The sequence below is a fragment of the Miscanthus floridulus genome, chromosome 1 (assembly GCF_019320115.1).
Source record: "Miscanthus floridulus cultivar M001 chromosome 1, ASM1932011v1, whole genome shotgun sequence".
Lineage (NCBI taxonomy): Eukaryota > Viridiplantae > Streptophyta > Magnoliopsida > Poales > Poaceae > Miscanthus > Miscanthus floridulus.
Genome location: NC_089580.1, coordinates 198782416 through 198896601, shown reverse-complemented (window position 1 = coordinate 198896601; position 114186 = coordinate 198782416). Strand labels below are relative to the sequence as shown.

At 46.1% G+C, this 114186-nt stretch overlaps 9 protein-coding genes and 1 long non-coding RNA gene across 16 annotated transcripts; 4 read left to right on the top strand and 6 right to left on the bottom strand.

Annotated features, from left to right (window-relative positions):
* The first annotated feature begins 8414 nt into the window (after positions 1-8414).
* LOC136508735 (trans-cinnamate:CoA ligase, peroxisomal-like) lies at positions 8415-10533 on the top strand. Its single transcript, XM_066503510.1, has one exon. It carries the CDS (start codon positions 8533-8535, stop codon positions 10270-10272), a length of 1740 nt encoding a protein of 579 aa, XP_066359607.1. The 5' UTR covers positions 8415-8532; the 3' UTR covers positions 10273-10533.
* A 28254-nt stretch (positions 10534-38787) lies between these two features.
* Positions 38788-43680, top strand: LOC136508730 (uncharacterized). The gene is made up of 3 exons (XR_010772102.1): positions 38788-39305; positions 39374-39425; positions 43548-43680. It is a non-coding gene; the product is annotated as an uncharacterized lncRNA (long non-coding RNA).
* A 4309-nt stretch (positions 43681-47989) lies between these two features.
* Positions 47990-48726, top strand: LOC136508724 (defensin Ec-AMP-D1-like). The gene is made up of 2 exons (XM_066503492.1): positions 47990-48140; positions 48242-48726. The coding sequence occupies exons 1-2, from the start codon at positions 48077-48079 to the stop codon at positions 48418-48420; spliced, it is 243 nt and encodes an 80-aa protein (XP_066359589.1). The 5' UTR covers positions 47990-48076; the 3' UTR covers positions 48421-48726.
* Positions 48727-51744: 3018 nt separating this feature from the next.
* Positions 51745-53560, bottom strand: LOC136449871 (very-long-chain aldehyde decarbonylase GL1-11-like). Its single transcript, XM_066450095.1, has 5 exons — positions 53101-53560; positions 52832-52951; positions 52541-52753; positions 52351-52431; positions 51745-52264 (listed from the first exon to the last, which is right to left on the bottom strand). The coding sequence occupies exons 1-5, from the start codon at positions 53319-53321 to the stop codon at positions 52195-52197; spliced, it is 705 nt and encodes a 234-aa protein (XP_066306192.1). The 5' UTR covers positions 53322-53560; the 3' UTR covers positions 51745-52194.
* A 116-nt stretch (positions 53561-53676) lies between these two features.
* LOC136508718 (very-long-chain aldehyde decarbonylase GL1-11) lies at positions 53677-59298 on the bottom strand. 2 transcript variants are annotated; one of them, XM_066503472.1, is made up of 7 exons: positions 59144-59298; positions 58834-58971; positions 54610-54755; positions 54337-54456; positions 54046-54258; positions 53856-53936; positions 53677-53769 (listed from the first exon to the last, which is right to left on the bottom strand). In XM_066503472.1, the coding sequence occupies exons 1-7, from the start codon at positions 59180-59182 to the stop codon at positions 53700-53702; spliced, it is 807 nt and encodes a 268-aa protein (XP_066359569.1). In that variant the 5' UTR covers positions 59183-59298; the 3' UTR covers positions 53677-53699. The 2 variants fall into 2 exon arrangements, with proteins under 2 accessions (XP_066359569.1, XP_066359578.1); XM_066503481.1 differs by having other exon boundaries at positions 58834-58990; positions 59144-59289.
* A 511-nt stretch (positions 59299-59809) lies between these two features.
* LOC136449861 (probable adenylate kinase 1, chloroplastic) lies at positions 59810-63374 on the top strand. The gene is made up of 4 exons (XM_066450084.1): positions 59810-60278; positions 61052-61191; positions 61806-62079; positions 62856-63374. Exons 1-4 carry the CDS (start codon positions 59970-59972, stop codon positions 62997-62999), a joined length of 867 nt encoding a protein of 288 aa, XP_066306181.1. The 5' UTR covers positions 59810-59969; the 3' UTR covers positions 63000-63374.
* A 12150-nt stretch (positions 63375-75524) lies between these two features.
* Positions 75525-83480, bottom strand: LOC136449858 (actin cytoskeleton-regulatory complex protein PAN1-like). Its single transcript, XM_066450075.1, has 13 exons — positions 83165-83480; positions 81787-83029; positions 81348-81566; positions 81032-81243; positions 79249-79320; positions 79057-79128; positions 78699-78797; positions 78002-78073; positions 77821-77935; positions 77574-77642; positions 76756-77062; positions 76433-76544; positions 75525-76346 (listed from the first exon to the last, which is right to left on the bottom strand). Exons 1-13 carry the CDS (start codon positions 83291-83293, stop codon positions 75927-75929), a joined length of 3141 nt encoding a protein of 1046 aa, XP_066306172.1. The 5' UTR covers positions 83294-83480; the 3' UTR covers positions 75525-75926.
* Positions 83481-88116: 4636 nt separating this feature from the next.
* Positions 88117-93010, bottom strand: LOC136449830 (uncharacterized). Of its 5 annotated transcripts, none has more exons than XM_066450037.1 (6): positions 92762-93010; positions 91987-92398; positions 91700-91779; positions 89434-91236; positions 89141-89309; positions 88117-89066 (listed from the first exon to the last, which is right to left on the bottom strand). In XM_066450037.1, the coding sequence occupies exons 2-6, from the start codon at positions 92054-92056 to the stop codon at positions 88432-88434; spliced, it is 2757 nt and encodes a 918-aa protein (XP_066306134.1). In that variant the 5' UTR covers positions 92057-92398; positions 92762-93010; the 3' UTR covers positions 88117-88431. The 5 variants fall into 5 exon arrangements, with proteins under 5 accessions (XP_066306134.1, XP_066306144.1, XP_066306129.1 ...); XM_066450047.1 differs by having other exon boundaries at positions 91987-92327; XM_066450029.1 differs by having other exon boundaries at positions 88118-89066; positions 91987-92149.
* Positions 93011-98314: 5304 nt separating this feature from the next.
* On the bottom strand, positions 98315-100611 carry LOC136449852 (uncharacterized). The gene is made up of 6 exons (XM_066450064.1): positions 100491-100611; positions 100323-100410; positions 100134-100224; positions 99316-99400; positions 99003-99159; positions 98315-98679 (listed from the first exon to the last, which is right to left on the bottom strand). Exons 1-6 carry the CDS (start codon positions 100533-100535, stop codon positions 98564-98566), a joined length of 582 nt encoding a protein of 193 aa, XP_066306161.1. The 5' UTR covers positions 100536-100611; the 3' UTR covers positions 98315-98563.
* A 2199-nt stretch (positions 100612-102810) lies between these two features.
* Positions 102811-104352, bottom strand: LOC136508702 (uncharacterized). 2 transcript variants are annotated; one of them, XM_066503454.1, is made up of 3 exons: positions 103631-104352; positions 103377-103513; positions 102811-103087 (listed from the first exon to the last, which is right to left on the bottom strand). In XM_066503454.1, the coding sequence occupies exons 1-2, from the start codon at positions 103986-103988 to the stop codon at positions 103416-103418; spliced, it is 456 nt and encodes a 151-aa protein (XP_066359551.1). In that variant the 5' UTR covers positions 103989-104352; the 3' UTR covers positions 102811-103087; positions 103377-103415. The 2 variants fall into 2 exon arrangements, with proteins under 2 accessions (XP_066359551.1, XP_066359559.1); XM_066503462.1 differs by having other exon boundaries at positions 103393-103513.
* Positions 104353-114186: the final 9834 nt, after the last annotated feature.

Sequence of the window (114186 nt, the reverse complement as noted above, 5' to 3'; positions counted from 1 at the left end):
ACCAAGTTTGATCATCTCAGCAAGATCTACAATTGTTACATAGCTCATTTTTCCATTTGAGAAAGTTTTATCAAACACTAGTCACAAATTCTTGATTCTCATATAGACTTTCTAAAACTATGTCACACACTTGTGAAATTTGAACTACATTTTGTTCAAACTTTCTCAAATGAAAAAATGGCCTATATAAGGATTGTATATCTTGATGAGCTGAACAAACTTGGTATTCAAAACTTTTCAATTGGAGACAATCTAGGGTTCCGAAAACTAGTTTGTAGGCGTCGAAATTTAAAAATCACAAATTTGAACCGTCCAAACTATCTCAAATGGAAAGTTGACCAAAACAACAATTGTAGATCTTGATGATTTTAACAAACTTGGTACTCAAAACTTTTCAATTTGAAGTCATTTAGAGTTCAGAATACTAGAGTCAAAGTGTTGTTTTTTTCATTTGACCAAATTTGACTTGGTCAAACTTGCTCAAATGAGACACTAAATGACCTCAGATGAAAAATCTCTGAATACCAAGTTTGATCATCTCAGCAAGATCTACAATTAGTTACATAGCTCATTTTTCCATTTGAGAAAGTTTTATCAAACACTAGTCACAAATCCTTGATTCTCATATAGACTTTCTAAAACTATGTCACACACTTGTGAAATTTGAACTACATTTTGTTCAAACTTTCTCAAATGAAAAAATGGCCTATATAAGGATTGTATATCTTGATGAGCTGAACAAACTTGGTATTCAAAACTTTTCAATTGGAGACAATCTAGGATTTGCATCGTTGTATCATGCGGGCACAACAGTGAATTTTTTCTTGACGTATGACCCTTGGTTATGATCTTGTCGTAACCATGGAGTGTCTTCATCATTTAACATGATGCTTGGATCTTTCTTCACTATGAAGGGTGGAATTCGGACATTTCTTTCATAATCTTCTGACATGTCTGACTTGTCTTCAATTCCCACTATATTTATTTTCCCAGAAAGAACTATGTGGCGCTTTGGCTCATTGATCATTGAGTTGATGTCTTCGTTTTTTCCTCTCTTTGATTTTGTAGACATGTCTTTCACATAGAACATCTGACTCACATCGGCAGCAAGGACGAATGGTTCGTCTTTGTACCCAATATTGTTGAGGTCCACTGTTGTCATTCCATACTCTTTGTCGACTGTTACCCCTCCTCCGGTCAGCTTCACCCATTGGCACCGGAACAAAGGGACTTTAAAATTAGGTGCGTAGTCTAGTTCCCATATATCTTCTATGCGGCCATAATATGTTTGTATATTCCCATTTGGATCTGTGCCATCTATGCGAACACCACTATTTTGATTGGTGCTCCTTTTATCTTGGGCAACTGTGTAAAATGTATTCCCATTTATCTCATACCCTTGGTACGTGAGGATATGCCATGATGGTTGCCTAGCCAACAAATACAGTTGCTCATCAATATTGTCATCGCCTTGACATTCTTTTCGCAACCAACCACTGAAACTTTCCATGTGCTGACGCCTAATCCAAGCTTCAGTCTTCCCTGGAAACTTGGATCGTAAGAACTCCTTATGTATCTCGATGTACGGATGCACCAATGATGAGTTCTGAAGAACTGTGTAGTGTGCTTTATTGAAATAATCGTCTTCCATGCCAATATATGTTTTCTTCCCTAAAGTTCCTTTACCACTGAGTCTCCCCTCGTGTCGCGATTCGGGAACGCCAATCGGGGCAAGGTCAGGAATAAAGTCAACACAGAACTCAATGACCTCCTCTGTTCCATAGCCCTAGGGCGATGCTTCCTTCAGGCTTAGAATGGACTTTCACATATTTCTTCAAGACTCCCATAAACCTCTCGAAGGGGAACATGTTATGTAAGAACACAGGTCCAAGAATACTAATCTCCTTCACCAAATGAACTAGGAGGTGTGTCATGATATTAAAGAAGGATGGAGGGAACACCAACTCAAAGCTGACAAGACATTGAACCACATCATTCTATAGAGTAGCTAGTTCCACTGGATTGATTGCCTTCTGAGAAATTGCATTGAGGAATGCACATAGCTTCACGGTGGCTAGACGTACATGTGGAGGTAGAATTCCTCTTAAAGCAACTGGAAGCAATTGCGTCATAAGCACGTGGCAGTCGTGGGACTTTAAGTTTAGGAATTTCTTCTCTGGCACATTTATTATACCCTTTATATTGGAGGAGAATCCCGATGGGACCTTGATGCTGCTTAGACATTCGAACATGCTGTCCCTCTCTTCTTTGCTAAGCGTGTAGCTAGCAGGACTTAAGTAATGACGTCCATCATCTGTCTTCTCTGGATGAAGGTTGTCTCGTTCTTTCATGCCCTGCAAGTCCTGGCGTGCTTCAAGTGAATCCTTTGGCTTCCCGTACACACCCATGAATCCTAACAGGTTCACACAAAGATTCTTTGTCAGGTGCATCACGTCGATTGCGTTGCGGACCTCTAGGACTTGCCAATAGGGTAGCTCCCAAAAGATGGACTTCTTCTTCCACATGGGTGCGTGTCCCTTAGCATCTTTGGGAACAGATTCGCTGCCTTGTCCCTTTCCAAATACTACTTTCACATCCTTGACCATTGCGAGTACATCTTCTCCGGTTCGGTTATGAGGCTTCTTCCGGTGGTCTGGCTTACCTTTAAAATGCTTACCTTTCTTTCTTACTTGGTGATTCAAAGGAAGGAATCGACGATGGCCAAGGTACACGACCTTTCGACATCTTTTCAAATATATACTGTCAAGGTCATCAAAACAATGTGTGCATGCATTATATCCTTTGTTTGTCTGACCTGAAAGATTACTTAAAGCAGGCCAATCATTGATTGTTACGAACAACATTGCTCGTAGGTCAAAGTGTTCTTGTTTGTACTCATCCCAGACACGTACACCTGGTTTGTTCCATAAAACTAGAAGTTCTTCAACTAATGGCTTCAGATAGACATCAATGTCGTTGCCAGGTTGCCTCGGACCTTGGATGAGGATCGGCATCATAATGAACTTCCGCTTCATGCATAACCATGGAGGAAGGTTGTAGATACATAGAGTAACTGGCCAAGTGCTATGACTAGTGCTCTGCTCCCCAAAAGGATTCATACCATCTGTACTTAAGGCGAACCTTAAGTTTCTAGCCTCATTTGCAAACTCTGGAAATTCCCTGTCTATCGCTCTCCACTGGGACCCATCAGCTGGGTGTCTCAGCATATTGTCTACCTTACGGTCTTCTTTATGCCACCGCAACAACTTTGCATGGTCTTTATTTCTGAACAAACTGTTTTAAGCATGGTATTATAGGAGCATACCACATAACCTTGGCAGGGATTTTCTTTCTAGGACGTTGTTCACCCTCGACGTCACCAGGATCATCGCGCCTGATCTTATACCGCGCTGCTTTACATACCGGGCATTCATCCAAATTCTCGTATTCATTGCCATGGTAGAGGATGCAGTCATTAGGACATGCATGTATCTTCTGGATTTTTAATCCCAAAGGGCAGACAACCTTTTTTGCTTCGTACGTAGTGGTGGGCAATTCATTTGGCTTCGGAAGCATCTTCTTTATGAGGTTCAATAAATTCCTAAATGCCTTGTCGGATATACCATTCTTTGCCTTCCACTGTAGCAATTCCAGTGTTGTACCCAGTTTTTTTGCCCCTCTTCGGCCGTCGGGTATAGCAACTTCCTATGATCCTCAAGCATGCGCTCGAACTTAACTTTCTCTTTTTCACTTTCGCATTCTTGTTGTGCATCACGAATGGCATCGCCAAGAGCATCACCGAGATCATCTTCTGCCGCTACCTCTTCTTCATCTCTCCCCATTGTAGTATCATCAAAGGCAGCATACTGAGCAATAATGTCATCAATGTCTAAATCTTCTCCTTCACCTTCTTCCATCATGACCCCGCTTTCTCCATGCTTAGTCCAACATATATAGTTTGACATGAAACCTGACTTAAGCAAATGTGAATGAAGACTCATTGAGCTTGAATATTCCTTTAAATTCTTACATATGGCACATGGACAGCACATGAAACCATCCCGCTTATTTGCCTCGGCCACACCTAAGAAATAGTGCACGCCCTCAATAAAGTCTTGGGAGCGGCGATCGGCATTGTACATCCAATGACGTGACATAATCTGCATTACACGACAAATTATGAAAACCTTGAACATAATTAAGTATTTTATTACACAACATAGATGACACACACACGGTTGATTAATTAACTAAGCCTGGCTACAACGTAAGCAATCCCAACTATCACTAAATAAACTAAAACTACAATGCACTTCAGTAACATAATTATTTCGTGATCGTACGCAACTAAAACAGACAAATCATTCTTCTGTTGAATATCAATAAGCTTCTCCTGCTGGCTCACTGCCTCATCATCAGCAGCCGCTACCTCAAGCGCACCCAAATTCTACACGTATGTAGCATAATCTTCCTCCCAGTACCAACCATCGCATCCATTGCCCTCCCACTGAAATTAAAGCCAAAAAATATTTAGTCAAAAATATTCAAGAAAAGCAGGTCAATTAGCCATAATTATAAAATGCGTAAGAAACTCACATCGCGATCCGGGCACTTGTAGAAAACACGACCCTTGTTGGGTCCCTGTCTCTTGACTCGGTACTTCCATCACAATCTTCTGCTTACACTTGCCGCAGATAATGAGAGGGAGTTCTGGCCTCAGTCGTTTCGCAACCGAACGAGAGGCCGAGGATCTGGTACCAGTTGTCATCTACTTTCTATACTTATTTTTGCAAACTAGTGTAAATTTCATATTTTCTAAAATGATATATTTAAACAAAACTAGTACGGATTTCACATGTTTCAATAAATAACCATCCGTACTAGTTGACCTTGCTTACGTGATCATCTCGGCCAGCATTTCTCCACCGGACGGCACCGTACTTGGCCAAGGAAGAGCTCCGATTCTACGAGGAAGGGAACACGGTCTTCCACGACCGTTGCCGCTCTCCCTCGTAGAATCAAAGCTCCTCCTTGACGTCCGTTACCGCTCGGCAGAGAACATGCTTGGCCGAGCTGAACACGGTCCGCAAGTTCAACTAGTACGGATTTTCTATAATTTTCTAACTATTTACTAAGTTTTTCATTTCATGGAAAATTTAATTCTAAAAATAAAAGGCATGATTTCTAAGTAGTTCATTTCATGGAAAAAATAATTCTAAGTGACCTGCTCGATATCGGCGAGCTCGCGGACGTTTAGGTTGTCGAGGATAGTAACATTTGTAGATGACATTTGTAGGTCTGAAGTTATCAAATATCCATCAAATTATAGCTCAAAAACATGTTTCAATAAATAACCATCCGTACTAGTTGACCTTGCTTACGTGATCATCTCGGCGAGCATTTCTCCACCGGACGGCACCGTACTTGGCCAAGGAAGAGCTCCGATTCTACGAGAAAGGGAATACGGTCTTCCACGACCGTTGCCGCTCTCCCTCGTAGAATCAAAGCTCCTCCTTGACGTCCGTTACCGCTCGGCAGAGAACATGCTCGCCGAGCCTGAACACGGTCCGCAAGTTCAACTAGTACGGATTTTCTACAATTTTCTAACTATTTTCTAAGTTTTTCATTTCATGGAAAATTTAATTCTAAAAAATAAAAGGCATGATTTCTAAGTATTTCATTTCATGGAAAAAATAATTCTAAGTGACCTGCTCGATATCGACGAGCTCGCGGGCGTTTAGGTTGCCGAGGATAGTAACATTTGTAGATGACATTTGTAGGTCTGAAGTTATCAAATATCCATCAAATTATAGCTCAAAAACATGTTTCAATAAATAACCATCCGTACTAGTTGACCTTGCTTACGTGATCATCTCGGCGAGCATTTCTCCACCGGACGGCACCGTACTTGGCCAAGGAAGAGCTCCGATTCTACGAGAAAGGGAACACGGTCTTCCACGACCGTTGCCGCTCTCCCTCGTAGAATCAAAGCTCCTCCTTGACGTCCGTTACCGCTCGGCAGAGAACATGCTTGCCGAGCTGAACACGGTCCGCAAGTTCAACTAGTACGGATTTTCTACAATTTTCTAACAATTTTCTAAGTTTTTCATTTCATGAAAAATTAATTCTAAGATCACGTAAGCCACCGGGGACGAGGATGGCGCGTGCTCCAGCGAGGACGAGCGAGGCGTGATTTTGATGAACTAATTTAACTTTTGTTTATCCAAACATATATGCAAATCATCATGTGATTTTGAGCTAAAAATGACATATAAAATCATAATAAAGTCCAACATATAAAGTTACACATGCATCTACATCGCAAAATGAGATAAGCTACTGATAAAACATAAGAGGATTAAGTTTGTTACCTCCAAAATCGAAGAGCAACACCAATGGAGGGGGAGAGAGCAAGAACAACAGCAAGCTGAAGAACAGAGGCAGTGAGTTTGAATGGAATGGCTCGGGCTCGGGGAGGAAGAAATGAGCTGATTATAGGCCGGGATAATTAGTCCCGGTTAGGGGGCCAAACCGGGACTAAAGATTAATCTTTATTCCCGGGGCATCACCTAAACCGGGACTAAAGGTAAATCTTTAGTACCTTTAGTCCCGGTTGGTAATACTAGCCAGGACTAAAGATCCCTGCCCCGGGGACGACCGTTGTTTAGGGACCTTTAGTCCCGGTTGGTATTACGAACCGGGACTAAAAGGTCCTTTAGTCCTGGGGGCAAAAAATGTCGAGGCTAATGCCAAATTAGGACATCATTCTAAAGTCTGTTCTCTAGTAGTGCGTTTAGTCACTAAAATTTAGATTTTAAATCTCCAACAAGTAGCTTAAAGTTGGATCTGAACTTTAGCCATCCCTTTAAATGCACTTTAGACCATTAGACCACAAAACAGAGCTAAAATGGTCCAAAGTTTTGGTTTCTCCCGGCTCCTTCCACAAGCAAAAGATTCTTTTGCCCTGCGAAATATTTCTTCCACCCGGCTCCCGCGCAATTCGCGAAATGCATCGGGCGGCTTCCAACGCCCCCGTCATCGGCCACTGAACCCGCTGTGCCTTGACTATCCCACGGTCACCCCTCCTGCCCAGCCTTCCCACTGCCGCCCCCTGCCGCGCATGCCACCACCGCCAAAGATTGAAGAATCAATGGCACCGTGCTGAGGATCGAAGAAGCCGTGCAGCCACGCCGTGCCGAGGATTCAAGAAGCAGCGACGTCGTGCCCTTCCCCGCCTTCCTCTGACGGATCCCATTGGCAAAAGGTTCTAATTCTTTTATGGACAAAACAACTTGATAGAACTTCTAACTTGCGTGTCACGGCCATGGTTGATGGAAGTAGCATGTCTCACGGCCATGATAGTTTCATGGCAACGAAATTTCAGGGGTACAAAAGTCCTTTTATTGAACCAGAACTAAACTTTAGTTCTATACTTTAGCCAATAAAATCTTACACCTGAGAATCTAAACATGCCTTTTAGTTTTCTAGCCTCACAATTACTTGGCCTACAATAATTTTGTTTGTTACGGCTAAGGCGGGACGACCTTTCAGCGAGAGTTGCATCCACTTAAGTCAATTCCTGCCATGTTGTCGATTGACGTGGAGACAAGGGCAAGCGCCAAGTCTCGTAGACGTTTCTTCATCACCGGTTTTGGATACACATGGCTAGTTATGCTAAAATTAGTTCAAATCAGCCATGGTTGCTAGCTAATTGGCTAACAACTAGTTGAAGACTTATCTAAAAACTAGTCCACGTATTAGCTCTCATGTTTAAATGCACTAGACGTAATTTTAACTAGCAATTATCTCTTGCATCAAACAAGCCCTTAGAACCATGCAATCCATTCGAAAGCAACTGAAGATTATCATCCCAGTGTACCAGCACTATCTGTCAATCCTGGTAGCGCGCATGAAACCAATCGCGTGGCTCTAATTCAAGTTATTCAACGGCCGATGGTCGATGGGTTTTGCGCTCGCCACAAGCTCTCTCGACGGGCCATGGCACGTCGATTTGCCGTCTCCTCTGTGGCTCTGCTCTTTGCCGGGAACCCAACCCAACCCCAAAACCGCACCAGCAACAGCAACGGGGGACAGGTCGCCTCCCCGGCCCACCGATCGAACGAGTGCAATAACAAGCGGGTAGGATCGCTACAGGTGGAGTGTGAAAAATCGTGCGCAGGAGCCAGGAGGCAAGGAACATATGTGGTCAAGACGCCGCGTTTTCACTTCATTTTCCTTGTAATGGGCCTCCCCGCCCCCGGAAATCTCCGTTTTCTCCCAGACAGACAACCGTGTACTACACCCACTGCAGTAGGGGCAGGAGAGCTGGGCCCCCCTTCCAACGCGCCTCGCACTGCCCGGGCCGGCCTATATATAAACCACCCGTCCGGCATCCGCCACGGCCGTGCCAGCAGCTCACTCCCCTCACCACCTCTCACCTCGCCTCAGCCGTCACCACACACATCCTCCATCTCCCCTCGTCCTCCTCCTTGCACGGTGCACGCTGAGCAGCGAGCGAGTGACGAGCTAGCCATGGACCAGCTCCCCAAGCGCCCGGCCAACTACGTGCCGCTGAGCCCCGTGGGGTTCCTGCCGCGCGCCAATGCCGTCTACGGCGACCGCGCGTCCGTCATCTACGGACGCGTCCGCTTCACCTGGAGCCAGACGTACCAGCGCTGCCGCCGCCTCGCGTCCGAGCTGCTGTCCCTCGGCGTCCGCAGGGGCGACGTCGTCTCCGTGCTCGCGCCCAACGTGCCGGCCATGTACGAGATGCACTTCGCCGTGCCCATGGCCGGCGCCGTGCTCAACACCATCAACACGCGCCTCGACGCCGGCGCCGTCGCCACCATCCTGCGCCACTCGGGGGCAAAGCTCTTCTTTGTCGACTACGACTACGTGCGCCTCGCCAGCGACGCGCTTCGCCTCCTCGCCGCCGACGGCACTCCCGCCGTCCCGCTCGTCGCCGTCATCGACGACATTGACTCGCCCACGGGGGCCCGCCTCGGAGAGCTCGAGTACGAGGCGCTTGTCGCGCACGGCGACCCCGACGCGGAGCTCCCGCCGCTCGAAGACGAGTGGGACGCCGTCACGCTCAACTACACCTCCGGCACCACGTCCGCGCCCAAGGGCGTCGTCTACAGCCACCGCGGGGCGTACCTGAGCACCACCAGCCTGCTGCTGCAGTGGGGGGTGACCACCGAGGCCGTCTACCTCTGGACGCTCCCCATGTTCCACTGCAACGGCTGGACCTTCACCTGGGGCATGGCGGCGCGCGGCGGCGTCAACGTCTGCATCCGCGACGCGCGCCCCGCCGACATCTACCGCGCCATCGCGCGCCACCGCGTCACCCACATGTGCTGCGCGCCCGTCGTCTTCAGCATTCTCCTTGAGGGCGACGGCGCCACCAGGCAGCTCGAAACCCCCGTGCACGTCCTCACCGGCGGCGCGCCGCCGCCTGCCGCGCTGCTGGAGCGCGTCGAGCGGATCGGCTTCAAGGTCACGCACGCCTACGGCCTCACGGAGGCGACGGGGCCTGCGCTCGCGTGCGAGTGGCGGGACCAGTGGGACCGCCTCCCGCTCCCGGAGCGCGCGCGCCTCAAGGCGCGCCAGGGGGTCAGCGTCCTGTCCCTCGCCGACGCCGACGTCAAGAACGCCGACACCATGGTCAGCGTGCCCCGCGACGGCAAGACCGTCGGGGAGATCGTCCTGCGGGGCAGCAGCGTCATGAAGGGCTACCTCAACAACCCGGAGGCGAACGACAACGCCTTCAGGGGCGGCTGGTTCCTCACCGGCGACGTTGGCGTCGTGCACCAGGACGGCTACATCGAGATCAAGGACCGGTCAAAGGACGTGATCATCAGCGGCGGCGAGAACATCTGCAGCAAGGAGGTGGAGGAGGTGCTGTTCCGCCACCCGGCAGTGGCCGACGCGGCGGTGGTGGCGATGCCGCACCCCCGCTGGGGCGAGACGCCCTGCGCTTTTGTCGTACCCAGGAACAACGCTGCCGAACTCAGCGAGGACGACGTGCTCGCGTTCTGCAAGAAGCGCATGGCGCGCTTCATGGTTCCCAAGAAGGTGGAGGTCGTCGGAGCGCTACCTAGGAACGCGCTCGGAAAGGTTGAGAAGGTCAAGCTCCGGCAGGCGGCACGGAAGCTGGCGCCCACCGTACCGGCGCAGAAGCCGAAGGGGAAGACGACGACCTCCTCGACGACGGTCGGCGGTCGCCGCGAGGAGCAGCCGGTGGCGCACATCATGGCGGTGTCAAGGCTCTAGGTAGCACAACACTACAGAGCACAACTGGTGCTACACAGTGCACTTCTTTTTTTGCCAAACCTTTGGAGGTACTCACACGTGCCAGAGCTCCAAGGATGGCGTAGTTTTCAACTTCTTTTATGTGCAGTGATAGTGTAGGTACGGATGAGGATCACTCGCACGCATTTGTTTTCCTCCCTTTTTCTCTTTTTACTTTTATACTTAATTATGTGCACATTGTAAAATACATGGTGTGAAAACGTGAAGGAAATAAAATTTTGGTCTTGCTCAAAAAATTTGTGATAAAATTTCTGCTTTGCACTTCTTTTTTTTGTCTCGTTAATCCGGTGGTAGTGACTGAAATTAGACTGATCACTTATAAATTCCAGTGGCAATAATTGGAAGCGGGGTAGTAGACCTCGCTTTATTCCACCGGCGAAGCCCCTCTGATATACTCTCTCCCTGAATAAATTAATTTCTAGAATTTTTTTTAACTTAAACCAATTTTATGTAAAAGAGCACTAACATCTATGACATGAAAAGTATAATGTGAAAACTTATTTGACCAATTTTCGCATCATTTTTTTCTACATTAGGTTTCCATAGCATCTTCTACAACAAAGTACATATATAAACGCACTATGGAAGTGCATCGTTACAAGTTTTTTTAGATGATTGAACTATTGAAGTATATTTTCGTATTGGTTTTCATGTCTCCATCCAATACGTGATTTGCACTATATATTCTACTGTATACACGTTAAGGATATTTATTATAGCTCAAGTCCAAAGGGGCAAAGGGGTATCTTGTATCCCAGTCGCTTGTTATGTTCATGTTAACGATTTCTGGCCATTAAATGCGAGCGGGACATTGTAGAGGGAGCATCTGCCGTTCAACTAAGTTGTTTGATTATAGAATCAGTAACACAAACGTAAAGGAATCAAAGCTTTCGACATTATGACAACAGATACGACGCTGATCGGATTTCATTTCCATTTGCATTACTATTCATTATTCAACGAACCAAACAACACGTAAGATGTAATGTAATACACTTACATTTATCAAGTGAAAAAAAGAGAGAATGTTCTCAACGAAATACAGCATGCTTCCCCGAATAAAGGCGACCCAAAGAAATTCAAAAGAGACGAGTCCACTAGTAGTGACAACATAACACATTTACCACTTACCTTGCTGAATTATGGCTGAAACTGACTGAAAACACTGTTCTGGCTGAATTCTTGTGAGAGAGAAATATTGTTTCGGCTGAAAAAACAAGCTGAATAGTGCCGTTTTCTGGGTAAGTTGAAGGGGGCCTTAATGCCCTGTTCACTTGGCTGATAAATCATGATTAAAAGTATTGTTGACTGATTTATTATAAAAGAAAAATATTATTCGTTGACTGAAAAATACGACCTATAAGCTAAGCGAACGGGACATAAATCTCGCTTGATTCGACAAGAGCCGAGAGATGGAGCTGATCTGCAACATGCATTATCTTTTAAAAAAAAGCAAAAGGAGCCACCATCACCAATTATAGCGGGTCCTCTGTTTAGATAGCAGCAGATCAACAAAAGGCTCCAAAACTCCTACCTTATTTAGTACGCAAATATGCATAAAATGGCACGGCATATAAACTACTAATATATATATATATATATATATATATATATATATATATATATATATATATATCGGTTTCTCGTTTGATAAACGGTATGTTTTTCGTTTTAAAAAACGGATCACGTTTTCCGTGTTTCAAGCTTCTCTATCAGCCTATTCGATAGGCTAGCTGGTGTTGGGGCTGGGGCTGGACCAGCCAGCCATTGCCAGTCTACAGCCAGCCTCCAGCCAACAGCATATTTTTAAAAGTTCAAATAATGGCGTAAACAGTAGCTCATGCTGATTTTAGCATTTCAAATTTAAACTTCCAGCCATGTCATGATCATGCTGAGTTCGAAGTTACAGCCAACAACAACAGTTTTAACCATGAATTTACAGTTAATATGTTACATCCACACGACACACAAACAACATTTGTTCCATCGATTCACAATAACTTATACAACACCTTGCAGTTTCATTCACCCAGCGTGGATACTCAACAAGTCCACGAAATTTCACAAAGCAGTATAGTACCCATGACTTGTTAACATAAGTATGCAGCTTAGCTTACCCTCCAGGACCACCCTCAGGAGTTTCATTCACCCAGCGTGGATACTCAACTTGGAAACTGAAAGTGTCAAAATAAGATCATACAATTCATATTAGGTCCTCTTGGGGCAGCCTTCCTGGAGATCGCAGACAGCTTCATGGAGCATGCAGATTTGTTGTTTGTTTTTTTATTTTTAGTGTATGTTCAAGCCTCCTTAACACAGTAGATGTTCATGTAGTGATGTCCATCATATGTCATTTTACCAGTGATATATGAAAGAAAATAAATGTTGCCATAAGCAACATTTGCTATCCTGAGAAAAGTAATGCCTACCTATCGGATTGCAGCTTCATTTTTTCTTCTGAGCTTCGACATCAAAAGGATCAGCATACAATAAAGCCTGCAAATAAAAAAGGCAAATGTATTAGCTATGTGACCACACTATCTGTCGGGTACCATGAAACGGGGTACCCCGAGCGCACACCACGAGAGGCACTAAAATCCCGTCAACGGCAAAGTTAGAGGGAAATCCATGGGCTCATAACCAGCCCCGTCCAAGCCCACCCGGATCTCTGCATCGCCTCAGGCCTCTCACGGGAGGTCTCGGCAAGGAGACGCATTCTCCGCCTCGCGCGAGACCTCTTGCGAAAGGCCTCGGCAAGGAGCTCCGCCTCGCGCGAGGCCTCTTGCGGAAGGCCTCGGCAGGGAGCTCCGCCTCGTGCGAGACCTCTTGCGGAAGGCCTCGGCAGGAAGCTCCGCCTCGCGCGAGACCTCTTGCGGAAGGCCTCGGCCAGAAGCTCCGCCTTGCGCGAAACCCCTTGCGGAAGGCCTCAGCAAGGAGACCAATCTCCGTCTCGCGCGAGGCCGGCTTATCCGTAAACCGTAGCCCCCGCCTCGGCTGGTCTTCCCGACAGCACGTCACGTCCTATTAATACGTCAACCACTCCCGCAATCTCAGCCGGACGACGGCTCGACACCGCGGAATGGCCGACGGGACATGAGGTCGCATCAGCGCCATACCGGCTGAGACAGGGCGCAGCGGGGATTACCGGGCACTGTACTTTGACGCTGTGCCCACGATCTGCGCCCGCACTACATTGTGCCCCGCGATCCCCGCCTCGAAAACAACACGATGTGGGCAGCCTAGCCCGGGTCATCACCGCCCCCGAACCAGCACACCAGATCAATCGCTCTCTCCGGGCCTCGGCACTCTGCACCAAGGTCTCGGCTATCTCGGGATTCGTGTCTACCGAGACCCCCCCCCCACTGCGGTGCGGCCTCAGCGCCGACCAAGCCTCGGCCTCGCGCACAGTCAGTCCACGGTGACTCGCATGCTGACCGCCGCACTCGCCCCGAGGCAGTCCTGGAGCTCCCATGACGCACAGGATCGGATGTGACCTACACGCCGCCCCAGTATTCCAAGAACGGACCACTCCGACGACCACGCCGCCACAGGAACAGGCTACAGGGCTCGGACACGCCGCCTCTGTTCGCACGACGCCGTATAGTTAGCACATGTACTATCCTTGTCCTCCCTTCAACTATAAAAGGAAAGGACCTAGGCCATTTAGAGGGGGGGACGAAGAATAACACCCGGCAAACACACTCACTCAATTCACGCACACTCTCCTGCCGCCTGAGAGCAACGTCTCAAGCAGCCCATATCACTCCCCGCCGAGACCTAGGACTAGCTCCCTCTCTCACCTAGCTTGTAACCCCCTACTACAAGCACTTCGGTGCAAGGAATACAAGATCGATCTCTCAGACTGGACATAGGGCATCGATTGCCTGAACCAGTATAAACCTTATGTCTCTTTGCATCACCATCCGGGATTAGGGGCACACAGTTCACATTTACTGGTTGGTTGAGGACCCCCCGGTCCGAAACACCGACAGTTGGCGCGCCAGGTAGGGGACTCTGTGTGTTAGTTTCATCATCCCGACAGGTTCCGGATGGCAGACCTCGTACGACCGCTGCGTCTCGGCACGGTGGTGTGGTTCGGGAGCCTAGAGTTCATGTCCCTAGGGCATGAGTACGACATGGTACTTCTCACACCCCGAGCCCCGCCTGCCGATGACGATGTCACGCATCGGCAGCCCAGGCGCAGGCGGCGCCCGGGCGGCCGTTCTCGCCGCGCTCCGCTTCTAGTTCGCTTGATTTATAAGTCGTACTTTTTCAGATAGTAAATAGTATTTTTCTCTCATAATAAATCAGTCAATAATACTTTCAGCCATGGTTTATCACCCAAACGAACATGGCTTAAGTTGTTTGATTATAGAATCAGTAACACAAACATAAAGGAATCAAAGCTTTGGACATTATGACAACAGATACGACGCTGATCGGATTTCATTTCCATTTGCATTACTATTCATTATTCAACGAACCAAACAACACGTAAGATGTAATGTAATACACTTACATTTATCAAGTGAAAAAAGAGAGAAGGTTCTCAACGAAATACAGCATGCTTCCCCGAATAAAGGAGACCCAAAGAAATTCAAAACAGACAGCGTCCACTAGTAGTGACAACATAACACATTTACCACTTAAATCTTGCTTGATTCGCCAAGAGCCAAGAGATGGAGCTGATCTGCAACATGCATTATCTATTACAAAAAAGCAAAAGGACTCACCATCACCAATTATAGCGGATCCTCTGTTTAGATAGCAGCAGATCAACAAAAGGCTCCAAAACTCCTTCCTTATTTAGTACGCAAATATGCATAAAATGGCATATATACTACTATATATATATCTCAGTGAGAATTTTTATAATGGTTGTCATAAAATGGACGGCTCATGAGGACCGATCCGACGGCTAAAAAGACAAAGGAACAAAGAGGAATCAATTTAAGAGGTACCGGGAGGAACCAAGTGCGTACTAAATGGTGGGACCATACGCACCGGATGCATACTAAAATTAATCGGATCAGCACATGAAAAAAGTGGAAATTTTTCTATTTTTGAAATTATTTTACGTAATCGAGGGTAGAACAGTAAATCAATGGTAGAAAAATAATGTTTATAGTAGTAGGGATGATTGAAGTACTACAGTATTTCACATATAATTCTCTTCGGACCACACCAGCCTGGCCCCTCTCTCTCAGTCGCTCTGTTCATCTCTCTCTCTGTGCTGCGGCAGCAGACGAGGTGAGGACGAGGGCAGTGGCTGCGGCGGCGAGTGCGAGGGCAGGGCTATGGCTTCCAAGGCATGCCATCCCTCCTCACCAGTCCCTGGCGAACGGCGGCACCGCGTAGATCCGGCGATGGTGGTGGAGGAGGCGAGATCCGGGCCCGGCGGCATTCGCGGTCCCCTTCGCGGCGGCGGTGGCCATCCCCGCTGGCGGGAGGGTTCGGGCGGCGAGGTGCGCTCGCGGATGCAGCGGTCCGGGCAGCAGCCATGGCGGGGATCGACACCGTGGAGGAGGACGAGGAGGGTTGCCGGGCTCCTACACCGGCACCGCGTAGATCTAGCGATGGCAGTGGAGGAGGCGAGATCCGGGCCCGGCGGCGTAGGGTTTCGCTCGCGCCCCACTCAGGTAACCTCAAGCGCCGTCTTCAATCCCAATTGCACCCGAAGCTACAAGTCTCTCAGCTTAATTTTGTGTCTAATTCGATTTGGTTTCTTCGAATGCATTCGTTTCATCTCAGCTTCATTTTGTGTCTAATTCGATTTGGTTTCTTCGATTGCGTTCATTTCAGGTCAGCGGAGCTAGCACGAGACCGGCCATGGCACCGACGCAGGCCAAGTTAGGTCTCTTCGTTGGCATAAACAAGGGACACGTCGTCACCAAGCGAGAGCTGCCGCTTCGCCCGTCCGATCGCAAGGGGGTAAGAATATCCGTTCTGAAGGCTCCGATCTCTTAATGCTGCTCTGCGATCTCAATTGCAGGTGTAATCCAACCTATAGGACCAAAATCCTGCTATTTTGTGTCGTGCTTCTTGTATATATCTTAGTTGAATTACATGTTATGAATTTATGATTTGTGTATTGGACATAAAAGAACACTGACTATTTTGTGTAATAATTTTATTTTTGACTTGGTAAGAGATTGGTATTTTGGTACGGTGGATTCTGCTGGATTACATACTCTAGTGGATGACTTGCTTGGTTTTGCGTATTTGAACTGCAATGTTACTTTTGGTGTATCATTAATATTAGATAATTGAGGTTTGATGATTGAATAATCCGAATTGTTAGGTCAAACGGGCTTGTTGCTTTTCGACGAAAAAACTATGGATGTAGAAACATTTGTACATTGAATAGTCTTTTTTTAAACACCTTTGTTGTGTTTCTTGCCTCATCTCACCTTTGGCAATCTGAAGATTTTCCAATACTCCAAGTTGCTAGTCCTAGAGGCAGATATTAATTGGTGAGACATAACGTGAAAGCTTAGTCACATTGTGATTTTGTTTCTAAAACTTCTCACTAAATGCACCTTTTTAGCACATGATTCCTAAGCAGAAGTTTTACCTAATTTACATTATGACTGGTTTGGATTGTAAAATTGAGGCATAATGTGAGTTTGTCGCTGAATGATCTGAATTGGTCAGTCTACTAAGCTAGGTGTGGTGTCGTCAATGTTGGTCAGTCTAAAACTTCTCACTAATTGCGGCTTCCTCTTCCCACGCCGGCCAACATTGACGACGACGCAGCGATCCGATGTGGCTCTGCCCTGGTCCGGTGCCCCCACCCCTTTCTCTCCTCCTCCACTTGTTTGATTATTTTGATTTGGTTTCTCACGTTGTAGCAAAATGCACTAGCATTCTTCTCAGTAGTTTATCTGCATTGTGTTTGCTCGGGTTGATTTAGAGTTCTGAATCTGCAATATGTTTGCTCGGGTTGATTTCGAGCTTCGAATCTACAATTGCTTTCTCCATTCATTTCAACAGAAGAGAGACGGGAAAAAATATTACTTTTTTGGGTAAAGTTGAAAGGACTTGACTATATGTTTTGTTTGTCCCCTCTTATGTTTGCTGCACATTTAGAAGCGTGCCCTTGCACAAAACCATCAGATATTTAGAAGCGTGCCCCTGCCTGCAAAATATGGGGGCTCGGATGGCACCCTCAACTCAGTTGTAAGTTTAGAGCTCAGTTTGCATCGATCTGTTAATTGTCTCAGTAATGTAAGTTTGTAACCTGCTACTCTCTGTGATAAAATATTGCCCCTACAATACCCCCTTTCCCCCCTTCGCGTGAAGCCATGTAGCAAGATTTTTGCTTGGTTATCTGGGAAGTTCTGATGACAGTTTTGGATTCGAGTGCACGGTAGTGGCAACGATTACCTCTACCTGGGGATGTTCGATATGTATCTCTTTGGTTGGTCTTCTACTACATCTTGCTACTGATAATTGCCATAGTTTTGTTACACTACACATAAGTTGCTGTCATGTCATTGTGCATTCCATATTATGATATCTGCATTTCTTGTGGCAATGTGCTCCTGATCTTCTAGAAATATAATGAGCTAGGCTACTATCGGTACAGGACCCACAGGATACCCTGCGAGGAAGGAAGAAGACCTAGTCCAATTAGGATTCTTCTCCTGTAATCTTAGTAGTAGTATTACTCTGTAATCCTACTAGGAACTCTCATTGTAAATCGACTATGATTCTGGCCTCCTAACTATATAAAGGAGGACAGGGCACCTTGGATGGAGAGTTCAACAGAGCAATTGTACGATGCAACACTTCATAATCAATCCAACGTAAAGGCTAACATCGACTGGACGTAGGGTTGTTACTCGATCTGTGATCGAGGGCCTGAACCAGGATAAATCGACTATCTCTTGCGTTAACCATCAAATTCTACATACGCTGAAGCCCGAACATACTGCCTTGGGTACCCCCGTGGTAGGCTATCGGTGGTCAAACATCGACAGCTGGCGCGCTAGGTAGGGGCTTTCAGCGACTTTGCATCCGAGAGCGTGATGGACCTCGACAACATGATCTTCCCAAAGGGATCGATCTTCATCTTTGGTTCATGGATCTGCAAGGCAGGCGACGACGGCAAGCTCCAAGGTAGTCTCCTTGAAGAATCAGGTCATCATTAGGATCATTCTATTTCGACAATAACGACAGACCAGTTTTCTAGAAGATTCACACAGCTCAATCCGACTCAATTCTCGTAAGATCATGAATCTGATTCAAACTCAAGTTCTGCTTTCGAAGCGAAGCCTTATCCGAGTTCTTTTGGAAGACCGAGTTCTTTTCTGACAGAGCTCTGGGACATGACGTCAACCTGTCAAGAATACTACTCAGAATACGCCTAGAATATTTCAAAGAAGTTGGGTCTTCTTCCGTTCAGACTCCACAACATGGCAACATCCTATCAGTCATGGCATGAAGGATCCACTTATCCCATGCTTAGAATGCCACTGAAGGGAGCCCAGGAGGGTCTTGTTTTAACCATAACATCTCAAGACTACATCATTCACTGGCCAGATACCGTTCCTGAAAATGACGACGCCCAACTAATCGATGACACGACAACAACAATTCTACCTTACCAAGAAGGAGATTCCATCTATGACTTTGAGACCTCTACTGAGGTCATCAACAGCTCTGCCAGTACGGAAATCAACGACGATGATAGAACAACTCACGCTAGAGAAGTGCTCATGTTTCGCCGTCCTCGATCACCATTGATCCCCTCCAGAAGCACCCGACATAAGATCTTTAGATGAATCCGAGTCTAATATATCACCATTCATCTAGGGATACGATGGTGAGACTGAGAGCCAGAGGCAAGCAAGAGAAAGAAAGAACAAATTGAAACAAGGACGACAACGCCGTGCAAAACAGCGGAGAGACACATGGATCAAATATGAATCAGACCTGGCAGAGTACAATAGAAGAAAATCAGAACAAGAAATCGAAGAAGGACGAGCAGCGAATACTTCCTACGACAAGATCTGGGAAGTACTAGAAGAACTCAGGGCGACCTCACATCCCAATGAAAAACAGGAACAACTCCGAGATTTCCTCCGATCGACAGTCTTTAAAACAAATGATGGAAAGGCAACATCTCATGAATAGAAAGATCAAAATCAAAGGAAGTCTGCTTTCGATAGACTAGGACCAAGTGGAAGTCACAATGGAGGAAGCCAAAGAAACCACAGTCAAAATAACCGAGTAGAGCAACCAAGAAAGGAAAGAAGCAGAGCACCTACTCGGACAGCCACACAAAGCTACTCTCGCCAAGATGATAGTTAGCAAGAAGGGGCACAGAGTTAGAATATACAGAAGCCCGAATGCACGATAGATTTCCCTGTTTTGCAAACAGACTTGCTTCGATTCGACTACCTCATAAGTTCAAACCATCCAACCACTCCAAATATGATGGCAAGACCGAACCAAAGCAATGGCTCAGGATCTACTCTCAATCGATTGAATTAGTCGGAGGAGACGATGACATCAAAACCTTGTTCTTCCCTATGGCCCTAGAAATCATGCCGCTTCAGTGGTTTGACAAATTAAATCCTAGATCAATCAGAAATTGGGAAGACTTACAAAGAGCTTTTTGTGAAAATTTTGTGGGAACCATTACACATCCAATCACCCATGCAGAATTAAAAGGACTCAAGCAGAAAGGAGGTGAAAGTCTCAAAAATTACTATCGATGATTTGGCGAACTATGAGCTCAAGTACATGACATCACACAATAAGAAGTAATCGAAGCTTTCTCTCACGGAATCGTGGCTAGGTGGCAATTCCAAGACTTTTGCAAAGAAAACCCAAGAAATAACGAAGAATTCAGAAGAACAGTAGAAAAGATTATTACTGTAGAAGAAAAAACAAAAGAAAGATTCTCGGAAAGGAACAACAGAGACAACCCGGACAGGCAAAATCCTTGAAACAACAGACATCAGGAGAGATAGCGAGGTCCAGACAACATGTTAGCGATGGCTGACAAATCAAAGAAATTTACCAAGCCTAGAAGATATGATGACATCGAGAACATGCGTTGCCCTTTGCACCCCAACGGGAGGCACACCATCGGAAATTGCTACACCTTCAACGAAAGGTACACTAGAAAAGATAGCAAGGGAAACAATAAAGAAGACAATCAGAAAAAAGAAGGAGACAACCATGATGACAAGGGATTCCAAAAATCTAGAGGGATAGTAGCAGTAATCTTTGCCGAGATTCTAGACTCCAGAAGCAAACATCAGGAAAAGCTAGCGCTACGAACAATTATGTCCGTAGAACCCGCTACTCCAAGATATCTCAACTAGTCAGAGTACCCAATCCAATTCTCAAGAGAAGACTAGTGGACCAGCGTAAGAAACGCAGGCCATTACCCATTGGTTATAGATCCAACTATTGCCGGCATGACTGTCACGAAAGTACTAATTGACGGAGGAGCAGGACTCAACATCATCTTTTCAGAAACTCTAAGGAAGATGGGACTATAACTCGCCGAGATGATCACACCAACAAGCACACCTTTTTATGGCATAGTACCCGGCAAGGCAGCGATGCCACTTGGACAAATCACTCTACCAGTTACCTTTGGGACTCTCTCGAACTACCACATAGAGTTCATCAAATTTGAAGTCATAGATTTCGATTCCTCACATCATGTAATTCTTAGGCGACCGGCACTAGCAAAATTCATGGCAATACCGCATTGTCCGTACCTATTGCTCAAGATGTTAGGGCCAAACAGAGTTCTTTCTCTTCAGAGTGACTTAAAGCGCACTTTTGACTATGACGTATAGGCGATCCAAATTGCAGTAAAGGCATAGGCAAACGATGGAGGAAAAGAAATAGCCACTATCACTGCAGAAACAAGCCAAGAAGAACTAGAGATACCGCCTAAGAGACCAAGCATCCTAGCACCACCAAAAGAAGCCAACGTGAAGCAAATCGACCTAGTCACCGGTGATCCCACAAAAACAGCAACCATCAGTGCCCACCTATCAGCAAAATAGGAACCCGCGCTCACCAACTTTCTTTGGGACAACAAAGATATCTTCGCTTGGAAGCCGGCTGACATGCCAGGGGTCCCAAGAGAGTTGGCTGAGCATGGAATTCATATCAATGAAGGCTCCAAGCCTATAAAACAACGACTACGATGATTCTCTCCCGACAAGAAGGCAGCAATTAAAAAGGAAATTACAAAACTAACGGCAGCTGGATTCATCAGAGAAATTCTCCATCCGGATTGGCTAGCAAATTTAGTTCTAGTACAGAAAAAGAACACAGACGAGTGGCGCATGTGTGTTGACTACACAGATCTCAACAAACACTGCCCAAAAGATCCATTTGGACTACCACGCATTGATCAGATAGTTGATTCAATAGCAGGATCTGCCCTATTATCTTTTCTCGATTGCTATTCTGGGTATTACCAGATTGCATTAAAAGAAAAAGACTAAAGCAAGACATCTTTCATCACTCCGTTCGGCGCCTTCTACTACAAGACAATGTCATTTGGACTCAAGAATGTTGGAGCCACTTACCAAAGAGCCATCCAAACATGCCTTGGTGATCAGATCGGCGAAAACGTAGAAGCATACGTGGACGACGTGGTTGTAAAAACAAAGAACCCGGATACACTGATTGAAGACTTAAAACAAACCTTCGAGAATCTGAAGAGGTGGAGGTGGAAATTGAACCCAAACAAGTGCATATTCGGAGTTCCCTCAGGACAACTACTCGGATTCTTGGTCAGTCATCGCAGAATTGAAGCAAGCACCAAGCAAATTCAAGCAATAACAGAGATGGGACCTCGAAACATCAAAGAAGTACAAAAACTAACAGGCTGCATGGCGGCATTCAACCATTTCATATCAAGACTCAGCGAAAAAGGGTTGCCTTTCTTTAAACTACTAAAGAAGACAGACAAGTTTGAGTGGACAGAAGAAGCCAATGAAGCTTTCAAGAAACTTAAAGCATACCTCACCTCCTCACCAGTCCTCACACCTCCAAAGAAAGACAAAGACATGATGCTATATATTGTAGCAACTACTACTATAGTCAGCACGACAATAGTAGTGGAAAGAGAAGAAGGGCGCGTATATAAAGTACAATACCCAGTATACTATATCAGCGAAGTGCTATCAAAATCAAAAATCCGGTATCCGCATATACAAAAACTACTCTACGCCCTACTGATCACTTCACGCAAGCTTCGTCACTATTTTGAGAGCCACAAGATTACCGTGGTGATAGATTTCCCACTAGGAGACATCTTACGCAATAAAGACGCAACAGGACACATATCCAAGTGGGCAGTTGAACTCGGTGCTCTCAACATCGATTTCACCCCACGGAAAATAATTAAACCTCAAGCCGCTACTGATTTTGTTGCCGAATGGACAGAAATTCAACAACCCGTATCAAGCACCATCTTTGATCATTGAAAGATGTACTTTGATGGATCACTTAAGCTAGGCGGAGCGGGTGCATGCGTCCTCCTAATTTCACCAGATGGAAGACAACTAAAGTATGTCCTTTAGATATTATGGCAAGCCACCAACAACGAAGCAGAATATGAACCTCTCATACACGGGCTAAGAGTGGCTATTACACTCAGAATCAAGCGACTACTCGTATACGGTGATTCAGTAGTAGTCATCAACCAAGTCAACAAAGATTGGGATTGCACCAAAAAGAACATGGGTGCCTACTGCGCTGAAATCCGAAAACTTGAAAAACACTTCCAAGGACTAGAAATTCTACATGTCCCGCGAGACTCTAACATTGCAGCAGATGTTCTTGCCAAGCTTGGATCCGACAGGGCAGAAGTCCCACTCGGCGTATTCATAGAGGAGTTATCAACTCCTTCTATCAAACAACCCAGTGAGACAACCACAGAACTCACAGCAAAAGGCAACCAGATTCTAGTGATCAACACATCATGGACATAGGTTTTTATTAATTACATCAAAGAGAATAAGTTGCCAGCAGAAAAACAGCAAGCCACACAAGTCGTCCGCAGAAGCAAGAATTACGTCTCAGTAGGAGACAAGCTATACAGAAGAGCCGTATCATTAGGAGTACTCCTAAAATGCGTCTTATTTAAAGAAGGCAAACAAATCCTAGACGAAATACACTCAGGCTGCTGTGAAAATCACGCCACTTCAAGAACACTAGTCGGCAAAGCATTCTGCACTGGTTTCTACTGGCCAACCGCTTTGAAAGACGCAGAAGAACTCATCAGAACATGCAGAAGTTGTCAGATGTTCGTAAGATGGCCAACCGCTTTGAAAGACACAGAAGAACTCATCAGAACATGCAGAAGTTGTTAGATGTTCGCAAGACAAGCTCATGTGCCAGCCCACAACCTCATATGCATTCCACCCGCTTAGCCTTTCTTCTATTGGGGGCTGGATCAAGTGGGACCTCTCAAGAAAGTAAAAGGCGGTTTCGAGTACATCTTTGTAGCAATCGATAAGTTCACCAAGTGGATCGAATACAAACCACTCGCCAAATACAGCGCAGCCAAAGCAGTCGAGTTCATCCAAGATATTATGCACCGCTTTGGCATGCCCAATCGAATCATCACAGATTTGGGTTCTCCCTTCACAGCTACAGAATTCAAAAGTTGGGCATAGGATTGCGGCTTCAGTATAGATTACGCACCAGTCGCACATCCAGAAGCCAACAGACAGGTAGAAAGGGCTAATGGACTCATACTAGCCAGATTAAAACCAAGATTGTATGAAGAACTAGTAGACTATGGGGCAAAATGGATCGAAGAATTACCCAAAGTTGTATGGAGGCTAATGACTCAGATAAGCAGAGCCACCGAATACTCACCTTTCTTCCTGGTATACAGATCAGAAGCCGTACTACCCGTAGACCTGATCTGGACGTCACCAAGGATAGAACAATACGACGAAGGAGAAGCAGAACACACCTGAAGATTAGAACTCGACTGCATAGAAGAAGTTAGAGTAAATGCTACCCTGCAATCAGCAAAATACCTCCAAAGACTAAGGCGCCACTACAACAAGAATACTCAGTCTCGATCATTACAAGTCGAAGACTTAGCACTATGAAGAATACAAAAAATCGACGGACGCCACAAACTACTTAGTCCATGGGAAGGTCCTTTTATCATCGCAAAAGTCATCGGACCAGGCACATACAAGCTCATAACTGAGGATGGAAAAGAAGTCAATAATACATGGCACATCAGTCAGCTATGGAGATTCTACGCATAAAAACAAATCAAGAGAGAATATGTATACAAGACGCAAGAGATCAACGTTCATGATCAACAAAGATGCCGCAATGTATCATTGTAATACATCAATATTCGTGATCAATAAAGATGATTATCTCTTGACAAACATATATCTCATGGCTCTATCCGAGTTGTCTCTTAAATGTAAAATGGCTGAAAATACGTCTGAGCATCCCGGCTGAGAGTAAAATAGCTGAAAAAACGCTTGAGCCCGCTGATGAGGGTAGCTAACAAGCTGACACCCGAAATAAAATGCAAAATGGTTAAAAATAAGCCTAAGCATCCCGGCCAAGTGCAAAATAGTTGAAAAAACACTTGAGCCCGCCGATGAGGGTAGCTAACAAGCTAACACCCGAAATAAAATGCAAAATGGCTGAAAATACGCCTGAGCATCCTGGTCGAGAGCAAAATAGTTGAAAAGACACTTGAGCCCGCCGATGAGGGTAGCTAATAAGCTAACACCCGAAATAAAATGCAAAATGGCTGAAAAGACGTCTGAGCATTCCGACCGAGAGCAAAATAGTTGAAAAAACACTTGAGCCCGCCGATGAGGGTAGCTAACAAGCTAACACCCGAAATAAAATGTAAAATGGCTGAAAAGACGCCTGAGCATCCCGGCCGAGAGCAAAATAGTTGAAAAGACACTTGAGCCCACCGATGAGGGTAGCTAACAAGGTAACACCTGAAATAAAATCAAAAAGACCGAAACTAAGCCTAGGCATAAGACCAGAGCAATATCAAAAGCAAGACCCTCCAGCTACTTGTACCAAATACCAAGAGGCTCGGGGGCTACACTGGAGATAACCAAGAACACAAAGATCTACATATAATGAGTTGTTTACAACTCGACGGGTCAAGAAAGGTCGTCAACATAAAAGATCTACATAGAACGAGTTGTTTACAGGGCACAAGAGAAGGCCAGACAAGCACTCGACAGATCAAGAGAGGTCGTCAACATGAGTTGTTTACTTAAATAGAAAAGTACTCGACAAATCGTCCAAGGAATAAGCAGGGCATTCAGGCAAAGAAGACATCAACAAAAAGGACTTTAATTCAAAAAAGAAGTATAATGTCATATTACAAGGCACGGGCATAAAAGTCAAATACATCAAGCCTCATCATCAGGAGAAGGGAGGATGATATTAAGATTATCTACTATCCTACTAGCTAAATCTTCAACTTCAGGCTCCATCCTCTCAACAGCATCGATGTATTCTTGACTATCAGATTCCTCTGCTATATTGGACAAAGGAACCGCTGGAGCAAGAACCCGGACTTGGGCCAGAACATTCTTGATACACAGTTGAGCGCACCTCTTCACAAACTCATGGAAACGAGTCGGAATTTGAGGAATCAACTGAGCCCAAGATTGCCCGTCATCCACTGGAGTTCGAAGAACGTCGGCTACTGAACGAAAGGATTTCCTCAAAGCCTTCCAGTTTTCAGTATCCATCACCAACCTACCAAATAAGTCTTCAATGGTTTTCTAGGCCTACACAAGATCTCTATCAGCTCCACGCCTAATCAACTTAGCAAGCGCAAGTTCCACTTCAGCATGAGTAATTACCTCCTCAGCCTTGTTGTGACTTGTACGAACAAGAGTCTTCATTTCTTCAATGCCCTCCAAGAGCTTCTGCTTTTCGACCCGGAGAGCTGGACGAAGCAGCAGACAACAAGTCAGCAGAAAGGAAAAGTTTGAATACAAAAAGAAACAAAAATAACCCTCAATACCGTTGCACTCTTTCTTCACGACCTCCAAGTCCTTCACAGCCTTCGAGTTCTTTCGGGCCTCCTGAAGAGCAGCATCCCTCTACTTCTTGATCTCAATAGCCTGAGCACGAAGAGATTTTTCTTCATCCTGATGCGTTTGACGCTCAGCCTCTAGCTTAGCCCGGAGGAGATCAAGATCAACTTTCAGGGTGCTCACTTCTAAAGACAACTTTTTCTCGTTTTTAGACGAGAAAAAGAAGCCGGTGTGATCATGAGAGAATGACTAAGCAAAAAGATACAAAGAAGAACAAAGAATAAAGACCAAAGAAAAGCAAACATCTAAAGAAGGAATGATGAAAAAGCTTACCTAGAGCTTTTCTCCAAAAGAAGTCGCAAGGGAGGACAAGTCTCCTCAGGCAGCTGTTAATTCTGATAGCTGATGAGTGGCATCGAACTGCTGCACCACATCATCAGCAAAAGGAGGACTGCCAGAGGTAAGAGAAGGAGGAGGAGAGCCTGGCCAAGGTGAAGAAGGAATGACCAGAGCGACCTCCTGGGAAGCCGAGGTCAATCCCTTAGAAGGACCCAACGCAATGGCCACGGTCACCTCCAGGGCGGCCAAGTCTGTAGCGGCGCCATCGCTAGAGAGGTTTGTAGCCCCCGTAGCCACTTCACCAATAGTATGCTACGAGTCCTGAGGCTCGGTACTTGGTGGCACAGCGGAGGGCTGAGAAGAAGTCGACGAAGAAGCGAGAGAAGACGAAGGACTAAAAATTGATAAAAGAAATCACCGATGAGAACCAGGAAAAAGGAGAACAGAAGTAAAAGGATGAAGCTAGAATCTACTCACTTGGACACCTTCTTCCTCGCAAAGCCAAAGAAGACCTCGCAGGGGGAGACCACGGCGGCAAAAATGTCCCCGCCACTTGGCGATAGGAGCGGTATAGCCGATACCGAAGCCCTAGAAGAAGCCGGGGCTGGAGCCGTAGAAGAACTCGGCACCGGAGGTGCGGAAGAGCTTGGTACCAAGGCTACCAAAGAACTCAATACCGGAGCCCCAGAAGAAGCCGGCGCGGGAGCCTTAGAAGAACTTGTACCCGACGTCCGGTTACTTCAAAAAAGATCAAGACTAAAAGTCAAGATAAAGAGGACAAATTCAATAGAAGGGGAATATGAAAACAACTCACCGCCGCATGATAAGGGGTACTTCATCATCCTCTTCCCCCTTGGTCTCGACCAAGGCCACCAAGGCACCCGCTGAAAAAAGAATAAAAGCACTCGTTTCAAGACAAAAACAAGAAATCAAAGGGACAAAGAGTATAAATATGCTCACCTAAGAGCATGCTAGCTATAGCTGGAGTACCTGGAGGAGTACTTGACTTGTGAGACTTCTTGGAAGCAGGCAGGCCAGACGAAGACCCATCTGTTCGCCCCCTCTTCAAGACACTACGAGGACCGCGAGGGACTAGACGAGGAACATATTCTTCATATACATCAACAAATCCGGAAGAAACTCTAGAAAACGCTGTGAAGATTAGGGACTTATTGGTTGCATAAGCTACGGCGAGTTCCTTCCTAGTTTTCGCCACGACAGGGGAAACAACAAGAGAAGGGATTGGGTCAACAAAGTTGTGCCCAAATTCCTACGAAAAAGAATAAGACAACAAGATAAGGAAAAGTTAAATAAAGAAAGATACAGCAAGAATACATAAAGTACCCGAACAAGGAGAAAACAACTTATAGCTGGAGGCGGGTTGTTGGTAGAGAACTCGGAGACGGTAGGCGAGACAACGCTTGCTCCTTTTAGCATCTTCTGAAGACGCTCAAGTACTTCCTCATCGGTTAGCTCAAGAGCTAGGACCATGCGTGAAGGATCCTCAGCCCCAGAGTACTCGAAGCCAAGGTGCTCTCGCTCCTTCAAAGGCTGAACTCGGCGACGAAGAAAACTCGAAACAATGCCAAAGCCGGTTAATCCCTGCTATTTCAGCATACTAATCCTATCAAGGAATGGCTGGATTGCCTGAACCTCAGCAGACGAAACATGATTCTTATCCTAGCGGTCATTAACCACGGGACCAGATCTAGAGTGGACAGCAAGAGAAGAGATCAGATTGGCGGCATAAAACCAGCCGGCACGCCAATCTCTTACAGAATCAACCAGGTCATAGTAAAAAAACTTGCTCTTAAGACCCTGGTGAAATTGAATCCCACAACCACCAAGAACGTTGGTTTCTTCACGGCGAGGTTGGGGTTTCAGACGAAAGAAGTAACGAAACATAGAAAGAGTGGGAGGAATTCCAAGGAAAGCTTCGCAAAGATGAACAAAGACAGAAAGGTGAAGGACTACATTAGGAGCAAGATGGTTCAAGCAAATCCCAAAATAGCTAAGAAACTGATAAAGAAAAGCAGAGGTAGGAAGGCAGAGTCCAACACGAATAAAAGAGACAAAAAAGACAATCTCACCAGGACCTGGGGTAGGGACCCGATGCTCGCCTGGAACTCTCCATTCAGCAATGGCCTTGCTCTAGATCAAACCGTCGTTGATAAGCTCACGGAGCTGCTCCTCGGTGGTCGTCGGAGTCGGCCAAGACTTCTGGGCGGCCCTCATGGCAACAAACTCCTGATTTTCAATCACGGAGAGTGAAGACTCCTCGTCCATGAAGGAAGATTGGGACTTGCTTGCGGTTTTCTTCTTACCCATATACTAACGAAGGAAAAAAGCGACTAGGGGAAGAGAAAGCCTTGACAGCGGCACTAAAGACGACGGTGACAATGGCGACGACGGATGACTGAGAGCTAGGGTTTGAAGGCAGTAAAGGAAAAGAAGACGAAGGGTCTTTAAATAGATTTTATAGCGTTAAAAATGGCCCACCAGGCCCGTTAAAGCACCGTGTGAGAACGCAACGGTCCATTTACCGATACAGCTAAAATGACGGAGGGCACAAATCCACACAACGGTACAATTCAACGGGTAGATTTTAGATTTTTCCATCCAGCGATACTGCGGAGTAATCAGATAATTGCAAGAACAACCTATCAACAAAGAAGAAAAGAAAGGCAACTTCACAAGGAACATAAGAACTCGGTTCTTACGAAAAGAACTTGGGAATATCATGAGCAATCGGAACTACAGCAAAAAAGTAAATAACAACTCAGAAGACAAAGATTCTTTTCATTACAAGCGACTTCAAAAATAGAAGATTACAAATCTTACAAGACCCAACATACTCGGTACCACGAAAAGCAAAGTAGCAAAGAAGAACACGGACACGGCTAGGTTCTAGAATGACTACGTGTCCCAAATTGCTACTCGGAAGGACAAACCACCATCGGCTACATTGTTTTCTTCAAAGGACGGACATAGTGCTTCCAAGGCAGAAATCAGCAGCACGGCAGGACAACATGGAGCAGAGAAGGTTGGCAGGCATATGTCTACCTAAGACCAATGTGATGCTGGATATGGTGTTGATCTAAACCGGACAGTCTCAAGACAGGCGACGAGGATCAACCCAGAACTGCCAGATGAAGGAACGAAGTCCATATCACAAGACTTCCTCCAACTACCGCCACGTACATCCTAGTACATTGCTACCGTGGGATTAGCCTACCTCTAATCCCTATCACAAGAATTCCTCCAACTATGACAAGACACATAGGAACTACGAAACATTCCCGGGGGCTGCTCTACTTCACAAACTACCATGTTAGTGATCACAAAGGTTTCAACAGAATGTTCAATGGATGAAAGCAAGCACTCCGCGAGGGTATTTATAGATCAAAGGATTGGTGCACATGGACTAGGAGTACCAACAAAATAAGACTAACAGAGGACACAGTGAAAAGACATGACTCAATAATGAAAGACTCAGGCGAGAGGGAACAGTACTCAAAGACGGGCATATTCGGAAGAATATACCGACACAGTACAACCCGTGAACAAAAGGCATTCAAACTCAACCACCACCATACAACTACATCTGACAATAGCAGACTACCAGAGAATATGCCAAACCCGTCTTCTGAGTTCTTTCTGAACAAAACAACCCGGATATATGCTCGGGGGCTGCAAAAGGAGAGGTATACAGTTCTATCAAACAACTCAGATTCAAGACCCTCCAACTTTTTGTTCCAAATAGCAAGAGGCTCGGGGGCTACACTCAGTGAGTGCACTTTTTTCTCCAAAGAAGCGCACACCACTTAGAATGTTTCTTCAAAGACAGACGACGTTAGGGCCGCAAGACAAAAAGAACCCAAACACAACATCAGAGCTCTTTTCAACAAGAAAGTCGGGGAGCCTTTCAATGAAGAACCAGGAAGATTTCAAGAAAAGACCCTCAAGCTCCTTGTGCCAAACAGCAAGAGGCTCAGGGGCTATATCCAAATGGGAGTACTTTTTTCTCCAAAAAAGTAAAAAAAAGTACACACCACGTAAAGATCTCACAAAGCGCTACACGGTTTCGCTCAAGAAAGCACTCGGACGATGCTTGTTCCTGCTCAACGAGACTTGAAGGAATAAGACGAGGCTTCCAGAACTCAACCATGAAGTGCTCGAGGGCTTGTCGGTATGGGACCCACAGGATACCCCACGAGGAAAGAAGAAGACCTAGTCTAATTAGGATTCTTCTTCTATAATCTTAGTAGTAGTATTACTCTATAATCCTACTAGGAACTCTCATTGTAAACCGACTAGGATTTTGGCCTCCTGACTATATAAAGGAGGGTAGGGCACCTTGGATGGAGAGTTCAACAGAGCAATTGTACGACGCAACACTTCATAATCAATCCAACGCAAAGGCTAACACCGACTGGACGTAGGGTTGTTACTCGATCTACGATCGAGGGCCTGAACCAGGATAAATCGACTGTCTCTTGCGTTAACCATCAAGTTCCGCATACGCTGAAGCCCGAACATACTGCCTCGGGTACCCCCGTGGCAGGCTATCGGTGGTCAAACATCGATAGCTACCTTGCCCAGAGCCTCTAGAATTACAGGAATTGATGCAGACTCGCTGAAAATTTTATGCTGCATAGTTTATTATTTAGAAAATGAATCAGCTTAGTAAGGACTATGGGAGAAGGAATCCCAACTTTGCTTGAACAATTTGATTGATAATGACACAATTGGAGAATCATTTGTTATGCAACATACATGCAGTTGATAAAAATCCCGTACTGTAACCAATTTGTTTTCCTGATTTATCAAATGAGACTCTAACTCAAAATATTTGATCTTTTTATCTGCTACTAAAACTCAACTTTAAGATAGGGTGTCGTCTTAACATCCATGATACTGGCATGCAGGAGAGAGGGTTTTTTCATGTCTAGATAGTTTTGGTGTGGGGAATCATTTGTTATACATCAATATGGCCTGCATCAGTGGAGGGCTAGGGGTTTCCCTTGCTTCCACATTTTAGCAAGTGATGAATCAGATGCATCTGCTATTTTTTAGGTTAAGCATGATATTTTAGGCGTCTAAAGTTAGGGGAATCTTTTGACCTCTGTTAGTATTTAAGCTACTCTACACTCTCAGAGTTATTATATTACTGTGATACTGAAAATAGGTGTCAACGTTCATGAGTGAGCTAATTTCTATCTTTTTAATGTTAATGTAGTGGTAGTGGCCTGGCATACATTTTCTTAGCAATAGAGGCCATGGTTGATGGTGGAGTTGCTGTTGGGCTTCCTCGAGACCTTGCCCTTCGTTTTGCACTGCCCATAACGCTTAACAGCAATATACTTTGAGGTAGTATAGCATCTGATGATTCTTTTTTTATTTGGTGGTTTTCTTTGTAGGATACATTTTCTTAGCAGCACTTGACTCTTTTTCTAGAATATCAACAAGTTCATTCAAAAGGAAATTTAAGAACTCGTGTGCATCCTACAAAGAACCATGGAGACATATTTTAATCAAGAGAAGTGGTTGTTTTGGAGCTACCATAAAAACTAATTCATTCCTGAAATGACTGCTTTTGAAGATACCATAATAATTAAAACATTTCTACAACAGCAGAAAAATGTGGGCACATCGCACATGAGAACACATACAACACTACACTATAATAACTCATATCCATACTTAAAGCTAAAGTAAATATTGCTATACAGTTTGTTACTGTGTCAATCCTACACAGTGAGACTAGCACTTTGAAACATATGTTGTTCACCAGCGTACCTATAAACAATAGGCAACAACAAACTCATCTTTGGTAAATCATATATCAAGCGCATCTTCAGAGAGCTTTGATTCCTACAAATGAAGAGGACAAACATCAGTCATAACTACACATGCCTCGCAGATGGCCTGTTTTCAACTTAGATGAACTACCTCTTTTCTCATAGAGCATGTTCGCTGATTGTGACCCTTATCCTTACACAGGCTACATTTGACCTTAGATTTCTTCGTATTTGAAATTGACTTCAAATTTTTCTTCGGGGCCCCTCTTCCAGGCACATGCAAGGGATCCAGCACATTACTAAACGCTACAAAATCAACATCTGGGGCTTGTGGCAGCACCGGACCATACCTCTTGCCTCTGTTATCTCCTTCATTTGGCCGGTTCATACCAACTTCATCCTGCGGAACGTGTTTCAGCCGCTCATATGATTCAAGTGAACGAGATGCTGCGAAGGCTGCAGCTTGACCGATATTGCGTAGCTCACGGTACCTCTGTAGGCTTTCGGAATAGTCATACATGGTGCTCTTCCTTTTCGGAGGAAATGCACTCTTCGCCCCCATTGTCCACCTTTTCAAAACACACTAGGCGGGGGCGCCGGGGAGGAGGGAGGAGCGACGGGCTCGGTGCATGCGACAAGTGGGGGCGAAGGCAGGCCACCGGCGGCGGCGCCGCGCGATGGCGAGGGTGAGGCAGTGGCGAGATGTGTCCTTCCGAGTGTGGGTTAGGGCGCCGCGCGATGGCGCCGGCGAGGCGGCGCCGGCTAGGGCTAGTGCGAGGGCGAGGAGGCGTCGGCCAGTGTCGCGTCCTTCTGCTGTGGGTTCGGGGGAGATGGGTTGTCGGAGAGGGGGAGGCTGTGCGTGGCCTGCTGGGTTGCGGGGGAGGGGCGAGGGCAGGCCACCGGTGGCGAGATGCGTCCTTCCGTGCGATGGTGAGGGCCGGCCGGCGGCGGCAGCGCCGGCTAGGGCTAGTGCGAGGGCGAGGCGACGCCGACCAGTGTCGCGTCCTTCTGCTGTGGGTTCGGGGGAGATGGGTTGCCGGAGAGGGGGGAGGCTGTGCGTGGCATGCTGGGTTGCGGGGGAGGGGGAGACGCAATTATAATACTAACCTTCTACTTTTTAAAATTAATTAGAGCTAATAACATACTTAAAAACCGAGAGGAACCTATAAGTACCCAACCACCGTAAAAGAGCCTATATCTCGGTTTCTCGTTTGCGTTTTTCGTTTTAAAAAAACTGATCACTGATCACGTTTTCCATGCTTCAAGCTTCTCTATGTCCGTGCATCTTTTAAAACATTTTATTTCTCTGTCTACTTCTTATCGAACAGGAAAATCTGTGTCCGAACCACTGATCTCTCCCTGTCTCGTGGATCATTACTTTGTTGTGCTGATAACGAGCATCAGCGGCGAAGCCACAGTGCATGTGTCGGGGTCATGCGACCCCGATAACTTTGTACGAATCAGTGGAACATCGCGTATTCCGGCCAGCTACGACCCCATCAAATTGAGTTCATGAATCTGTGCGACCCAGACAGCAGTTTAGTCTAGATTCGTCGCTGACGAGCATTATTCTGAGAAGAACAGGAAAAGCCTGAGATGTAACGAAATACACTCAGGAACCGTTTGCATCCTTCGTTTTAGAGGAATTAAAATCTACTTGACAGATTATGCTATTTAGCTTAGAATTTGACATTCCATAATTTTTTCAAGCTCACAAATAAGCCTATCTCAAATTCATAGGGTGAGAGATGAAAATAGATTCTATAGATCATTATGCTATAATTCTACTCTTCAACTTATAGCACACTCTTCAACTCACTTTCCTACAATAGAAATACAACATATAAATATTGTTCCTCGTATGCCTAACAATAAATATACAAATATATTTCATATATAATTATATTAATTTAATTAATCTATGTCTAAATTTTAATTATTAGAATGTATTCAATCCCAAGATCTAGACCTGCCCTCACATTTACCGAGTGAGAAAAAAAAAGATTCTCAACGTAATACATCATGCTTTCCCTAATAAAGGAGACCCGAAGAAATCTAAAACAGACAACGGCGACAAGTAGTGACAACCACGTTTACCACTTAAGTCCTTATTTAGATGCGTACTCATCAGATCAACAGAAAGGCTCCAAAGTACCTTCCTTAGTCTACTACAAAGTGACAAAATGGCACGGGATAAAAATAATATACTACTACTATATATCTCGGTTTCTCGTTTGATAAAAGGTACGTTTTCCTTTTAAAAAATTGATCACGTTTTCCGTGCTTCAAGCTTCTCTATGTCCGTGCATCTTTTAAAACTTTTTATTTCTCTGTCTACTTCTTATCGAAGGAAAATCTGTGTCCACACCACTGATCTCTCTCCTCTATCTCTGATCACGAGCATTATTCTGAGAAGGAAAGGATCCAACCAGCGATGATAACTTGATACCAGCACGTACGGCTGGTCGCGCTTCTGCGCCGGTTTGTGAGCAGTAAAAGACGCGTGAGCAGCAAACACACTCGGGCAGCAGTGAAATAGGCGTTCACGAACAGGTAAAAGAAACAGTGTGTAGTGTAGGATGGTGCCGAACAATTTAGAATAGGAAAAAAGTCTATTCAACCCCCCACCTTTCCTACATGGTCTACTTCATCCCCAACTATGAAACCGTCTGTTTTACCCCTTGAACTTTCCAAAACCATTTATTTTACCCCCTGGGCGGTTTTTGACAGCGGTTTGCTACAGCAACAGCGGGTCTGCTACAGCAACGGTGGGTTTGCTACAATGAGGGTGGTTTTGAATTTTCTTTTTTATATTTATTTTCGGTGAATCTTTGAAAAATCACAGTAAATCATAAAATAAAAAATCTAATTTTGTTGGACTCCACATGAGTAGATCTACACAGTGAATATATAATACGATATGCTTTAGTACAAAATTTTTACTGTAGCCTTAGATTAATTGGAAAATCTAATTTTGTCTGTAATTAATTGGAATAATTCATAGCTGCAGCTTCTATGGTCCAATTATGGTGAATTTTTTATGGTACGCTAATTATTGTATGCTTGAACTATATAAAAAATTTCGTACTCATTGGACTATGTATAACTTAGTTATAGATAAATTCTAATTAATTACAGACAAAATTAGATTTTCCAATTAATCTAAAGCTAAAAAAAAAATGTGTACTAAAGCATACCGTATTATATATTCACTGTGTAGATCTACTCATGTGGAGTTCAATAAAATTAGATTTTTTATTTTATGATTTTTCTATGATTTACTATGATTTTTCAAAAATTCACCAAAAATAAAAAATCAAAACCACCGGGACCGTAGCAACTCACTGTTACTGTAGCAAACCATCTGTTACTGTAGCAGAACCGCTGTCAAAAAACCGCCCAGGGGGTAAAATCGACGGTTTTGGAAAGTTCAGGGGGGTAAAACAGACGGTTTCATAGTGGGGGGTGAAGTAGACCAAGTATGAAAGGTGGGGGGTTAAGTAGACTTTTTCCATTTAGAATATCAGTAGAAATCGGTCCAGCTTCACTCGACTGTGTTTGGTTGACCTCTTTCGGTGTTCGATAGAAGCACGCCGAATGTTTATTTAAACTATTCTCCTTAATACAATGATACATAAATCTTTTACGTATTTAATAAAAAAAGAAATAACCAGTGTAGAATACTGCCAGAGGTCCTGATCGGGCTCGGATTTATTCCCAGTAATTAGACATATCCCAGACTTTCCCGAGAAACAGAGGAAACAGATACCATATGCAAATTGTGCTTTACTAGCTCACAATAATAACAGGATTCCAGTGCAGCTATTTTCACCTAAAATTTTATTTGATTTGATCTATGTTTTCTCCTACCAACTGTATCATAGACATACAGCTACCCCTGTAGAGTTGCTGTCTGTATCTCCAATGAGACCCAAACAAAAGGCGAGACAGTGGCCAGCCTGTTCGCTTGTTGGTTTTAGCCAGTCCAAACCAACCAATCAATAGTATTTCTCTCTCACAATAAACAAGCCCTAGCCCAAACCAGCCCTATCGTACACACAAAACACACGTTCGTTTGTGCCATTTAAAAAGCTTATTAAAACCCTGTTAGATGCGCTACTTGACAAGTCATCGATCCGTCGATCCAGGAACGTACATCGGGAGTGGGGCCGAGACGCCGAGTACCTCTGTTCATCAGCGCGGCAGCTATTCAGCGCGAGGTTACGCATCCTCCCGAAAAATGCAGCATGCACGAGAACACGCACGCAAACACGCATAAAAAGTGGAAACAAAATGGGAAAAATGACGTGTGTGTACTCTCTGATCCTGATGGTTAAAACTAGTCCCGTCCTTGACTAGAATACTTGGTTTGGAACGATCATGCTTGTCTTCTCTTTTGGTTTTGCATGATCATGACAGAACAAAACCCGCTCCTGGCCTGGCCAAAATGGCACGTGCCAGCCGTACGTCGCACTCCAAACTACTGCCTCTAGTAGTCTAGTTTAATTTAATTAATCTGTTCGGAAAGCCTCAGATGAAATGTTAAACATGCTGGATCCGCCGATCCGTCCTCGTCTTGACGTCTTCCGACACGGAATCAGGCATCACCCGCGAGCGAGCCCATCGTTAGCTTTACCCGCAGGATCGGCTGCTACGAAGAAAGAAAACCAGCCCGTTCACTTGTTGATTTCAGTCGGCCCAAATCAGCCAGTCAACAGTGCTTTTCTCTCACAACAAACCAGCACCAGCCAGCCCGGAACAGACGCGTACGTTCCGTTTCTGCCCGCCGTTGCGACGCTGTTTCGCCACTTGCGGCAGCTGCAGATGGCTCCGTCGAACAGCGTGCACTAGCGGCTAGCGCTGCCGCCACACCAATACGTACAATGCAATGTGCTGGATCGCCATCCTTGTCGCAGTCGGGCCGCGTGATAGCTAGCAGGTCTCGCCACATCAGGAAAACGGTGGAGTGGAGTGGTCACTGGTCTCGGTCAGATTCCGACGATGTCCCCCCCGTGGCCGCGAAATGGACTGCTGGGCCAAACCGGCCAATGGAGCGGCCTGCCGAGACCGACCGAGCGGCACCCGGCCGGTGTCAGCAACTCACCTGCTTCTCCGGCAACTGACGAGGACAGAGACGGTGAAGGCCGGCTCAGGAAGGCGAACCCAAGATACACCGGTAGTGAATGAGCCATCTAACGCTTGCACACGCAGACGCGAGGCAATGCCTCTGTAACTACTTAAGCTGAGCGACACAGAGGTGGAGAGCACACAAACCTGCTATCCTAATACTAAGAACACCTCCGTACTCGTTCTTCATGTTCCTCTTCTTCTTCAAGCCTCATCTTCTTCTCCTCCGATCCTCCATCCCCGCTGCTTGTTCCTCGCAGCCGGTCGGTCCGCGAGAAATATCTGCGGCGCGCGGGAGCCAGATCGTGGCAGCGACGTGCCGGCGCGCGCGGTCGCCCTCCCCCCTCCGTCGGTGCTGCATGCCGTGCCTGGTCCCTGTCCCGGCAGCGCGTGGCGCCGTCGACAGCGATCCCAGCGCCGGTGGCCGGCACTATGCGTACGTGCGCCGCGCACTCGGCCTCTGAGCGCATGTCTCGGCACGTTTTCGCGGCACTGGCCACGCGATCGCGCCACGGAAAACGAGCCTTTCATTTTCTTGGCGTCGCACGCTCTAGCCTCTAGTGGTGCGATGCCTTGCCGATTTTCAGCGAAGTGCTGGGCTTTGAACGTCGTCGTCGAAAGCTGCTCATGGTCAATTGGTCATGGGCGAGTCGCGAGTCGGATCGGAGGACGTGCTTTCTTTTGTTTTTCTTTTTTTTTAAGAAAACTTGAATTGAACTGTTGAAGACGTGTTTTCGAGGTTACGGAGAACGGCTTGAAGAGACTTGACCGTTTGCCTTGGGTGCTCGTATGTTTTTTTTTTTTTTTTTTTTGATTGGACCTTGGGTGCTCGTATGTACGTTTTACGTTGCTGCACGGTTCCGTTTGGCTGACCGTACAAGTCTGTTGAATCTATTTGTTGCTGGGCTCCCGCTGATTTGGGAAACCAGTAATGTTGGGCTTCCATCGAGGAGCAGAGAAGAAAGTGGGTCGGATAAGTTAGTGGGCTTTCCCAGCTGCAAATACGACCATGCAAGATGATTACGGGCCCAAGCTAAAAAAAAGATGATTACGGGCCCAGTGGCCGCATCCTGGACCAAGACGAAGCGCAAAGTCTAATTAGCGACTGGTCGCGCTCGTCGGCGACCGCGCGACGAGTCTGAAACGAGCCCGGCCCAATAGTTACTCCACGCCTTCATGCGGCCTTTCTCATCCTTTCCGTTTCAGCCTCCTCCTTTCCGTTCGGCAGCGCAGCCGGCCGCAGAATCCGGCGACGTAGCTGTCGGAAGCCGAGCAGCGAGCGGTGGGTGGGGCAGGTTGCTGCGGGCGACGGCGGAGGAACTGCTCCGATTTGTCGTCCAAGGTCTGCCCTCTCTTCGCCCCGCGTCCAAATCCCTTCTTCTTTCTGCATCTGCCCCCCATCGTGGTTGGGCTTCTGCATCAGCCATCAACGGCTCGTTCACCAGGTTGTGGTGGACGACGACAGAGGAGCTGCTTCGACTGTCGTTGAAGGCATCCCCTCTCTCCGCCGCGCGTATTAATCGCTTCTCCTTTTCTGCATCCGCTCTGACGTAGTTGCAGCTCCTGCAGGGGCCATCCGCGGCTCCTTCAGCCATCCCATCCATCTGATTACCGGATTACCGGTGCTTGTTAGCAGAATCAGTTGTCTCTTTCCATTGAGCATTGTCTTGCGAGTTCTCAGCAGGTACAGTATTCCAGCTATCCCAAGAATCTGATTGCTTTTGCATCTAAAATTGCCCTGTGGTGTTGCAGCCAGATTAAGCAGGAGTTTTGCGCGGCAGAATTCGGGGCCTTCTTCTGCTAGGTTGTTCCGAGAATCATTCTGTGCATCATTCTTCTAGATTGTCACATTACTCCACGAATGTTGCTATGAATCAGAATCATTTATAGTTACTACTTTTTCTCATGAACCATTCCTTGTTGTTATTTTGCGAGTTGCACTGTTAACCCAGGAATCGTGTAGTGCCTCAATGCCCCTTCTACTTTTTAAGTTTCATTATTAGGTAGCTATTTCGGTGCTTCACCTCCCATAATTGGTAGGTATTTCAGTGTTTTGGTGAGTTCTTTTTTTCAGTGTTAGAGGTTCAGTTTTATCATTTTGCTTTGAGTTTCTTTTTAGTTCGCTTTCACTTTCAGAGTTTCGGTTTTCAGTTTTCAGTCATGTTTTTAAAAAAAAATTAGTTTCATTTTTCAGTTAGCTTTTTAGGTTCAAATATCTTCCTAAATTCTACATATTAGTTGCCTCACCTACAATGTATAAGTTATTATAAAAGAGTAGCCATTGCACATATAAGTTGCCACAAAAGAATTTGTCCTCAATTTAAGTTTTCAATCAATTTTTTTTAGTTTTTTTAGTTTCAGTTATCGGTCATGTTTTTTTTAATGATTTTGTAGTTTTAGTTTTCAATCAAGTATTTTTTCAAAAAAAAATTCATTTTTCATTCTAAGTTTTTTTAGTTTCAGATTTCAGTCACCGTTTAGGTTAGAATGTCTTCCTAAATCTTGTATATTTGTTGTCTCATCTACGATATATAAGTTATTACAGAAGAGTAGCTATTGCACACATAAATTGGCACAAAAGAATTTGCTCCCTAGTTTTAGTTTTCAGTTATGTTTTTTTCTAGTGGTTTTTAGTTTTAGTTTTTTGTTATGGTTTTTAGTGTTTTTTTAGTTTCAGTTCTCAGTCACCCTTTTAGGTTCGAATGTGTGCCTAAATCATACATATTAGTTATATAATAACTTACTCTCTAAGTTGACATCTCATGCAATGCTTCTAATAATTTACCTCTCAGGGTGCAGCTTACCTTATTTTGTGTTGCTACTACTCTTGTTTTTTCATGTCCCTCCAATTTGCAGCTAGTCATGTTTTCCGACTTATATTGTGGGTTTTATAATGACTTGTCTCTCTAGTTAGCAGCTTATGCAATGCTTGTTCTAATAATTTGCACCCAAGTCGTTGCTTGTCTTGTCTTGTTTTGCATCACTATTGTCATTTTTTAATAAATGCTCCTAGTTGGCAGCCAGTCAGGTTGCCTGACTTTTTGTAATGTGTGTTATAATAGCTTGCCCCTTCTAATTGGTAGCTTATGCAATATTTATTTTAATAATTTGTCTTTCTAGGTTGCAGCTTATCTTGTTTTGGTTCGTTAATCTCTTTAGGGGTTAGTATTTTTATGTAAATACTATATAAAAATTTATTGTATTCCCCTATAATAACAATCGATGTGCATACCATGTAAAAACTTTAGTTTATTTTAGAGTAGCAAGTTTAGTATTACTGTCGGCACGAAATTTCGTCCCGTGCCGAGGGCACACGAGCAAGCCGGAAGGGTCCGCTCGATGGAGCTGGAGATCCGCCTAGTCCAAGCGGTTAGGTGGCTCGGCGGCACTCCTCAGGTCCTGAGTTCGACTCCCCGTGGGAACGAATTTCAGGCTGAGGTTAAAAAAATCCCCTCGACCGCCCCAAGGTGCCAAAGCGCAGTTTGGCCCCGGCTCGGTTCTCACAGGGTTACGGTACCACTGCGTTAGGCTGGGGGCAGGGGTTTGGGGGTTTTCTCGATCTGTGTGAGAAGATCTTCTTCTTAAAGGGAAAACCCGGGGGCGTCATACCCCCTGCAGGTCGAGTTTTTTTTCCTTCCAGGTTGCAACTTATCTTGTTTTGGTTCGTTACTCTCTTTAGGGGTTAGTATTTTTATGTAAATACTATATAAAAATTTATTGTATTCCCCTATAGTAACAATCGATGTGCATACCATGTAAAAACTTTAGTTTATTTTAGAGTAGCAAGTTTAGTATTACTGTCGGCACAAAATTTCGTCCCGTGCCGAGGGCACACGAGCAAACCGGAAGGGTCCGCTCGATGGAGCTGGAGATCCGACTAGCTTCAGCGTAGGGATGGTCGATCCTGCGCACTCCTTCCGAGACGTGCCAGTCAATTTGACCCTGCAATTGACAAAGAGAGAAAGCTAATCAGTAATTTAAGGCGGAACATGCAGGTGTTGCCAGACAGTCCCAAATGTGTGGCTCTGAGAGCCGATTTGGAAGAAAATCAACTAAATAGTCGATTTCAGCATACTCATAAAAATAAATCAATTAAAGCTCATAGAATTATAGAAGGTAAATCGATTATCGCTCAGGATAGATCTTGTTATTTAGACAAACATTAGTCAATGGTAAGAGGATATCAATAATGATTAATTTATGCTAAGCCAATGACTGCAAGTAACTAAATCCCCTTTGTATAAATGAAACAGCTCATCATCATTTAATCATTTAATAAAGATAAATCTAATGAATATATTAGATCTCATCTATCGCTATGACTAGTGGGGCATGAGGCAGAATCATGCAGGCCGTAGAAACAGCAATAGATTCGATGACCCTAACTTATTACTAATATCAGTGGGGCATGAGGCAGAATCATGTAGGCCGTAATACAATAATAAGATCATGGGGCTAACAGATCTTTCAACTTATCTTTACTTCAACGGTCTCGTGACGTGGACTGTTTGTGAGAGCACTCGATATCGGCTAAAACACTCGATTCAGGCATAGCGCACAGTTAAGGTCATGTCCTATCAGGAACAGATCTACCAAATAACGATTCCCACTCCATGGTGCTAACAGTGGGGTGTGAGGTAGAATCACACAGACCGTGATAACGGGCTATAGAACAGTTTTCGCTAGCCAACAGATGTACTCAAGACAACACATGCCTTAACCGTACACTATGCGTAATTAAGATTGACATAAAATGGCCGATAAAACATAACTTGTCGTTTAAGATGCAGATTAGATCAAATTTGGATTAACAAACGATGAGTTCAGAAGGATATAAGGCCGATCTAGATCAATCCCAATCGGACGAAGTGATATTGATGTAATTAAGTAAATAATGGAAGCAATAAACATTATCGGTAACTTAATGAATCTATCCAAAGGAACGCCTCCCTTAGATAGAGTCGATAACTTGACCTTAATCTAGTTTGAGCAGTGGAGGTCGACCGGAACGATGCAGCCGTACTTGAACTAGACGAGAGTCGATAACTAGCTTATATCATAGTCGTAGTGGAGGTCGACCGGATCGATGCAGTCGTACTTGAACTAGACAAGAGTTGATAACTAGCTTATACCATAGTCGTAGTGGAGGTCGACCGGATCGATGCAGCCGTACGAACAGACGTATAAGCCATGACGGTACTTACAGACAAGCAGTGGAGGTCGACCGGATCGATGCAGCCGTACTTGCTGAAGAACTCGCCGAGATCTACTCTGCTTCTACTCCTAAGGGGTGACCGGAGCCGAAAAAAGTAAGTAACTTGTATTTGATTGATTGTGTATCCTTTACAATAGCCGGGGTTTGATATTTATACCCGGAGCCTAAACATGAATCCTACTCGAGCACGACTCATTACAATCTTCGGCAAAGAAGAAAACATTCATAATTTAAGATAACTTAGACCCTAATCTTTCCTTTTTTGTAGAGTCTGATATGTAGTTTTCTTGCGCCAACCATAGCTCATCATCGCTATCTGCTGTCGTCACCCAAAGAGATCCGACTCCAGAGTCATATCTGAATCAGCTGATATCGATCCTTATGCAATCGATTTCTTGATTGACACGATTTAGAAAGTTTCGAGTTCCCGCGCTTTTCTCTTCAAATTTGGATGTAAACAATTATATGGTAACAACTTCTTTCATAAATCTCCTACCATATTTTTATACATCTATTGCTACTAAATTAAAATTTGTTCGAAACATAGTCCAGAGGGGTCTAGTTTTGTTTGTCTCGTTATGTAGAACATACCAGTGCAGATGAATTTAAAAACACATACACAGTTCAAAAGTTATAGTTTTTTTTTTTAAATAGTTTTTTTGAAAACGTGCAAGGGAGTGACGGAGCATCACTGTAATCACTCTTTTCCAGATGCTGGACGCGTGGCCGGAGGCAGAGTAACAGGGTCGTGCTCTTGACGTTTGGGCGACTCGTCTGCTTATCGCAGTCCATCGAGAATTGGAGATGATGCAAGCCACAGAAACTATGTAAAAATTTTAGTATGTTTTTGGAGTACCAGCTTTAGTATTACGTGCTACTAACTTTTGTATGAATCTTCTAGCACATATTTACACATAAATTGTTACTAAAATAAAATTTTTTGAAACATACGTAAGTAGTGTTTAGTTTTGTTCGTCTCATCACGTAGAACCCACCGGACCATGGAATTGAAAACGGATACAGTATTCAAAACTTATAGCAATTCAAAGAAATTGATTTAGCAGGGCTGGTCGGACGCCATGCATCACGCAAGTGGAAGTGACTGCCCGTGAGGCTCAGTCGCGCGCGCAAGCTGGACGGACCTGGGGTCGCGCGCTACGCGTGTGCGTGACGGTCGCGCCTTATCGGCGTCCAAGACGAAGCCCATGGAGAGAGCACGCTCCGCGCATCTTCTCACTCACTCACTCACTGACCTCTGGCCTCTGCAGAGTGCATAGTCCGCCACACATGTTCCAGACGACGAAGGAAGGCGATGGAACAAGGCGACGCAGCACAGCACCACCACGCCATGTTCTGCTGTTGGAAGTATCATTTAATTTTGGAACCTGAGCTTGATGGACATGGCATCTCGAAGAAAAAAGGAGCAAAAGGCTTCACAATTAAAGGAGAAGTTTGAAATGCATGCACGAGACGAGATCAGCAGGAGAAAGGCGATGGGATGCGTTTCACCATCCTCCGTCCTCCCTTTATTCCGTAGATCTCTGAATGCTTCTTCGCTTTGTCTCGCTTTTCTCGTCCAAACAGAAGTGATCCACAGCATTCGCTCGACGAAGATCGGATCGGGGGAGTGCTTTATTTGACAAATTGCACCGACGCGAATAAACTTTCCTTCTAATATGCATTAATTGTGAGCTACTCCATCCGTCCTCCAAAAATTATAATTCTTGTTTTGAGAAGTAAAAAAATTAACCAAATCACCTCGTAATTTTTTTAACCAAATCAATACAAAAAAGTTAGTAGCATTAATTATAATATTAAATATGCATTATTAGATCAATCTTAGAATATTTTTTGTTGTTGTATGTCTATTTAAAGTCATAAATATTAATGTATTTTCTATAAACCTAGTTAAATTTAAGAAAGTTTGACACAATCAAAAACTTAGACCCCTTCTTCTTTACGGAGGTAGAAGCACTACTTTACTTCTGTCAAAGAAAAGAATTTGCTGCAGGAAGGAAAGGGAATTGCTGACAGCATATGAGATTAGTGACAGCGAGCCGCGAGCCCACCACGACGGTAGATTAACGCACGAACACTAGTTTATTTTCTGATCTAACGCGCCAAAGGCAGGCTTTACCTTTAGCACCGCAAGAAGAGCACTAGCTTTGCTGAAGCGCGCACGCAGCTTAACGCGGCAATCGCATGCGTTATGCCTGATGGTCAGTGGTGGCGTTTAGATCCAGTGCGTAAAGTTTTGAGGTGTTATATCGAATGTTATATGGGTTGTTGCATAGAGTGTTCAGAAACTAATAAAAAATAAATTATTTTTTGTCAGTAAACCGCGATACGAATTCATTAAGCCTAATTAATCCGTCATTAGCATATGTTACTGTAGCACTTTATTGTCAATTCATGAACTAATTAGGCTTAAAAGTTTCATCTCCCAAAGTAATCATAATCTGTGTAATTAGTTATTTTTTAGTATATATTTAATATTTTATGCATGTATTTAATATTTGATGTAATAGGATGTAAAGTTTTGAAGGAGGAAGACTTAATTACTCTGCACGCAGCCGCGATCCAGTGAAAAGAAAAGCCAGCCCCTCGCCAGAAAACGCCGGCTTTTACCACACGCCTTGTCGCCAGCCATACATACATGCGTGTTAGCGAGGCTAGCTGTTACTGGAACAGGCTCAAAACATACAGCTATACTTGTTGTTTTCACTACCAGACTACGTTGAGGACATGTTTGGAACGAAGGAATGCAAAACAGAGGAAAGAAAAAAAACGCATAAATGGAGTCTAGATGTTGTGGAAAAACAGAGGAACGAGAAAACACAGGAAAGACATAGATAAGGGTATTTGGATCGTAGGAATTATAACACAGGATTTTACAAATCAATTACGGCAACTTGAGTGCGAGCGGCGTGGACGACCGAGCGTGCGAGCACCGTGGACGACCCAGCGCGCGAGCTGCAGCAATGCGAGCGCAAACCGTGGCGGCGCGACTGACCGAACAACCGAGTGAGTGCGAGCGGCCACGGCAGGCACCGGCGTTGGCGTCGACGCGAGCTGCAGGGCTCGTGAGAATGCGTGGTGGGCGGCAAGACCTGACTGCCAGGCCATGATTAGCAAGCGTCACGAGCAACAGAGCGAGCGACGAAGATTTCCCTTAGGTATCGGTGGATGTTTTATTTTCCGTGAAACACACGTAGCTGGAAGCCTTTCCTCCGAAATGGAAACTACGAATCCTATGTTCCAAACACAGTCACAGGCTTTCTTTCTAGAGGAATGAAATCCTCCAAAATTCCTATGAAAAAACTATGTTCCAGACAGGCCCTGAGTGTTTATTTAGTCAGCTGCACTAGGATACATTATATTAATTAAATTGAAAATAAACAAAATAAGTAGTAAAATAATATCTAGTTTGTTTGAATCGACTGTATACCAATTAATTTTACCATGCTAAGCCTGAATCTATTTTAGATTGTGGTAATAATATAACTTAAAACATGCAAATTATTGTTAAATACCATATTTGCTTACTAATAAGTTATATTATTCCAAGAGTCTAGATTTGAAGAAATGATTTTTTTTTTACAAAAAGGCTAGCGTCCGAATTTCCGACCGTAAAAAGTTTCCACACACCGCTCCCGTTCGAGTGTATGGACCGCGTCCCCGTCCTGTCCCTGCATAACAAAAGCGCACCCAGTCCTGTCCCCGTAACAGTAGCACGCCCATAACCCCGTAACAAACAAGAGCGCGTCCGTAACCCCACAGCGCCGCAACAGACAGGAGTGCGCCCACCGCGCCAGCCTCACCTCGGCTGCGGATGCGGGACGCGGAGGCAGACGAGTCACATTGCAACATGTGCATCAACTGATCTACTTTTAAAACATCCAGATGCAACACTTACAACATATATCTGAAGATAAATGAAACACTTAAAACATGCACCTGAAACACTTGTAAAAAGATTTGAAAACACTTGAAAACTATTGCAAATCATACGCAATATCTAGATAAAACGCATGCAATATATGTATGAAACATATGCAGTATCCAGATAAACATATGCAAGTAGAGAGAGCACGGGCGCGACGGGAGGCGCAAGTCCGAGGGGGGAGCAGACGGTGTGGGCGAGGACGGGTACCATCCCGCGAGTAGGACGTGCAGCGCGCAGAGCAAGCGGACGACGCTAGCGGGGGCGGCGACGGACACCAAGCATTACCGTTTTTATTTTTTATTTTTTCGGGAGCCAGATTCGCGAGCTACTTTTATACTTAGGCCTTGTTTAGTTTCATGGTGTAAAATTTTGAGGTGTCATATGGGGTGTCGTATGGGGTGTTCGGATACTAATAAAAAAAATTACAGAATTCGTTAGGAAACCGCGAGACGAATTTATTAAGCTTAATTAATCTGTCATTAACACATGTGTTACTGTAGCATTTTTTTTTGTCAAATCATGGAGTAATTAGGTTTAAAAGATTCATCTCGTAAAGTAGTCATAATCTGTGTAATTAGTTATTTTGTAGTCTATATTTAATACTTTATATATTTATCTAAATATTTGATGGGAGGCCTTACGATGGAAGATAGACTCAGAGTTTTGTAGAGACATGAGGGCCTTGTTTAGATCACCTCTAAATTCCAAGTTTTTTCACTCTCTCTCCATTACATTAATTTTTAGCCGCTTGCATGGAGCATTAAATGTAGGTAAAAAAAATAACTAATTGCACAGTTTAGTTGAAAATCACGAGATGAATTTTTTAAGCTTAGTTGGTCCACGATTGGACAATATTTATCAAATAAGACGAAAGCGCTACTATTCATCGGGTTGCAATTTTTTTGCAATCTAAACCTGGCCGAGACATCCAAACGTACTGAAATTGCATCATAGTTCGAGCCAGGGCATCTGTACTACCAAACAGGCTAACAAAAGCTAGCGTAGCGGGCCTTCGGGAAACGGCAGGGCCTTTACACGTACGCGCCTCGCTGCACACGCGGGGCGGGCCTCACGTGGACTAGGCTCGTGCTGCTTCGCTAGCTTTCCTTGCTGCCCTTTCACTCGCGTCACGTCTCGCATCTTGTGCAGTGGCCGGCGGGCGGCCATCTCATGTCTTGTATATAAAGGCAGGGAAGGGCACCCGTGTTCGATTCAGTTTCAGTTGTATCCCCTCTGTCGCCGCTGAGACCAGCGCCGAAGAAGGGAGAGGAAGAAAGGAATCGGCCGGAGCAATATGGAGCTCTCTCGCAAGCTCTTCACGGCCGTCCTCCTCGTCATGCTGCTGCTCGTGGCCGCAGGTACGTGCGGCGGGCTGGCTTATATATATATCATCTATTCATCTGTGAACGTGAACTCATCTGGTACGGTCTACTGATCTGAGATGGTGTTTCGCATGCAGAGATCGGGCCGGTGGCGGTGGCGGAGGCGCGGACGTGCCAGTCGCAGAGCCACAGGTTCCGGGGCCCCTGCGTGCGCCGGGCCAACTGCGCCAACGTCTGCAGGACCGAGGGATTCCCCGACGGCAAGTGCCACGGCTTCCGCCGCCGCTGCTTCTGCACCACGCGCTGCCGCAACTGAGATTCGCCCGCCGGGCCGGCCGGGGGAGCATGCATGCCCGGCGACGCGGCGGCGAGTGCATGCGCGCGGGCCCGTTTCGATCTGTCGCCGTGTCGCGCGTTGATCGCGAACAGTCCATGAATAAGAATTTTGTGTGTTGTGTGGTTTGTTTTGGACTTTTTGTCAGCTGGTGTGACAAGTGTTGTCGTTTGTTGAGTCGTGGATCGATGGGTCTAGTAGCGTGTGCCGCCTGTGCGTGCTGCTGTTTCCTGTCCCCTGAGTGTTTCGGTTTCTCCTAAATTTTTGAAGATTTCTCGTCACATCAAATCTTTAGACGCATACATGAAGTATTAAATGTAAATAAAAAATAAAATTAATTACATAGTTTAGACAAAATTTACGAGACGAATCTTTTAAGCCTAATTAGACTATAATTGGACACTAATTATCAAATAACAACGAAAATACTATAGTGTCGTTTTACCAAAATTTTTGTTTAGACAAAATTTACGAGACGAATCTTTTAAGCCTAATTAGACTATAATTGGACACTAATTATCAAATAACAACGAAAATACTATAGTGTCGTTCTACCAAAATTTTTGTCATCTAAACTGGGCCTAAGAGAAAATTTCGAGCTCCCCATCTCCATCAAAGACGACATGCGTGGTTTGTTTGTCTCTCACGCTCGACCAGTAGATCAGTAGTCACGCTGGCCATCATCGGAAAAAGGAAAGATGACAATGGAGTAGTAGAATACAGTAGGACACAGGAGACCACAGGTTGCCTTTTGGCTTCTCGTGTTGCCACCACGGGTGATGCGTGCCGACATGCGGATGCACGGACTTCTATTGCTTGGTGTCGCGTGCTTGTATATTGTATAGTGAGTACATACTTGTACCCCACCACATGCTAGCGTGTAGCGTGTAGCGTGTCGCGCATGAGCCTACTCTATGAGCCTGGCCGTCGCACCTACGTGGGCTTTGGTAACACAAAGTTGGGCACCGCCGCTTTCGTAGCCGGCCCGCATTTGTGGGTGGTCGCCAGGAGAAATAGCAGAGCATCGCCTCCAGCGCCAGCTACCAGCCCAACGTCCAGCGAGTTGAATTGCTCAGTGGTGCCCCGGGGCACATGTGTATCAATGGTTTGGTGTATCACCAAACGTGATCTTTGATTTCTAATTATTTACCACTGATACGGTGACCACCTCTCTATTTATCAGTTTTGTCGTGACAACTACAAAGACAGAAATTTGCCTATAATTTTGCTGACGTGGCGCGCCAGTTCAACACGTCAGCATGGACTTTGACGTCTCCGTCAGTTTTCCTTCTCTGCTGGACAGTGGCTATCGGTACCTTCTTCTTCATCCTTCGGCCTCCACCTTCATAAGCCGTGCCGACCTCCTACAGTCCGTGGCCGCGCTCAGTGCTCTGCAGCGGGAGCGTGCAGAGGCGTGCTCCGTGCCCCTGCACTGCAGGCCGCGAGCTGCGGCCATGGCGCCCGCGGAGGTGTCCTCGCCGGAGTAGCACGAGGGCGCAGGCAAGGAGGCGTTCGACCACGCCGGCATCGTGCTCTCCTACATCGCCTCGGGCTTCTCCGTCATCTGCTGCACCGAGTTCGCCGTCGAGATCCCCGTGGCCGGGGGCTCCTTCGCGTACCTCTGCGTCGAACTCGGCGAACGCCGCGGCCTTGCAGCTGCCCATGTATGAGTTAGTGTAAAACACGATGAAGCGAAAGAAAAAAAAAGATGAAGCTCTGCAGGACAGCACACCTGGGTCCATGGCAAGGTCCAAGCACTTGCTGCACGACGATGGGTGGCATTGAAGCTGAATTGGCTGTGGTGTCAATGTGTCATTGTCACCGAGGCATGTCATATATCAGCAAGGAAGAGGAGTACCGTAGCACTGTTCTCTGGTGAATTAGTGATTACACATGAGAAGATACAATTGAGCAGATGAATGATGCTGCAAAAACGGTTTGACAGGACACAAGAGTATGTAAAGGGTTTGTAGTTGTTTAGTTATACGATTGGAATAGAATAGTCAACGGTTCCATTCTAATTATCTATATGATTCCACCTTTAAGCAACAGCTCTTGTTTATTGTATTTGACGACACTGTGTTATTGCATACAATGGATTTCAACTTAATTTAACAACATTTTTTTGTGTGATGCATAGGAGAAAGGAATTCAATTATGTCAATATGAGTCATTCAATGCCAATAGAGTAATAGGGGGTGTTCGGCTGATCCAGTAGGGGAGATGTGGATGGCTGATTTTAACTGATTCAATAATGTTCTGAGAGAGAATAGGCTAAAACAAACTGAAACAAGTTGAGACTAGACAAGAAGAACATGCTATAATATTTTCAACCAGAATTTATACCGATGTGACTCCATCACTTTTGAATATATCACCGCACTGTATAAATGTGTCTTTTCCCATTGCAACTCATGGGTATTTACCTAGTCTTTTTTTTAAGACGGATGATCCAAGAAAAAGCTTTTCGTGGCCATGTTGGCCTGTAATTTACAGATGTATTGTGTATAATACCTGTCTTCCAGACAGGGTTTAGGCATCACATGTAATCTAGGCCCCATAGTCCTATTGTCTTTGTCTGACTCCCTCACACCAAAATTTATAACTGTGACTGGACTGCAGATCGTGTGCAGTACCAGCATCTCAGCTATCCACTGAACAGTAGGGATGAAAACGGATCGGATACGGACGGATATCATCGATATTACATTTGTTTTCATATTTCTGTCCGGATTCGGATTTGAATACGGATAGTGTCAACTATGTCGGATAGGATACGATTGGATATCGACATCGTAAATATGCGATTTAAGTATTCGGATACGGATACGGTATCGGATATTGGATATCCGGACTCGGATACGGACAGATCTCAACCCCTCTAAACGGATTTGGTTTCGAATACGGTCGAAAAATATCCGTACCGTTTTCATCCCTGCTGAACAGGCAATGGTTAAGATGAGAGACTACTTTTCTCCTTTTCTTTCACACTTCTGTTGTTAGCCACTGTTTTGGAGAAAATAAGACTAGAGATAGCTTAACACAAAAGAGTCCATCAATAATTAGAATCTTTGCAGCATATATTTTACTTAAACTGTTAGCTTGATGTCCTCTAAATCGACGGTCAGGAAAGAGCATACGTTGACACAAATGAGCATAATTGAAAGCTTGCATCCCCAAGTAGCAATGCTGATTTCCAGATACCGATGCAAGTTTGTTGGTTACGTTCATGCCTAGCCTAGGACTACGAGCTACAATACAGGACTGAGCTGAGCCAGAGCACAAAGGAAATGCCTCGCACAAATATACAGAGATCCAGGAAAATTATATAAACGAGAAGAACAAATCCGGAATCGCTTACCAACAAAGTACACAAGCAATCAATCCTTGCCATCCCAGACTTTCATGGACAGTTTCTAGGGTGCAAAGCTACTCCCGCCGTCTCTGATGGTTCAATTCACTGCTGCCAGGCCATCCCATTCCCATATGTATACACCCCATCGAGTCGTCAAAACAAACGCAAAGCAAACCCCCAAGAGGAGATTACAAACTATCAAATTCAGTTCATGACAGACCAAGGTCGCCAGGACCTCATTCTTGATCATAGCAAACACAGGAAATCAAAATCTCAACCTATAGTATCGATCGTCAAGGCAATAACTGACTGACTGTTTCTAGGGTGCATCCATCTCCTTTTCCGTGAGCGCAACTCTATCGCCAGTCTTGCTGATGTCTTCACTAAGCAGATTCCACAATCTACAGATTCTTCCCTTCTTTCTCCTCAATGGTCTTTGCCTTGCGATAATCCTTGTCCGTCCCGAACAACCTGAAACACAACCAATGAGCTTCTTACGTAATGGCGGAGTTTAGAGCCCCTGCACAACTCAACACAGTCATGCTATGGATCCTCACCAGTCCATGTAAACAAATGTCGAGGCATAGTTCCCTGACTTTGTGTACAGCACACGGTGATGGTAGTCATGGAAGTCCGAGCTATTCATCATGACAAAAATTGAGCACACGGTAAAACGTTCAGCTTCAAATAAACAAACACAGTCCCTTTTAAGAGGGGAAAATGAAAACAATGATCTAGCTTACTTACCCGCCATACAGTGGCAGGAAATTTGATGGGCTCCATGGGAAGTGATAGCCGCTGTGAGCTTCAACTGTCTCCAATACCCTCAACACCATCCACAGCCACAAGGTGAACAGATGAGGGCCAGTAAGAGCAGGACCAACAACTGTGGCGAATCCCAGGAACAAAATTTCAGCTGGGTGGGCATATTCAGAAGTTAAACCAAAGGGTGTGGCGTACCTGCAAGGATTTTTTCTGTCATAGACTAGAAAATGTTGCAACATGTAAAGTAAGATGCAATGAAGCAATATCACTTACTCGTGGTGGACGCTGTGAACATGTTTGTATAGCCATTTCGTATGCAGTGCCCTGTGCCCCCAGTAGAATATAAAATCCTCAAGGACAAAGTAGAAAAGAACTTGAGATACAACAACCGTCCTGCAAAAAAGTAGATTGAGATATCTTCTCCAACTCGAACATTGGTGCTTTCATATTTACATGCTGAGATAGTGAGATGAAGAATACTAGCAATAAGGTAACTAAAATACGTGAGGTGCTTTAGCCAGGAGAGAGGAGTGAGTGCATACCAATGTGGTAGAGGAAGAGAGCTCCTAAGACCCATGAATCTGAAGGCAGGGTACGAGAAAATCATGACAGGCAGGTTCACACAGACATGGTACAGAATAAGACGCAAGACACATCTGTTTTGGTAAGCAGGGGTATTGCTCTTCTTCTGCATAGAACAATGCACACATTTTGTTGTTGTTAAGGGAACCAAATATAGTAGCAAGATAAGCATACTGCACATTGCAGATCAAATATTATATGACAAGACAAAAGAGACAAAGGATCAGCCATTCTTTGCTTATGGGCACTAGGAGCTTGGAACAGAATTAATAGCATGCATGTTCTGTTTCACAGGGAAATCTAGGCATTGCATTTCAGTGAAAGAACCAGAATATCTAGGGGGACAAAATATCACTCAATCTTGAAGAGAAGAGGCAGAGAAATTATTGCCAATGAAGAGCCAACCTTGGGTGTTTTTTTTCCTCAAACATGCTGTAGCATTTCTTCATTAAGAGGAAGAGAATGAAACAGTTACACCGAGTGGTAAGCCTAGACTTACCCCCTAACTAGCCCAATTGAGCCGACCTGGGTCTTAGCTTCACTAAGCAGATTCCACAATCTACAGATTCTTCCCTTCTTTCTCCTCAATGGTCTTTGCCTTGCGATAATCCTTGTCCGTCCCGAACAACCTGAAACACAACCAATGAGCTTCTTACGTAATGGCGGAGTTTAGAGCCCCTGCACAACTCAACACAGTCATGCTATGGATCCTCACCAGTCCATGTAAACAAATGTCGAGGCATAGTTCCCTGACTTTGTGTACAGCACACGGTGATGGTAGTCATGGAAGTCCGAGCTATTCATCATGACAAAAGTTGAGCACACGGTAAAACGTTCAGCTTCAAATAAACAAACACAGTCCCTTTTAAGAGGGGAAAATGAAAACAATGATCTAGCTTACTTACCCGCCATACAGTGGCAGGAAATTTGATGGGCTCCATGGGAAGTGATAGCCGCTGTGAGCTTCAACTGTCTCCAATACCCTCAACACCATCCACAGCCACAAGGTGAACAGATGAGGGCCAGTAAGAGCAGGACCAACAACTGTGGCGAATCCCAGGAACAAAATTTCAGCTGGGTGGGCATATTCAGAAGTTAAACCAAAGGGTGTGGCGTACCTGCAAGGATTTTTTCTGTCATAGACTAGAAAATGTTGCAACATGTAAAGTAAGATGCAATGAAGCAATATCACTTACTCGTGGTGGACGCTGTGAACATGTTTGTATAGCCATTTCGTATGCAGTGCCCTGTGCCCCCAGTAGAATATAAAATCCTCAAGGACAAAGTAGAAAAGAACTTGAGATACAACAACCGTCCTGCAAAAAAGTAGATTGAGATATATTTCTTCTCCAACTCGAACATTGGTGCTTTCATATTTACATGCTGAGATAGTGAGATGAAGAATACTAGCAATAAGGTAACTAAAATACGTGAGGTGCTTTAGCCAGGAGAGAGGAGTGAGTGCATACCAACGTGGTAGAGGAAGAGAGCTCCTAAGACCCATGAATCTGAAGGCAGGGTACGAGAAAATCATGACAGGCAGGTTCACACAGACATGGTACAGAATAAGACGCAAGACACATCTGTTTTGGTAAGCAGGGGTATTGCTCTTCTTCTGCATAGAACAATGCCACATTTTGTTGTTGTTAAGGGAACCAAATATAGTAGCAAGATAAGCATACTGCACATTGCAGATCAAATATTATATGACAAGACAAAAGAGACAAAGGATCAGCCATTCTTTGCTTATGGGCACTAGGAGCTTGGAACAGAATTAATAGCATGCATGTTCTGTTTCACAGGGAAATCTAGGCATTGCATTTCAGTGAAAGAACCAGAATATCTAGGGGGACAAAATATCACTCAATCTTGAAGAGAAGAGGCAGAGAAATTATTGCCAATGAAGAGCCAACCTTGGGTGTTTTTTTTCCTCAAACATGCTGTAGCATTTCTTCATTAAGAGGAAGAGAATGAAACAGTTACACCGAGTGGTAAGCCTAGACTTACCCCCTAACTAGCCCAATTGAGCCGACCTGGGTCTTAGTTATGTTTTCTTAGGGAATAACTCAATTCCAATTCTAAAGGAAAGCTAAATAAGATCTGGATAGAAATGATTAACTGAATATTAATATGGTATAGTGCGAACAGCTGAAACAATACTATTGCAAGGTGAGCGCTGTAAAGATCAAATCTTCAACGGTTTCCCTTTCAACAGATAAGTGTCGCGGAAATGCATATGTTGCGTTGGATTTGCGGTCATACAAGAAGGGATCGAGTTCGGAACGATGATATACGTGATAGATTAGGGGTAGCACCAATTGAAGAAAAGCTTGTCCAACACCGGCTGAGATGGTTTGGACATGTCCAACGGAGACCTCCAGAGGCATCGGTGCGTAGTGGAATCCTAAGCCAGAATAGTAACGTGAAGAGAGGCAGAGGAAGACCGAAGTTGACTTGGGTAGAGACAATAAAAAGGAGACTTGAAAGGATGGAATATACACAAAGACTTAGCCTTAGATAGGAGTGCTTGGAAGACAGCTATTCACGTGCCTGAACCTTGATTGCTTCTGCTGGGTTTCAACTCTAGCCTACCCCAACTTGTTTGGGACTTAAAGGCTTTGTTGTTGTTGTTTCCCTTTCCCTTGTATAAATTGTAAAGTTTGACATCATACACTCCCATCCAAAAATATGCAAGATTAAACAGCCTTGCTTCCTCAACAGCGAAGAAAGCAACAAAGCAGCAAGCGAAAGAATTCTCCCAATTTTTTTGACCAAAAGGACCGCCTCACATTGTGATGTGTGAATCAAATAAAATCGAGAAGACGTGCTAACGTGGGCAATGGGAAAAAATTCTCCCGATTTCCATTCTCCCTGTGGGGAGAAAGGGAAACTGAAAAGGAGATGGAGATTTAACTTTTTACCATTATAACAAATGGCACCTCCTCAAATAGCATTTTAACGGATGTCAATACATTTTCACCAGCCTAGAGAAAAAACAGCTACAAATTTACCACTTTTGCTTGCATGGCACACCAGCTCCTCATGCCCGCGTGGATTCGAGTCAAAAGGACTTGTGAAATGTCCCTCCTGCCCTTTTTCTCTCCACCCACGCAGCTGGCATTTTCGCCCCGTGCTCCTGGCGGCCGCGGCAACCCACGCACCCAACGTTGGCCACGCTGGTAGCCCATGCCCGGCGGCGGCGGTGCTCCGTCCAGGCGGTGGCGCGCTGTTGGCCGTGCCCTGGCCCCAGCGACGGTGCGCGCGCATCGCACCGTGCCTCGGCAGCTCGCGATCAAGCGGTGCCCGCGCTCGCAGCCCAGAACGCGACAGCTCGTGCCCTAGCCCGACGACGGCGACGACGCCCGCACCTGTTGTCCGAGGCCGCCGATGGCAACCACGCAGCTACGACGAGGCCGTCGTTGGGCATGGCCATGGCCGGTTCCTGCAGGGGCCTACGGCCGGCCAGTGGAGAGAGAAAGGGCGGCCTAGGCGGGCACGTCGGGTCCGAGCGTCGGCAAGGCGAGCTCGTGGCTGCCGAGTGCCTCGAGCGCGCGGGCTCGGCGGAGGAGAGCGCGACCGTCTCCAAGGATGCGACCATGGATGATGCGTCGGTGCCACGCGCTCGAGCTCCGCAGGAACACGAGCTGGCTCGCCGTGGCCGCAGAGAGGCATTGGACGAAGTCGTCCGCCGAGGAAGTTGACGACGACGCTCGCGCAGGGGTGGGGGCGTGAGCTTTGGCCGCGTGCACAGCCATCGCGTCTACATCGTGCGCCTCCAAGCAGTGATGCAGTCGACTATTGACGTCGCGGCGAGCTCCGCCATGCGGACAGCGGCGTGGGCGCGAGCAACTCCCGACGGCGTGGCCGGGTCCGGGGCGGACGAAGACCTGCAGGGGCTGGTGCGCGCGCGGGTCGGAAGTCCGCCTCTCTGTGCACTCTTCGTCCGCGGCTGCGCTTGTGGCTGTCCGCGACCGCCGTCCCGTGCGTCCGGTGGAGCTCGTCGCGGCTGCCGCCTCACGTGCCCCGGTCGAGCTTGCCGCGGCCGCCGTCCCGCGTGCCCGGCGAAGCTCGCCGTCGCCGCCATCGCGCGCGCCCGGCGGAGCTCGCCGTGGCCGCCGTCTCGCGCACCCTGGGGAGCTCGCCACGGCCGCGCTGCGCCGACACCGCTTCCATGAACTCCATCCTCCTCGGCTACGGTACGTGCACGCATGACATGACGCACACAATTCCATGCACTCGTTGCCATATGCACCACGTACGTGCACAGCCAATCTATTACGTACTCAGGTTCTGATCCTCCTTTTTTCTGTATGTATGTACGCAAATGTACATACATGTGTCGGTGATGAGCGGAGCGCAGCTATTCATGAAGCAGGACCTCAAGATCACGGACACACGGAGATCGAGGGTCAACATCTTCTCGCTCGTCGGCTCGCTCGCGGCGGGCCGAACGTCCGACTGGATCGGCCGGCGGTACACCATGGTGCTGGCGGCGGCCATCTTCTTCGCGAGCGCGCTCATCATGGGCCTCGCCCCGAGCTACGGGATCCTCATGCCGGGCCGCTTCGTGGCGGGCATCGGCGACACCGACGACGACGACGTGGTAGTCGTCGCCCGCAGGAGCAAGCAGGGCAGCCATGGCGAAGGGGTGTGGAGGGACCTCCTCATCCGCCCGACGCCGCCCGTCCGCCGCATACTGATCGCCTGCCTCGGCCTCCAGTTCTTCCAGCAGGCCTCCGGCATCGACTCCGTGGTGCTGTACAGGCCGCAGGTGTTCGAGAAGGCCGGGCTCAGGTCGGACAACAACTCCCTGGCGGTGGGCGCGTCCAAGACGTTGTTCATCCTGGTGGCCACGTTCTTCCTCGACCGCGTCAGGCGGAGGCCGCTGCTGCTCACGAGCGCGGGCAGGATGGTGGTGTCGCTGGTGACACTGGCCTCGGCGCTGCACGCCATCGACCGGCTCCCCGAGGGCCAGGCGACGACGGACGGCAGCAGGATCCTATCAGGAATTCAGGACACTGATGACGAACGCGCTGGGAGAGAGCAGGGGCAGGAGAGACATTTGACGTCCGTATGCTGACTTGGATTCCTGTTGGGGCGAGGGCTGGCGTGCCACGTGAGCAAAAGTGGCATTTTTGTATCTATTTTCCGTCTTTGCTGCTAAAAACGTAGCGGCAACCGTTAAGATGCTATCTGAGGAGTTGGCGATCTTTATAATGGTAAAAGGTTAAATCTCCCAAAAGGAGAGCACCCCGACTCTTTGTTGCAGGCTATAGAAAAGGGAAATAATGAGAAGCATCGTTTTCATCTTTCCCTGTCTTTATGGCCACTATGAGAAGCGAAAACAGTCACTGGGTCCTCCTCCACAGTGTGTTAAGCGGAAGAGGAAAGTGTCATCTCGATTTGCCCAGTCCAGCCTTATCATCCCATTTACTGTTTGCCCCCCCTACCCCTACTCCTACTCTTACCCAGCAAAGTTGCTACCTTTTGATTCCTATACTATTATGATTTGAGAAGACAAGAAAACCCATCCATTCAATGGATGCAGGCTAGGTGACCATAATTGATTGGCCGAGAGGTGAATGGATCAAATCGGGCATGATACTCTTTCAGATTAGCAGGAGCAGTGGGCACTGGCAGTTTTGGGCAGTGGCTGAAAAAGAAAAAGACAAGAAAAAAGAAGCATGGGGTACCTGGATCTTGTACTTGGCGAAGAGTCCGAAGCGCTCGAAGAGGAGGGAGGGGAGGCCGGAGAGGAAGAAGACGGTCTCGTGGAGCAGGAAGGTGACGACGGTGGCGAGCTGGAACTCGCTGAAGTTGGCGATCAGGACCTGCATTCATTTCCGTCACCTTTGCTCCGGCAAGGAAGAGCAGAAAGAGACAGAGATCTGGGGATGAGGACGGAGAGAGAAGAGAGAGCAGAGCAGAGCAGAGCAGAGGAGAACAGAGAGAGAGAGAGAGAGAGGGGGGGGGGGGTAGGGGAGGAACGGGAGGTGGGGGTACCTGCCACGCGGACTCGATGGCGGACATGGGCGCCGCCATTATGATCGCCGGCGGCGAAGAAGCGAGGAGGGGAGGGGGTGAGCCAGAGCCTGGCCTGTGGCCTGCTCTCGCAGGAGGATGAGGCGGAGTTGTCTAGTTGAGCAACCGGCCCCCATCCCACGCGGACCTCAATTAAAGCCGTGGGATGGGCCCGCGAGACGGACGAAAACTATTGTCCGGGCTCGCCTCGGCACAAGCGCAAGATGCGAGCCGAGCCCCCACTGGCGCGTGGGACCCGACGTGCAGCGCAAACGGCTGGCTTGCGGCCACTAGTCCACCACACCACGCGCCATGGATCCGCACTCCCGCACCGTCCCTTCGCTACCGATCAAAACGGTACGGTACGGATATTTTCGGACGAACCGAGTTCGTTTAGAGAGGTTGAGATCTGTTCGTATCTAAGTCTGAATATTCAATATTCGATACCGTATTCGTATCCGAATACTCAAATCGTATATTTATGATGTCGATATCTAATCATATACTATCCGATATAGTTGATTTTATTCGTATTCGAATCCGAACAAAAATATAAAAATAAATATAATATAGGTGATATCCATCCGTGCCCGATCCGTTTTCATCCCTAGCTACCGTCCAGTGGGGGCGGATCGGTCCACAGGCCCAGCGTAGACCGGTTCCACGCCCCCGCCCGACCCACCTTCTTCTCCAAGCCACTCTCCCTCCCCGTCGCATCTCAGCCGCCGCCGCACGTACAAATACGCGACGGGAACGGTCAGGGCCGAACCCTAAACCCCCGCCTCCGCCTCCGCCTCCGCTGCATCCTATGGCGGCCGTGCAGCGACTCCTCCGGGCAGCCGCCCCCGGTGGCTCGGCGACGGCCAGGAGGCGCATGACGTCGCTGGCGCCGGAGCAGGCGCCGTCTGCGGCGGCAGGGTTCCCGTTCGCGGCGGAGGAGAGGGTCAGGCGGCGGCCGATGGCGGAGAGGAACGTGCAGTGGGTGTTCCTCGGCTGCCCGGGCGTGGGCAAGGGCACCTACGCGAGCCGCCTCTCGCGCCTCCTCGGCGTGCCCCACATCGCGACGGGGGACCTTGTTCGCGACGAGCTCGCCTCCACCGGGCCACTTGCTGCGCAGGTGAGAGTGAGCCACCTCTCCGTACCTCCAGGGTCCAGATCGGCCCCGTTCTGCTCTGCGCTGATCTGGATTCGTTTTTAGTCGTGTGGATCAGCGACATGGTTGAGCTTATTTAACTAGAGATTTGAGGTCGCCTTGGGCTATTGAGTGTGGATCAGTACGCGAAATGCTTTAGGGGGGGAAAAAGGAGAGAGAGAGATGGTTTTGGTTCGAGTGGCAGTCAAATTGTTGATAGATCTGAACATCACTGCCTGAATTGGACTCGCCTAGTGTTTGTGAATTGGGGATGCCTTGATGTGATCATTTTGCTTTACTTGCAAGCTTCAGCTCAATCTTGTTACTGAATCTGACCCCATGTTTTTTTTTTGGGCATCAGTCTATTCAGAAAACACGTCTGGTTAGAACCGTTAAGGGACTGTACTTGCTTCCCTGTGCTATAGTGTTTTGCTGGACGACTTGTTCCAACATTACACATGGCTGTTCGCGTAATAGTGTTTTTTTCTCGAAGAGTATAGCAATTGACTAATAAACTTGCCTAGATTATGGTTCGGCTGCAAGTGTGTGGCTACTTTTATTGTAATTTTGCCATGTTCTGTTCATGCTAACTATTAGATTGCAAAGCTCGTGCTACTGGTCCATTTAAAATTTACTGAAAATGAGTAGATTCATATTTCATTGATTCCATGCCTGTACGGGTTGGTATTTGATTATCCTTTCATATTGTTTTAATTTTGCACTTTGAAACTGATGTAATAGTTTTTTTTTTCTTGCAGCTTGCTGAAATTGTTAATAAGGGGAAATTGGTTTCTGATGAAATTATCTTCAATCTTTTGTCCAAAAGGCTTAAGAAAGGAGAAGACCAGGGAGAATCAGGATTTATTCTTGACGGTTTTCCCCGTACAGTAAAACAAGCGATGAGAATCTTTAACATATCGTGAACACTTCCTTCTAGTTTGTTCCTTTTACTAGCAATTGAACGCGATATTCTGGTCACTTATGAATTCTCTATGTTTTTTCTTCAACTTGGTTTTGCCGTTTGATGCAATATAAAAATATTATTCAAATAGTTCACATGTTTCTCGGTTTCTGCTGCCATTGAATCAGTATTGAATCAGTTCTTCCTAGTCTGTTCCGTTTAGTAACCATTGAACTCAATGATGTGGTGTCTCCTGAACGCTCAATGTTTTATTTTATTGCTGTTTGGTAATGATGTGAGTAATGCAATGCAATACCATCCAGATAGTTCACATATTCCTATTCCCCTTAAACTAGTGTGGCACTGTGATAGCTTGTACTCTTTTTGTTGGAGTATGTGGTTAGCCTTTCTTTAAGTATAATGCTTGTGATTATTGCGCCTCCTGCAGGAATATTAACTTACTCACCGATACAGATTTAAACATTTTGCCGCCATTGTTTCTATTTGAACTAATTGATACTGGTGCAATATGTTGTCAGCAGTCGTCAGAGACCCGTTCATGCATGCACTTGATCATGGTGGTCTGAACTAACTATTTCTCTGTCTTTCCAGGAAATTCTTGATGGCGTTACAGACATTGATATGGTGGTTAATATAAAACTAAGAGAAGATGTTCTAGTAGAGAAGTGCCTCGGCAGAAGGATTTGTGGCCAATGTGGAAAGAACTTCAATTTGGCCTGCATTGATGTTAAGGGCGAAAATGGACTACCAGCAATCTACATGGAACCACTGTTGCCCCCAAACAACTGCATGTCAAAGCTTATTACCCGAGCTGATGATACCGAAGAGGTGGTCAGAAATCGGCTTCGGATATATAATGACATGGTATGGTCCTATGTGCAATTAATACTGCTGTATCATTCATAATAAAATGTATAACATATTCTCATTAAGCAATGAATATGCAGTAGTGGTTGATTTATTTTGTTTCTGCAAGATTTACATGCAATTTAAACTCCTGAGACCATAATACTTTTTTGTTTTGTGTCATTTGCATTTTAAAAGATGTTCAAATCTACTCCCTCCGCCCCAAAATAAGTCTCCATCTCGCATTTCAAGGAGTCCACCAATCTTAATTTTGACTATATACATCAATATTTGTATCTCCAAATTGGGTTTACTGTGAAAATATATGACGCGATTAATCTAATGACACTTATATGGTATCACAAATATTAGTTTTTTTTGCAATATATTTGGTCAAAATTTAAATTGTTTGACTACTACAAATGCGAGACAGAGACTTATTTTGGGATGGAGGGAGTATATAATAGATAGCTGTAGAGTCCTTGCCCTGCATGAGACAAGATCCAGTGTTGCCTTGCTCTCTTAAGCATGCATTACATTTGATTCCGATTCCTCGAGGATACCATTGTGTAGATTTGGTTCATCACAGCACAGTCCTGGTAGGCGTGCTGAAAGTGCACAGAACCCAGGATTTGATACTTAAACATTTGCAGCGTGTTTGGTTGGCTGGTTCGTATCGTTGCTGGTTTGTGAAGAAGTACTGTTGGCTGGTTTGTGTGAGAGAAAAATACTGTTCCGGTTGGAAATTTACGATCGTTTACGACAAGCCACAGCCAAACGAACAGGCTTTGCAGAGTCAACCTGTGGAAGGTTTCTACCGGGAGCAGGGGAAGCTCTTGGAATTTGACTTGCCTGGTGGGATCCCTGAATCTTGGCCAAAGCTGCTCCAGGTTCTAAACCTCGAGGACCAAGAGGAGCTGAAGTTGGCTGCAGCATAGGTCTCTGGGAGACCTACATACTCGAAAAAAGACCATACCACATTTTTTTGAATAATGGAGAAGAGGAAACTTACTCCACAATTTAGTGCCTTTTGCAGAAGTAACGGTTTTCTTCAAAAGCGAGTTGTTGGTTTTCACCGGCGTTTTGATGAGCCGGTACTATGTAACGTTGACGTTAGTTGTAAGCAGTACCCCATTTTTGCTTGCCCAGTTTGGAGCGCATGAAGACATGCTGTAGTGCTATTCATTCATAACAAACTTGTAGATGAGAGGCTCTTTTCTGTGTTGCGTGACTTAATGCTCCCGTATGTGTACCCATATATGTGTTCATGATAAAGCACTGAAGTAGTATGATACAGAATAACAGAGACCTTATGAGTACCTTTATGTGTTCATGTTAAAGCACTGAAGTAGCAGCAACGCCCTGGGTGTTGCTCTGATCCTGGGTGTTTTGCTCTGATCTGATGCGGGCTGTTGTTGGCAATCTCCTTCACGGCCACAAAAATCTCGCGCCGTTTGGATGCTTGGAATTAAATTTATTCTAATAAATTATAATTTAGACACATGTTAATTAAACTAATATAGTTATATATGGAATATATTTATATACTTTTGTTAGCTATGCAAGAGATATGTTTATATGTTGCATTTCTATAGGGAAGCGAGTTGAAGAACGTGCTAATAGAGAGTAATAACATAGCATGATGATCTATAGAATCAATTTTCGTCTCCCACACTATGAATTTAAGATAGACTTATATGTGAATTTAAAAAATTGTGGAATCTCAAATTCCAAGCCAAATATCCTAATTCATTTAGTAGATTTTAATTCCTCCAAAATAAAAGGATCCAAACGGGTGCCCCACCACCAGCAGTATAAAACCCCTCGTCCGTCTCCATAAGCCAAAGCGCAAAATGGGTCCTAAGTTCGACTCCCCGTGAGAGCGAATTTTAGGTTAGGGGTAAAAAAAATCCCCTCGTCCGTCCCCATAAACCAAAGCACAGAACGCCCCGGCCCGGCTCTCACAAGCCAATGGAGTCCGCTTGATCTATGTGAAAAGATACCCCCCACCACCACCACACACACACCCTGCTCTAAGTTTTTTTTATTACCTGATAGAGAGAGACCTAAATAGGTCAATCTGTCCGCTGGTTCTGGTTTGCATGATGAGGAAGGTTTTATTTTATGTACTTATTGTACCTGCAATCTACATGCAATATATACAACTCCAATTTCCCACCGATAATGATATATGGCGGCCGTCTGGACGAGAACGAACGCACCCAAAGCCCCGCGAACGACCCGCCCTTGTTGCACGCACCCAAAGCCACGTCGAACCGACCAGCCCCTGCCGCACGCCGTCTCCCAGACGTTGTCTCCCGCACTCATCCTTATCCTTTCCTCGCTCACTCTCGCAACCGGGACGGACGCCACCCCCAGTCGCCCCTCCCGCCCGCCGGCGCTCTCTCCCTCCCTCCCCCCCCCCCCCCTCCCCTCCCGCGACTCCATTGGTACCCCGCGTCCCCAGCGACACGGCTCCCGCTCCTCCCACCGGAGATGAGGACAACGGCGATAGCTCCGATGAGGTAGTTCGGTTCCTCCTCCTTCTCTGGGTCTGAGCGCTCCTCCTCCTCCTCGTCTGGATTTGAACCCTCCTCCTCCTCTGGATCTGAGGGACGTGGCGGTGCCTAGGGTTCCGACGAGCTCTGTTGCAGTAGCCTTGTTTTGCTGTTGCAACAAATAATATTTCTTTGTTGCATTAGTCGCTTTTTTGTTTCTAATGTTGCATCTCGTATTGCAGTAGCCTTGTTCTGATGTTGCAACAAGTAATATTTCTTTGTTGTATTAGTATTTTTTTCCTAGCGTTGCTTTCTCACATTGTGCTTTATTCTGTTGTTGCAGTAGACTTGTTCTAATGTTGCAAACAAGTAATACTTCTGATGTTTGCATCTCGCATTGCTTCGTGTTGCAACAGATCTTCCGATGGCAAATGAACATTCGGGATGATGGAGCACGGTGAGGATGGGGGTGTGGAGGGCAACGGGCGTGCAGGGAATGGCGACGCGACGAGACACGGCGGCGCTGCGGGGACGGGCTGCACGCGGGGGCACGCTCGTTCTATTCGCATCGGATAGGATGGTCCCGTGGGGCGCGACGAGATTGAAACGTTACGTGGACTAGGTGCGTCCAGACATGCTCCAGTACCGGGCGTCCGGGCGCTAGGTGCGCGGATTTCCCATATATAGTTAGTACTACTCCCTTTCCTTTATTAATTTATTAACTAATGTACATCGACTCTGACTCTGTTGCGTACTTCGATCCTGCGATGTTCCTTGTGTGTGTTTATATAGCCATATATAGGATGTATTGTATGTACAAACAAGATCGAGCTCCAGACGACACGGCGTTTCATCAAGTCTAGAGTTCCAAAAGCAAAAGAAGAAACATATATACATGGCACCGCACCGCCGCCTCCTGCACGGCAATAGCGTCCTAGTATCTGTGTACGATAAAAAGATGGGCTACCTCGTCTTCAGGTTCGACGTGAAGCGCCTCTTCTCCGTTGACGACGACGACGAGAGCAGAAGCCGAAGCTGCCGCAGGCGACCTCGGGAGGTGCTCCCATTACCTCCCAGCCACGTGGCTTGCTTTCGACACTACTACAGAAGTTAACTATAGGGGCAGCTCTAGAGCCTCTGTAGGGGCAGCTACGTCAGCCGCCCTTCCCAGGGTGTTCCTACAGAGGGTGCCTCTGTAGGGGCGGTTTCCTGACCGCCCCTGCAGTGCCCTCTATAGGGGTGGCTAGTGTTTTCAGCCGCCCCTATAGTGCCCTCTGTAGGGGTGGCTGGTAATATCAGCCGCCCCTGTAGTGGACTTCTGTAAGGGCGGTTGTATCACCAGCCGCCCCTGCTGTGTGTATTTGCAAGGGCAGTTCAATCAAGAACCGCCCCTACAGTGGATTTTTCAGCAAAAAAATAAATAATTCAAATTCAAATCTGACCACATATATATATATAATTCAAATTCGAATCTGACCGCCACAAATATACATATATACATCCACAAACACAAGACAATTATTTAGAACATCATCACAAGTCATAATTCACAAAAGTCCATCATTACAACATAGTCCATTAAGAAATCCACAAGTCCACATGCAAAACAAAGTCCAAACTATTTTAAAGTCTGATCCAAACCATACCACAAGTCCACATTGTCATCAACGGCCTAGGGCTAGCCTATCAGTCTCACAAAGGTGTTGGTATAGAGGATTACTATCTAAGTCGGAAAGAAGATGATGGTAAGTGCCTTTATGGTACACAATCTGGTCCATTATGAAGTTGCAAAGGTTGCCGACCATCGCTAAGAGCTCGTCATCCTTGTATGGGTTCCTTCTCGTGTCTTTATCTTTCTCCAACTATAAGAGAACAAGTTTAGGTTTACTATATCATAACTGAAAGATCCTTGTTTGGTTTTGGTAATTGAGTGACAACTTAGGTGGACTAATTGTGTTTATATGAGATACACAGGTGATTAGTCCACAGGTATATGTGTATGAGCAACATATGCCATGGAGGTGAAAATGGCTTGGAGATGTTGCAAAGCTCACACATGTGATGATGAAGGAGCTTATTGCACATGAGACATGACATTGAGTCATGTGATCAAGGTGGAGAAGATCAAGACAAGACTTGGCTTGATGGACTGGTTGCAAGCGTGAAGGGCAAGTCGAAGGTTTTTGGAGTGATGGACCGCGTGGCGATGAAGCTTGAGCAAGACTTGGCGCCAATGGACGATGGCAACGGTGAAGAGTAAGTGAAGTCAAGATCAATGAACCAATATGATCACGTGATGATATGAAGTGGATCATATCATTGTTGATCGTGTTGGTGCATGTGTTGCATCGACGTTGGAGGAGATGGAATAGAATGCGCAAGGCAAAGGTATAACCTAGGGCATTTCATTTCACCGGTCATAGGTGTGTAGAGAAGTTTATGACCGGGTTTAGGATAGATGGCCGTACTATCAAGAGGGGCAAACTTGTTTGTATATCGGTCATCTAGTGCCACTCGAGTGATCTAACTTTGCATCGTCGCTAGGATCGAGTGGCGTCGCAAGTTGAGTGGCTAACATCCTTTGGGAAATGATTGTGAAAAGCTAACACACATACACATGGTGATGTACACTTGGTGGTGTTGGCACATTTACAAAGGAGGTGGTGTTTGCAGGGTTGAGATGGGTTTGGGTCCTTCTCGGTGGGATTCGGCGCTTTCGGGAAAATGGAATGCCTATTTTCTATTGCGCCGGATGCAAATTCTTGTGGTTGGCTCATTGGAGCAAGGGTGAAGAAGTTAGAAGTGAAAACAAGTTGGTCGCGAAGACGCTGGCGTCGGTCAACTAACCGGACGCTGGGTCTGAAAGCACCGGACGCTGGGAGCATGCGTCCGGTCGAGCTGGTCGGTCGGCACAGTACCAAGGGTATTGCACCGGACGCTGTCTGTGTCCGGTCAAGGTGGACCGGACGCGTCCGATCGAAGAAATACACCTCGGGGAGCTTACTGGAAACGACCGGACATTGGGGGTTCAGCGTCCGGTCAGTTGAAGCTGCTGCGTCCGGTCAGGTCAAGTGACCGTTGGAATCGGGACACGTGGTCGTCTGCGAGCGACCGGACGCTGAGGTCCAGCGTCCGGTCAACACGACCGGAGCGTCCGGTCGGCCCGATTTTTGCCCAGTGAAGGGGTAACGGCTAGTTTAGCCCTTGGGGCTATAAATAGAAGTGGCCTTCGGCCATGGCTGGTGTGGAGCACCTTGGAGGACTTTGTGTCCATGCTTGAGAGTGCTTAGGAGCCCTCCATCTCACACATACTTGATAGCGATCATCCGATTGTGCGAGTGAGCGATTCTAGTGCGATTGCATCGTGAGGTTGCATCGAGTGGCACTAGGTGATCGAGTTGCAAGCCGGTGGTGCTTGTTACTCTTGGAGGTTGCCACCTCCTAGACGGCTTGGTGGTGGTCTCTGTCGAAGCGCGCAAGAAGCTTGTGCGGCGCTCCGGAGAAGTGCTTGTGAGGGGCATTGTGCTCGCCCTGCGGGAGCCGCGAAGAGCAACTCTAGTAAAGCGTGTCATTGAGCTATCCTCACTTCCGGGGTAGGTTCTTACGGCGCCCGACGTGCGGGCTTAGCGGGTGATGCTAATTAGCCGCCGAACCACCAAGTGAGCGGTCGATACAACGGGGACTAGCGTGTTGGCAAACACGTGAACCTCGGGAGAAAAATCATCGTGTCAACCTTGTTCTTCCCGTTGGTTTGCATCCCTATTACACAAGCTTGCAATTACTTTTATACATATTAAGCTTGTGTAGCTGCTCTTGTAATTAGATAGCTTGTGTAGCTTGCTAATTACCTTATTGCTTGTGTAGCATAGAAGTAGCTCCCTTGCGTGGCTAATTTGGTTTGTGTAACCTTGTTAGTCACATTACTTAGTTTGTGTAGCTAAGTATTTGCGCTCTCTAATTTAGCATTGGTTGCCTTGTTATTGAGCATTGCTAGTGAGCTTAGTTGGCTTTGTGCTTTTGCTTACTAGCATGTGTAGGAGCTCCCTTGTTGCTTAAAGAACTAGTGGCATAGGTTTGTGTAACCGTGCTCCTAGAATTGTTTAGGAGAGCTCTAACTAGCCTAGCACCTTTGTTGCATAATTGTTATCTTTGCAAGGTGCTAGTGAACATATATAGTGGGGTATAGTCTTGGCTAGACCGATAGTTTTAATTCCGCATTTGTATCGGTTAGCCGATGCGATTAAGTTTTAGAAAAGACTATTCACCCCCCCCCTCTAGTCGCCATCTCGACCCTTCAACAACATATGCGAACTTTTCATACTACGAGCGAAGAGATTCAAACTTACCAGATTGGGGTTTCTGTTGTAGCCACCGATGGTACTCATCATAATACATGTGTAGTATCCATAATGTAGACTCCTAGGCTTCTGCTTGGGGCACTGTGTATTTTGCATATGGAGATGTTAAGTAATGTTATTGATAGGCACGTAATATATGGAGTACCAAAGTAAATGACACTTACCGCACATAGAGTTTTGGCATACAACTTTTCCTTTCTATTTGGATGATGCCTCCCCTTATGTTTCTGGACATAGTGCCTGAATGCCCTGTTCCAATGGTTTTAGCAAATGCAACTTGTTAGTATCCCACATTGAACCTTACAAGTATGTATACAAACATAGTAGCTAAAATAAGGATTGTCGATATGTATACGTCTTGACAATCGCTATGAAGTCTTTATATGTCTTGACTGGGAAATCCGCTGAATCAAAGACCCATGCCATGCTATGTGAGAGCCAGACACCTATGCAAATTCAGTGATCACTGCATGAATTTAGTCATAGAAGGAACACATAAGCTCTTTTGCATCGAACAAAGTATATTGAACAAAGCTAAGTATACAGTCGAACTTACTTGAAGTGGTATGGTATCCATACAGTATCGTGTTGTTGGAGATTTTTAAAACATAGGGCAATGTATGCTGCAACTTTAAGGGACTCTTCCAATATTTTCTTGTTCCTGATGTCCTGTTTCTCCTTAAGTGTCTTTCCACCTCTTAGTTCTTTGCAATCTAGTTCCACTCTTTAGGATAATTAAAATTTGTTGATGCTATAGGTGAATGGTCTATATACCTATGTTTCAGAGCTAGCCTCTTTCTCATAAAGTCCGCTTGCATTCTATAAATCACGGTGTGGGTTAGTTATAACAAAATCAAAATATTACATTCATATCATATCGAGAGGGCAAGGACTTACAAGCACCACATACGAATTAGATTCATTTCCATTCGTCCGAGGTGGAAGCATGCCTGGATATCCTTAAACTCAACGGCAATTTGCCCACCTGGGGCTCCAAATATGCCGGCAGGGATCCATGCTTGTAAGATTTCTAGTTCTGTTATCTGAGCACGCAAGTACCAATCGTGGAACTTTCTCATTCCACGTGGCAAGCACTGTATGACTCGGTTTGGTAGAAAGTTCTTGCCTTTTTCATATTTATTCGGGCAATCATTTGACCATTTGAGGTTATCAACAGCTGGATACTTGTTAAACCCTTTGTGCAGTTTGCTAGTGGTGCCCTCCTCAGAAGCTGGTGCTCTGAATTCTTTTACGTGGTTCTTAGGCTTGAACTAGTCATGGGCCATCCACTTGTGCACCGACGAGACGTTATTAATGCCCGCATACGATGGCCTTATCTTGATTGGGATTTTGTTTCGAGCTTCCCATTCGGGCACGTCCTTATCAACTTGTGCATCACCTGCTTTAGGGGCCACTTGTTCTTCACGTATCGACAGTTCACGAGGCAATTGCTGTTCATGAGACACTTGTGAAAGGTCCTAATATGGCTAGAGGGGGGTGAATAGCCTATTTAAAAATCTACAAATCAACTAGAGCAATTTGATTAGTATGACAAATAGCGTAATGCAAACTTGCTCTAGCTCTACAAGGGTTGCAAGCCACCTATCCAACAATTCTAGTTGCAATGAATACTTAGGCACACAAACTTGCTATGTAATGACTCACTAAGAGCTCTCAACCTTGCTACTCTAAAGAGCTCAACTAGATGAATGTAAATAATAAAGCAAGCTCTCAATTCTAATTACACTAAAGAGCTTGTATCAACTAGTTTGCAAGAATGTAAATGAGTGAGTAGAGTGATTATACCGACGTGTAGGGGATGAACCAATCACAAGATGAATATATAGCCAATCATCGGGAGAATGCCAAAGAAGAGAGACAATCGATTTTCTCCCGAGGTTCACGTGCTTGCCAACACGCTACGTCCCCGTTGTGTCGACCAACACTTGGTGGTTCGGCGGCTAAGAGGTGTTTCACAAACCTCGTCCACACGATTGGACACCGCAAGAACCGACCCACAAGTGAGATAACTCAATGACACGAGCAATTTACTAGAGTTACCTTTCGGCACTCCGCCGGGGAAGGTACAACTCCCCTTACAATCACTGGAGACGGCCACGAACAATCACCAACTCGTGCCGATCCTCCACCGCTGCTCCAACCGTCTAGGTGATGGCAACCACCAAGAGAAACAAGCGAAATCCGCAGCGCAACACGAATACCAAGTGCCTCTAGATGCAATCACTCAAGCAATGCACTTGAATTCTCTCCCAATCTCACAATGATGATGGATCAATGATGGAGATGAGTGGGAGGGCTTTGGCTAAGCTCACAAGGATGCTATGTCAATGAAAATGTGCAAGAGTTATCCCTTGAGCCGGCCATGGGGTTATAAATAGAGCCCCCATCAAATAGAGCCGTTGTACCCCTTCACTGGGCAAAACATGTTCTGACCGGACGCTCCGGTCATACCGACCGGACGCTGGCCCTCAGCGTCCGGTCACCCGATGGACGCCACGCGTCACCAGCTTCAAACGCTATTCGTCAGATTTCAACGGCTACGAAGTTGACCGGACGCTCCGGTCAAAACTGACCGGACGCTGAAGCCCCAGCGTCCGGTCGTTTCCAGTAAGCTCCCCGAGGCATGTTTTTTCGACCGGACGCGTCCGGTCCACCTTGACCGGACGTAGACCAGCGTCCGATGCTCAACCCTAGCGACTGTGCCGTCTGACAGCTCGACCGGACGTAGCCCTTCAGCGTCCGGTCGCTGAGTGACCCAGCGTCCGGTCAGTAGACCGATGCCAGCATCATTTCGACCAACTCCATTTCAACTCTAACTTCTTCACCCTTGCTCAAGTGTGCCAACCACCAAGAATTTTGCATCCGGCGCAATAGAAAATAAACATTTCATTTTCCCAAAAGCGCCGAATCCTGCCTCGCAAGCTCGGCGGGAGGGAGAGAGGGACCCAAACCCATCTCAACCCTGCAAACACCTTGTGCACATGTGTTAGCATATTTTCACAAATATTTTCAAGGGTGTTAGTACTCCACTAGATCCTAAATGCATATGCAATGAGTTAGAGCATCTAGTGGCACTTTGATAACCGCATTCCGATACGAGTTTCACTCCTCTTAATAGTACGGCTATCTATCCTAAATGTGATCACACTCACTAAGTGTCTTGATCACTAAAACAAAATGGCTCCTACATTTTATACCTTTGCCTTGAGCCTTTTGTTTTTCTCTTTCTTCTTTTCCAAGTTCAAGCATTTGATCATCACCATGCTATCACCATTGTCATGATCTTCGTCATTGCTTCATCACTTGGAGTAGTGCTACATATCTCATAATCACTTTGATAAACTAGGTTAGCACTTAGGGTTTCATCAATTAACCAAAACCAAACTAGAGCTTTCAACTTGTTGTTCATGTATCGGCTGCGCTTGTTGAGAAGGATGTTGCATCTCATCATGCCTTCACTCGGTACGAGCTGGAGAAGGACGTGGCATGTCATCATGCCCATGCTCGGTACGAGGTGGAGAAGGATGTGGCATGTCATCATGCCCTTGCTCGGTACGAGGTGGAGAAATCTCTAGCGTGTGGTGGTCATGGTCATGGGCCGGTGAGTATACCTCCCCGTCCTCGACGGGTCGCTCCAGAGGATGAACTTCAGTCGGAGTTGGCGAAGACTTGGTCAATACAATATCTCGTCTGTGCCAGAGGGTGAACTGGTTCATGACGTCTCCGAGTAACACGAGCCCCTCGGGAGTAGGGTGTTCTATCTTCCAAGTCATGAACTCGGGCGTCACGGTATGCACCTCGACCCGATCGTCGCTGCCACCACGGACGGGCACATCATGGTCTACGACGCGCCACCAGGTCCCAGTACACCTACGACCATGATCTACGCTGCTGGAAGCCCTGGACCATCCTCCTCGCCTTAAGCAGCAGTCGCCGCCGCAACGACGACATGTCAATGCTGGTCGCGACCGAACTCCTCGACTTCTCAGAACCAGAGACCCCCACTTCGCGGCTCTCCGTCTCACGTCCGGCGGCCGCTTACAGCCCCTTCCCATTCCTTCGCGCCTGCTGTTCGGCGACGGCGACGAGGTTGAGGTGACGTCCTACTTCGTCGCCGACGGGCGCGTGTGGCTGTCCGTATGGTGCCGGTGCGACGGGATCAAGGGAACCTACTCCCTAGACATGGTGGCACCAACAAAGCTTGGTTGGCGCCGCGAGGGGAGCTGGGTGCCGCCCCTCGTGGGACGAGTGGTGTACACCCCTGACCTAGGCCTGCTCTTTGGCTTCAAGCACCGGCAACAAGCCCTGCGCGCCATCGACATCAAGGCCAGGCCCCGGCCGGTGATCCGACAGGAGTGGACGAAGGCTCTCCTCCCTAGCAAGGATGAGGGCTACTCTCCTAAGCAAGACTATCTCCCCTTCGGGGGCTGGCCTACCTTGGAGGAGGCAGGCTCTGCATCTCATGGTCCAGCGCCTAAGGGGACGAATGCATGATTCTCGCCCTCACGGCGGTGGAGGTGACGATGACGAATAAGGAAAGTACTAGTAATGGGTAAGGATGGCAGTGGTGCAGGTTCGGTTTGGATATCCGTGGTTTTTGGGTCTGGCGGTTTCAGTTTTGGTGTCTGATTCTCACCCACGGTTTTTCGGGTTTGGATACCCGAAAGTTAGTGGGTTGGGGCGGGTTTTTAGTTTCACCCGTGGATCACCATCGGAGCCCCAAAATAATTTGGCCCACTAGCAGTCCATCAACAACCCTAGCATATAAGCCATAAATCCTCTCCCTCAGAACCCTCACCTGGTCACCCTAGACCCAGCCCCGCTCGGGCAGTCGTAGTCGGGTGCGCTGTGGCAGCGCAGGGACGCCTCGAGCTCGAGCGGTGGAGCCCTCGACCTCTTCCTCTCGGTGTGGTGCCATGGATCCGAGCTCACCCCGGTGCTCCGTGCTTGAGGCTCGACCCCACCCAGGCACCCACTGACGGCCGCCTCGGCGCCTTGCCGCCTTGGCCGCTGCCCGCCGTCCAAAAGGCAGCACCGCAGCAGCTGGCAGCCGGCGCTGCCCACTCAGCGCGTGCGTGCAGCGTGCCCAGCAGGGGCCGCGGGTAGCTCGTAGGCGCAGGGTGCACCCAGCCAGGGGGCGGTGTCGCGGAGGCGAGCAGGTGCCTACTTGCCCTAGCTAATTGCTGCTGCTGCTGCTTGCTAATTGATGTTGTACATGGCTAGCTGCGACTGTTGCTTGCTAATTTATTCTGTACATGGCTAGCAAATTTATTCTATACATATTATGTACATTTGTAGCTGTTGTCTGCCAGTACTTTCATGATTACATCTTGTTATGTGCAATCTGTTTTGTTAATTTATCATATTTTGTATTGCTGTTTTTGTTGATTTGTTGTAATTTTTTTTGGGTTTTGGATTATCCGTCGGGTTTCAGGGATCTGCGGTTTTTAGTTTCGGGAATGGATTTTAACCCGAATCGGTGTTCGAGACAGATTCGGATTTTTAGTTCGGGTTTCGATTTTGGGTGCTTTGCACTCCAGCCTATCCGAACCCGCCCCGTTGATACTAATGGGGGGCCGCCGGAGCTGCTGCTGCGCAAGCGCAGGTCGCTCTGTTACCGTCTGCCTCCGAACAGTCATAAGGCCACCGTGCTCCCTGTCCTGTAGCCTGCTCTAGCCGCCGCTCACCATGCATATGTCCACCAGAGGTGCTCTCTCACAGGTAAGGCTGGATAACGAGCCAGCTCGGCTCGTTTGGGCTCGGCTCGTTCTGGCTCGTTAAGATAACGAGCTAGCTCGGCTCGGCTCATTATCCTAACGAGCCAGAAAGTCAGCTCGGCTCGGCTCGTTAAAAGCTCGAGCTGGCTCGTTAAGCTCGCGAGCCAGGTATAAAAAATACACAAAATATAATATTTGCATTTATTTAAAGTTTGAGAATAATAATAATACAAAAGAAATGAATCTAACAACCTTAAATCAAATAAAAAAATTAATATGCGCTAATATATATACAAGTATAATAAAATACTATAGTATTCATGCATCTAACTACCTTAAATGATACTTTTTTTCCTGGAAGCTTGGCTCGTTTAGCTCGCGAGCGGCTCACGAGTTGGCTCGTTATAGCTAACGAGCTAAAATCTTGGCTCGGCTCGGCTCGTTATCTTAACGAGCCGAGCCAAGCCAGCCACGAGCCGAGCGAGCTAACGAGCTTCGAGTTTTTCGTCCAGCCTTACTCACAGGCGAAAACAGACGCAGATCCGCTGTGGCTTCCAAAAGTCATGCACGAAGCAAAAGAAGCCACATCACATCGGGTTATGGCAAAAACAACACGGCAGAGAAACTTGGGACTCCACTCCACCCAGACACTGATTCTAAAATAGCAATAGTACTCAATCCGTTTCAAATTATAAGACATTTTGACTTTTCTAGATTCATTATTTTTACTACGCACTTAGATATACACTATGTCTAGATGCACAGTAAAAGCAATGTATATAGAAAAAGCCAAAACGTCTTATAATCTATAATGGAGAGAGTGCAATACAAACAAGGTCTGGCAATGAGAGTGCTGACACAATGCTGAAACTTTTCCCGCTTTGCTCAAGTATCGAACCAACACTTGGTATACCATAGCATACGTAATTACAATATTTCCTGCTATACCATAGGAAGGTAAGTACAATGAAGGAAATAATAGGTTATGAGGAGAAGTTGTTTCATACATATAAACTATATAAACAAAGACAGACTTGGCGTAATTTACAAGATACAGAAAAAAAATGTTTACAAAACAAAAGATATAATAACCCAAACCTGTCCACTTTGTACATGAGATGGACTGGAAAATTGCACACAAGGAAAATGGCAGAAATGTCAAGCAAAAAAAAATATCCATGTTACGCCAGAATTCACTCAAAGAATCTGAACCTTGTATTGACAAATCAACTCGCATGTCACAAAACCCTAATCAGAGCAAAAAAAACATATCAGAACTTGGGTGGAGACCGGCTTCCAGATGCTTTAAAAGGTCCACTTGAACCGAATGGATCGGCGTCATCAAAAGAGTCAAACCGGCCAAAATTTCGTGAGCTATTCCCTGTATCGAATCCTGATACATTCTCGCCTTTGGAGCTGCTAATGGAGTCAAACCTGGAGAAACGACTTTCCTGAGGGAAGAATCCAGTGTCTTGGGATCTGAAGGAATCGAACCTCCCAAAGTTATAAGAGGAGCTATCATCACGGCTTTCAACAAATTTTGGAGAGAATCCAGATGTGTATGCAGGAGAACTTGGAACAGAATCATCAAAGAATGAACTCCTCTTCTTTTCGAATACACTAGCGCCACTTGGAGAGCCTGCCTCAGACCCAAAGAAAGAGTTATGGGTGCCACCATGTTGGTCAGCTTCCTGTATTAAAACAGTTCATTAGAAACAGTAGGGAGAGATATACCCCCCATATATCAGAACAAGAAAGAAGAAACTGCATAGCTCACAGTGTTCAGTGCAGTAGAACCCCAAACAGAGTCAGTATCTTGATCATCAAAGTTCCAAGAAGTTTCATCAGCAAACTTGTCACCAAAAACAGATTCAGAACCACCATGGTCACTGCATCAAAATAATAAGAGAGTTATTCTCATATGGGACACGAATATCCAGCACCTTTTTGAGAGAGAGAGCTATAAGTGTATGCAGTACAAACTATTCCAGCCTCTTTTTGAGAGAGCTATAAGTGTATGCAGTACAAACTACGGCAACATGCTCTAAGCACCAGGATCAGAAATTAGGATGCACATAAACCCAAGGCTGGAACAAGTACCTGTAACTTTCTCTTTTGCTGGGAGATGAATCATGCATCCCAAAGCGGGAAGATTTAAATGGACTCCCTGAGGCACTTCTTCCAGCACTGCCAGGACTCCTCACAGATTCATCACCAAAATCATATGCTATTTCACTCTCAGCCACTTGATCACCTCCACTGTAATGCCTTTCTTCCTTGATATGACCATTAGAGGATGCAACAGGAGACATATCATCACCATCATCCCAAAGAGATGGCACTTTTCCATTTTCAGCAGAAACTGGGTTTTCCTGTATTGTACCATTATCCTTAACAATACTAAACCCTGTCATGTCATATGATTCCATCAGGAATGTGATAAGATTAAACTGGAAATGAGAGGAAAAGGTTTGCCCCAAGTGTAAGACAAAAAATTAAATATAGCTCATGTCGTCAAAATCTATGTATAGTATATACCACACGAACAATGTTCTAACAACAGAAGGTAACTAGAACAGAGGCTGTGGCTTGGTATGTTCAATGAAAGGAACCTAAACAAGGATATCAAGGCAAAGAATTTTATCTGCATAAATGACACTAATGAATTATATCAGCTACACAAATATCAGGCTTTGAAACAGTCAAGGTTGCTTATTTCAGGATATGGCTTTGCTAGTGTATGTTAACAGTTGTAAGAGATATGAAATCTTTGTATCTCTTTCACAAATGTTTTTTAAACAGTAGCATGACAAGCACTGGATTGCAAAACTCAGCCTGCAGCCATGCAGAGTACTCCGATATATAAACAGACAATGACTAAAAGTAATCAGATGGGGAATGCAATGGAAGTATTTAACCTTCATCTTCAAATTTATCCCAGTCTTCATCCCACTCAATGAGTCCCTCTTGAGGCCCAGGTTCCCAACCTATATAATAAATAAAGACAGAAATGGTCAGGATGTGCAAATTATGAGTCCGAAGGCTGCAGGAAGTAAAATAAAGTGAGAACATGCAATTTGATCACTAGTATCATAAAGATAGCATGAAGCTGGACTCTCAAGAATACTAAAATAAATAATAATATGAAGATGGAAAGCCAGGTACCAGAAGGAAGCTCAACTGATGCGGATGATTTGAATTGAAGTCCAAAGTGTTTGCAACGCTCACTAAGAGCCCTTTCCATCTCTTCTAATTGATATTGGATTCGATCGGCTCGAACCTAGGAAATCATCAGTGTTATTGAGAGATTAAAAAATAAGTACTACCTAGCAAAGTAACAGTGTACCTGAAGCAAACCATCAACGCTTCCACCTTGTACCATTTTAATCAACGCATCATGCAGCTCAACTTTTCTCTCCTAAAAAAATCAACAAAGAACAAAGTCCAGTTTAAGACACAAATCCATCAAGAGAGCATAAATCAAGAAGGATGAAATGAATGTGAAACTAATGACAAGATCACAAATATTATGATAGTGAGACTGGTGATAAGATCATAAAAAAAATTACTCCCACCAGCCACAGATAAGCAGCGTTTGAGATTCTGTTAAGCCAACCATTTCAAACTTTCATCCAAGACAAAGAAAAAGTAAATAAAATATCTTCTTTCAAAGCATTTAATGAGAGGGGGGGGGGGGGGGGGGGGGGGGTTAAAGAGTGCAAACATCGCAATAGTATCCTCAATGGTCAAACAACATGAAGTATATTCCCCCCAGGACATTGGACAAACAAAACAAAATGGAGGGAGTACTTTTTATGTCAAGTATGAATACTTAAAAATGATACAAGTATGTGTTTCAAAATATAGTTTCCCGAAAACAATTTTTTTCCTAAGTTTTATAAACATTTTTTTAACAAAAAAGGTACTATTCAAAATTGTGTTCTGAGACCGTGCGGATGTCCAGACCATCATTTATTTGTGACTGGAGGGAGTATATGAACACTAATTTCTATCTATTTTTCTAAGGTGCAGAAAAGACAAACCTGAACATCACGATATGCAGCTTCTTCAACTGCTAGTTTGGAAGCTAACTCAGCTACTTGCTTGTACTTCTCTTCATATTTCTTAGCCAATGATTCCACCTGACACAAAATTAACCACAGTAAGTTTGCTGGGGAAAACAAACAAAAGCTCAAACATGAATTTGCACCTCTCCAAGAATTTAGCAGTAAAAAAGGCTCATATAAGAAACTACAACGCTGGTCAACATAATGCAAGAAGCAATGTTCTGTACAATTAATTTGTGTGTCTCTGAGACTTTATCATCAAACAACAGATCAAAAGGAACAACTAGCCACCTACAATGATGGTATACATCACGTAGTAAGTAGTGTTCTGTACCTCACGTTTATCAGAGGACGCCCTTTCTGTAATCTCATTCAGCCTATTGTCACACCGACTTTTATACAGGACCTTCAAGAAAAGGAAAATAAAGGAATTAGAAAAATGATGAAAACAACTTTCAATTACAATGTCCAGTGACTTAACTACACCCAATTTGTATAACTACACCCAATTTGTAATTGTGCTTACAAGATCTTGCATCTTTGTGCGGTAATACTCCAGTTTCTCTCTAGAATACAGGACCTGCTTCTCCACCTCAACCTTCAGTGTAAACGAGAGAGAAGGTTGAATTAAAAGAGAAATGTGTTTTGCAAGCACATAAGCGTTTACTCTATAATACAGAATCAAAAGCATAATTTGCATAAAACACATACCCACCCACCCACCCCCTCTCCAAAAAAAAAGTATAAGGCGTATTTTTGTTTCATTAGGATAAAACTTCTACTAACAATTACTCTATTAATATATCATTTTTGTGGCACCAAATCTTGATCATAAGTACTTTTGAACATGAAACTAAGAACACAACATTTTTTTAAATATCAGCACGTTGTATATGAGTATATATTAATAAAGTTTTTGTTGTTTTATTAACCTTTGATGTTTGAGTGCATGACTAGTCCCTTAGGGATAACAGCAATATATAGAGAATTCCTCATGGACGATATAGGCCTAGAATGTATGGGCCTTGGCATACTTAGCATTTGTCAGTCAAAGATCTGTCCAAAGAAACCAAAATATGATTTACATTTTTGGATAGAGGGAGTATGCAATGATTGCAACGATGGGAACAACTCAGCAAGCTCTTAATGCCATTTGAAAGGCAGTTGCTTGGAAATGAAGAAAAGGCCACCCAAAACAGTCAACTGTAAAAAATGCTATAAACAGTCTCAGTAAAAAAATTGGCAGGAGTATAAATAAATTGATACGCATGCCTTGGAAATTTGTATCGCACAAAAGCACCACGCTATAAAGGCTGTGTCATCAAAATCACTATTCGACATGCATGCATTGCCAATGCAGAGCTCTGACTGAGATTAGGGGAGGGGTGGCATAGGGTGGGCGGTGGGCAGCGAGGTTGCCACAGGCCGGGGGCGGTGGACGAGGCAGCGGCTGTTGAGTTATCCATGCCCCGCGGCTGTTAGGGTTTCGGAGAAGGGTCTCCATGCCCGGCGGCCTTAGAAGGGGGAGCAGCTCGGGGGTGGTGGTGGCGGGTTTAGGGGCGGCGGGGGACATCCGATTGGGCAGGGTCGGCAGCGAGGGACATCCGGCTAGGGAAGGGCAGGGAAGGATCAGTGAGGATGGGCGGCAGGCGGGGAGGTTGGCGGCAGCTAGGGCGGTGGTCGAGGTGGCGGACGGAGGAGGAAGATAGGTGCAGGGGGAAAGAGAGAGAGAGGAGGAAGATGGGTTTGGAGAAAGAAGAGAGGAGAGAGAAGAAATCATGTGCCAGTACCTCTCCCTACGCACATGCGTTGATTAAGAGGGTCGCTGCGTCATGGACTAATGTGATAGGGTGACACAAGTGAAAAGTGATAAGAACTAAATATGTACCTAACGACATCAAGCTCATTCATAACGGATGTTGGTAGGCATATTCTTCTAGAAATATTTAGGGTTTGAAGTTTATATTGTATTGATTGTTTGAAGCATTCAACAAATCAACAATCCTGGTTACAGGTGACCATGACCCATTGAGAGGGGAAAAATCAAATATACAGAAGGCACAGCTCAGGTTACGTTAAACCAGTCCGGACATGACACACATAATGACCCACACTTCAAACCCAGATCCCACCTATCCAAGACACAGACATGAAGCTCTTCTAACGCATGGCTATACAGGCTAAACTAATTTAAAGGTGCATAAACTGGGTGAATTGAACACCACAGAGCCAGCCTGATCAAAATGGAACAGGAGTTGCAAAATGATCACCACTGGACAATTCAGGAAACAAGGATGGGGTAAACATACCTTCTTAGGAGCATCCACCACCTCCTGCGCAGCCTGGTTCACTCCACTTTTGTCATCTTTGTTTCCTTGATTTACTACATGATTATCCATCCCAGGCATGTGAGATCTTGGTTGCCCTGGTCTGCTAGCCCCATCAGTTTGTGAATGCAAATGTGGTGGCAAGGGTGGCCGCACAACCCCAGGTGCTCCAGGGCCTCTTTGTGGTAATCCTCCTGACCCAAAATAAATTAGCTTGTGAGCAACAGACAAACACAGGATGTCTTTACGCTTGGCTATGCCATGATAATTGCAAACCAGATGACAAGCAAAGTATTACCTTGATTCTGTTGCCATGATGGCCCATTGTATGCTGTTGAAGGCAAGCCTGTAGCTCGTAACAGTGTCTCATCATGCCTAAGAGAGTCAGGAAGTGCCGGGGGAAGAGGAGTTCCAGCTCGGTGCCTCTCCATTAAATAAAGAGCAATACAAAACTCTCTCAAAGAAAGCATGCCATCATTGTCTTGGTCAGACAAATCCCACACTTGCTTCAGGACCTCTGAAACGGTTAAAAGAACCCATTAGCCAATAGGTATTTCATACTATGAGATATGTATAGCGATCATAAAAAAAGAACCACAGGGGTGGAAAAAGCTATAATGCTAACCAGCAATTTTAACAGTACGATAACATAGACTGAATCTAAGTTTAGAACAAAAACCTAAGTAAATGATAAATTTCATGATTAGGGTAGTGGAAAGTTGGTGACGATATCCCACCTCTTGGAAGCCTCCAACTGAGGAACAGAGTGCGAGCTTCTGCGCCAGTTATTTTGCCATCTCTGTCCCTATCAACATCCCCAAAGACTTTCATGTACTTCTGGATGTCAGATTGAGTAATTTTTGGCCATTGGGGAGCTGAATTAGAAATCCCAGCAGAGACAACAGGTGCAGCTGGAGCAGGACTGGGCTTTACAACAGGCTGAGTCTGTTGAGGTTGGCTGCTACCTTGCAAAGAACCAAACTGTGCGAGATTAGTCAGGTTCTGGGAGCCAGTTGGTGTGGGCATAAAACTGGATGAGCTCGGAATCGAGTTTGTCTGAGGTGCAGGTGCAGATACGCTTGGCTTTGGCTGTGTAAGTGCAGAGAAGATGTCTGTGCTTGATCCAGAGCTGCTGGCAGGGCCATTTCCAGACAGTACCAAAGCTTTTGAATCCTGAGGCAACACAGCACTGTTGCTCTGCGGAGGCAATGGCGATGAAGACATTGCTTGTACCTGTTGTCCAGGCGCCATGCCTATTGTGCTAGGTAAACCTGGGCCAAATCCACCTCGTGTTGTCTGTGAAGGAGCAGCTCCTGGTATAGCTTGTGGAATGCCTCCCACTGAGGCAGCATTACCGCCTTGCCAACCGACAGATCCTCCCATGCTGCCTCCACCGACCAAACCTTGATTGATTCCAGGCGCTTGAGCTTGAAATGAAGTTGCTGGAGCTCCAACTTGTGGTGGCCGCATGAAACCGGTACTAGAAGGTTGTTGCTGAGTAATTCCCAGGTTAGGAGGCTGCGGCTGCATTGCCCTTGGTCCAGCAAACTGACTTGCTTGAAGAGCACCACCCTGACTCGCAGCTGGCATCATAGAACTGATCCCTTGGGGCCTTGGAGCAGCACCAGGGTTCACCTGTGGCATGCCAACTTGACTAGATGTCGGCATCATGCCGCTTCCCTGGGGCCTTGGTGTGGCAGCCGGATTCATCTGAGCCGCTTCAACCTGCCCTGGTGTGGGCGTCATCGCAGCACTCCCCTGAGGCCTAGGCGCCCCCGCAGCACCCATCTGTGCAGGAGCCGGCCCTGCGGCTATCTTGGGAGCTGGAATTCGAGCCGCAGCGGGACCATAGAGCGCCGACTGCACTATGTCGGGCGTGAGCTGACGCCCGCTCTGCGCCACGGTGACCAGGCGCAGTGCGTTGAAGAATTCCGGGCGGCCGAGGAAGCCAGTCTTGTTCTGATCGGCGTGCATCCATACCTGCGCCCATCCCAAAAACTCTTAACTCATTCGAATTCGCGGGGCAAGGGATCAGTATGATTCGCCGCTATCACACCTAAAATTGGCTCTCAAACGTGCGAATGCGCTAATCGAAGGAAGGGTTTAGGGGGCCACCTGGGCGAGGACTTGCTGCGGCAGGTTGGCGCCCTGGAAGAAGGCGACAGCCTCCTGGCCGCTGATGCGGCCGTCCTGGTTCAAATCCGCGCGGCGGAAGTATGCCTCGAAGGCCTCCGTCCCCGCCATCTCCGGGATCCAAGAGGGAGATCACGGTGGCGGGGGGGCGGGGGGGGCGGGGCTTGGTGGATCTGCCAAGTCGGGCGGTGGAGATCTCGGGGGAGCGTGTCGCGGCGGGGCTGCAGGTGCAGGAGGCCCCAGTAGTTGGGTTCTCCCTGCTGTCGTCGGTCGAGATGGTGAGCGGGCAAATTTCTCAATTGTCCCTTCGAGTTCTCAGATTTTTTTTTTAGCCGCTAAAAAATGAATACGCTAGCTAGGACTACCTCCATTCCAACACGAGGTTAAATAACCCCATCGTATAATAATCTCTCTATCTTCTCTGTCTCTGTGAAAAGAATATACGATTTTCAACCAGTATGGACTCATATCATTTTGAGTTTTGATCAAATGTATAAAAAGATATAAATTTGTGATATCAAATAAGTGTAACTGGATTTGTCAATATAACGTATTTCCATAGCAATATACATATTTTAATATTTTATTCGACAAAGTTTAGATAGTTTGGCAAAAAAAAGTCTAGTAGTACATACTTGTCGATCACCTTTTATCTCTAGTCTATGCTGAAATGAGCTCAATTATTCACCGCTCTTCTGTCGAGCTTCCAATTTCACAAGGTTGTCTTGGTAACGGTAACTTAAGCAATTAATCTCAACCGGATAGAACCAAGGAGATACTCAACACCTATATTCCTCTACTGATGCTCTTTGCCTCTTCCGGCGAGGATGAGCTCACTACCTCTCAAAAAAGAGGATGAGCTCACTAGTCCCTTGCAAATCTTCTCCAATAGCACCAGCACAATACTTTTGTTGTGTGGTTGTGCTTCAACATAGTCCACAAGCTTCAAGCTGTCTAGATGGCGATAACCACCAAGAGTAGCAAGCAAATCAACTTACACTACTATGTTCTGAAAGGCCCTAATGGCTAGAGGGGGTGAATAGCCTATTAAAAATTTCTATAACAATACTTAGCAAATATGTTAGATAATTAAATGGCGAAGCGAGTGTTGCGCTAACCTACTAAAAAAGAGCAAGCCACCTATCACAATTTTAGTGACTATGATCACTAAGCACATAATTTGCTAAGTCACTACACTAAGTTAGTGAGCTCTCAAAGGCTAACTAAAGAGCCTCACTAACTACTAGACCCGACATAAGCTAGCTCTCAAGCTAGTTACACTAAAGAGCTTAGCTACACTAAGAATGTAACACAAGAGAGGTGATGATGTTTATACCGATGTGTCGAGGAGTGTGTCAATCACAAGATGGAGTCAATCAATCAATCATAAGACAACCAATGAAATCCTCGAACAATGATGGCACACGATTTTTTACCGAGGTTCACTTGCTTACCGGCAAGCTAGTCCTCGCTGTGGCGATTCACTCACTTGGAGGTTCACGCGTTAATTGGCATCACACGCCAAACCCTCAATAGGGTGCCGCACAACCAACACAAGATGAGAATCAACAAGCCACGAGCAATCCACTAGAGTACCTTTTGACTCTCCGCCAGAAAAAGGTCAAGAACACCTCACAATCACCACGATCGGAGCCAGAGACAATCACCAACCTTCGCTCGACGATCCTCGCTGCTCCAAGCCGTCTAGGTGGCGGCAACCACCAAGAGTAACAAAGCGAATCCCACAGCGAAACACGAACACTAAGTGCCTCTAGATGCAATCACTCAAGCACACAATTTGCTAAGTCACTACACTAAGTTAGTGAGCTCTCAATGGCTAACTAAAGAGCCTCACTAACCACTAGACTCGACACAAGCTAGCTCTTAAGACTAGTTACACTAAAGAGCTTAGCTACACTAAGAATGTAATACAAGAGAGGTGATGATGTTTATACCAACGTGTCGAGGAGTGTGCCAATCACAAGATAGAGCCAATCAATCAATCAATCATAAGACAACCAATGAAATCCTCGAATAATGATGGCACACGATTTTTTATCGAGGTTCACTTGCTTGCTGGCAAGCTAGTCATCGTTGTGGCGCGATTCACTCACTTGGAGGTTCACGTGTTAATTGGCATCACACGCCAAACCCTCAAATAGGATGCCGCACAACCAACACAAGATGAGAATCACACAAGCTACGAGCAATCCACTAGAGTACCTTTTGGCTCTCCATCGGGGAAAGATCAAGAACCCCTCACAATCACCACGATCGGAGCCAGAGACAATTACCAACCTCCGCTCAACGATCCTCGCTGCTCCAAGGCGTCTAGGTGGCGGCAACCACCAAGAGTAACAGGCGAATCCCGTAGCGAAACACGAACACCAAGTGCCTCTAGATGCAATCACTCAAGCAATACACTTGGATTCACTCTCAATCTCACAAAGATGATGAATCAATGATGGAGTTGAGTGGGAGGGCTTTGGCTAAGCTCACAATTGGGCTTAAATAGAGAGCCCCCACAAATAGAGTCATTGGGCTCCTCACTGCAGCCTATCACGTGCTAACCGGACGCGTCGATCAAAACGATCGGATGCACCCAGCCAGCGTCCGGTCAACGGATGGCTGCCACGTCGCCCCTCGGTTCAACCTCGTTCATTCGATTTCAACGGCTAGTCCCTCCCGCGTGGTTAAGTTGTGATCGGACGCACCGATCAACGACCAGGTGCCCCTGACACCGCGTCTGTTCACCTGCTCCGCTGTAGCCAACACGCCGCGACCAGACACGCTGCTGCCGCACCTTCCCGGCGTCCGATAAGATCCAGAGAGGATCCAGAGAGGCAAAACCACGACCTGACACGTCCGGTCAAACGTGTCCTGACGCGCCCAGCGTCCGGTCCTCTCTGGTCAGCCCACCAACACCACGTCACCATACGTCATCGTCGATCGGACGCACCACAGGCGAGTCCGTTCACTTTTTGCCTCGGCGTACGGTCAAGCAGCAGAGAGAAGCCGAGCACATCACCAAGTTTTATAATTGACCGAACGCTGACACCCCGAGTCCGGTCACAACGTCACCTGCGTCCGGTCACTGATTACAATGTCCAAGAGTTATGCCCATGTTTGGACAACAATATATATAGCCCCAAACATAACACTAATTGTGATAACTTTACTGTGTTGTGGCAAGCAACACCGGTTAGCTTCGTTGTGCATCGGAGTTATGCCTATGCACCGGACAAATGGATCAACAATAACTTGTATTATGCCAAATTGTCCGATATTTCTTTTTTCGGTGCGAGCATCAAACAAAACGGGTGAATTCAACTGCATATGCTCTCAAACCTATGCACTGTGCTATTTCTCCAGTGGATCTCTCTAGTGAGTTCAAGACAAGTTTGTGTGCAAAAACACTCTCTCTGGACTCACTCCCCAGTGCATCACTAGAGACTTCTGGTAACCTATTTTGAATTTAATTGCCAATGTCAGTGCATCGCTTCAAAGCTCTGGTGGTTTATCCAGTGTAAATACTAGAACTATACCTTGACGCACTCAGAGCTGCTAGGGCTATGCACTGTTCCATACAGGCCCGGTCCAGTCAAATTATAGACCTGGAGCGAAGCTACAATGATGGACCCTTTAATACAACTCTAATAATATAGTGACATTTCTAATAAATATAATGCATACTAATCATTCTTATGAAACTAGTTATACATCTTATCTTACCTTAAAATTTTCTTCTAACATTTACTGCTGCGAAGTCATCGATGATGGCCTCAATATGAATTTCATCCACATCAACTATTGCCCACTCATCTGGATTTCTTGTAGTGCTTGTATTACTCTTAAAAATTTTATCAATAGATCCTCTTTGTGATTCTATCAAGCCCTCTATCCTTCTCTTCTTTTTTTCTTTTCTCATTTTATGCATGCTTTTTGGGCAACATGAGTTCACTGTAAATTTAGAAAAGTAGTAAGTAATTAAAAAATATATCATACTAAATTCAACATGGTTGCTGCACCATATGGGATTCCTAGATCCTAAATCTAAAGAAGTAAAGAATAAAGATTGGGGACAAGAGCAAATATTGATTAGGGGGGCTTGGCCGCTTAGGGCCAGTTTCTTAATTCTTACCTCCGTATACGAAGACCGGGAAGCCAGGAATAGACGGAAGTGGATGTCGCAGGCCAGCGGCCCCTCGCACTTGAGATCACCAAGACGCATGGGATCGCTCGCTGCTCGCAGCCTCGCACGGGAGTCGGCGAGTCGCTCACTCGCGCAGGAAGGCGGAGTCGCGACCGAGCGGCAGAAGGGCACGGGAACGCGGAAGGCGAGCAGAATCGACGCGGAGTCAGTATGCCTGGTTCAGCTGTTCCTATGGGCCATAGACGGAATACTACTTCTACTTGCACATTTGGGGTTGGCCCCCCTGGCCTCGAGGGCCCAGTGCGGCGGCCCAGCTCGAAACCCCCCCGGGCCGGGCCTGGTTCCATATCTCTGATGCATCACCGGAGAGTCTGGGGCACAATGGAATAGTGCAAACTACTCCTTTTCAAAGCCATTTTCAAACATGCTAACTCTAATTGATATGTCACAGGTTGATCATCACATCTAGTCCTTAGCATTTTTCAAAGGTTTGTTACATTTGTCTCAACACGCCACTTGATTCTGAATGTGATGCATTAAAGAACCAAAACTTCATTCATTTTTTCATCCACCTCCCAAGTACTCGGACAGTGGAGAGTTTTTTTCGTCCTATTTTTAATTTTATTTGACACGGATTTATGACCCGTACATATACGACTTAGAACAACTCACGTCTAGCGATAATTGATGCAGAGTCTAATTCCAATACATATCTCCTATGCGACCTAGACTCATGACTAACGCCCATACATCCTATATGTATTATAAGTTACGGTCACGTTTGCCAGTGGAAAAAAGAGGACATTTGTTTATTACATTTTCTCTTTACACAAACAGAAGTTTACAAGAGTCTAGATTGAAGAGTAGTTACTACCCCGAATGACACGACGACAGCTGTTCTTTTTATAATTCACTCTTTTTTTCTCTTCTTTACGCATTTCTCAGGTTAAATTCATTGTTCTTTCACACGCAAGCATAGCTACATCTCTCACTCATCAACACCTGTTCACAAACCCGGCAAGCACCCAAAAGAGGTAGGGAAAAAAAAGCACCCAAAAATGTACAAGTATCCTCGTCAGAAGAGACCTACGATTCATCAGTCCCCCACGTTGAGCAGCACGTCCCACACCGTCTCGTCGAGCAGCTCGTCCAGCATCTCCGCCTCCACGTCCCTCGCCAGCGCGTCGGCGTCCTCGCGGAACGCGCCGTGCCACGGTGACACGCTCAGGTCACGGCCGATCAGCACGTCCACGGAGGCAGAGCTCGACGTCCTGCTGTCGCTTGGCGGCTCTAGCCACACCTGCATGGACTTCCACAGTGCCTCCAGCAGCGCCTTGCCACCGGGTGCTCTCCTTGGCACCATGGCGTAGCACTTGTCGAACGCGCACAGCGTCGTGGAGGCCCGGACGGCTCCCGGCAGCGCCTCGTTGACGAGGTCGAAGAGGAGCCGGTGGTCGACGGCTGCCGCGCCGCCGTCCGCCGGGGCTGAGGACACGACTTCCTCCAGCACCCACTTGGGTATGGGCTTGGCTTCGCACTCTGACATGGCGGCGTCGCCAGGGTTCTGCCTCCGTCCGTACATGCCGGCGACGACAAGAACAGCTCTGGCGAAGGATTTTATGGGGTGATCATCCGTCGCGTCCATGTCACCGTCGTCGTGCTCGTCCAGGACAGGACTTGTCTCGGTGTGTTGCTCTTCGGTCTGGACTTGTTCTGACAGGATTCCTGGTTCTGTGAGAGGTTCTTTGTTCAGAAGAGAACTTCATGGCAAGCCATAAACTGCTGCACAATCACAGTATACTTACCAGAAGCAGTTGAAGCCATGTCCTTGGCTTCCGTTCTCAAGTGAGACCGGTGCTCGCTGAAGGATGCCTCCAATGGCGAGACAGGGCTCGGGTAGCCTCCCCTGTTCATCTCGTCAGGCGGGCTGCTGCACCACGACGCCGGGCTCGGTGGCACCTCGGTGGAGTTCTCCTGCAACCAGACAAAAGCATCCGTCACTCCCATGCTTCTAGATTGCGATAGATAATGGCTGCTTTGCATGATGAAAAACAGAAAAAGAAAAAAACAGCAAGCTCAGCAGAGCTGCATGCCTCACCTGCAGGACGCCGGGGTGGATGAGGACCGATGGGGCAGTGATGAGGGTGCCTATGGGAGGGAGGTCCTCCGGGAACGGCTCGTCGGAGGCGTGGAACTTCTTGCCGAACAGCTTGGCTCTGAGCCCAAGGTTCTGCCTCAGGTTGGACACCTTGCCTCTGATGCTGAACGCGTCCTTCCTCCCTTTCCTCTCCTCCGACGACGACGCCGGCCTGCTGCTCCCGTGGCCTTCCTGCTTGCGCTGCAGCCTCGCTCCGGTTAGCACCCGCGGCTCCTCCGAGAGGAGCTTCACGAAGGTCGTCCCGGACACCGGCGCCGAGAACGACCTCATCAGGTTTCGCGGCGACACGGGCTCGGAGTCCAGCTGGGCCGTCGTCGTTGGGGTGTTGTTCGATCCGTATCTGAATGACCTGACGTCGGACTCCACCGCGCGCTTCTTCTCCTCCTTGCTCCTGACCTTCCCCTTCCTCGGCGGCGGCGGCGGCGGCGCTACCTGCCTCGTCGGCTTGGGCCTCGACTCCTCGTCGAACGACGTCGAGGTGGCCCTTCTCCGATGAGAGAACGAGAAGGGCGTCTCGTCGTCCGGCGGGTCCCTCCTCAGCACGTTCTTCAGCCTGTCGGAGAGCTGCCTCCTGGCGTCTCGGCCGATGTAGTCCATCTGTCCCTGCCCGTCGAACGGCACGTCGCTGCGGTACGACCGCGTCGACTCCGACCGCACCAGCGCCGGGTGCATGTCCCTCGTGACGTTCTCCCTGATCTGGTTGGCGATGCTCCGCGCGATCTGCTTCGGGTCGGCCGGAATAATGTCGCCGGCAGCGGGGGCCCACCGGCGGTCCGCCTGCTTGTCGTCGGAGGCCACCCCGCCCTCGAGCTCGATCTTGAGCCTCTTCTTCACCTCCTCCAGGAAGGCCTCCATGTTGTTCTCCTTCTTCACCAGCTCAGGCGACCCCAGCGAGGACTCTTCGATGTCGTCCGTGCTCAGCTCGGGGCAGGGCTTCAGGATCACGATCCTCGTCGGCGACAGCGACGACCTCTCCTCCTCGTGGTAGGACCTGGAGAGCGGCAGCCTCGTGGAGCACGGGGCGGCGGCATCTGCGCTCGTCGTCAGAGAGAACGTACGGCTCCCGGAGATCGACGTGCTGCTCTCCATGCTTCTTCTTCTCCAATGCACATCCTCATTGGAGGAGTGCATGTGCTTGGTGCCATGGCTAGCAGCTTTCCCGTTCCCGTTATGGTGGTGCTGGTACCTATACGGCACGATGTCCGTGCACCTGCTGTCGTCGTCATCGTCGTCGAGGCTACTCTCCAGTTCGAAGCTTCTCGACTGCTCCCACGCCCTGCTCGCCTGCCACGCCTCGAACTCCTTCTTGAACTTCTGCAGCTCCTCCTCCTGCGGGTGCTCTCGCGGCTGCGGCTTACTCCACTCGTTGCTCCTCGTGTTCATCTGCCCAAACACATCCCTCTCCTTGCCATAGCCATAGGCTCGGATCTCTTGCTTTGGCGCCTGCTTGGTGGAGTCCCTGTTGTTGTGTTGCACGAAGGAGACATGCTTGGCTGAGATCATTTCAGAAGGATTATCTCTTCTAGCCATTGTTGGTCTTGGGGTGATCTCTGAACGACTGATGGATTCAGTGGTTGCGTTCAGTGGAGGCGATTCCATGCCCATCAGTCTGGCGATCACACCGGGCCTCTTCTGGCCTTCATTTGTTCTGAAGGAGATGTCCTCCTGGATCCGCTTCTTGACTGTGTTTGAGCTGTGGCTGAACCCTGATTTTGGGTACTGCCTCATATTGCAGGAATACTGCTAAAAATCACAAGGAACTTAATCAGATCTTAGCAAGTCAGTGCATGTTAGCTCTTGCACAGTAAAATAAAATGAAACAAATTTTGAAAATCATATCTCGACATTGCCCCTTCCAACAAAAGCACTATTTTTTGACGTAGTCAGTAGATCTGTGCTGCTTAACACCATTATTGATGCATTCTCTGCTGTGTCCTCTCACGTAACTATAATCAGTTTCAAGTACAGACAGCTAGGATGACTATAGGAGGTAGCAACAAAGTTACCGAGACATGCAAAAGTAGGTGCTTCAAGTGGTCAAGATGAACGAACTATTATATAGTGCTGTATTTGTCAGTGACAACAGAGGTCCTTCCTCTTCCTTGTCTGAAAACAGAACAGCAGCGTGCCTGCTATGGGATGGGGACAGACAGGAGATGGAAGGAATTTACTCTGACAGAGCAGTACTAGTATACGGAAGACTCACTGGAACATCTTCTTGAAAGACGCCATAGCTGTGGGAAGCCTCCAAGGCGAACTCCATGCTGTTCCTTGGAGCTTCAAGTCCTGCAAGTATATGATATGGCATACCAATGAGTTCTGAATTCCGCCACCAAAAAAAAAGCAGAGAAAAATATCATACCAACAAAGAAAGAAAAAAGAATCTCTTGATCAAATAATTCCATCCTACGACGCATCCAGCAAGGATGCAGGATTTCAGGTCTAGTTCATCTGAAGGATGGTGGACAGAGAGAACTGAATTGATCGCCATACCATCGCCCTGCCTCTTGTGCCCCCACTTCCTTGAGGTGCTGGCATGGGAGAAGTCCAGGTACTGCAGCATGATGGTAGTGGTGATGGTACTACCAACCACGGAGGTCCAGCGTGTGCTTCGATGGCGAGATCAGAGTCTCAGCTGGACGAAAAGTTTCTAGTCCTGCAAAAAGAAGCCCGGGATATCATGTCAGATTCTGCAGAGACCATGCCACGACAGAGAGGAAAACCCACACGACGGCTCGTCAGTTTTGCAAGTCCATTTCCTGGTAAGGAAATCGAACGACCGATACACAAGGGCAGACTGCAGGGCGAGTTCATCATTGCAAAGGAATCCGTAACTGAACAATTGCAGAAGACGCATTGTGATAAGAGAAGCGAGACACATTTGTAATCGACGTGAACTGAGAGTCTGAAACAAACCGGGAAAAGGAAGCAGAGCAAGCAGGATCATAATTCACACGAACAAAACATTCTTGAGATCGTTTTGAAAAGTCATACGGACAAAACTTTCTCGAAATTCATTTTGAGAGGAAAAAAAATAGCTATCGAAGGCAATCCATCCAGAAATGCCAAGTCGTCAGCAGAGTGGGAGGCTGAACCCCACCCACGTGCAAGCAGATCGGAACGATGACGAAGAAGAAAGAAAGAATCCGCGTCTCGTAACCAGGAGGAGAAGATAACCAAAACACAAACCGAGATCAATCTGCACGCAGGCAGCAAACGGCGAAGGAATCGGAACCAACTGGCAATCCAAGACGAGGGCCATACATACATTCGAGGATCTCTCCGCCGCCGGTACGCAGGTCCGGCGACCGTCCGCCGGCCGTCGCGCCTCCCGCGATGGGAAGGAACCCGGGTGCCGCGGGAGGAGGCAAGACGAGAGGGGGAGAGATGCCGGGCACGCGGGGGCTCGAGGTTCTTGTTGGCGCGCGCTGCGCTTATGGTGGCACTCGCGCTCGCGCACAATAATTACAGAGGAGAAGAGAGGATTAGAAGAGGAAGGAAAGCAACAGCAACAGCCGGGAAAGCGAAAGCGAAAGCCTTTCTTCCCTGCCTTTGCTTGCCCGCACCCACCCACCCTGACCCTCCTCTCCGTTTCCCCTCTCTTCTTGCCTGCAGCTGCTGGATTAGTAGACTTTTGTCCTGTTTATTTGGTTAATAAGTCATGACTAAAAATATCGTTAGCTGATTTATTGTGAAAAAAAAATATTATTAGTTATTTGCAAAAAATACGAGCGAACAGGGTCCTCTGCTGTCTCTCTGCCTGGCATTCCTGCATGCAACCGAACTCAACAGTTCGACCGACCACAACAACATGATGATTGTCGTTGCTCGTTAAGTAGTTACTGCTGTTAGGGTGTTGATAGCGGAAAGATGGTGAGCTGTTTTCAGTGGTTAACTGACCCTGCCCTGGATTAGCTGGTGAGACATAAATAACTACTTTACTTAGCCATCAGTCAGACCAGATCAGAAAAAACGGCTCAAAAGGACAGAGATTGTGTAACAGGGCAAAAGAGCCAGGTAAACGAGGGGGCATCTGAATTTGTGATAGTGCTCCGTTCAACTTACCCCGTATCTAGTTTATTCGGCTTCTTTTTTTTTGCCGAAACAGTGTTTTTCTCTTACAATATTTCAGCCAGAACAGTGTTTTTTAGCCAATTTCAATCAAGATTCAGCAAGTCGAACGGAGCTAATAGTATAGGCCGGGGGACAGCTCGGTTATGCGAGGACTCTAGTGGTGCACCACACGCTTTCGCTGATCTTTTCTTCCTGCTTCTCCTAATCCCCTTCCGCAGCTCGCTATCGCACGCACGAGGCGAGGGCAGCCTCCATTTGGCGGGGTTGTGACAAACCGCCGCCCGCTGTCCCGGCCGTTCCGGGGAACGGATCTCAGTCTCGACCTGTGTTGGTCACCATCATGAGGGAATCCGGATGAGATGCTCTCATGTCCTCTCATTAATTATGTGTAACAATATCTTGTTTAAATAATGAAAAAGAACTTAACTTCGTCCTTGAAATAGAGGAATCAAGTCCCACTTATATTAGAGCAAACTCTAAGAGAGTTTCTTTATACAGTTCAAGATTGATGGGAATAAAAACTTTGTTTAAAAAAATTCCAATAGATTTTTCAATTAGATATGTAAATATTGATTTCTGGATATCTAAAGATGGAGAGCGAGGACCACTCTCTAAAGTGTGGATAAGATATAGACAAGCTATTGAAGGACGAAAGAATATAGAGAACTATATTCATTTTAATGGCTCTCTAAATAAGGATTTAGAGGGTGAGTTTAACAGAGATCGTTAGTGATGCTCTTACACTAAAATATATACTCCGTAATAGTATATAGTATAATCATTTGCTAATCGTTGGAGTAGGGAAAAATCTTAGCAAGAGAATTGCTTAATGCACCCCAGCGGTAGCACTAGAATCATTCAGCCGAAGCCGTTTTAGCCAAGTATTTTTTAGACCGGCTTTTAACTCTATCAGAGAAACTATTCTACAAGAAAGGTCGGAGCCCTGACAAAATGGCCCTAAAGGCTGAAACCTAAGAGCATCTGCCCTCACATGATTTACTTTGGATCCGCTCTGGTTGCTGGGATTTGCTGCGACGGGATGAGATGGACCTCTTTTCTTAGCCTGTTTGGTTTAGAGTCGCAGAGGGATAGGGACGTCCCAGTTGAAAATATTCCGAGCATATCCGCGTGACTCTTGTCCCTCCAAATCGAGGGGACGGGGACGTCCCAGGTGGGACGACAGCTACCTACGTGCGCCAGGGGAGGAAGAAGAGGAGGCTCTGGCGGGTGAGCGCAGGGGCGGGGCGGCGCTCCTGCACGGGCCCTCAACGGGCGACGATGAGCAGCGGCCCTGGCTCCGAGCGTGGCCGGGCGGGCGAGCAGGTCTGAAGGGATAAGAAGAGGAGAGGGAAAATGAAAAAAAAACTGACAAATGGGTCCCATGTGTCAATGGTAAAAGAAGAAAAGGCATGACGAGAGACTGGCGCATGGGGGCCACCTGTCATGTAGATGATTCTACTTTTAATGTCTCTGAACCAAACACAAAATGGATTTATCCTGTTCCGTATCAACCAAACAAAAAATAGAGCCATCTCATCCCAAAAATCAGAGATGTGACCATACCACTCCACTTTGACTCCCAACCAAACCTTAACCATGATTGGTGCGCTCGCGAATGTACTAGGGATTTTTCTTATTTCTCTTGACCTACGTACCTGGAGCGCAGCTAGCTAGTGTGATTGAGATAGGTTTTCTTTGAGTTGGATATTCCTACCTCCGAAAATCTATTGAGCCAGACCTGTCCGTACACTTGACGTGCCGCCATTATGAGTATCAAAACATAAATTAATCCCAGCAGAAAAATATATACTCAAAAAGGAAAGAAACAGGAGGAAATGCACACGACTATGTCCACATAACATAATAATAATAACGCCATATATATTGTTGTTGATCGATGGCGCGACAAGTGTAATAGTTCCAAGAGGAACACCCCAAATGGCTCCTGGACCGGGGCTGCTTGCTGGCCACGGCACATCAATGGCGCCCGGGGTACACACTACCGGAGCGGTGTCGCGCGCGAGAGAGCGACGCGTGATGTGTGTGTGTGTGTGTGTGATCTGATCTCGGCGCATGTCGATGACGCCGTCCTGCACTGCACGGCTGCACCCACGCGCACACGCACACGCACACGCACTGACGCACATGCACATGACATGCGCGCCTTGACCCGGCCAACTAGCTGCTGCCTGCTGCCGCTCGGGGTTTTATTTATTTATGAGTGTCGTGCGGACGGGCTGGCCGGGAAGAGGTTGGTTGCCGCCGCTTGCCATCATCGATCCGAGATGACAGGCGACGTTGCAAACCATGGTCTGAACTAACAGAACTGGCCACTGTATTATTGGTTCTCGTGTGGAACAACAGCGTCTCTCCTTCTGTCTGCATGTCTCTCTCACCAAACTGCCAACTGCAACAGGTACTACACGGACCCATGCATGCTTTGAAGCTTTCCTTGCCCAATGCCCCTGGTGTTCCATCCTGAGTCCTGACCATGCATGTATTGAAATGGTTCATGGATGAACAGCAGGGGCTCACGTACTGACGGTAAGCAATAAGCATGGGCAATGGCACGCCTGATGTTGGAACTCTCCAGGACATGGACAGGACATCTAATATTTCTGCATGCGGAGCCATAAAAGGGGGGCACAACACAAGCTTTCGGTAGGAGGATCGATCAATCCTCTTTCGGTCTTTCCCATCTTAATTAAATCCGGCAAGTAAGAGTGTCATCAAACGGCCGGCGTGCGTGCATGCACGGCCATCGGCCATCATCATTCCTCGCCGCGGCTTGCATTGCACTGGATGAGGGGGAGAAAAAAAATGCTTGTGTCCGGGGATTAAACAAGCTAACTGGCGGCCCTCACCTACATCTACATGAAGAGATCACATGGTGGGGCTGCCGTCGAATCAATTCCACCGTTCAGCATTTTCAGCTCCCTCCACCACCCCCACACTGCGGCACTGCCTATAAAGTGGGTCATCGGCACGCTGACCTCCTCCTCGTTCAGAATGAAAGCCCAAGATGATTTCCTCGGAAGCTCAGGAAGTCAGGAGTATGAGAGTTCGTTTCACACCAAGCAGCAAGCACAAAAATGAGCTAGTATTTATGAACCTCGTGGTCTTGTCAGCTGAGAGCTCTTTGTTTGTTCTAAAAAGGATGCAATTTGAGATCTAAGTTTATAAAAACTACCATCAAAACATATTCCATGATACTACTTATTTAGTATCATAAATATTAGTCAAACTGAAATTGGATTGACGAACCACTGTAGCTAGAATTGTATTCTTTTTTGGATGGAGAGAGTAGTCACCGTTCGGACTCAGTTCAGGGCTACTGATTGGAAGTTTTTCCAGTTATGAAGCAGGATCAACAAACATGCGTGCATATTTGATTTACCTGAAGTTCTTCCTTTCTTCCGGCTCCATCTTACAAATAACTCAATAGGATAATCTGGAACTCGGCATTTATATATTTTGCACGCCTAAGCATTTATATATTTAGACAAGAATGGAGTACCGTATGTCCTGAGAGATTGCCCTTGCGCTTTCTGTCTTCAACAGAACATTGTCAACTTGTTTAAAGGAGCTTTCAGTTCTTAAAACACGAAAAACTCTGCCCAGATGGTCCTGGCCACACTTCACTTGCCATTTGCTAATACTATTAACAAAACTCACAGCGTTGGCGTTTAATGGCGCCTTTCCGCTAGGGCTCAAAGGGGAGCTGGGGCTCAGTGGGTTGTAAAGGGGGTGCCATGATCAGTACAACTGCACTTTAATTCAGTGCCCACCTCAATCGAAAGATTGTGCCCCTTTGGGTGAAAATTCCCAGTCATTCAGATCAATAGCCCCCACAGGAACATGTGTCATGTGAGCTTGCTGGTTGCTTCTAGGATATGCTTACCCCACTACGAGGTGGCTTAGCAGCAGTGGTCCAATCCAATGCTGGAATAAATGCAGACGGAATTGATAAAAACCTTCTTTGTCCACCAAATCGACACCTATGCAGTGGTTCTTTTGTTCATTGTATCATGAGATGAATAAGTCTAATCTATTTCTACACTCTTTTCTTGATAGGTTTCATCATGAGAAAATTTCATCATTGTGCATGCCTGCCAACGATACAGCAATTTGACTTTCATTTTCACTAGCCGACTTCATCGTTATTTTTAGTACTTATGGATTTAGTATTGGGTTAGATATCCTTGAAGGAATCAAATGTGCTGTGATCCATAAGACTGCATGATGTCTTTTGCACTAAGCAACCTATCACAAGTGACGGTTCAATAACTGTTAACAATAGTGATCATAAACTCTAGTAAAAAGGAGAAGTCACAGCTCATAAGTGCTGGTTAAAGATTTGTCGGCCCTGTTCTCACAACAAATCAGCCAATCAGCCAACGGTACTTTTCAGCCTGGCTTTCCAACTAGTAAAACGATGTGCATTATTACTATCCAACTTGATTGCCATTTCAGCTACGTGGTCATCTTCCACAGACAAAAGAGAGTAGCATTAATTAACTTAAAATGGGGCTGCCAAACCAAGCTGGAGTCATCAATTCATCATGGGCTCAAAATACGAAGGCAATAATGGCCTATTAGCAAATTAGTTGAGCAAATCATGTGATACCTGTTGTAGAGTCACTACATGCTAAATGCATCCATACAAGCGAGCGTTATTGTGATAATAAAAACCTTGGCCCACTGAATGCGAATACATGATTGAATAACCACAGACATAACTAAGAAAAAACTGAATGACATGCTTATCGTCCATTCAGAGTTAACCATTTGAGCACAGCAACATAGTAATTTGACTGTCTTTCATTGGTCGGTAAACTTGAAAAAAGGTATTTCAGGTACTGCACCAGAAGACTCGACCGCGTGCTCTATTACAGGATATATGAGATAGATACGGAAAGAAAACTTTCTACTTTTGATCGTTTGCGTGTTATGTCAGACAAACCAGTGACCATAGAGATGCAGGGAGGTTAGCAGATCACCTCTTCTGCAACAAACTGCTTAACTGATTGTAGATAGTATCTCTCATCATATCCCTGTTACCAGTATTTAAGGTGAAAACAGCTGCTCCAGGATGATTCCGCAACCTCGCAACTGCATTTTACAGTAGTACCATTTAATTAGAGCACTAGTGACTAACAACTTCCAGCTACATTTCAAGAGGAGCGTGGAACGGCGTAATATAAGTCTTGTTTCAGTACAAGAGATATTGTTTAATTTATTGGATGCAGCAAGCATAGCTAGTAGAATACAACAAGCTTTAAACGTGTAGCGAAAGCAGGTTCTCAAATACATATGAATGGATTGGCTGTTAACGAGCAATCAAGGAAATGGTATTTTATACATGATTTTGAACAAAACAGCAAAATTATTAATCAGTAACCTCTGTAAAGTTGCAGAATAGGATAAAATGATACCTCCTGGAATGTCCCGGCCATGCCTAGGAATGGGTATGGTGGCCAGCACTGGTATATTGGATTCAATAACTCTCATTACAGCAGGGAAAAATGCTGAACTGAACAGCTCCATTTTACCCACTTCGTCAATGATGAAGAGATCTGTTTCTTCCTTAACCTGATTCAACAAGAAATATGAAGTATATTTCCTTCTGCATCGTGATCAATCGGAAACAAACTTTAAAACCTTATCATGCATTCATGCTTAAGCTAACAAGCAACATCCCGTGATCCTTGATATTTCATAGCTCTTTCGTAACTTACAACTGCTTACCTGCAGCTCAGGTAATGCTAATGATTCCAAAGATGCTACATCTACTTTGTATTTCCCAACGGTAGGCCATCTAACAGACTCTGAGCTGCAAAAGAACCAAAAAGTAATGGTGTGTGTGAGGATATCAAGGTTACAAAAATTCAGCAAACATATATCAAGGTAGCATTGCGGAAATAAGCAATGGCAACCATGCAGAGTTGGGATAGCTAAAAAATATTAGATGGGCAAAGAGGCAAGAATAGGTGGACGCAGCACTTCATTAATCTTTTGCATATTAACTAACTGGTACGTGCAGGATGGAAGCATATGACAACAAGAACTGGAAAACTCCAAGTTCATCTGAAAATGGAATGTTTATGGACTTATAAGATGTGTGTCAACTAAAGGGAAAAGTAGTGTTACACTTACACATGAGCACAGACTAATACAATTAGCCTGAAAATCTGCATAACTGAAAAGATGAACCACTATCCAGATTCCAATCATCAGCAAAGACAGGTTTAGGATATTGGAGCATGGCCATCTCTTGGTGTTGGCGTGCTGGAAAGGGACCTTCATTTACAATTGAGCAGTGAATTTAACTGGAATTGCTGGGAAGCAATCTTAAACTAGACGTTGGGTAATTTGCTTGTATGCAGAGTAATGTAGTAGCCCCTGTCATTCTCGATGGCTTGAACAATTAGACTACTAATCCACGGTATCAGATAATTTCCATAGTACAGACACATTTCAAAATTCCAACAACCCAAATGCACGGTGCTAGACAAATACCTACTCAATATAAGAATTTAGAACAAGCATTAATGCATAATAGCAACCTGGAAAACTTGGATGAGGAAAGGGGTCCACTTCTGCCGTCGAGCGTGACAACCTCGAATCCTACCCTTTCTCCGCCCTCTCTCACCTCTCCTGCAAACAGAGATAGCACACCGAAACTGGTAAAATTCGTGGTCATCAATTACACAGTGGAACGAACCGGAGTTCGAGAGGGCGAGGCAACGCAGTACGGGTGTAGAATCCGCGAACGGTGAGGTTCGGGTGAGAGCATCTGAGGGTTTCGAACACCCGTATGACCAGCGTCGTCTTCCCCACGCCCTGCAAGTACCCGAAGCCGGAGCCGTAAGGCGGTTGTTGGGAGAAAGGAGGAGCGTTCTGAGAGGTTTCAGGGGGCTTACCGGCGGTCCAGTGACGAGGAGGCACCTCGACGGTGCGGCGGCCATGGACCGGCGAGGCAAGCGGCGGCGGGAGGCGCCGCCGTTCGTGTGAGTTCTGTGAATCTTCAGACCTTCATTCACATGGCAGGAGACGGAAAACGTATGTTTACGTTACCGAAGTTTCACGTGGCGTTCCATGGGCTCGATCCTAGATGGGCTTGGGCCAATGTGCGACCTGTTTAATAGGACGGCCCGAACTCTTATATTACTTATTTTCTGCGATCTTTCTAAAAAACAAACTTATTTTCTGCGATGGATTATTATTTTTCTCTATCTAATCTCTAATGTCTATCTCTATCTCTATTAACTAATGTTTGTAGTTCCATCCAGTCTAAATAATTTTTTCTATAGTTCATACACATATACCAATGTAATCCAAAACGAGAGCCACCACGTGGAAAATCAAGACAACTTTCCCACTATAATCATAAGAAAAAAAGATTAGTTCTTGACACGTCAACAGATAGCTTCTTGCTAACTTGACCAGATATTAGAATTGTAGGTTTTTATGGGTCTCTAAACTAAGTTGCAGAACTTAATATTGAGTTGTATCAACACATAGGTAGCATGAAAGTTAAAATTATGATACATTTACGAGCAAATATGTCTATGTTTTGCAATAAGAGAAAAAACCTTTAAAGTTGTATTTTAATTTGATACAAACTTAGTAAGTTGCCAACATTAACTTAGCTTGTGATGTCATAATCATCATAACGTAATATAGATAGATAGAGAGAGAGAGAGTGAGAGAGAGAGAGGACACAGCGCTATTTGGAGCGCTTCGCTCTAACAGCCTATTCGGTTGGCTGGTTCGTATTATTGTTGGTTCATAAAAAAAACTACAAGCTAGTTTGTGCAAGAGAAAAATACTATTCCAATTAAAAATTTATGATCATTTACGACGAGCTCCAAACGAACGTGCTGTAAATATTGTTTAGAGCGCCGGCGGGGCGCGGGCGGAACCAGCGAAAGCCCCGGTCACCTTTTCTCAACCGTAATACTCGATCCGCAACGCTACAACATCCGCTTCCCAAGACTATACTCGCACCTTTTTGATCGCCGCAGGCCTGCAGCTTTGTGCAACAGTAAAAGCTCTCGCACGCAAATCAATGAGCAAACATGTGCCAGGGCATCTGATGACCGTAAATTGCGTGCATCTAAATCCAACGCGTCAGTCCAAACTTCAAGCGACATTTCTCCACTGGTAGCGTGCATGGAAAAATATTGCTACTTCGTTTATAAACCGTAATTTTCAGTTAAATATTTTTTATGTAATAAATTAACCACTAATACTTTCAGCTAACAGTACTACTTCATTATCTCGATGCTCCTTTTCTCTTTGCCATAATATTCCTTAGTAGTAATAATAGGAGTCCTTAGTAGTAATAATAGGAGGAGCCGTATAGTTGATTTTGTCTCTATACCATGATATTAGATTTGAAAGTAAGCGCTAGTTTAGTTTGGTGAATTTAAGAATTTAGGTTACTGTAGCACTTTTGTTTTTATTTGGTAATTAGTGTCCAATCATGAACTAATTAGACTCAAAACGTTCGTCTCGTAATTTCTAACCAAACCATGCAATTAATTTTTTTTTCGTCTACATTTAATGTTTCATGCACGTATCGCAAGATTCGATGTGATGGGTACTATAGCACTTCTTAGAAATTTGGGGTAGGAACTAAACACGCGCTAATACTTCTTATTAGTAGTAATAGGAGAAACAGTATCGCAACGATAAAATTACACGACTAGTCTCCAAACATTTTTTGAACTAGTAAGATTAGCGTAATTAGTGCAATCAAGTAGTAATAATCAATCAATTTAGTGATTTGTTTATTTCTAAGTATGGGTGGATACGGAAGGAGCAGATTTTCCCACTCAATTAAACGTAAATGCCTATAAGCAGATTTTCCCACTCAATTAAACGTAAATGGCTATAATTAACGAAGTCAATGATTTTATTTCTCTCAATTAGTTGTAAATGCATATGATTAAGGAAGTTAATGATTTGTAGTTAATGTAATTGGTCTCTGCACGTTTTTAGATTAGCAGTAAGTTTTTTTTCCTCCGTATAATCCTGTTTGCTTGGCTTATAAACCGTACTTTTTCAGCCAACGAACGGTATTTTTCTCACCATAAATCAGTCAACAGCAGCTATAGTTTATCAGACAAACGACCATTAGATTAGTAGTAAGATTTTATTTCTCATCCACGTCAGTAGATATTTCGATCAATCAAACTGTAAAAAAGCAACGATTCCAAAAGAAAAACCGTAAAAGACAAATATCGCAGTAGAATACACCACATTTTTAAAAGCAGTAGTAAAAATCCATTACAATATTCTCTTGGACGTTTACAAGTTAACAAGGAAAAAAATGTACATGCTAGCTAGTTTCTTCAATCTTCTGAGATGCATGCATCTGGGATGTGCCTGCTTATACAGAAGAACTCATCTATGCCATGCTTGTCTGCATCACCAGACTGCAGGATGCATCTGGGGACTGCACTGCAGCACGCCAGTTTTGGGAGCAGCTCTGGCCGCTGATGTCTTTGGCTGACTGAAAATACAGATCAAGAAAGACACTAGTCAGTAATCTCATTAGATTAAAATCGAGACTCACATTTCACTAAAAAAACACGGAACAAAACTCATGGAGGACAAACAATTCTGAAATTGCAAAATGACGAAGGGGAGGCAGTGGTAGACTGACGGAAACAAATTTCAATTCAGAAACGAAGGTGGAGGCAGTGGAGATCGACCGACGCAGACAAATTTCAGATTAAAAAAACGAAGGTGAAGGCATTGCGTCATTGACGGATACGAATCTCACGGAAACAAAACGTAACTGATCCAGAGATTTACTCTACTGCCGCCAGCTGCCCAGCTCATCGAGAGGGCCATGCCGATGCAGATTCACGCCAATGGGAGGTCCCTTGTGCCCGTTGAGCACCACCACCACCATGGATATTGCAGCTGCTTCGATCTTCAGAAAAAAATCAATCGGATTAATACAGGCAAAATTCATAAGATTCAACAAAATCATTGTACGGTCGCGAGTTCGGCTTCGATCCATTAGCGTCAGATCCACACGACACCAGACCTGCAGGTAGGGGAGGGGAGGATGCGCCGCCGCCGCTTGGTGGAGTTGGGCACCACCCCTGGTCCGCCTTTGCCACCATTGAGGAGGACGGGAGGGGCATCACAACCAGATCCACGCGGAACAGGGAGCCGTCGTAGGGGAGGACGGAGTTGCCGGCGTCGTAGGGGAGCACATTACCAGCTCTGGCCGCGCCGCCGTCAGGGGCCGCCGAGCGTGCTGGAGGGGAAGGGGCGCCGCCGTCGGGCCCATGCCCCTGCGCCGCAGATGCTGGAGAGGAAGCCGCCGTAGATGCCGTCGCCGGGGAAGAAGCTGCCGTGGAAGGTGTGGCCAGGAGGCGCAGGGCGAGGTCGAGCTCCATTGGGGCGCCGCCGCCACCGAGGTGGCCACGCGCTCGCCACGCCGGGGGAGAGGGCAAGGGGGCGCCGCCGCCACCGACGCCCCATGCCCTGATTCGTCGCGCCGGTGAAGGGGGCGCCGCGTGCAGGGACTAGCCGCGCCACCACAGTCGGGGGACGCCTGCTCGCGGACCTCGCCACCGCCCTTGCCGAGCCGTGCCGCGGCCCTCGCCGCCGCCCAGCCACGGGAACGCTCCGCCGACAAGGCTTCAGTCGCGTGGAAGAGCGCGCCGCCGCCGGTCACGCAGAGGAGAGGGGAGGGGAGGCGCCGCCGCTGCCGGGTGGAGAGCAGAGGATGGAGCCTGGAGGCGCCGTCGGTGTCTGATCCGAATGGAGGGTTAGGAAGGTGCTTATATATATTGGTAAAACGGAGGAATTACGGTAACATTTACAGTGACGTGATACCTTTTACGGTTTCTGCTTGTACGGAGCGGCGGGGACATATGCCATGCGTGACTCGTAGTACACAAGAACTTTACTACCATTCACGCCTGCGTACTTGACGCTTAATTGGTTGGCATTAATAAATTTATGTCACATCGAATATTTAGATACTAATAAGGAGTATTAAATATAGATTAATTACAAAACCAATTACATAGATTGAGGCTAATTTTATTTTTTAGTCTAATTAATATGTCATTAGCACACATTTACTGTAGCACCACGTTGTCAAATTATGGACTAATTAAGCTTAAAAGATTCGACTAGTAAGTTATGTAATTAGTTTCGTAATTAGTTTATATTTAATACTCCATACATGTGTCCAAGCATTCAATGTGACAGGAATTTTAGGAGTTCCTGCTGGAACCAAACAACCCCATACGTTTGCGGGGGTGAGAATACCTTTGTGGGTCTGACATCGCCGGAGTTGGGCGGAGCTCCACCGGCGCTCTAAATATTGGAGCGAGAAAAGCCGACGTCACCGGGCTGTAGCCGCTGGACGTCCGCAAATGACGACCGAATCTCCTTATATTCATTATATTAACGGGTCCGTTTAATTAACCCGCCAATGCATCTCGGGCACCACGTTGGGAGGCTCTTTCGGTGTAAACTAGGTGGTGGGAGTAGTTACTCCTAGCAAGTATGAAAATTTTTCCATATATATATCTCCTACAAATAAAAAAAAGAAACTAGGATCACCGTTTCGTGCGACAATCGTCGCTCCGTCGATCCATCCCTCCCTTTGCGATACCGCGCGTCGTAATCCTGTAAAAGGAAACCCCCTACGACCATCGCCCACACGTGGCTTTGCTCGCCCGCGCATGCAGTACACCCGGCACCGAGGAATCAACGCAATGGAAACACAATCATCGTGCGAGCCCCGAGGAATCATAGCAATCACCGTAATCACCGATAGCTTCGCCGCCGTCCCACGCAATCAACCGCAGCCTGCCCTTCCTTTTTCTCTGGCTACTCCTTCCCATTGCTGCCTGATACCACTCCTAGCCCTACATAAACATAGTCCCGCTCCCAGCCCTGCACAATCAGTGTCCCGCTCCTAGCTCATCGCGGCGTGGAGGATTCCCTTTCGTGCTCCTCTGTCCATGAGGAACCACGCCCGACGTGAAGTCTTAGGGACGCAACGACTACGGATGAGGCCGATCTAATCTGAGAAGCACGCGACGACCTCGCCACGACCATGACCACGCCCTGCACGATGGATTCGCTGAGCCGAGGATGCCGGCTGGGACGCGACGACACAGAAAAGCTCTCGCCCTTGGCTCGACCGAGTCCTTCTACCCCGCCAAGCCCCTAGACTAAACTAAGGATGGTAGCGGATCGGGTTCGGGGCGGATATCCGTGAGTTTTGGGTCCGCGATTTTTGGTTTCGAGGCCTGATTTTTTCCCACGGTTTTTCGGGTTTGGATAGCCGAAATGCTGCGATTTTGGTGCGGATCTTTAATTCCACCCACAGAGCTTCATCGGGCCTCGAAAGATTCAGCCCACTAGTGGCCCAACTAGCAACCCTAAGTATATAAGATCCCATAGCCCTCTCCCACACCCACCCAGCGCCACACGCCGCACCCACCCAACACCGCTCTACTTCTCTCTCTCGGTCCTTAGGCCCTCTCGACCTCGCCCAGTGCCCAGTTAGAGCAAGTAGAGGAGCAGCTTCCGGTGCCACCACCTACACCCACCAGTCACGCAAGTAGAGGAGAAAGGGCTAGCGTGCCTAGCCAGAGCAGGCAGCGGCGCAGCGTCCCTAGCCCCCAGCCCCCAGCCGCAGACCTGTCGACGATGGTGCGAGCCGTGTGACGCTCCCCAGGCCCCAGCCGTAGGCCCATAGGCGGTGGCACGGGTCGCGCGGCGCCCCCAAATCCCCAGTCGTAAACGCACAGGCGGTGGCACAGCCCTCCCCAAGCAGTGACTCATTGCATAGGGCCAGGCGGCCAACGCATCCTCATGGATTCTCGGCTCAATGTTTCAGGTTTTTGATAATCCGTTGGGTTTCGGGGATCCGCGGGTTTTGGTTTTGGGGATGGATTTTCACCCGAATTGGTGTTCGGGGCAGATTCAGGTTTTTAGTTCGGGTTTTGGTTTTGGGTGCCTAGAGACTCCACCCGATCCGAACCTGCCCCGTTGTCATCCTTAGACCGAACCACGATGAAACTGCAACAACTCTCCTCAGCAGCCAGATCTTCCTGCATCGTGCACACTCTCTCCTGCGCGCCCATCGGTGAGTCACCATGGTGCCCAAGCCATGTTCTATTGTTGACCGGAACGCGTGATTTCCTAACTACGACATGTGCCAATTTTACTGTCAAAACAAATAATAAGAAGGCCAGACACTTCTCGATGATGATATTTGTATGTAATCAGCCTGTTCGTTTGGTCGTATTTGACTTATAAGCCATGGCTTATCAGCCAACGAACAGTATTTTCCTTTCACACCAAACTAATCAACAGTACTTTTAGTCATGACTTATAAGCCAAACAAGCCCAAACGAACATGATGAATGAGAAAAAAATTCAGGTGTCCAGATGAGGAACAGTGTAGGTCCATTGAACCAGAATTGTAATCCGATCGTTGAATCTCTACAGAATGAAGTGTGTTTGAGTGGAGAGATTGGTTAACTGCGCCTTGTTTAGATGCCACCAAAATTCCAAGTTTTTTCACTCTCTCTCCATCACATCAATTTTTAGCCGCTTGTATGGAGTATTAAATGTAGGTAAAAAAAATAACTAATTACACAGTTTAGTTGGAAATCACGAAATGAATCTTTTGAGCCTAGTTGGTCCACGATTGGACAATATTTATCAAATAAGACGAAAGTGGTACTATTCATCGAGTTGAAATTTTTTCAGCATCTAAACGAGGCCCTAGTGGATCCCGTATGCTGTTGGCAGAATCTACAAGGCAGACTTCAATGGAGATGTTTTGGAGGTACATTGAGGCATTAACTGCACTAGAGAATGCCATTGTTTGGATATCTCTACCCCTCAACTCTTCTGTTGGTCCATACTCTTAAATTTTTGTCCGCTACAGTCTGATATTTGGGCCGGTGATTCTTCACTAGAACGCCTGCGAGACACCGGGCCATCGTTTAAGCACCGCGTCCTCGGCACCAGGTATGTCCTGTGATCCACTGACGGGTAAATATGTTGGCGGCAGGAACCAATCCGACGACCGCCGCCGCGCCCTGGCCAGGCCACAGCCGGCCCTATCCGACACCCCCGGCAGGCCAGCAGCCAGCCCCGTCCAGCTATAGCTAGCCAGCGACCGGCCAAAACCATAAACCCAGGGCCAGGCAGCCACGGCCGGCTAAAACCACATCTGGGCCTAGCCAGGCCACAACCGACACTGGCCGACACCCCCGGCCGGCCAGCAATGTATAAGTCTTGGGTAGATGTTTTCCTGTATATGATATAGCTTTCTATTCTGCTCAGTTAACTCGTGTGGTCTATGAAAATGATAACTTCATGTAGTTTTAGATATGGGTTGCGGCACTGGTGTTCTTTCAATATTTTATGCTTTTACTGGTGCCACTCGTGTAAGCTTTTAGTTATTAGTTACACACTTTGCATTTCTGATGATTTTATCAATGTAGGAAAACTGATGATTTTTTAATCCCGCACTCTATAGATGCTACCATATTCCTCGCATATGTGGAGGTGCAAATCATTCACCATTACATGATACAAGTGCAATCGATAGGGAGTGCCTTCAGTCCGAGAACCTCAGCTCATCACTGTTATTTGTCCGGCAACAGCTACGAAAAATGAAGAGCCAAGGAAAATCAAAATCATGCTGTTAGGAGAATGTTTCAGAGTACAGCCAAAATAATTTTTGTAGACAAAAGATTTTGATTTCCAGTAAATCGAGTAAGCAATTGTGAACTTAAAAAGGTTTAATTGTGCATGCTTTCAGTTCAAATCATTTGGATCAATCGTATCAAGGTTTTTTACTAAAGTAACTGTTCTGATAATTGAAGTTACCTGAATGAGAGACTAGGGCAGAAACTCTGAAACATAGTGAAACTTTCAGTAGTCACTTGATAGGTCCTAATGATTTTTTAGTGGCTTGGCCCTGCAGTGCAGGCACTTTACTATTCTTCTTGAGTGCTTGGCATATATTGTAAATAATTTGGTGGATGCACAGGCTGATAGTATGCTTTTCTTAGCAACGTGCCATTCCACATTTTCTGAATTTATACATGACGTGTACTATGAAAATGTGAACATGCTATCTTGCAAGGATAATTGTGAATGCAGTTTGAAATCAAGATTCATTTTTCATATGTGCACTTTAAATACATTGATGGTAATCTATGTGGCCTATTGGTCTTGGTGATCCGTTCATGACCATCTTTTCCATTGTGCATACTCCAGCTTTATTCGTAGTGTTATTCTGTTCGTTCAGGTTGCATATTATTGACCTATTTAACTTTTTTTTGGCAATAATGAGATTTATTGGGCATATTATTTCACAGGCACAACATTGCTAGAAGTGATAGGTAGTGTTATGGACACGCCAAGGCCAACCGATGATCGGGTACCTTTGGGGGACCTTACAAATACAACACATGGAGGTAAATAAACTTTTAAAATATCTCTACATATTCTATGTTCATATGTTTGCAACTCACGAAAATTTATTGAAAGGAATCATACGCGACCTAATGAGCAAAAGAGGCAGAGGGATAGAGAATGGTATGCAACAATGTCTGATGAAAAGAGGAATGAAAGAAACAAGAAACGACGTGAGAGGTATAAGATGAATAACCAAGGTCGTGTTGATTCCCATAACAATGTGGATGCTCATTCAACATATATTGTGGTGTTGCTGAGTGTCACTTTAAAAGTCATATGTGTTATAATTAATAACAATTTATTTATACTATGTTCAAACTTGCAGATGGGAATACAACAAATGGAACGGACGAAAATAGTGACAAACTCCATATGCACTCAACCAACAGTAATGGCACGAATGAATTATCAGGGTACTTATTCTGCTAATAAAAGTATTTACTAGTACAACGGCTGCAATTAATGTGTTGACATAGTTTGCTTATTGTATGGATTAATTAATAACAATCAACTATGTTTGAACTTGTAGATGGGAATACAACAAATGAAATGGACGAAAACAGTGGCTGGCTCCATAGGCAATCAACTTACAGTAATGGCTTGCAATAATTATCGGGTTACTTATTAGCCCCATGAACCGGCAACGGGTTTCCCCCTCATAAGTTTTACCATGGACATTCCCCGTCCCAAAAATAGCTGCTAGAATGGCCAGAGAAACACTTCGGTGAATGTTTTGCGCACTTTAGTTATAAGACAATACTTAGCTTCATGGTTAACTGTAACTCAGGCCCCTATTATGTGTTTGGTACCTTCAAACTTGCCACAACGCTGCCAATGGTACCGTCCTTAATCGACACAGGCGGGACTAATGCAACCAGAGCCTCGCTCTATTGCTGTAACTAACCACATCCAAGCCAAAGTCCACATTCTCGCCTGGTCTCCAATTATTATCCAGCACCTCAAGTCCATGTGATAGAAGTAGCAGAATAGCCATAACCTATTTCTCACGAGTGACAGTCCATCACCTGACTTCTACCGTAGGTCCTATAGCATGGCATACTACATGATTCCTATCATACTAGTAGGACTAATAGGATAGAACATTTATGCAGGTGGGTTTCAAGCAACTCCTGCAACTTAATGCACAAATAGCAGGATAATAAGTGCTCAAAAAATAGGGGTTATGCACCGGGGCTTACCTAGGTAACTTGTATTATACTACGTTAGTATTCTTCCATCTTTAGGACATGATCCGACCATCTCCATCTCCTAGACTCGGTTGCCAATACACCATCTTTTTGCTTGACGTCACATCCTTCAGTTGATTCATCGGTTTGCCGTCATTCCTAAATAATATGCAATAATGCAATGCATGCTTAAGTCAAACAAGCATAACAAAGACATTTACAAATACTACAAGACAAGCACCATGTCATCACGGTGAAGGGTAACTAAACGTTGGAGGTTCGACTCTCATCCTCTCCTAGCGACTTACTTGCGAGTTACTAGTATCACACAAACGAGCAAAACAACCATTTGCATTTTAAACATACAAGTGAAAGCTTATCATAACATGCCAGGCACACTTCTACTTACTAAACACACTTTGTCTATGCATCATGTAAAACAAGTAGTATAGATAAACGTATATTAACCCTAATCTAAACACCGAACATATATAAAAGCTTAAATAATTATAACCAAGGAATAAAAAGGTGGCACACCAAACATCTCTTTTGGACATAAAAAATTATGGGTGATACATCTTAACTAAACATAACTACTGCATGAATTTCATAATTTTTGGATAAACATATTATTTACTAACAGTTAATTAAGATTTAATGGTAATATAAGCATATGACACGTGATAATTCAATAACTCAGTAAATAAACATCCATTGAATATGAAATTTTTACCACATCACAAGCATGCAACAATTAACCTACCGTAAAAATTTCATAGCAATTGAATTCATACAACAGCAGATATGAATTTAACATTAAAAAGCATAGTCAAATATCTATAGCAAAACTTTTGTACTAAAACATGTCATATTATGTATCTACTGCATAGATCTAGTTGTGTGGAGTATAACAAAACTAGTTTAGCATTTTTATGACTTTTCTACTATTTACTATAAATTTTCAAAGTTTCAGCCAATTTAAACATAAAAGAAAAGGAAAAACCATAAATGACAAACACTTTGCACCGAGGCCCTTGAGCTTTTCCTAAATCAACCCACAGTATAAGAACACTATTCATGTGAGTCATGAAATTTACATTGGAAACCCTGGAAAAGCTTCTATTTAGGCATGAGGTCCTTCTCTTCTTCTTCCTTGTCTTCACCGAGCAGAGGAGGTGCTCGGGGTGCGGCTGAGTTCACACGGTGGGCCACCGGTGAGGGTGGTGCGTGAGGGCAGTAGCAGCCACGCCCACATGCATGGGTAGCAGCAACTTGGCTAGGCGCAGCCGTGATGGCCTGGCCACACGCACGGTGGCCATGGTTGGCGGCTGCACGACGGCCGTGGTGCTGTGAGGCGTGGCGGCCGACAAGGACGGGCTGTGTGCCACCGAGTGAACACGGTGCACTAGCTAGCACCACCCACACTGTGGTAAGGTGTAGCGGCCTGGCTGCATGCGTGCTACGCCATGGTGGCCCGAGCAGGGGCCGTGGTGGCTCCCGATAATGCAGGCTCCAACGAGCGCGAGCGAGGCACAGAGGGGAGTGAGGAGGAGGCGGTGGTGCTGGTAGTTGAGTGCAAAAAGGGGCAGAGCAGTGGAAGCGGTGGTGGAAGAGGGAGCTCGAAGCCGGCCATGGTGGGCGTGCTCATGTTCCTACGGTAGGGAGCGACGGAGAGAGCCAGAGAGGGAGGGAGATGGACCGCGAGGACGAGCAAGGCGACCTCGGCCTACAGAAGAAGGGAGAGAGAGAGAGCGGCGCAGCGTGGGTAGCCATGGCATGCACTGTATGTGGCCAGAGCATAGGGTAGGCAGAGCTGGGCATGGGTGAGGGCAATGCCATGTGTCTGCCTTTGAATCCCTAGATCAGCATATTCCAAAAAGATTTTGAACCGATGCCTATATGGAAATATCTTCTCTGCTGGTCACTCTCCAACTTTGATTAAGGGACTAAGGTCATTAGCACAACAGATTAGCGAGCAATTAGGGCCAAAGTTAGCAGTGTTAGTGAAAATGCTAAGAAACTTTCTAAGTCTCTCAGGAAACAATATTTTATTCAAACTTTGAAAAGCACTAATTAACCTATCAAACAAGCAAACTGAGCACCAACAAGCACTCCACCACAAAGTTCATAACTTGTACTAAGTTTTTCACTAGGACATATTTTAGAGTTTATTAATAAATTATTTATTTATTCGGCCTTCAACAAGTTATCAAGCAATTAACACCAATTAGGGTTTTTGATATTTTTAAGCATTTTCTCCATATTTTTCCAACATGAACCCTAAATAACTTTTGTTCACAAACTCATTTAGAGATGTTTAAGCACAAAAATAAAGTTGGTTGGCATCACATATGTTGACCCTATATTAATAAAACGTGATTCAAACAAAGAAAACCTTGTCATTTTGTGCTCTTTTGATTTTAAACATTATACAAACAACACATACAATCAAAATACACTTAGGTTCATGCAAAGCACTTAAACAACACTATTCATGCACATTTTTATTACTGATAAAAGATTTGTCTTTCCCTAAAAAGATTTAAGTTGGCTATAATTTAAAAAAACTTTTACTCCACATTGTTAGTATTACAAACAAAAGATCATTATAGAGCACATGAAACTTACTAATCAAGTTTTATTATCTTTAACCTATTGCTAATCAGGTATTTAACACGAGAGGTGTTACATTTCTCTCTTGTACATTTACATTAGAAACTTTGGCCTTCTTTCTATTCCTCCCCACGCCCTTCCGTATCCAGATTGGCACACCGATAGCGTGCGTATATTTCAAAGCAAGATTGGGAGTCGATGTAGAGAGTTATTGGAGTCATTTTTTTCAATCTTACCAAAAAATCAAGATTGAGAATGAGTTTTGGAAACTATGGAAGATACTCTTAGGTTAAGGATTTTGAGGCATTAGAGCATCTTCAGTCGGCTACCCAAATAGGCTAATTATCCTATATTTGGGTAGTAGAGGCCAGAAAATGCACTCCAGTAGGCTACCTATAGAATCTCTGGTATGACTAGAGGGGGGTAAATAGGCCTATAAAAATTCAACTCAAACCAAAGTCAAATTCACCCGCAGCACTACTGCTCTATGAGCGCGGCACTGCCGCACCTGCAGGAGAGATTAGTTCATGGTTCAAAATCTACCCAACAAAATTTAGATCGAGTAAATTTCTTAGCTTTCTACAGGGTAGTAGATCACAGATCGACAGCTGAAAGTGGTGAGAACACCACACAAGTAGATCAGCCTCAAACCCTAGAAATCACCTCAACAATAACAAGAACACAAGTGTAGCAACACAAGCATAAGATGACACAAGGATTTATCCCGTGGTTTAGCTCGCTACCAAGGCTTGCCTAAGTCCACGTTATTGAGGTATACCACTAAGGCTTAGGGCTTTGCAACCCTACCTCGTTCAAAAGTCAAGAGAGTGAACTCTTGAGATGAGGGGTGATTTTACATGCTGCAAGAGGTGGTTACAAACCTCCCAGTGCTGCCACAAACTTGGCAAGCTAATCGAGCGACACTTTAGCCGGCTAGGAGCCAAGCTCCAAGAGTAACAAACACAACCGTCAGCCAAAACATGAACCAAATACTCTTTAGACTTTGGGAATCAGTGGAGCTACTCCCTAATCACTTTTGGCACCTTTCTCTCTCAAGAATTGATGGGGAAGTCAAAGGGAAAGCTTGAGAGCTTGAAGAGCACCAATGGAGGAGAGAGGAGATGAGCACCTATTGATTTTTGTCTGTCTAAACTGTTGGGAAGAAGAGAGAGATGTTATGGAGTACAGAGAAAAGTATAAATACCCCCTGCCTCCCAATGGTTACTTAAGTGTGGTAGTGCCGCCCTAAGTGTGATAGTGCCTCTCTCTAGGTGTGGCACTACCGTGCCCAGCAAGACAGCAAGGGTGAAGGAGTTGTTAAGTTGGC

Excerpts from the sequence above, each read along its gene's own strand:
- LOC136449830 (XM_066450032.1), bottom strand. The coding sequence starts at position 92,056 with ATGCTGCAGTACCTGGACTTCTCCCATGCCAGCACCTCAAGGAAGTGG. Across the intron at positions 89,310-89,433 it reads TCCACCCCGGCGTCCTGCAG|GAGAACTCCACCGAGGTGCC; the intron begins GTGAGGCATGCA and ends GTCTGGTTGCAG. Across the intron at positions 89,067-89,140 it reads CATGGCTTCAACTGCTTCTG|AACCAGGAATCCTGTCAGAA; the intron begins GTAAGTATACTG and ends AACCTCTCACAG.
- LOC136449861 (XM_066450084.1), top strand. The coding sequence starts at position 59,970 with ATGGCGGCCGTGCAGCGACTCCTCCGGGCAGCCGCCCCCGGTGGCTCG. Across the intron at positions 61,192-61,805 it reads CCCCGTACAGTAAAACAAGC|GGAAATTCTTGATGGCGTTA; the intron begins GATGAGAATCTT and ends TCTGTCTTTCCA. Across the intron at positions 62,080-62,855 it reads TTCGGATATATAATGACATG|AGTCAACCTGTGGAAGGTTT; the intron begins GTATGGTCCTAT and ends CAGGCTTTGCAG.
- LOC136508702 (XM_066503454.1), bottom strand. The coding sequence starts at position 103,988 with ATGGAGCTCGACCTCGCCCTGCGCCTCCTGGCCACACCTTCCACGGCA. Across the intron at positions 103,514-103,630 it reads CTCCCCTCCCCTACCTGCAG|ATCGAAGCAGCTGCAATATC; the intron begins GTCTGGTGTCGT and ends TTTTTTCTGAAG.
- LOC136449858 (XM_066450075.1), bottom strand. The coding sequence starts at position 83,293 with ATGGCGGGGACGGAGGCCTTCGAGGCATACTTCCGCCGCGCGGATTTG. Across the intron at positions 79,321-81,031 it reads TGGTGGATGCTCCTAAGAAG|GTTGAGGTGGAGAAGCAGGT; the intron begins GTATGTTTACCC and ends TTTACACTGAAG. Across the intron at positions 77,936-78,001 it reads GCGTTGATGGTTTGCTTCAG|GTTCGAGCCGATCGAATCCA; the intron begins GTACACTGTTAC and ends ATGATTTCCTAG.
- LOC136449852 (XM_066450064.1), bottom strand. The coding sequence starts at position 100,535 with ATGGCCGCCGCACCGTCGAGGTGCCTCCTCGTCACTGGACCGCCG. Across the intron at positions 100,411-100,490 it reads TCCTCGTCACTGGACCGCCG|GGCGTGGGGAAGACGACGCT; the intron begins GTAAGCCCCCTG and ends GGGTACTTGCAG. Across the intron at positions 99,401-100,133 it reads TCCTCATCCAAGTTTTCCAG|CTCAGAGTCTGTTAGATGGC; the intron begins GTTGCTATTATG and ends GTTCTTTTGCAG.
- LOC136449871 (XM_066450095.1), bottom strand. The coding sequence starts at position 53,321 with ATGTGCAGTATGCTTATCTTGCTACTATATTTGGTTCCCTTAACAACA. Across the intron at positions 52,952-53,100 it reads TCTCTTCCTCTACCACATTG|GACGGTTGTTGTATCTCAAG; the intron begins GTATGCACTCAC and ends ACTTTTTTGCAG. Across the intron at positions 52,265-52,350 it reads ACATTTGTTTACATGGACTG|GTTGTTCGGGACGGACAAGG; the intron begins GTGAGGATCCAT and ends GTTGTGTTTCAG.
- LOC136508724 (XM_066503492.1), top strand. The coding sequence starts at position 48,077 with ATGGAGCTCTCTCGCAAGCTCTTCACGGCCGTCCTCCTCGTCATGCTG. Across the intron at positions 48,141-48,241 it reads GCTGCTGCTCGTGGCCGCAG|AGATCGGGCCGGTGGCGGTG; the intron begins GTACGTGCGGCG and ends TTTCGCATGCAG.
- LOC136508735 (XM_066503510.1), top strand. The coding sequence starts at position 8,533 with ATGGACCAGCTCCCCAAGCGCCCGGCCAACTACGTGCCGCTGAGCCCC.
- LOC136508718 (XM_066503472.1), bottom strand. The coding sequence starts at position 59,182 with ATGGCGGCGCCCATGTCCGCCATCGAGTCCGCGTGGCAG. Across the intron at positions 58,972-59,143 it reads CCATCGAGTCCGCGTGGCAG|GTCCTGATCGCCAACTTCAG; the intron begins GTACCCCCACCT and ends AAATGAATGCAG. Across the intron at positions 54,259-54,336 it reads GTTCACAGCGTCCACCACGA|GTACGCCACACCCTTTGGTT; the intron begins GTAAGTGATATT and ends AAATCCTTGCAG.